This window comes from Oncorhynchus masou, chromosome 1 (genome assembly GCF_036934945.1).
Source record: "Oncorhynchus masou masou isolate Uvic2021 chromosome 1, UVic_Omas_1.1, whole genome shotgun sequence".
In the NCBI taxonomy this organism is placed as follows: Eukaryota; Metazoa; Chordata; class Actinopteri; order Salmoniformes; family Salmonidae; genus Oncorhynchus; species Oncorhynchus masou.
In genome coordinates, this window is record NC_088212.1 from 72,595,567 (window position 1) to 72,718,299 (window position 122,733).

General features: G+C 42.2%; 8 protein-coding genes across 8 annotated transcripts; 1 reads left to right on the top strand and 7 right to left on the bottom strand.

The window, feature by feature from the left end:
• Positions 1–5,193: 5,193 nt before the first annotated feature.
• On the top strand, positions 5,194–15,794 carry LOC135550137 (toll-interacting protein-like). The gene is made up of 6 exons (XM_064980657.1): positions 5,194–5,366; positions 11,810–11,959; positions 12,085–12,267; positions 12,451–12,603; positions 12,728–12,815; positions 13,690–15,794. The coding sequence occupies exons 1-6, from the start codon at positions 5,334–5,336 to the stop codon at positions 13,908–13,910; spliced, it is 828 nt and encodes a 275-aa protein (XP_064836729.1). The 5' UTR covers positions 5,194–5,333; the 3' UTR covers positions 13,911–15,794.
• A 1,524-nt stretch (positions 15,795–17,318) lies between these two features.
• On the bottom strand, positions 17,319–25,119 carry LOC135550143 (intestinal mucin-like protein). Its single transcript, XM_064980670.1, has 19 exons — positions 23,038–25,119; positions 22,716–22,921; positions 22,414–22,585; positions 22,046–22,293; positions 21,666–21,849; positions 21,305–21,506; positions 20,909–21,081; positions 20,719–20,788; positions 20,508–20,629; positions 20,262–20,293; positions 19,760–19,928; positions 19,493–19,597; positions 19,325–19,365; positions 18,996–19,118; positions 18,772–18,870; positions 18,550–18,678; positions 18,302–18,341; positions 17,978–18,101; positions 17,319–17,775 (listed from the first exon to the last, which is right to left on the bottom strand). Exons 1-19 carry the CDS (start codon positions 24,812–24,814, stop codon positions 17,562–17,564), a joined length of 4,230 nt encoding a protein of 1,409 aa, XP_064836742.1. The 5' UTR covers positions 24,815–25,119; the 3' UTR covers positions 17,319–17,561.
• A 2,579-nt stretch (positions 25,120–27,698) lies between these two features.
• On the bottom strand, positions 27,699–46,660 carry LOC135542951 (mucin-5AC-like). The gene is made up of 33 exons (XM_064970106.1): positions 46,565–46,660; positions 45,012–45,074; positions 44,658–44,919; positions 44,403–44,517; positions 43,820–43,910; positions 43,623–43,729; positions 43,279–43,492; positions 43,052–43,177; positions 42,698–42,815; positions 42,394–42,532; positions 42,088–42,198; positions 41,715–41,784; positions 41,454–41,591; positions 41,190–41,354; positions 40,989–41,083; positions 40,764–40,890; positions 40,311–40,563; positions 39,699–39,748; positions 39,563–39,601; positions 39,341–39,441; positions 39,002–39,153; positions 38,745–38,883; positions 38,548–38,658; positions 38,228–38,407; positions 37,868–38,107; positions 37,462–37,618; positions 37,152–37,280; positions 36,804–36,951; positions 36,410–36,453; positions 36,150–36,315; positions 33,773–34,052; positions 28,297–28,921; positions 27,699–27,817 (listed from the first exon to the last, which is right to left on the bottom strand). The coding sequence occupies exons 1-33, from the start codon at positions 46,635–46,637 to the stop codon at positions 27,699–27,701; spliced, it is 4,947 nt and encodes a 1,648-aa protein (XP_064826178.1). The 5' UTR covers positions 46,638–46,660.
• Positions 46,661–53,308: 6,648 nt separating this feature from the next.
• Positions 53,309–57,698, bottom strand: LOC135543061 (intestinal mucin-like protein). The gene is made up of 11 exons (XM_064970176.1): positions 57,507–57,698; positions 56,629–56,811; positions 56,314–56,485; positions 55,824–56,071; positions 55,447–55,630; positions 55,252–55,359; positions 54,628–54,697; positions 54,406–54,536; positions 54,017–54,051; positions 53,561–53,729; positions 53,309–53,379 (listed from the first exon to the last, which is right to left on the bottom strand). Exons 1-11 carry the CDS (start codon positions 57,696–57,698, stop codon positions 53,309–53,311), a joined length of 1,563 nt encoding a protein of 520 aa, XP_064826248.1.
• A 2,711-nt stretch (positions 57,699–60,409) lies between these two features.
• On the bottom strand, positions 60,410–63,037 carry LOC135543158 (mucin-5B-like). The gene is made up of 4 exons (XM_064970283.1): positions 62,838–63,037; positions 62,374–62,450; positions 60,875–61,964; positions 60,410–60,512 (listed from the first exon to the last, which is right to left on the bottom strand). Exons 1-4 carry the CDS (start codon positions 63,035–63,037, stop codon positions 60,410–60,412), a joined length of 1,470 nt encoding a protein of 489 aa, XP_064826355.1.
• Positions 63,038–73,575: 10,538 nt separating this feature from the next.
• LOC135543238 (mucin-2-like) lies at positions 73,576–74,809 on the bottom strand. The gene is made up of 3 exons (XM_064970401.1): positions 74,788–74,809; positions 74,047–74,650; positions 73,576–73,729 (listed from the first exon to the last, which is right to left on the bottom strand). Exons 1-3 carry the CDS (start codon positions 74,807–74,809, stop codon positions 73,576–73,578), a joined length of 780 nt encoding a protein of 259 aa, XP_064826473.1.
• A 224-nt stretch (positions 74,810–75,033) lies between these two features.
• Positions 75,034–76,712, bottom strand: LOC135543310 (mucin-5AC-like). The gene is made up of 3 exons (XM_064970520.1): positions 76,553–76,712; positions 75,411–76,060; positions 75,034–75,150 (listed from the first exon to the last, which is right to left on the bottom strand). The coding sequence occupies exons 1-3, from the start codon at positions 76,710–76,712 to the stop codon at positions 75,034–75,036; spliced, it is 927 nt and encodes a 308-aa protein (XP_064826592.1).
• Positions 76,713–77,053: 341 nt separating this feature from the next.
• Positions 77,054–89,361, bottom strand: LOC135543388 (mucin-5B-like). Its single transcript, XM_064970641.1, has 27 exons — positions 89,281–89,361; positions 87,497–87,783; positions 86,851–86,965; positions 86,476–86,566; positions 86,309–86,378; positions 85,495–85,531; positions 84,936–85,152; positions 84,715–84,840; positions 84,183–84,300; positions 83,946–84,084; positions 83,387–83,497; positions 83,177–83,246; positions 82,821–82,958; positions 82,553–82,717; positions 82,338–82,432; positions 81,982–82,108; positions 81,618–81,873; positions 81,399–81,446; positions 81,012–81,120; positions 80,062–80,213; positions 79,847–79,985; positions 79,392–79,502; positions 78,606–78,785; positions 78,238–78,477; positions 78,001–78,157; positions 77,756–77,884; positions 77,054–77,244 (listed from the first exon to the last, which is right to left on the bottom strand). Exons 1-27 carry the CDS (start codon positions 89,359–89,361, stop codon positions 77,054–77,056), a joined length of 3,699 nt encoding a protein of 1,232 aa, XP_064826713.1.
• Positions 89,362–122,733: the final 33,372 nt, after the last annotated feature.

Below are 122,733 nucleotides of genomic sequence, written 5' to 3' on the forward strand. Positions count from 1 at the left end.
AATGGAAACCACAGCTGTCGGATTATGTAAAGGACCAATGATTCATCATTTATCTCATTTAAGTGAGACCTCACGACTCTGTCCACGTTGTGTAAAACTACAGACTGATTCTCCGCTCCATTACACAGCTTCCCCAGCTTCCCCCAACTGTGGAAGTGTTCAGAGTATTAGAGTGTAGTGCAGTTTATTGTTTACTCCATGTGTAACTCTGTGTTGTTGTCTGTGTCACACTGCTTTGCTTTATCTTGGCCAATTGTAAATGAGAACTTGTTCTCAGCTAGCCTACCTGGTTTAATAAAGGTGAAATATATTTTTTTAAATAAACTTCTGCCTGTATCTTTGTATCTCTTAGGGGTTGACCCTGTCCTCCTCCTCTCCCTCCACCTCCTCATCATCATGCCTTTCATAATCACTGTCTGTTCTGTTCTCCTTTAACCTTAATATAATGATGAGAAGGGTTGTTCTCCCATCTCCTAGTAATGGTCCTAGGTCTACACATGAGCACCTCTGTGGTACCAGACTAAAAAAGATAGGAAAAGCAAGCATGGAAAGTGTCGCTATACTCCTTATTATCCCACAATGCAAAAAGGCAAATTGATATATGTGTTTTAATTCAACTGGATTTTTCATCTTCATCCTAGGTAGCTCAGATGAATGATTATACTAAGCTAGCATAGTCTTGTATGAGAAAACAACAGGAAGGATAAAGAATTAGCATGAACACCAATAGAGCAAAAGCTCTCACTTTTCACAAAGTTATCACATTATATATTGTATAAAAATTCACCAAAATAACTATCCACTATATCAGGTAAATAGTTAAAGATGCAATATGTAACTTTTGGGGAAACCCAACCAAATTCACATAGAAATGTGAGTTATAGATTTGTCATTCTTGTTGAAAGCAAGTCTAAGACGCAGTAGATCTCTTCTATGTGCAATATTTCTATGCCTCCCGTTCTTAAGCTTAGTTTTTGCGTCTTTTACTTTGGCTTTGTACACCAGCTTCAAACAGCTGAAAATACAATTTAACATATTTCACAGAGGTTTATTCTAATTTTAGCAACCAGGAAATGGCATCGCAAATTTTGCATATTGCACCTTTAAAGAATATGTTACATACCAACAATGCTATCAAAGGCATAACATTGCAGATTGATGGAGATTACAAATGTGCTGTATGCAGAATCAACCACCCTCTTCCAGAGACAGAAGAGGAAGTGAGACATTCCATTCCCTAATTTTTTCAGCATCAATGGAAGATTTGATTTGATTAACTAGGTAGACATTGGTGTTGATGTGAGAGCCACCCCTTCAAGTAGCCCGGAAATTCAGATTTTTTTTTTCAATGGTAAACAGACTGAGTGAAGTATCTTTATTTATCCACCATCTTTGCCTTTTCCATTAGAAAAACAAATTTAATGAGGTCACATGGTAGGGAGGGTCACGGTCACAATAGGAAGAAACTGCTTATAGAAAACCACCAGAAGGGGGAGACAAATACGCAGGAAACAGAACACCATCATCAACAGACACTATTATGAGTATCTGAAACCTTAGTGCTCCTGCATTTAATTCCTTCAACAGAATACATTGGAATGCATCAGATAAAGTTCCTACCAAAAGTTTATTCACTCACACAAGTGCACGTGTCTTTTTTCCTCAACCCGTCCTTGGACGGCCCACCTTCATCAGTGTAATGACGAGGCCTGTCGACTTCTCTGGACCGCTGTACCATAATTACTTTAACTAGGCCTTATTAAGAGATAATGTACCTTCAGAGGTACATCAGATCTCATTAAGTCTGCCAAATTAGGCCTGAACAACCTACCTCCGAGAAAGAACACACTGAGAAACATGCCTTACACCTGTGTGAGATGAACATATCCCAAATTCAACCCTAGACCTGACCCTTTTGCCTTGAACCCCTATCCCTGACCCTCTCGCCTTGAACCCCTATCCCTGACCTCCTAGCCCTGACCCTCTCGCCTTGAACCCTTATCCCTGACCCCCTAGCTCAGCGTCCCTAGCCCTGACCCTCTCGCCTTGAACCCCCATCCCTGACCCCCTAGCCCTGACCCTCTCACCTTGAACCCCCATCCCTAACCCCCTAGCTCAACGTCCCTAGACCTGACCGTCTCGCCTTTAACCCCTAACCCTGACCCCCTAGCTCAGCATCCCTAGCCCTGACCCTCTCGCCTTGAACCCCTATCCCTGACCCCCTAGCTCAGCATCCCTAGCCCTGACCCTCTCGCCTTGAACCCCTATCCCCGACCCCCTAGCTCAGCGTCCCTAGCCCTGACCCTCTTGCCTTGAACCCCTATCCCTGACCCCCTAGCTCAGCGTCCCTAGCCCTGACCCTTTAGACCAGTCTCTCGTCACTTGTATAAACCTGATAGGAGTGTATAGGTATAAGTGTAACCGGTGCAGTACTGCACCGCTGTAACTATGCGTTGTGTGTGGTTGATTGAGACTATAGAAGTGGACTTTGGAGATCAGGTTTTTTTAATTAAGCACAATTCACTCACTGTTTCCTGCATCAGCATCCAAAAGAAAATAAAACATTTGTAGAGCACGTATGTTCTGCGAATCGTCGCCTCTTTCTTTCATAGTGCATCAAAATGATTTGAGCACGAGCACGCAGGGCAAAACGTAAGTACACACTCCCCTACTCCCAGCTTGCAGGCATGCATAATAACAAATCAACATGCCATATTGATATATGAACCTGGTGAAATTCACACAATACGTTAACAACTGTTACATTCACCCCTCCTGAATTTCACCAACCTTGTAAAACTGAACAAAATAACCTACCAAGCTCAAGGCATAATTCTGAATTCAGCTCAAAGCTATCCATAGGGTTCAGGGCAAGTGAAAGTTGGTCAGGCCTTCAACTGCCCCTAGATGCATAGTTCCTCTACACTATACCAACCTACTTACCCTTACAAAAATGGTCATTCTGTACTAAATTATATCTCTATTCTATGTTAAACTTGCACGTTCTGGTGGATTGACTCAATTCGTCTCTTGACTGGTTTAACCACCCTCCCCGCCCTTGTGCGACCTGTCACTGGGCTAGGGGCCATGGTGACTAACAGTGGCTCTGGCCTTAGATCATTGATCAGAGGAGGGTTTGAAGGAATCAGCTCCAGGATCTCAGAGGTACTTCCCAGGTCATTTTCCTCAAGCAAGCAAGGTTCTTCTGGTTCTGACATTCCAACCGATGTCCAGAACTCGGAGTAATCGATTGAATCCTCCGCCAGCCAGGATGCACTTTCCTCCCCAGAGTCCTCCATGTCTTCCCTGTCCAGTCCATCACCGGAGTCGGTGACCTCTCCTGCATCTACATTGATTGAAGGTCCTGCAGCATCACTGTCATTGAAGTGCACTGAATCATCAATTTCAAATGGCAGGAAATTCACCTGCAGCAGTAGATTCCTGTGAATCCCTTTCTCTCTGCCGTAACGGTCTTGCATTATGTACGTGGGAGTTTGTGGATTGACTGAAGTCACTGTGAAAATCTCGGGGTTCCACTTGTCAGCCAACTTGCGGCGGACCCTTTCACCCCTGTTGGCGATGAGGACATGTTCCTCCATGGACAAACTGATGCCTTTAACCCGCTTGTCATACTCACGACCTTGTCGTCTCTGTTGCTTGTCAGTGTGCCTTTGGGCAACACTCATAGCTTCCTTCAGCCCAGTGATCAGAGTCTCGACATACTTGTTGCAATCCACAACACTGGAGTCGGGACCCTACCAAACATGAGAAAGAATGGAGCATAGCCCGTAGTCTCGTGAACAGTGGCATTGTAGGCAAATGTCAATGACTGGATTTGTTCAGGCCAGAGTGAGGTGTACTCTCATTTGTGTCTGGAAGTAGCTAGCAAGTTAGCCAACATTAGCCAGTTCGCTTGGGTGCTTGATTGCTGTTTTGAGGTCAGAAAGGTCAGATCAACCCAGGAAACACTCTGAATTTACAGTGCACTCTAGCACTACAGATTGAATTTACAAACACACCCATTGCATCTTATTAATGTTTCGGCCATAGGCCTATATACCACAGTGGCAAGGCATATGAACTAACATGTTATAGAGCAAACAACACAGTTATCACAACACATGTAATATAGCTTTTTTGGGGGGCTTGGCTTCCCCAGTGAATTTACCGATGCACCGCTACTGAGTCTGAACAGCCGAAAAGCACATTAATCAGATATATCTTGATGTGGTGTGAAGTCAGATACAAATCTGATTCCTGGCCATGTACCTTGTGTCTGAAATCTTATTTATTTTCCCTTAATTGTTTTTTAGACTGTTATTTGGCATATCTTGTTGCTTGCTAGCTGCTTTGTTGACAGTTTGCTAAGAGCATGTGGTAGCTAACTAGCTTGTTAATTGTTTACAAACAAATTAGTGAATGAAAGCTAAACGGCTAGCTAGCTAGTTGACTACTGTGAAAAAAATGGCTTGTTATGAAAGTTGGATCATCTTATCCTTTGAGGCTTTAGAAGTGTTCTTACACTATGATTTTGACCATTCAAAGCAACGTACATGACAGGCATTGTTGTCATCTTAGCTTGCTACATAACTTCTGATTGATAGGAAGAAGTAAGAGCACCACCACCAATCAGCCTACACCACTGCCAGTGCGCACACCAATCGTTACTATGACAACAAGCTTGGCCATGTCAACTAATAACTGCTGTCTGAAATCCAATTTGGTCACTTGTAACTTGCTGTTTGGACAGCCCGTATTCCAAAATGGATTTGAAAACGAAACTGACTTGAGCATTAAGGCCTGCAGTGTGAACAAGATTTGATACTCACAACTCACTTCAATCTAATAGGAGGAAAATCCTGGATTATAATAATAATATAATGTAACGACCCTGGGTCTCGGGTCGTTACAATAATAATAATAATGGAGTGAATAGCCTATGCATTCCTGTCCTCATCTGCTTTTCCTCTATGCACATGTTGGGAAAGAAATAAAACAGATTAAAGCAAATTCTGGCTGTCCTGTTTTTTGTGAAAATTAAGGAGAAAAGCTATTGGCTATTATGGATAATTGAGTTGCACTATATTTTTCTCTCGCCCAAATCAGACTGAATTTGCGACTGCACCCTTACTGATGTCCTGAAACGCACCAATCAGAAGCTGAACGAAGTCCAGTCAGGTGATTAGTCAGGATTCTTGGCGTGACACGATTGGATAGCTGGCGAGCTTGAGTTGTTTACTTTTTTTGCTAGTCATATTTCCTCTCTTCTTTCTAACTGTACACTGTCACAGTAGGCTTTCGTTATTTGTGAAACTGACACACTTCAAAACGGAATGAGTACTACCATTAGCACCCAACGAGGACAGGTAAATATAACAACTAACGTCAGATAACAAGCAATAGTAGCTAGCTAGCGTTAAATTAGCTAACGAACACCATTTTGGCTATCGTTAGCTTCAATAATCACTATATGTAGCTAGCTGCAACGTTTTAATGCAAACAACACCGTAGCGTTAGTTAATTTAACAAAGTTAGCTAGTTACAGGAGCTTATTCACTTCCAGGTAGATACATTAGCTTCAACAAGCTAGCTTGCTGGGTGGGTCGTTTTTACGTCAGCCAGCTAAGTTAATTTAGAAGACTAAAGTTTGGCAAGTCTCTGGATATAGCCATATAGCTAGCTTTCGGTCCTTAGCTCGACCTTGCCAGGGGCAATAACCACAATTGCGTGGTTAACACTATACTAACGAGCTACGAAAATTACTAAGCTACTGGTTAAATCTAAAGTCAACTAGCCAGTTATCTAGCTACCTAACGTTACTTATTCTTCGATAGGGTTTAACGGCGGTTGGTATCCAATGGCAATGGTGCATTACCGCCACCAGCTGGCTGGGGTATTGAATAAGCACTAAAAATAAAATATTCCGGGAAAAGGGAAAAGACATACAAAATAAAACACTTCAACTAAAAAAATACATAAATCATCATTTAACAGTCCACATAAAATACATCCCTACACACAGGCTCAGGGGCCTGTGATGGGGCTACATTCACCGACAGGATTTCTTGCACTGCCTCGGCTGTGAAATCACGAAGACGCAAAACACGTTCAGCGGCATTCACAATGATTCCAATTTTCTTAGACTTCTTCTCCGCTTGTGCTGTGCAGTTTATGACCATTGCAATAAATAATACAAAATCCACCTTTTTAACATGTAGCATTTCACTATCACTCAGTTGATGAGAAAACTTCACTGGTTTTGGTGGCTCTACCATTGCTTCTTCCCTGCCATTTGTTCCTTCCAATTTTCTCACCGCCTCCAGATAGGAGACAGCTGAACACTCTTTACCCATTCCACCTCTTTCTCCTTCACAGGGCACTCCCAAGAATTCAGGGGCATGTTCACCTCCGCGGGTGCATAATTTCCCTCCATCGGACATATGATATTCTTCCCTTCTGCACACACTTGACACATGATGAAATATTTTACATTCATGACACTGAAGGGGCTTGCACACAAAATCTCCTACAGGCTATCTAGGGAGAAACTCTTCATCAAAGAACAGTAGGGAACTTATTTTCTCCGTATACCATACAGGTCAATCGACGTGCACCAACCACTCCATCGATGTCTTCAGTTATATCCTCAGCCTTTATTTCTTGCGCCACACCATAAATAACCCCCTTGATAGGCATTTTGCTATGATATCTTTTTGAGTCTTAACACGCGCCTCTTCTGCTCCGCAGACATACAAAAAATCGAAATAAGACCACTTCTTGTGACTCACTGACCCCACACTTTTTTCCAACACATTCCAGATTTTCATGGAGACGTGAAATGGATTTCCCAAGTAGTATTGATCCCAAAACTGATCCAAAACCCTGACTCAGACCAAAAGCGATTCGAGTGGTTTCCTATTTTCCAACATAGCTTTTCTTCTCTTGTTTTGCTTTTTCTTCGCCGCTGTCACCCACTCATTCTCACTTTCTGTACTATTAGCTTCACTCAACTCACTAACAGTTTCAAACCAAACCTCAGTTTCCGCCATCTTCCGTCTAGCTAACTAGTGTATTCACAGGAGCCTTACATGCTGACCAGAATGCACGCATGTTGATTTTGTCCCCACTCCCCAGACGTGATCAAGACACGCAGATTGAAATATCAAAACAAACTCTGAACCAACTATATTAATTTGGGGACAGGTCAAAAAGCATTAAATATTTATGGCAATCTAGCTAGCTTGCTGTTGCTAGCCAATTTGTCCTGGGATATAAACATTGGGTTGTTATTTTAGCTGAAATTCACAAGGTCCTCTAATCCACAGATAAAAGGGTAAAAGTTTGTTTTCTAGTAGTCTCTCCTCCAGGCTGCTTCTTCTTCTGACCTTATTTGGTGGTTGGCAACCAACTTTAAGGTGTATTGCCACTACTGACTGGAGTGTGGACCTCAGTTAATCTTTCAATCACCCATGTGGGTATATGCTCCTAAAACCCAATTAAGAGAGAGCATGTGGTATATGCTTCTAAAAACCAATGAGGAGATGGGAGAGGCAGGACTTGCAGCGCGTTAAGCTTCACAAATAGAACCAAGTTCTATTTTAGCGCCTGGCTATGCAGGCGCTCGCGGGCAGTGTGTGTGCAATGGTTGAATAACATGTGTAGTTGAAGTCGGAAGTTTACATACACCTTAGCCAAATAGATTTAAACTCTGTTTTTCACAATTCCTGACATTTAATACAATTACAAATTCCCTGTTTTAGGCCAGTTAGGATCACCACTTTATTTTAAGAATGTGAAATGTCAAAATAATAGTAGAGAGAAGGATTTATTTCAGCTTTTATTTCTTTCATCACGTCAGACGTTTATATACACTCAAACTGTATTTGGTAGCATTGCCTTTAAATTGTTTGACTTGGGTCAAACGTTTTAGGTAGCCTTCCACAAGCTTCCCACAATAAGTTGGGCGAATTTTGGCCCATCCCTCCATTTTGCCACAACTTTGGAAGTATACCTAGGGTCATTGTCCATTTGGAAGACCCATTTGCCATCTATTTTGTGAAGTGCACCAGTCCCTCCTGCAGCAAAGCACCCCCACAACTTGATGCTGCCACCCCTGTGCTTTATGTTGGGATGTTGTTCTTCAGCTTGCAAGCCTCACTCTTTTTCCTCAAAACATAACAATGGTCATTATGGCCAAACAGTTTTATTATTGTTTCATCAGACCAGAGGACATTTCTCCAAAAAGTCCGATCTTTGTCCTCATGTGCAGTTGTAAACCGTAGTATGTCTTTTTTATGGCGTTTTGGAGCAGTGGCTTCTTCCTTGCTGAGCAGCCTTTCAGATGATGTCGATATAGGACTCGTTTTACTGTGGATATTGATACTTTTGTACCTGTTTCCTCCAGTATCTTCACAATGTCCTTTGCTGTTGTTCTGGGATTGATTTGCACTTTTTGCACCAAAGAACGTTCATCTCTAGGAGACAGAACGCGTCTCCTTACTGAGCGGTTTGACGGCTGCGTGTTTCCATGGTGTTTATACTTGCGTACTATTGTTTGTACAGATGAGCGTAGTACATTCAGGCATTTGGAAATTGCCCCCAAGGATGAACCAGACTTGTGGAGGTTTACAATTTTTTTTCTGAGGTCTTGGCTGATTTCTTTTGATTTTTCCCATGATGTCAAGCAAAGAGGCACTGAGTTTGAAGGCAGTGCACCTCCAATTGACTCAAATGATGTAATTTCGCCTATCAGAAGCTTCTGAGGCCATGACATCTTTTTCTGGAATTTTCCAAGCTGTTTAAAGGCACATTAATTTGACTGTATGTAAACTTCTGACCCACTGGAATTGTGATACAGTGAATTGTAAGTGAAAAATCTGTCTGTAAACAATTGTTTGTCATGCACAAAGTAGATGTTCTAACCGACTTGCCAAAACTATAGTTTGTTAACAAGACATTTGTGGAGTGGTTGAAAAACAACTTTTAATGACTCCAACCTAGGTGTATGTAAACTTCCGACTTCAACTGTATGTGTACATTTATTTTGCAACGCACGTGATGTGAGCGGTGTGGTCAGCATGTGAGGCAAATGGCTGTAGCTCGTGCCCATATGGCCAGCTTAGCTAATGTTACTTGCCCAGATTTTAAACTTGCTTGAGTTTATTAGGACACAGCTAAACCATTGTCGTCTGTTAGCCAATTTGAGCTGAAGTCTAGGCAAGAGGGCAACATTTTACTGAACCACCTCTATAGGGCAGTGATGGAGAGGCATGGCCAAGCTAGATCTGATGATGTTGGACCGGTTTCCCAGACTGATTGGACCCTGGACTGAAAAGCCTTCTCAATATAAGGGACCAAGTCACCTGACACCTTTTGTCCAATAACTAAAGATAGGGTGGTCATATTGTTATGCCATTTTCAGGGTTTATCTACAACACAGAGATGATTCAAATAAAATTACATGTATGAAATTAAAATTACATATTATGAAAATTAGGCACTTAATATGCAAATAAGTCAGTATGCAAAACACAATTACAATAATTAAAGCCCAATCATTAAAAGTAGGGATGGTCATATAATTCACAAATCTGAATGTTTTATGCAAAACTGAGAGTTTGTAACAATTTTAAACAATTTATCAAATTAGAATCATTTTTTGTACAATTTATAAAAATGTGATACTTTACTATGCTAATTGATCTATATGGAATAAACACAAACTACAGGAAGTTAAGACCATTGATTTAAACTAAGGTGGTCATTGTTAACATATATTGATGTTTTATGCAGAACTGGTAGTTTACACTGAGGAGTAATGTGGAGCCCATGCCCGTGTACACACACACACCAGGGGTGTTAAGAGTACATATAATTGGCATTAATTACATAATTATGAACAAAAAGCAGACTTAGTATTTAGTATTTTCCAATTAGCAACTGTTAGGCAGTATATATCACAGTTATGTTGTTGTTGTTAGTTGTCCAACTGAATAGGCCCAGAGTTCCCAATAATAGGCCCAACCCTGTGCCACCTGCATACACACTCTGCATATCCCACACACACACAGTATCCCCACACACTCAAACAGCACCCCCACCAACACACACACAGTGCCTAACACAGACACACATTTCTCTGAATCCTCACACAGCACCCACCAACAAACACACACACACCACATCACACATAGCCTAACACAGACACACTTCTCACTAAGTCTGACCTGTTACACAGACATCTACTAGTCTAATAACATAGCTTACTTCTAAGGTAGGCCTACGCCTGAGTTGGATTACATTGTAATGTTATTTTTTGGTGTTGATGAATTTCTCTCGTAAAGGGAGTATAAACTGCACCATTCCCAGCAAATAATTAGCCTAGGCTCAGAAAAGACAGTGAGCTGCCTGCTAGCCGGCTGCACAGAAAGATAGCTGGGACACATTTTCAATTCACTTAGCTATGTTGTTATCGATTGTAAGCCTGTTGCCACTGAATTCTTGTAGTTTTTACTTGAAAGAATAAAACCATTAATCACAAAAAGTGGCATAATACTGCCAATGCTGCACAGCGCTGCCTCTCGCCCCAGTTACCTCATGGAACAGTGACAAGCACTCCCACACAGCTAGCAAGATAGCACTCATCATGGAAATGTGAGTGGGGGAACAGGAATTTGGAGCAACCCCTACATCAAATTGTAGCTACGATGCAATGTTGCCAATTTAGCGACTTTGTCGCTCTATTTAGTAAGTTTTCAGATCCCTCCAGTGCCTTTTTTATTGGTCAAATATTCTAATGACAAATTCAGCTACTTTTCAGGCTTCCTTTTGGGGAGTTTTGACACAGTGGGTTTCTACATTTTTGATAGCCTTTAGCGACTTTTCCCAATCAATACTGCAGAAAACAAAATTGGGAGAAGAAAATGCTTAATCGGCGAACGCAGCTGTGCCGCAAGGCAAAACCATCATCTTGCGACAAATCAAGGAGCCAATAGTTGGTCTCACTGAAAAATAGTTGGCAACACTGGCTACGAAGCTCTACTTTGTAACCTGCTATGTTTTGTTTGTGTCTCTGAAGACAAAATGTAATGATAGAGCCAAAAGAATATAGTTTTACCTTATATTTCAGTCCAAGGATGTCCAATACCCATGAAACGGGTTGGCAGGGTAGCCTAGTGGTTAGAGCGTTGGACTAGAACAACAAATCTGTCGTTCTGCCCCTGAACAGGCAGTTAACCCACAGTTCCTAGGCCGTCATTGAAAATAAGAATTTGTTCTTAACTGACTTGCCTAGTTAAATAAATGCAAAATAAAAAAATAAACAAAAATAAAAAAACACCCTCAGGACTTTCCAATACTTCTTAGCAATACAATGTCACACAGATCTTACTCTGATAGGTTGAGGAATAGCTTACGCCTAAAGCAAATATGAACACACTGATTTCGTGGGTTTCACAAAAAGGGCTGTCCCACAGAATTTTTAGCACTGCACTTGCTTTAGATTTTGGCTCATATCGCATAAATATCATAATATTACAGTATTGGGATTTTTAGACATGGGTAACAACTGCCACAATGTTTTCAAATGATTCATGTATTTTGACGACCATATTGTTAACATTTAGTTAAAATAGATTTGTTTACTCCTGTTCTTTGTAGAATTCTCACATGGCGTCCATTGTTTGTCGCGTCACCTAACATGCTGCCAACGGTGTGTCCGAGAAATCGCTGCATATTGTGACCCTTTTCTTCCTCTAGTGTGGTTTACCTGTCCTCACTCACAATTCCTCCGTTCCTTTTGTCTTTTTAGGTATACATTGGGGAGTTGCCCCAAGACTTCCTGCGTATTACTCCCACCCAGCAGCAGCAACAAGTTCAGTTGGATGCCCAAGCAGCGCAGCAGTTGCAGTATGGGGGATCCCTGGGCACTGTAGGACGGCTTAGCATCACTGTAGTGCAGGTAGGTTTTTTTAACGGCATCTGCTTGGTCTTTCCCTAGAATCAAGACTTATTGTGGAACACAAGGTTATTAATGCAGTGGGAATGTTTTCCTGTGAATCACTGTTATGTCCCTCTCTTCTCCAGGCCAAGCTAGCTAAAAACTATGGTATGACACGCATGGACCCTTACTGCAGGGTCCGACTAGGGTATGCTGTTTATGAAACACCCACAGCCCATAATGGTGCCAAGAATCCACGATGGAACAAAGTTATCCAGTGCACTGTCCCACCTGGAGTAGACTCCTTCTACCTGGAGATCTTTGATGAGGTAAGAAAGCAAGAATTAGGGGGCGGTGGGTGAAGAGAAGATCATAACTTGTTATTGGCTCGACAACTAGGCCTGTCTAGAGTTATTGATAGCAATATACTTTGAGTATTTCTTCTTGATGATCATCCTTGATTTTAGGGACAAGTTACTGATTTGAGGTGTTTGTGCTGGTCACTTTTCCAGAGGGCATTCTCCATGGATGACAGAATTGCATGGACACACGTCACCATCCCGGAAGGCCTGAGAGAGGGCAGTGTGGTTGATGAGTGGTACAGCCTCAGTGGCAGACAAGGCGATGACAAGGAGGGCATGATCAACCTGGTCATGTCTTATGCTGTGAGTTCATAAAACACACATGCTCAAATTGTACATTGTCACGGTAGTACAGTTTGAAAGTGATTGATTGATGTTATCTAACAACTTTCCCCTTATCTCTTCCTTTTGGCTCTCATGCTTTCAGAACATGACAGCAGGTATGCATATGTCTCCACCCGTTGTCCTCATGCCCACAGTCTATCAGCAGGGGGTAGGATACATACCCATTGCAGGTGAGTAGAACCATACTCTCCACTGTGATGTAGTGTTAGGTTTAATTTTTGATACAATAACCCAAACGGACTCCAAGAAAACTCAAGCTAGAATAATTCACCACACTAGGTGTTGCAGCTGCAAAAGCACACTTACCGACTACAGGCTACTAACACGACTACATGCTACTGCAATCCACTAGATAATTACACTCCTCATACACAAAGAGCCTAAATCTAACACTACTTTTGATCTCTAAGAATATATAAAAACTGTATATTCATATTCAGAGTATATAAAACAGTAAAGATACAAGACAGTGTTATAGAACAGTAATTATGATCTATCAGCTCAAACTCCATCAGCTCTATTCCACCCTTATGGAATAATTTTTGCCCTCAGAGACAGGCCCCCTTTCCCTCTTCCCAAATACAATGCACATAGATCTTTCCATCTAACCAATAACATAATAATTACTACTGCTAGGCTAATTATACAATTATAAACAGATTAAAACGGGCTCAAGTCAGTCTTCAACTGTAGGCAATCTTGGACAGAGACACTGCAGCCATCTAAGGCCCAGTTCTATTTTGATTGCTAGTCTACTTGCCAAATGGAAGTGGTCATAGCTTGCCTTATGTAAGTGAAACTAAAGGACGAAACAGACCACGCCTCTGACTGACCACAGAATATTGTCATTTTCTGTTCATTTTCCTGACTATTCTACATGTTGAATTGCCACTGCTCATCGGCACCCAGCAGTTGATCTACTTAATGTGCAAGGCTGATGTTTATTAGAGTGTGTGTTTCCCTTAAGAACTGTTGACCTGTTTAAATTCTACATGTAATAGGAGATTGTTGCTTACCCATTTCTCTCTGGTTTGCTCTTCTCAGGAGTGCCCACTGTATACAACCAGGGAATGGTGCCCCTGGGTATGAATGCAGCACCCACAGTCGCCCCACAAGAAGCTCCCTGTAGTGAGGAGGATCTTAAGGCACTGCAGGACATGTTCCCCAATCTGGACAGGGAAGTGATCCGCACTGTAATTGAGGCCCAGCAAGGTAACAAGGATGCCGCCATCAACTCTCTGCTGCAGATGACAGAAGAGCTGTAACAGTGGAGCCACAAATAGAGCCACTGTGGCGGCCAGAACATTGCCCATTCACAGCAACAGCACCCTGCACAGTTTGTAAATATGCACTCAGGCCTGCGAGCTCTCAACTGTCACTCACACTAAATAAAATCCAGCAGTTTTCAACCATAAGCAGATGTCCATATCTGAGGTGTCACACATTTATACATCTGTATACTTTACCATCTGTATTATGAATCGATGTATAGCTTTGTTCCCAGTCCACATCTGGGATTGGGACGAATTGGTTTGCCTACTGATAAGTGCTGTGATGGCTGGTTGGCTTCTCAATTTTACATTCCACTTTACTCAGAATTATGTACAACTAATGTTGATGCAGTACGATGTAGGGGTAATGAAAGGAATTGATCCTCCAGAAGCTTTAGATCTTTGAGATAGCAGTTGTTGTGAGACATTGTTGAGAGCTCACTAGCCAGTCTTCTCTGTATATGTGTATTGACCAGTACTGTCTTGAGCCTATCTGTGTTTGATTATTTATATATATATATATATATAAATAATCTCAATCTGTATAAATATAGTTATATATATTCAAAAGATGATCAATTATGAAGACAAGAGATTTAGGTATGCAGCAGTTCAGAGCAGAAAGAGGACTTATCACAATATAACAAACCGTGATGACTTAGAAGATGTGCAAATCCTCGCATAGCCACACAGCCAATGCCTATCAATGTCTCAAATGTTAAGGTTAATTTGCCACCATTCCACTATACTCTGGATAATGCCATATGATTTTGTACTTCTCCAACCAAAAATGCCTCTGAATGTTTCTATATCACTGGTCAGTGGTTGTTAACTATGATGGAAGAATATATCATGGTAATCCAATATCAAATAATGACATGGTAATATAAAATTATTGAAATCAGTGAAGAAATAAACATATTGCTGATATCATCCTTTCCCTTCATCCTATGTGAATTCACCGGCTTTATTGCAAATTGTTAGAGGCTGTGAAAATCCCTGCTGGATTAATAACTAAAATGGTGTGCACAACCAAATGACATGATATTCAGAAAATTGGTATACGTTGGTATGATTATCATACAGATAAAATGTCATGTCCTACCACCACTACCTTATATAGGCCCACACATAAAGAGGAGACTTGTAAAGATCCATTGACATGAAGTATTGGATGTTGCCCCCAAAGGTCTGATTTTAACATGGGGTTTTCATTGTCTATTTGTATTCGCTTAATCTTCAAAGATGTGCATATATTTTTCCAAGGAAAGATCCTCTGTTTTGGTGTGATTCATTAAAGGAAATATATAGTTAAATTATTTTATGCTTAGGCCATACTCCATGGGTGTCATACAGTATGTAAACATTCTTCTTGTTTAAATTTAAAAGACTTAATTGATTTTCAGTGATCCCAATTCTGGGCACTTATGTTTGATTGATTGCTCTATCCCCTCTTGATTTAACAAGTTCCTGTTTACCTTCCACTTTCATGAAAACACAGCAAATACTTTCATTTTAAATGTTAGGTTTTCTTCTATGTTTTCCCCTGTACTTGTCCCATTCCCATAGACATATTTTGAACATTATTGTGTCATGTTTAGCCAGGTGTCTATATAACTCCTAACACTTCCAACATTTAGCCATGCTACTTATTAGATCAATGTGCACAAGGATGTTCGAAGGCACTCTTGCTGATGTTGGGAAGGTTGTTCTGATTCTGTTGCAATAGAATGGCAAGGCTACGTGCTACAGCAGTTTAATGGGTTTTCTGGTTTGAATGTACAAAACTTTTTTGGCATCAAATTAGGTTTGCAATTTGACATTTGCTCTTGTTTCTTTTACTCATGACACATTATGGAAATAAATGTTTTATCTGCATTTGTTTGGTCTTGTAGTGTAGATCTCAACCTGGTTTGTTTGCCATGCCATTTTTGGACTTGATTGAAATATACCCATTGGCATTTGAAGAATATAACTTAAAAATGACTCATGAGCTTAGTTTGACTGTTGTAACCCATCATAACCCAAAATATAAACTTGTTTTACTTCTTTGTAAACAATGTAATTGTAAACAAATACATGATTAAGGCCAACATTCAATTCGGACTGTGGAAGATCTGTGTTACAGCGCAATTGACATATGAATGTAATTTCCGATTGAGCCGACGTGCTGCGTTTACCGTTAATGTGGTCTCTGCTATCACTGGAACATTGCCTTTAAAATGTGCATATTGTGGACAAAATGCGATTGGATTGAATCTGGCCCTTAAACTATCATTTTGATCTCATGGATGGTCGGTCCTTGCATCAATAGAGATAGAGACTGGGTGACACTGTCTGATCGGCAGATTACCCCATTAAACCCCACCATGTTGTCAATTACACAAGAACGTCACTACCCTATTCTAGCTACATATTTTATTATACCTTTACTAACTTGTGATTGCTTGGCAAGTTTTGTTGCGTCACTATATTTTCAAAAGCCACTAGTAGCTAGCTACAGGTAAATCTTGAGTAATTGAGGATTCTGATGTCTCTGTTATGGTGTGTGGTGCATTTTTTTTGCCATGGTTAATGACCACTCAACCCATAGAGCAGTGGTATTCAAACATTTTCAGCTGGGACCACCAATATTTAAAGCCAGATTTTTACATCAGCAAATAGCCTTAAATTAATTGCATTTTCATCTCTTATCAAAATGAAAAGAAAACAATACATACATTTACTCAAAATGTTATCTTTCAAATGATCTTTCTTGAAAACGTTTGTATATTGTCCCATACAACAAATCAGTACCCTATTTTTTATTTATTTTGGTGACCCCACTGCAGTTCCGTTGCAACCCCGACTTTGAATACCACTGCTCTAGAGGGCAAGATAAACACCAGTACTGTACATACACAACCATTCTAAGTGATCACCTTCAACTTATGGTGAATCATTTCTATCCTGATGGGAGTGGATGACAATGCCCCCATCCACAGGGCACGAGTGATCCCTGAATGGTTTGATGCACATAAAAACTATTTAAACCATATGGCTGTTTCAGTCACCAGATCTCAACCCAATTGAACACTTATGGGAGATTCTGAAACAGTGCCTGAGACAGCATTTTCCACCACCATCAACAAAACACCAAATGATGGAATTTCTCTTGGAAGAATGGTGTCGCGTCCCTCCAGTAGAGTTTCAGACACTTTGAGAATCTATGCCAAGGTACATTGAAGCTCTTCTGGTGGCTCCTGTTGGCCCAACGCCCTATTAGGACACTTTATGTTGTTACTGTTATTTTGGCAGTTAACTCTACATACTTCTAAGTAGCATAATGTTACTGTTATAGTGGTCACTGTGAAAAGCTTGAAGGATTGTGAGAATTCCTCAAAGAGCAAAGGAACATGCACATGATGCTGCTGTTGTTTATTAATTACTACAAATGAGAAAAGAGATTCTCCACCACATTTATCATAGAAAATACATGAATTTTACAATGAAGGTATAAGAACATAATGCTAAGTGCTGCCGATTGTAGAAATACACTGGCATGACAGATTTAATTAAAACGTAACAAGAAAACAAATTTGGATTAAACATTCCTTGTCATGAGGATAATTCCTATGTCAGTGTGCATGTTGTCTCCCTAGACGTTTAGCGCCTCCTCCTGCGCGGTCTCGTTGTCCCCGGGGCGGTGGTCGTGCCTGCATCACAGTCTGTGACATGACATCCACACGACTCAACGTGGATGTAGGAGTGCTTGACCTTTGACCCATCAGGGCACATCAGCTCCACCTCTTTCTGGCTAGTGGTCGCCTCTTGGCAGCAGGAGCAGTAGTGCATCATGGTGTTCGCCTCTGCTGAGTACCTGCACATTCACATAAACACAAGAGAAGTTGAAAAGAGGGCTTGAATTCCCTGGGTTTTGTTGACAAGATGAGCACAGGAGCATTAAATAACTCAAATTGTCTCCTAGTTCATAAAGGGCACACTAGACAGTGAATAGATTATCACTAACTGGGGCCTGCATGACATTGACTAGTGCTGCATTCAGCATCTGTAGTACTTACATAGAAGAGGTTCCACAGTTTCCTGAGCAGGAATTGATCTCCACAGGCTCAGCGGTCGCACAGCCACTGATGACAATGCTAGTGGTGGTGTACTTCATCTCACAGACATTGCTGCGTTCTGTGCCTGGTCAGGGAAGATGCATCAAGAGTTAGGCTATTGTTTGGTATGACACAGATGAAGCAGAACCAGCCAACATATACATTTTTGGCCAGTATGTAGTCACACAATGTTTCCGGTTGGTCTTGTTTAGGTGACAAAGCATGCTAGTATTAACCAGTAGATAGGGGGTTATTAGGAATGCTTTGGCTGGATGTGTTACTTACAGGACTTGCAGCATCCATTTGCGTCTGTCTTTTCTGTGCCCTGGGGTGAAAAATAGGAGAGATGATTTATAAGTGGTAGATTGTATACATTATGTGAGCTCCCTTCCATTCTAAATGTCACTGAACGATCTATCGCTATGACCCAAGAGTCCTAGGAATGATAGTAACATTCTGAGTGAGAAAGGAAAACAGTGAAACTGCAGTGTTGATTGTCCCCACGATGGAGGTGAGATAGGACAGAAACTCACTGGGACACAGTTCTCTGGGCTGAAAGCAGGGCACACAGTCTTCACCTCCCCTGGTATATATTGGCCACCAGTTTTCTCACATGTGTACTTCACACATTTGTCACCAGGTGGTGACCAGGTTTCGTTCACCTATCGAACAAGGACAAGATGATGAAGAATTATGATGGAGTTTCAGATCATGCAGACAGATTATGCATCTTCATACACTCTTGTTGTACTCACCTGAATAGTGTGTTTGGTCTTATCTGGCATAGTAACCACACAGCTTGTCTGTACACACTTCCCACAACACTGACCAGGTATGGCCTGAAACTGGAAGCCCTAAGACGAGGATGGAGAGCCATCATTGAATCATTGTTCACTTATTATATAAGCATGCAGCAGCTTCCAGAGTAGGCTATTGCAAGTTTCTTATAAATATGTAAATTAATTGATCATCTTTGTACCTGTGAACATGTAGTGTCGCAGGAGATATTTGTGCACACAATGTTGTTGAGCTTGGTGCTAGGATCCATGATCGAGCTGCAGATACAATTCTCACAAGTTCCTTCAGGAACTTCAGCACCAGGCTGGAGTGAAAGAGAGAGACAAAGGTTATCATCCACTATAACAGACTTTGAATAGAGGAGGGTCAGAGTGCAAAGGGAGCAGTTCTACAGTAGAATGTGACCAATTATGAGGGCAGCAAACACACTACAGCTTATCTTAAGCTATTTCTGTGTGTATCTTTCAGAAGCTTGTTTAATTTAATTTATTTTAAATGATTTATTCTTACCTGGTACTCAATGTTATTGTAGACACATACACCCTTAGGAACTGAACCGCACACATTGAGAAGAAATCAGTCAGTAATACTAGTGACTCATGTCAGAGTTAACACAAATGTAACCAGGGATACAGGGGAATTACAAAACCACTGATGAATTAAATCAAGGGGACTTACCACAGGTATACTCTGGACAGCAACTTGAGATGGACGTGCTTATAATTGCCTCCCACCCTGGTTGGCAGTCCATCATGACTTTGGGGCAAAGCAGTGCATCGCACTCTGTTACAGAGGTAACCGATGAGAAGTGATTAAAAGACAAGCCGATAGAGGGTCAAATAACCCCTATGAACCTACAGAACACATCAGATAATCTTGGTCTAGTACTGTATGAATAAGAGTTGGCTTCTAATGATTTACTGAAGGGTCTGCTCCATCACTCACCACATGTATATTTCTGGCAGCAGCCTTCTGTCGTGTTCACCAGTCTGTATCCAGTCTCATTGCAGATGGGTGTGGCTGGTGTGGGGCAGGTGATAGGCTGGCACTGGACAATCATGGAGTCCATGTCACAGGTGCACTGCTGGCAACCACTCTCCCATGTATCACCAGGCTTAATGGAAAAACATGGTAATGTCAGGTCAATACAAAAACAGAAAAGAGTAACTCAAATGTTTTTGTTCTGCAATGAACTGGATTTAACCATGACAGTTAATATGAACCATCATTAGGTGAGAAGAAATGGGTTGGAGGTAGTTATTCAGAGATTAAACGTTTTCTTCTGGTCAGTTCATTGGAAGGAATAAAGAGGCCAAGACCTATACTATGTCAATGAAAAGTATCCATCCAAGTATGTACGTTTCCCTGACTCACGTGAAATGCATCTCATGATATGTCTATGTGAGAATGAATATCTGGAGAATATTTAGATGGAGGAAATTCTTACCATTTTGGGGTTGCCATCAGGTCCAGTGCAGCCTGAAAAATAAATACAGGGTGTGTTTAAAAGTTTTGTCTCACATGGTTGGCGTCACATTCTTCACACCTCAACATCAACACATTTTGTTAACTGTTCCATTACAAATAAAGCCTGTACGCCATTATTTATGATTCATTTAAGGTTTCAAAGTACAGAAAGGTCTAATTTTCATATTGATAGCTACCTGCAAAATGACCCATAACCCATTCTTACCACAGGAGACCACACAAGTATCAGAGTAGGTGCTGAACAAGACGGTTTTAGATGGACAGAAGCAACCCTCCTTCGTCTTATTGGTCATTTGGGTTTGGTTGTTCAAATACTTCTCATTATATCTGCATACAAAAGAGGTTTGGGATTATGCAGGAGATCATTTTTTTTTTTACGCTCAAATTAAAGAAATTCATATCAGACTAAAGCTTACTTTGTATTACATGTTGGTTCAACTGCTGGACCACATGGCATGTACACCTTAGTGGCTGGGCATGTATGCTCTGCAGGACAAAAATAGATCACAGTTATGCTAAACACTAGCAAAAATATTTTTTAAGTAAGACAAAACTAGCTTCCTATGAATTTGTGGCATGACTACTATGCTTGGATTCATAGCTCACCACATTCTCCATCGGTTGACTTCCTCCAGTCAATGCAGATCCCTTTATTTGCACATTCAGATGCATACGCCTCCAGACTAGAGCAGCTAGAAATAGCATTGTTGCAGACATCTGATCTACAGGCCTGAATGAAGGCATCAGGAGAAACCGCTTTATGGCATTCCTCAAAGACCCTTTGAAATAAAATATCATAGAGAGTGATTTAAAGAGATGCATGGAGTGCAACCTTAAACTAGAAATGCCAATGGAACGGTACCTGCATTATGATAAAACAGGTGTAATTACAAGTAAATTAACATTACAATTGATAAAACACATTAGGAAGTGAATTGTCATTTAGGCATTCCTATTGTGTGCTTGTTCCCTTTTTCAAACTTAGTTTGATATGTTGCTTACTTGCTGTTCATGATTTCACAAATGACTGTCTTGCAGGGGGTAGGGGATGTGCTTGGGGTTGCCGTGGTGGTAGAGGGTGGTGCTGTTGGAGGAGTTGGACAGTCCTGGTTTGGAATCAGCCACTGGCTAGCTGCGACTGAGCAGCTCTGTATCTGACCATTAGGTGACTGGCAGTCATTCTTCTGGGAATTATCACAGGTACCTTGAAAAATACGGATATTAAGTAGTGTAAAACCTAGTTAGCAAGGACAAGTCATAGTTGTCTTGTTGTATGCAATTTCTATAGGGTGGTCTAGATAGGAGCATCTACTGAAGGTTTGAAACTGTGAAATGTTTATTGACCCTCTTTAATAATACTCACCACACTGGCCCTCTGTGCTGTTTTGGAAGAGGGAATAAGGAAGGTTGATGCTAAATGATGACCCCTTGTAAGACACCTGAACCTTAAGATCAGTGATCTCCAGCACGACCTCCACACCAGTACTTGTTAGAGCAATGTCACCCATTCTGTAAGCTGGGTAGATTCGTTTACTGTTGACATATACCTGCATTTGTGTAGAAATGAATACACATTTAGATGGTTGAGTCAGGTGTTATCTTGAAAGTAGTAACATGACAATGTTAAACGCATTTTTGGTTTTCATTTAAATTTATGGGATTTCAATAAAGCATGATAAAGCAGCAGCATCATAAAAAAAATTATGGATATTAATAAAAATATATATATTTTTAAATAGTTACCACATTTTCTGTTGTATCACCAGATCTCTGTTGGGTTAGAATCACTTCATAGGATTTGTAATGAATGATAAGGGACTGAGGACAGAATCCACTGTCGGTGTTTCCACAGTAGTGATTATCAACAATAATGGTAAGGTTGTATTTGAAGTTGATTTCTTTCACTAAGGTGTATGAGCAGTTCTCCTGGAAATTGTAATATACTCCATCAAATGTCATGTAGTGTGATCCACCCCATCCACTGCATACACCTGCAACATGTTAAAATATGAGTTGATAATAATCAAAGCTATTGACAGAGGACATTGAAAACTAATGAGCAATAATGTCTTATTTTAATTCAGATTGTTGGGTTGTATGTTGCCACTTACATTCACATTCATATGTAAAGCAGCATCCAGTTGAATCATAGACCTTGACAGGTGGACGACCATTCTCACACTGTAGTGGCTCCACTGGCTTGCATTTTACTGGTAGCTGGACAACAATGCCGTCCTGGCAAACTGCTGTGGTACAGCTATTCAGCTGCCAAGACTCTCCATTCTGCCATTGATTTGATAAGGAAAAGCAATTACTCAAACATGCACACACAGGGTTGAACATACAAGCACTATACCACAAAGACAAATATACCCATTCACCCATTTTATTATTAAAAACCTTTTAAAATTACCTTTCTTGGTGGCTGAACGCTAGTGCAGTCTGGCGAGGATTGAGTTGTTGGTGGTGTGGTCGTGGTCTCTTCTGATGTTGTGGGTGATACAGTGGGTGGTGTAGAGGAAGGACATGGATTTGATTCCACTTCGACTTGGCACGTGGCTTTGCAGTAAGCCGTGAAGCACCACCCTGAAGCATCGGTCACATTATACACGAGGTTCCCTGATTGTTGAGAAAGGCAAGTGTTAGAACATTTAGTTTTGCAAATTAAAGTTCATTGAAAGATTAGTGAAATGTCATTTATTTTGATTGTCTGAATGACATTTATAACATGTTACCTGGTAGATACTGTGTCCCATTAACATTGCAAATGCACTGGCTGGTGGTGACTGCTTGTGATGTAGGTGTAATAATCACTTGTGGCGATGCTGAAGGAGTTGTTGTTGTTGCAAATGTGCCTGTGATGACAACTGGCTCTGTTGTTTCTGTACTTGTTGTTGAAGGCTGTGATGTTGAACTTGAAGTTACAATTATAAGAGTTGTAGAAGATGTAGTTGGGCCAGTGGTGACAACTTTAGGTGGCTTTGTGGATGTAGATGGAATAGTCTCCGTTGTGGTTTCTTCAACTTTTGTAGTTCCACCTGTGGTAGGTGTAATTACCTCCGCAGTTGTTGTCGTTGAAGTTGTGGGATTGGAAGTAATGCCAACTGGCCCTGTTGTTTCTTCACCTGTTGTTGTGGACTGGGATGTTGAGGTAGAGGTTTCAACAATTACAGTGGTGGATGTGGTTGTTGGGCCAGTGGTGAATTCTTTAGGTGGTGTTGTGGATGTAGATGGAATAGACTCCGTTGTGGTTTCTACAACTGTTGTAGTTCCACCTGTGGTTGGTGTAATTTCCTCTGCATTTGTGGTGGGTGCCTTTGTTGTTGTGGTTGAAGTCATTGGACTGGAAGTAATGCCAACTGGCCCTGTTGTTTCTTCAGATGTTGTTGTGGACTGTGATGTTGAGGTAGACGTTTCAACAATTACAGTGGTGGAAGTGGTTGTTGGGCCAGAGGTGACAACTTTAGGTGGCACTGTGGATGTAGATGGAATAGTCTCCGTTGTGGTTTCTTCAACTTTTGTAGTTCCACCTGTGGTAGGTGTAATTACCTCTGCAGTTGTTGTGGTTGAAGTCGTGGGATTGGAAGTAATGCCAACTGACCCTGTTGTTTCTTCACCTGTTGATGTGGGCTGTGGTGTTGAGGTAGAGGTTTCAACAATTACAGTGGTAGAAGTGGTTGTTGGGCCTGTGGTGAATTCTTTTGGTGGCTTTGTGGATGTTGATGGAATTGTCTCCGTTGTGGTTTCTTCAACCCTTGTAGTTCCACCTGTGGTAGGTGTAACTACCTCCGCAGTTGTTGTCGTTGAAGTCGTGGGATTGGAAGTAATGCCAACTGGCCCTGTTGTTTCTTCACCTGTTGATGTGGGCTGTGGTGTTGAGGTAGAGGTTTCAACAATTACAGTGGTGGAAGTGGTTGTTGGCCCAGTGGTGAATTCTTTAGGTGGCTTTGTGGATGTTGATGGAATTGTCTCCGTTGTGGTTTCTTCAACTTTTGTAGTTCCACCTGTGGTAGGTGTAACTACCTCCGCAGTTGTTGTCGTTGAAGTCGTGGGATTGGAAGTAATGCCAACTGGCCCTGTTGTTTCTTCACCTGTTGATGTGGGCTGTGGTGTTGAGGTAGAGGTTTCAACAATTACAGTGGTGGAAGTGGTTGTTGGCCCAGTGGTGAATTCTTTAGGTGGCTTTGTGGATGTTGATGGAATTGTCTCCGTTGTGGTTTCTTCAACTTTTGTAGTTCCACCTGTGGTAGGTGTAATTACCTCCGCAGTTGTTGTTGTTGAAGTCGTGGGATTGGAAGAAATGCCAACTGGCCCTGTTGTTTCTTCACCTGTTGATGTGGGCTGTGGTGTTGTTTCAACAATTACAGTGGTGGAAGTAGTTGTTGGGCCAGTGGTGAATTCTTTAGGTGGCGTTGTGGATGTAGATGGAATAGACTCCGTTGTGGTTTCTTCAACTGCTGTAGTTCCACCTGTGGTAGGTGTAATTTCCTCTGCATTTGTGGTGGGTGCCATGGTTGTTGTTGTTGAAGTTGTGGGATTGGAAGTAATGCCAACTGGCCCTGTTGTTTCTTCACCTGTTGATGTGGGCTGTGGTGTTGAGGTAGAGGTTTCAACAATTACAGTGGTGGAAGTGGTTGTTGGCCCAGTGGTGAATTCTTTTGGTGGCTTTGTGGATGTTGATGGAATTGTCTCCGTTGTGGTTTCTTCAACTTTTGTAGTTCCACCTGTGGTAGGTGTAATTACCTCCGCAGTTGTTGTCGTTGAAGTCGTGGGATTGGAAGTAATGCCAACTGGCCCTGTTGTTTCTTCACCTGTTGATGTGGGCTGTGGTGTTGAGGTAGAGGTTTCAACAATTACAGTGGTGGAAGTAGTTGTTGGGCCAGTGGTGAATTCTTTAGGTGGCGTTGTGGATGTAGATGGAACAGACTCCGTTGTGGTTTCTTCAACTGTTGTAGTTCCACCTGTGGTAGGTGTAATTTCCTCTGCATTTGTGGTGGGTGCCATTGTTGTTGTTGTTGAAGTCGTGGGATTGGAAGTAATGCCAACTGGCCCTGTTGTTTCTTCACCTGTTGATGTGGGCTGTGGTGTTGAGGTAGAGGTTTCAACAATTACAGTGGTGGAAGTGGTTGTTGGGCCAGTGGTGAATTCTTTTGGTGGCTTTGTGGATGTAGATGGAATAGTCTCCATTGTGGCTTCTTCAACTTTTGTAGTTCCACCTGTGGTAGGTGTAACTACCTCCGCAGTTGTTGTCGTTGAAGTCGTGGGTTTGGAAGTAATGCCAACTGGCCCTGTTGTTTCTTCACCTGTTGATGTGGGCTGTGGTGTTGAGGTAGAGGTAGAGGTTTCAACAATTACAGTGGTGGAAGTGGTTGTTGGGCCAGTGGTGAATTCTTTTGGTGGCTTTGTGGATGTAGATGGAATAGTCTCCGTTGTGGTTTCTTCAACTTTTGTAGTTCCACCTGTGGTAGGTGTAACTACCTCCGCAGTTGTTGTCGTTGAAGTCGTGGGATTGGAAGTAATGCCAACTGGCCCTGTTGTTTCTTCACCTGTTGATGTGGGCTGTGGTGTTGAGGTAGAGGTTTCAACTATTACAGTGGTGGAAGTGGTTGTTGGGCCAGTGGTGAATTCTTTTGGTGGCTTTGTGGATGTAGATGGAATAGTCTCCGTTGTGGTTTCTTCAACTTTTGTAGTTCCACCTGTGGTAGGTGTAATTTCCTCTGCATTTGTGGTTGGTGCCTTTGTTGTTGTTGTTGAAGTCGTGGGATTGGAAGTAATGCCAACTGGCCCTGTTGTTTCTTCACCTGTTGATGTGGGCTGTGGTGTTGAGGTAGAGGTTTCAACAATTACAGTGGTGGAAGTGGTTGTTGGGCCAGTGGTGAATTCTTTAGGTGGCGTTGTGGATGTAGATGGAATAGACTCCGTTGTGGTTTCTTCAACTTTTGTAGTTCCACCTGTGGTAGGTGTAATTACCTCCGCAGTTGTTGTCGTTGAAGTCGTGGGATTGGAAGTAATGCCAACTGGCCCTGTTGTTTCTTCACCTGTTGATGTGGGCTGTGGTGTTGAGGTAGAGGTTTCAACAATTACAGTGGTGGAAGTAGTTGTTGGGCCAGTGGTGAATTCTTTAGGTGGCGTTGTGGATGTAGATGGAACAGACTCCGTTGTGGTTTCTTCAACTGTTGTAGTTCCACCTGTGGTAGGTGTAATTTCCTCTGCATTTGTGGTGGGTGCCATTGTTGTTGTTGTTGAAGTCGTGGGATTGGAAGTAATGCCAACTGGCCCTGTTGTTTCTTCACCTGTTGATGTGGGCTGTGGTGTTGAGGTAGAGGTTTCAACAATTACAGTGGTGGAAGTGGTTGTTGGGCCAGTGGTGAATTCTTTTGGTGGCTTTGTGGATGTAGATGGAATAGTCTCCATTGTGGTTTCTTCAACTTTTGTAGTTCCACCTGTGGTAGGTGTAACTACCTCCGCAGTTGTTGTCGTTGAAGTCGTGGGTTTGGAAGTAATGCCAACTGGCCCTGTTGTTTCTTCACCTGTTGATGTGGGCTGTGGTGTTGAGGTAGAGGTAGAGGTTTCAACAATTACAGTGGTGGAAGTGGTTGTTGGGCCAGTGGTGAATTCTTTTGGTGGCTTTGTGGATGTAGATGGAATAGTCTCCGTTGTGGTTTCTTCAACTTTTGTAGTTCCACCTGTGGTAGGTGTAACTACCTCCCCAGTTGTTGTCGTTGAAGTCGTGGGATTGGAAGTAATGCCAACTGGCCCTGTTGTTTCTTCACCTGTTGATGTGGGCTGTGGTGTTGAGGTAGAGGTTTCAACAATTACAGTGGTGGAAGTGGTTGTTGGGCCAGTGGTGAATTCTTTTGGTGGCTTTGTGGATGTAGATGGAATAGTCTCCATTGTGGTTTCTTCAACTTTTGTAGTTCCACCTGTGGTAGGTGTAACTACCTCCGCAGTTGTTGTCGTTGAAGTCGTGGGATTGGAAGTAATGCCAACTGGCCCTGTTGTTTCTTCACCTGTTGATGTGGGCTGTGGTGTTGAGGTAGAGGTTTCAACTATTACAGTGGTGGAAGTGGTTGTTGGGCCAGTGGTGAATTCTTTTGGTGGCTTTGTGGATGTAGATGGAATAGTCTCCGTTGTGGTTTCTTCAACTTTTGTAGTTCCACCTGTGGTAGGTGTAATTTCCTCTGCATTTGTGGTTGGTGCCTTTGTTGTTGTTGTTGAAGTCGTGGGATTGGAAGTAATGCCAACTGGCCCTGTTGTTTCTTCACCTGTTGATGTGGGCTGTGGTGTTGAGGTAGAGGTTTCAACAATTACAGTGGTGGAAGTGGTTGTTGGTCCAGTGGTGAATTCTTTAGGTGGCGTTGTGGATGTAGATGGAATAGACTCCGTTGTGGTTTCTTCAACTTTTGTAGTTCCACCTGTGGTAGGTGTAACTACCTCCCCAGTTGTTGTCGTTGAAGTCGTGGGATTGGAAGTAATGCCAACTGGCCCTGTTGTTTCTTCTCCTGTTGATGTGGGCTGTGGTGTTGAGGTAGAGGTTTCAACAATTACAGTGGTGGAAGTGGTTGTTGGGCCAGTGGTGAATTCTTTTGGTGGCTTTGTGGATGTAGATGGAATAGTCTCCGTTGTGGTTTCTTCAACTTTTGTAGTTCCACCTGTGGTAGGTGTAACTACCTCCCCAGTTGTTGTCGTTGAAGTCGTGGGATTGGAAGTAATGCCAACTGGCCCTGTTGTTTCTTCACCTGTTGATGTGGGCTGTGGTGTTGAGGTAGAGGGTTCAACAATTACAGTGGTGGAAGTGGTTGTTGGGCCAGTGGTGAATTCTTTCGGTGGCGTTGTGGATGTAGATGGAATAGACTCCGTTGTGGTTTCTTCAACTGTTGTAGTTCCACCTGTGGTAGATGTAATTTCCTCTGCATTTGTGGTTGGTGCCTTTGTTGTTGTTGTTGAAGTCGTGGGATTGGAAGTAATGCCAACTGGCCCTGTTGTTTCTTCACCTGTTGATGTGGGCTGTGGTGTTGAGGTAGAGGTTTCAACAATTACAGTGGTGGAAGTGGTTGTTGGGCCAGTGGTGAATTCTTTAGGTGGCGTTGTGGATGTAGATGGAATAGACTCCGTTGTGGTTTCTTCAACTGTTGTAGTTCCACCTGTGGTAGGTGTAATTTCCTCTGCGTTTGTGGTGGGTGCCTTTGTTGTTGTTGTTGAAGTCGTGGGATTGGAAGTAATGCCAACTGGCCCTGTTGTTTCTTCACCTGTTGATGTGGGCTGTGGTGTTGAGGTAGAGGTTTCAACAATTACAGTGGTGGAAGTGGTTGTTGGGCCAGTGGTGAATTCTTTTGGTGGCTTTGTGGATGTAGATGGAATAGTCTCCGTTGTGGTTTCTTCAACTTTTGTAGTTCCACCTGTGGTAGGTGTAATTTCCTCTGCATTTGTGGTTGGTGCCTTTGTTGTTGTTGTTGAAGTCGTGGGATTGGAAGTAATGCCAACTGGCCCTGTTGTTTCTTCACCTGTTGATGTGGGCTGTGGTGTTGAGGTAGAGGTTTCAACAATTACAGTGGTGGAAGTGGTTGTTGGTCCAGTGGTGAATTCTTTAGGTGGCGTTGTGGATGTAGATGGAATAGACTCCGTTGTGGTTTCTTCAACTTTTGTAGTTCCACCTGTGGTAGGTGTAACTACCTCCCCAGTTGTTGTCGTTGAAGTCGTGGGATTGGAAGTAATGCCAACTGGCCCTGTTGTTTCTTCTCCTGTTGATGTGGGCTGTGGTGTTGAGGTAGAGGTTTCAACAATTACAGTGGTGGAAGTGGTTGTTGGGCCAGTGGTGAATTCTTTTGGTGGCTTTGTGGATGTAGATGGAATAGTCTCCATTGTGGTTTCTTCAACTTTTGTAGTTCCACCTGTGATAGGTGTAACTACCTCCCCAGTTGTTGTCGTTGAAGTCGTGGGATTGGAAGTAATGCCAACTGGCCCTGTTGTTTCTTCACCTGTTGATGTGGGCTGTGGTGTTGAGGTAGAGGTTTCAACAATTACAGTGGTGGAAGTGGTTGTTGGGCCAGTGGTGAATTCTTTAGGTGGCGTTGTGGATGTAGATGGAATAGACTCCGTTGTGGTTTCTTCAACTGTTGTAGTTCCACCTGTGGTAGATGTAATTTCCTCTGCGTTTGTGGTTGGTGCCTTTGTTGTTGTTGTTGAAGTCGTGGGATTGGAAGTAATGCCAACTGGCCCTGTTGTTTCTTCACCTGTTGATGTGGGCTGTGGTGTTGAGGTAGAGGTTTCAGCAATTACAGTGGTGGAAGTGGTTGTTGGGCCAGTGGTGAATTCTTTTGGTGGCTTTGTGGATGTAGATGGAATAGACTCCGTTGTGGTTTCTTCAACTTTTGTAGTTCCACCTGTGGTAGGTGTAACTACCTCCCCAGTTGTTGTCGTTGAAGTCGTGGGATTGGAAGTAATGCCAACTGGCCCTGTTGTTTCTTCTCCTGTTGATGTGGGCTGTGGTGTTGAGGTAGAGGTTTCAACAATTACAGTGGTGGAAGTGGTTGTTGGGCCAGTGGTGAATTCTTTTGGTGGCTTTGTGGATGTAGATGGAATAGTCTCCATTGTGGTTTCTTCAACTTTTGTAGTTCCACCTGTGATAGATGTAACTACCTCCCCAGTTGTTGTCGTTGAAGTCGTGGGATTGGAAGTAATGCCAACTGGCCCTGTTGTTTCTTCACCTGTTGATGTGGGCTGTGGTGTTGAGGTAGAGGTTTCAACAATTACAGTGGTGGAAGTGGTTGTTGGGCCAGTGGTGAATTCTTTAGGTGGCGTTGTGGATGTAGATGGAATAGACTCCGTTGTGGTTTCTTCAACTGTTGTAGTTCCACCTGTGGTAGATGTAATTTCCTCTGCGTTTGTGGTTGGTGCCTTTGTTGTTGTTGTTGAAGTCGTGGGATTGGAAGTAATGCCAACTGGCCCTGTTGTTTCTTCACCTGTTGATGTGGGCTGTGGTGTTGAGGTAGAGGTTTCAGCAATTACAGTGGTGGAAGTGGTTGTTGGGCCAGTGGTGAATTCTTTTGGTGGCTTTGTGGATGTAGATGGAATAGTCTCCGTTGTGGTTTCTTCAACTTTTGTAGTTCCACCTGTGGTAGGTGTAACTACCTCCGCAGTTGTTGTCGTTGAAGTCGTGGGATTGGTAGTAATGCCAACTGGCCCTGTTGTTTCTTCACCTGTTGATGTGGGCTGTGGTGTTGAGGTAGAGGTTTCAACAATTACAGTGGTGGAAGTGGTTGTTGGGCCAGTGGTGAATTCTTTTGGTGGCTTTGTGGATGTAGATGGAATAGTCTCCATTGTGGTTTCTTCAACTTTTGTAGTTCCACCTGTGGTAGGTGTAACTACCTCCGCAGTTGTTGTCGTTGAAGTCGTGGGATTGGAAGTAATGCCAACTGGCCCTGTTGTTTCTTCACCTGTTGATGTGGGCTGTGGTGTTGAGGTAGAGGTTTCAACAATTACAGTGGTGGAAGTGGTTGTTGGGCCAGTGGTGAATTCTTTTGGTGGCTTTGTGGATGTAGATGGAATAGTCTCCGTTGTGGTTTCTTCAACTTTTGTAGTTCCACCTGTGGTAGGTGTAATTTCCTCTGCATTTGTGGTTGGTGCCTTTGTTGTTGTTGTTGAAGTCGTGGGATTGGAAGTAATGCCAACTGGCCCTGTTGTTTCTTCACCTGTTGATGTGGGCTGTGGTGTTGAGGTAGAGGTTTCAACAATTACAGTGGTGGAAGTGGTTGTTGGTCCAGTGGTGAATTCTTTTGTTGGCGTTGTGGATGTAGATGGAATAGACTCCGTTGTGGTTTCTTCAACTTTTGTAGTTCCACCTGTGGTAGGTGTAACTACCTCCCCAGTTGTTGTCGTTGAAGTCGTGGGATTGGAAGTAATGCCAACTGGCCCTGTTGTTTCTTCACCTGTTGATGTGGGCTGTGGTGTTGAGGTAGAGGTTTCAACAATTACAGTGGTGAAAGTGGTTGTTGGGCCAGTGGTGAATTCTTTTGGTGGCTTTGTGGATGTAGATGGAATAGTCTCCATTGTGGTTTCTTCAACTTTTGTAGTTCCACCTGTGGTAGGTGTAACTACCTCCCCAGTTGTTGTCGTTGAAGTCGTGGGATTGGAAGTAATGCCAACTGGCCCTGTTGTTTCTTCACCTGTTGATGTGGGCTGTGGTGTTGAGGTAGAGGTTTCAACAATAACAGTGGTGGAAGTGGTTGTTGGGCCAGTGGTGAATTCTTTAGGTGGCGTTGTGGATGTAGATGGAATAGTCTCCATTGTGGTTTCTTCAACTTTTGTAGTTCCACCTGTGGTAGGTGTAACTACCTCCCCAGTTGTTGTCGTTGAAGTCGTGGGATTGGAAGTAATGCCAACTGGCCCTGTTGTTTCTTCACCTGTTGATGTGGGCTGTGGTGTTGAGGTAGAGGTTTCAACAATTACAGTGGTGGAAGTGGTTGTTGGGCCAGTGGTGAATTCTTTTGGTGGCTTTGTGGATGTAGATGGAATAGTCTCCATTGTGGTTTCTTCAACTTTTGTAGTTCCACCTGTGGTAGGTGTAACTACCTCCCCAGTTGTTGTCGTTGAAGTCGTGGGATTGGAAGTAATGCCAACTGGCCCTGTTGTTTCTTCACCTGTTGATGTGGGATGTGGTGTTGAGGTAGAGGTTTCAACAATTACAGTGGTGGAAGTGGTTGTTGGGCCAGTGGTGAATTCTTTAGGTGGCGTTGTGGATGTAGATGGAATAGACTCCGTTGTGGTTTCTTCAACTGTTGTTGTTCCACCTGTGGTAGGTGTAATTTCCTCTGCGTTTGTGGTGGGTGCCTTTGTTGTTGTTGTTGAAGTCGTGGGATTGGAAGTAATGCCAACTGGCCCTGTTGTTTCTTCACCTGTTGATGTGGGCTGTGGTGTTGAGGTAGAGGTTTCAACAATTACAGTGGTGGAAGTGGTTGTTGGGCCAGTGGTGAATTCTTTTGGTGGCTTTGTGGATGTAGATGGAATAGTCTCCGTTGTGGTTTCTTCAACTTTTGTAGTTCCACCTGTGGTAGGTGTAACTACCTCCGCAGTTGTTGTCGTTGAAGTCGTGGGATTGGTAGTAATGCCAACTGGCCCTGTTGTTTCTTCACCTGTTGATGTGGGCTGTGGTGTTGAGGTAGAGGTTTCAACAATTACAGTGGTGGAAGTGGTTGTTGGGCCAGTGGTGAATTCTTTTGGTGGCTTTGTGGATGTAGATGGAATAGTCTCCATTGTGGTTTCTTCAACTTTTGTAGTTCCACCTGTGGTAGGTGTAACTACCTCCGCAGTTGTTGTCGTTGAAGTCGTGGGATTGGAAGTAATGCCAACTGGCCCTGTTGTTTCTTCACCTGTTGATGTGGGCTGTGGTGTTGAGGTAGAGGTTTCAACAATTACAGTGGTGGAAGTGGTTGTTGGGCCAGTGGTGAATTCTTTTGGTGGCTTTGTGGATGTAGATGGAATAGTCTCCGTTGTGGTTTCTTCAACTTTTGTAGTTCCACCTGTGGTAGGTGTAATTTCCTCTGCATTTGTGGTTGGTGCCTTTGTTGTTGTTGTTGAAGTCGTGGGATTGGAAGTAATGCCAACTGGCCCTGTTGTTTCTTCACCTGTTGATGTGGGCTGTGGTGTTGAGGTAGAGGTTTCAACAATTACAGTGGTGGAAGTGGTTGTTGGTCCAGTGGTGAATTCTTTAGGTGGCGTTGTGGATGTAGATGGAATAGACTCCGTTGTGGTTTCTTCAACTTTTGTAGTTCCACCTGTGGTAGGTGTAACTACCTCCCCAGTTGTTGTCGTTGAAGTCGTGGGATTGGAAGTAATGCCAACTGGCCCTGTTGTTTCTTCACCTGTTGATGTGGGCTGTGGAGTTGAGGTAAAGGTTTCAACAATTACAGTGGTGGAAGTGGTTGTTGGTCCAGTGGTGAATTCTTTAGGTGGCGTTGTGGATGTAGATGGAATAGACTCCGTTGTGGTTTCTTCAACTTTTGTAGTTCCACCTGTGGTAGGTGTAACTACCTCCCCAGTTGTTGTCGTTGAAGTCGTGGGATTGGAAGTAATGCCAACTGGCCCTGTTGTTTCTTCACCTGTTGATGTGGGCTGTGGTGTTGAGGTAGAGGTTTCAACAATTACAGTGGTGGAAGTGGTTGTTGGGCCAGTGGTGAATTCTTTTGGTGGCTTTGTGGATGTAGATGGAATAGTCTCCATTGTGGTTTCTTCAACTTTTGTAGTTCCACCTGTGGTAGGTGTAACTACCTCCCCAGTTGTTGTCGTTGAAGTCGTGGGATTGGAAGTAATGCCAACTGGCCCTGTTGTTTCTTCACCTGTTGATGTGGGCTGTGGTGTTGAGGTAGAGGTTTCAACAATTACAGTGGTGGAAGTGGTTGTTGGGCCAGTGGTGAATTCTTTAGGTGGCGTTGTGGATGTAGATGGAATAGACTCCGTTGTGGTTTCTTCAACTGTTGTAGTTCCACCTGTGGTAGATGTAATTTCCTCTGCATTTGTGGTTGGTGCCTTTGTTGTTGTTGTTGAAGTCGTGGGATTGGAAGTAATGCCAACTGGCCCTGTTGTTTCTTCACCTGTTGATGTGGGCTGTGGTGTTGAGGTAGAGGTTTCAACAATTACAGTGGTGGAAGTGGTTGTTGGGCCAGTGGTGAATTCTTTAGGTGGCGTTGTGGATGTAGATGGAATAGACTCCGTTGTGGTTTCTTCAACTGTTGTAGTTCCACCTGTGGTAGGTGTAATTTCCTCTGCGTTTGTGGTGGGTGCCTTTGTTGTTGTTGTTGAAGTCGTGGGATTGGAAGTAATGCCAACTGGCCCTGTTGTTTCTTCACCTGTTGATGTGGGCTGTGGTGTTGAGGTAGAGGTTTCAACAATTACAGTGGTGGAAGTGGTTGTTGGGCCAGTGGTGAATTCTTTTGGTGGCTTTGTGGATGTAGATGGAATAGTCTCCGTTGTGGTTTCTTCAACTTTTGTAGTTCCACCTGTGGTAGGTGTAACTACCTCCGCAGTTGTTGTCGTTGAAGTCGTGGGATTGGAAGTAATGCCAACTGGCCCTGTTGTTTCTTCACCTGTTGATGTGGGCTGTGGTGTTGAGGTAGAGGTTTCAACCATTACAGTGGTGGAAGTGGTTGTTGGGCCAGTGGTGAATTCTTTTGGTGGCGTTGTGGATGTAGATGGAATTGACTCCGTTGTGGTTTCTTCAACTGTTGTAGTTCCACCTGTGGTAGGTGTAATTTCCTCTGCATTTGTGGTGGGTGTCTTTGTTGTTGTGGTTGAAGTCATTGGACTGGATGTAATTCCAACTGGCCCTGTTGTTTCTTCACCTGTTATTGTGGACTGTGATGTTGAGGTAAACGTTTCAACAATTACTGTGGTGGAAGTAGTTGTTGAGCCAGTGGTGACAATTTTAGGCGGCTGTGTGGAACTTTCAGTGGAAGTTAATGTAGTTACCTCTGCAGTTGTTGTAGGTGCCTTTGTAGGTGTGATTGAAGTTGAGGACTGTGATGTTGAGGTAGAGGCTTCAACATTTTCAGTTGTAGATGATGATGCTGTGGTGTGTGTGAATATCCCGGATGTAATTGTATTGGTAATTTGGGAGGTAGGCTCTGTTGTCAATATTCCACCTGTGAAGACTGATTCTGTTGTTGTTGAGGGCTGTGTTGTTGATGTTAAAGGCCACAATGTACCTGTAAGTTGAGGTAGTGTTTTTGTAATTGGCGCAATCGAAGTTACCGATGGTTTTGTGGTGACATGTGATGTCGTTGTTGCCATACCAGTGGTGACTACTTTAGGTGGCTTTGTAGATGTGATCGTCTCAGTTGTGGTTTCTTCCTTTGTTGACGTTTCGGCCGTGGTCAATGTAGCTACTTCTCCACTTGTTGTGGGTACTATAGTTGTTGTAGTTACAGTTGTCGGTTTGGGAATTGTGACTGTACTTGATCCTGATGATGTAGTTGAAGGATTTAATGATGAACTTGTGGTGATTTTAGGTGTCATCTCCATTGTTGTAGAAGACCAAGTTGAAGTTGGTTCTGTTTTTGAAAAAGATATACCTTTATTTAACTTGGCTAGAACATTTTAATTTACCAAATAGCTCGTATTTACAAAACTTATCATTCATATTCAATTTGAACATATTGTCAATATGAATTAAGCTCATCACTACCACCTACAGTAGGGTCCACCTGAACCCTGGTACGGGTCCAAAATTCAAACTTTTCCTTCTGGTCCGGGTCAAGTCATGTTTGATTGTCATTGGGTCTTACAGCTGATTGACCTGATTGGACCTGAATGGACCTGACAACAGCTCTGCATAGCCTGTACCATATTTATTTTACTATAATATGTTGAATTTATTGACTTCTAGAAGGCCTAGACAAAATATACAAAATATACAAATTAACCAGAGGAGCACCTTGGCTGATAAATATAATTAGTTTGTCACTCGGGTCCAATCAAGTCTGGTCTAGACCTGGACCAGTTAGAGTATAGGTCGGGTCTAGGTCTGGTTGTCGTCGGGTCCATTCGTGTTTGGGTCTGATTGTTCTCGGGTCTGTTCGAGTCCAGGTCCCCCTTCATTTTAAATGATTGTATCCGTTCAGGTCCGGGTCTGATTCTCGGGGTTTGGACCCGAGAAGACCTCTACTACCATCTTGCATACAAATTGCTATTAAGTTCCATCAAGATTTCCATTTATCAGTATGGTATTTAGCACAAATTGGGCTGCCCTTTAATCATTGAAGAGTTTCTCTGCTTACCAGGTGTTGTGAAGTGGAAGACAGTTGTGGGTTTTAGTGTGGTTGTTGCATGGACAGTTGTTGTGGTCAGAGGAGATGTTGTAGTTGGTATTGGAGTTGTGGTCACTTGACAAGGGGAAATGTTTCTGGTAATGGTTCCGTTTGCGGCACAAACAGCAACAATGCAGTTACCAATTCCATCTGTTGTGTTGTAGAGGGTTTCTCCATACGGGTGTTGTTTACCATTATACAAGCATGTACAATCTGCAATAAAACAAAGTATTTTAAATTAAATTCAATCAATGTTGCTTTGGGCATTGCTAAATATTTTACTTTTATTTGATGATGTCATCCTTACCATTTACATCATAACTACAACTCACTCCAGTCATTGTGCAGGTGCTTTAAAAGAAGAACAATGATTTAAATGTTTTAAACATTCCCAGTTTTAAATTATATAGATATAAATGTTTTGTTCAAAATACTAGTAAAGAGGTAAGACTAGTCAGGACTTAGTAATAAAGTAAATTGTGAAATGCATGGGGAGCAGGGCAAGTTTTCAGATTGCCATACAGCCATAATTGGCATCACTATGGAAAAACTAGCATGACCTTCCCATCTTAGACAAACCCCTTACCACCCTCTTCCCTAAAATTAATGCAATACAGAAAACCTAATACTTTCACAGTTAGAACATTCAGAATATGCTCTGAAATAGCACAGTTCCTGTGAATTGAATGATTTTAACATACCATGTTTCACAGTTTTGTGCCGGAAGATTCTGTCCATTGGTGTACTGGTTTCCTTCATAGTCATAGCAGCCACATTGTTCCCTCTCCACACACTTCATTGTCTCCTCATTGAAGTAAGGTTGTGCCGCAGGACAGTTAGGATAGCAGCCTGTAATAACCACAATAGCCGAGGTTACAAAAGGTCAAGTCTTGTTAAGGATAACAGTAATCAGTGTAAATGTAGCCTGAGGCTGCTCAAACACAAAGCATATATATTTATAACCATTGTTGGGGTCAGTTTCAATTACAATTGTTATTCAGAAGTCATCCAAGTGAGACAAAATATGAGTTAGACGGTCATATCCCTACCTTCCAATGCTGGAATTAAACTAGAACAGTCTCCGGAAGGGTTTCTGCAGGTCTTCATACACTGAGCTCCACATGCCTTGTAGTGCCACTCACATTCTCCAGTGGGGTTGTAGTAATCACAGAACAGTGCTGTATGTGGTGGACAAAATATGGTGGACAAAAACGTTTTCATTATTTGAACTAGAATAATGATCCCTTTCCATGATCAACTGTCCAATATGATAATGTGTCAACCTGGTCCAGTATTGAATTGACAAGTGCCGTAATGTAGTTGAAAATCACATTCAATAATGATTGTGAAGAAACTTACGGCAAATTCGAGGGGTTCTCCAGGCTACGCATGCTCCAGCTTCATTGCAGGCCTTTGCATAAGCTGCCACTGCGGTACAGAAGCACTCACAGTCTCCACCACTGTCACAAGCACATGAGTCTCTCACACAAGAATCGTAGTAAGGAGAGGGGTCCACCTTAAAAGCACAGCAATGTGTTGTAAGATATACAGGAGTTGCATGGTGAAGTACATTTCTTTGTCCACAAAATACAATCCACATATCTTACTAGTATTCAAATCAAATCAAATTGAATTGGTCACACACACATGGTTAGCAGATGTTAATGCGAGTGTAGCGAAATGCTTGTGCTTCTAGTTCTGACCATGCAGTAATATCTAACAAGTAATCTAACAATTATTAAATCCTATTTGAATATATCCATACCTGGTTCTGGCAGGCTGTGAAGACATCACTGTTAATGATGCTGCACTGTTTCTGGGCCCAAGACGCTCTGTACGGGTTGGAGGCACATGGGTGCACTACAGCAGATACACTTGGGCAGCTTGATGAAACTTTCCAGCTGTTTCCAAATTCCACTGGATCAACAACTGTCGCCTGGGCTCTAGTGGTGAAGTCGTTGTTTGCGTTGCCATCATAGTTTCCACACAGACCACACACTTGCCCCTGAAGAAAAGAGATCATGAATTAAAATGATTGACTTGGCAGGGTATATACGAAAGTCTCTGTAATATCAGTTTTGACTCAATACTGAATTCATTTCTTCATCAGAGTATCTTAATGTACCTGGTATTGTGGGCTAAGCTTGATAAAGAGACTGGTCTTCTTGTCCCACATGAGGATTAGACCACTTTTGACTTCAATAACCAGATAATTCCCCAGAAGGCTGATCTGTTTAGGAAACTGCTCTTCTGGAGTACTCCTGACAACTTGAGCGTTCCCATCTGCCAGTATGAGCTCACTGGTCTGTAGAAGGAAAATATGTTTTCATACATAACTTTGTCTGGAATCGGATCTCAACTTGATGTTTGGTTGATGATTTGTTGATTGTTCTTTACACGAGGGATGGAATGTACAGTATTGTGTGAAGTCAAGTTGCTCATTACCCCCAGGAAGAGCTTGATGGTCTTGGAGCAGGTGGTGCCTTTAGTTCCACAAGGAACGTTCTCAGTGAGGACTCTGAAGCTGCCACTGCCATTAGTATTGCCACAGTAGTCCTGTGCGAAAGGAAAATGTTCTTAATATGGTTTAAATTCACACTTCTCAATGCTGATACAATTCTACCAAATAAAGAGACACAAACCTGAATGAGAGTGTATTCACAGTTTCCATTAAAGTTGAACCTTTTCTCATCAAAGGTGATATAGTGACCCTCTCCGTAGATTGCACAAACTCCATCACAAAGATGTGTGGTACACTGCCATTGTCTGTCCTTGCAAGTACTGTGAACAACACACACATAATGTCACAAAAATTGCCTGACATTTTTTCCATTATTTGTACATTTGTGTTCTTTATGTTTTCTCCCCAGGTGAGGGGGAAGGCACAAAACAGGCATACCATGTATTGCAGTCAACCTTAAGAGTCTCTCCAGCTTGGTAAGTAGCTCCATTGTGAGCACAAGGACAAAGTTCTTCCTTGATGCAGTCTCCGTTCCCATCAGACACCAGTCCGGTGGGGCACATACAACCTGATGTGCACTCTGTGCTGATCTAAAGCGATTTAACAAAGTGCACACAAATTAAAGAGATATGGACTATGTTTTTGTACACCAGGGGAGGAGGGGGGTGGGTATTTGACATAATTGAGATTCTCAAATGTTTTTGTTCAGTCAACACAAAACTCAGTATAATAGTGACAGTACGTGACAATCCCATTTAGTGTGAATAAGGGACTCACACAGGTCATATCCAGAGTTTTGCAGCTCTTCTGACACTCTGAACCTGAAGCTCCTGGAGGTGCAGTTGAGCAGTTGAAGAAAACCATTGGCACTGTGCATACTGGGGATATATGAGAATACACGTTTTAAAAAATATTTTCAATTCTCAAACAAGCAGAATATAATGATCATGTATCCAGAAATATCCACATTCATCATCATCATTAATCACATTGTCTTACATGAATTGCTTGAATCCTCTTGGTTCATTTCAAATGTACCTGTTTTGTGAAGGATGCATGTAAAGGGTTAAATCATATTGAGCCATATATTTTATCAATAAATTAAATTCATAAATTGAAGGCAGATAAAACTTACTGGATGGTCTTGCTCCCCCAGTGCAACTCAGTGTCCCTTGTCTGCAAGTACTGTAACATAGTTACAGTATTCATAGTTATAGTTAGTAAGATAATGAAATTAACAGCAAATATCATTATGACATACAGTTTTGAATATATCCATGAAGTTTCATTTGTACTTGTATTTATTTTGGTCTCCTATCTTTATATGTATCAAATCAAATCAAATGTATTGATATAGACATTATTACATCAGCTGATATACCAAAGTGCTGTACAGAAACCCAGCCTAAAACCCCAAACAGCAAGCAATGCAGGTGTAGAAGCACAGTGGCGAGGAAAGACTCCCTAGAAAGGCCAGAACCTAGGAAGAAACCTAGAGAGGAACCAGGTTCTGGGGGGTGGCCAGTCCTTATCTGGCTGTGCCGGGTGGAGATTATAACAGAACATGGCCAAGATGTTCCAAAGTTCATAAATGACCAGAATGGTCAAATAATAATAATCACAGTAGTTGTCGAGGGTGCAACAGGTCAGCACCTCAGGAGTAAATGTCAGTTGGCTTTTCATAGCCAAACATTGAGAGTATCTCTACCGCTCCTGTTGTCTTTATATGTATGAGGGAGGTGCTTACCAGGTGGCACCGTCTCTGCTGATAGTCTCTCCTGCAGGGACCACTGAGCCCTTGTCATAGCAGGGACAGTTGGTGGGGGCAACACACTGGCCAGCCTCGTCCATGTAGGTGCCCTCTGCACAGCCACAGCCGTCCACCGGAACAAACTTCACCTGGCAAGATTGGTCTGTCATGCTCAGTGAGCGGCAGGTGCGTCCACAGCTGGTCATGTTGTAGGTATAAACTGTTTGTCTGGGACAGGCGGCGAATTTATCTGAGAAAAGTCATTAGATATGAGTAGTATTAGCAAGATATTGATTTCCTTATATCTTTGTGCAGTTATTTCTTCAGGTTATTTGTACTTAGTAACTACTGTTGCTGTTTCAGTAAAATCATTCTATTCTAATCAATTTGCAGCACTCATTATAATGACACATTGCGAGAGGTCTCCATGGTGCCGTGCTGTCTACTCACTGCAGATAGTGTCTCTCCAGCCGCTGAGCTGGATACCCTCGGCAGCACAAGCGTGGACATAAGAGGAGACGGCAGCACACATGCTGTCCTCACTCTTCTCGCAGTTACAGCTGTCATACATGCAGTTCTGTTGGAAAAAGAGTCAACGTGTGTCAAGACTATAACCTCATCACATAAGAGTTGAATGATTTTAATTTGAGATAGTATCCTTCTTAACTAACTTACGGTTTTGTAGGTGTCTGGTCTTATTTCAGAATGGCAAGGGGAGAACACTCCTTTAGGATCTGATAACATGGAACACCAGTGCTGGGCGTATTTCTCTGTGAAAAAGACAATCATAATTACAACATAAGCATATAATATCTTATATAACTTTGTTATAATCATTCAACAAGTGATGAATCTGTAGGCTTAATAAATATGTACCATTTTCGATGCTCAAACTGCAGGGGTTTTCAAAGCTAGTCTTGACATCAGGGCAGCTGGCCATGGTCTTCCATGTGTTGGCAAAAGCTACAGCTGTGCCCTCCACCAATCCACTGATGACTCTGAACTCATCTGACTGAACGTCATTGTAGTTTCCGCAAAGGCCTGAGGAAAATAATTGAAGCCATATGATGCTATTAGATTTTTGTGAATAGAGATACCGAAGAAAAAGCTATGAAACTGATGGATGAATCTGAAGCATACCACAGGTTGTTCCTTTGTAGGATGAGATGGCAGTTATGTAGATCTGCATAACTGGTGAAAGCTGGATCTGAAGTTGAACTCCAAGAGTTGTCTGGATAACAATGTAGAATGAGGAGGGCTTGAAGATGGTCACTTCAGCTGCAATACATGAAAGAAATAGATGGACATCATTAAGGCTTCATCTAGTGAATATAAATTATATGGAGCTCATACACTGATCCACACTACAATTTAATTTGGCATTACAATGGATTGTCTCACCTGTATTGAGTGGGAGCTGAGAAAGAATCTGATTTACAAAAACACTTCCACATGACTGGACTCGGATCACCTGTGAATTAGATAAGATAATGGATTCTATAAAATTCTAATTGGTTCATATATGTTTATTGAATAATCCCCTCTAGACACAAACATTACCATGCATGAGCATTTTAAAAGATTGCAAACAGCCTGGCAATATTTGCCAGATCAGGGCAATTTTAAAGAAGGTTATTGTGTGTGTAGTCAAAAAGGTTTAGGGACATTTATTTGCAAGCCAGTATAATTATCTTCAAGAAGTGGTTTGGTTTCGAAATGAGTTGACAGGTCATTGTGTTATTTTCTCTGAAACATATTTGGGGAGTTGCCTTACGGTGGATCTGCTGGAGAGGGCTAGGGTAACAGCCCTCATACAGGTCTGAGTGTCAGTCAACCCACACTTCACAATGTCTCCCAGCACGGTGAATTCAGTTCCATTGCATTGCTGAAAGAAAACAAGCATGAGTTTGAAGGCAGAAATATGAAATGAGAGTGACTCGTTTGGACCCATTTCTATGTCAACATATGGCTTGAGGAAAAGCTATTTTACCTCACCTTTTCACCTTTGTTTGCACTGAAAACGTATCAAGAGTTTCTACTTGCTTCTATTGCTTTGCTATACTTCACCACATGGACTGACCTTGGTCAGAATGTAAGAGCAGTCCCCATGGAAGGTGTAGGCTTTCCCATCATAGGTGTTGATGTGGGATCCTCCCTCCACAGAGCAGGTCCCAGGACAGTCCTTGTCTGTACAGGCCCACTGACCACCAGCACAGGTGCTAAAGGGAACATTTACAGGCTCATCTCACAACTGCATTCACACAGTATTTCATAAATATTTACATGAATACAGTTTTAATAATCACACTGTGGAGTTTGGCATGATTCATGAAAATGAGGCATGGGATATGTGATGTTTAAATCAGATGATGTACTTGGCCTACCATTCTTTACAGTTGCTGGTGTAAGATTCTCCAGATTTGTATACTTGTCCATTGTGGACACAGTGGCATTCACTCAATGGAATACAGCCACTGTTGCTGACATCATCAAAAACAGTACCTATTTGGTGAGAGATCAGGCAGAATTCAGTAGATTTAAGTTATTCTAATGTGTTCTTTACACAGAGAACTTCCTTGACTCGAGAAAGTAACTGAGAGAAACATTCAATATTTACTTATTTCATTATCAAGGACTTTTGCACACATTGACGTAAAAGGCATAATGGGTAAAAGGTGTGGTGTTTTCATGATGTGCTTGAGGTTAACTTGTACGACAGAGTTGAACCTATGTGGTACCTAGGGGACAGAAGCAGCCATCTGTACAGTGGTCTTCACACAACTGGCTGGCCTCTGGGTTGGAACAGGTGTCAACACAGGGGCTTCCACACTCCTGGTGCTCCATGTTGTAGGGGCATGTCTTATCTGAGAAAATAAACATTGTGATTAACAGTTTCCTTAAAATGTATTGTGAACATGATCATTTAGTGTTTGGTGGTCATGTTGGAGAGTATCTGCATACTTACAGCAGAACTGTTCAGTCCTCCATTGCTGGGGCTTCCCCCCTGCATGAACACACTGACGGGAGTACTCTGAGATGGTGTTGCACAGGCAGAAGGAGTTGGTGCTGTTATCACAGTGGCACAGGTCTGCCAGGCAGGTCTTGATGAAGGAGTCCATGTCCAAATAATTAGTGCAGCTACTGAAAGCTGCACTGGAGAACAGCTGCTGACAAAATTCCTACAAATAGAGACAAACCACAAAAGGTTACTATATAGAAAACATTTGTTGGATCACATGGAATAATTGCTATTTCTAACTTCTATTAACATTGTTTTGTATTCTTCTTCTGTGGTGTGAATTGTAATACCTCATCTCCACAACTCTCCTCAGAAGTTAGTGTAGGCTCCTCACAGACTTCCAGAGGACCATCCAGTTTCCAGAGGTTTCCATAGTCAGAGCTAGAGAGTTTCCCACCTGCAACAACACAGACATTGACAATTAGCTTTTCCACCTACAGTATGTAATGTAGTTACATTTCAATAGTTTGGTCAGATTTGTTTTTACCATTGATGATGAACTCGTTGTATGTTTGGACTTCATTGAAGTCACCACACAGTCCGCAGGTCTGGTTTCTGTACTTCTCGTTCATTTCAATCTGTTGAAACACCAGACACAATGTGTTTTGTCCACAAAATCTCATCCTGTTCAGCACCATTCACATATTCAGTCTTGGCTATCCTCCATGTTAATACTCTTTATTTTCATTAAAGTCTTTGTATCAAAGTATTTTTATTAAAGTCTTTGTCTTTATATTACGAAGTGACAGAAAATGTAATTCAAATCTACAAATATTTGCAAACACTTCATCAAATAAACATTGGAACATTAGCCTGTATGTGTATAGGGTATACATCTTCACATATCCTGTTTAATTCATCCTCGTTCTTCAGGTAATTCTGCCTTTCAATATTAACATTTTAGGAGGGGAGTAGACAGTGCTTCAACCAACATGAGACAAGGAGCAGCAAAAAACAATGTCTCTCACTCACGATCAACTGCTGATCATTGCCATTTAATCTAAAGAACAATGTAACATTATTAACTAATCAACCATTGAAGAGGAAAATTAGAAATGCAGGTATTTTACCATTAGGGAGTCATCCTTGTTCCAAACAGCAACCAGCCCCAGTTTGGCTACGACCTTCACATTGGATGTAGTCTTCACAATGCTGACTCCAGACAAGCTGAACGGCAGGGTCACCCTTCAGGAGGAAGATAATGTTTAAAGGTCATCCAATACATTATGATTATAAGTAATATTAAATTACAGAATGTAGCACATAAAATCCCCAAGAAAGGTGCTTGCATAATGGCGAATCAGTCAAATGACAGGGAAACTCACGTCTGCCCATTGACCACAACACCACCCTTGGAAAGCTCCACCACTACACCATCCAGCTTCATGGTGATCTTGCTAATGGTGGGCTGGTTGTCCACCACCTGCCGCCTCATCTGGATGTTGAAAGCCTCATAGCTGCTCTTACACAGTGAGGTCACAACATGGTTGCAGGTGGAGGGGAGCTGGAAAAAGTCCCCGTCAAAGGTCTTGAAATGGTAGTTACCCCATGTGCTGCAGACCTGGTCATTGTGTGAGGCATTCACTCCTGAGGGACAAGGAATACAAATGTCAGTTCCATCTTAGCATATTGATGGATACCCAGTCTTTTATTCGGTGTGCAATCGGTCAGAGATTTACCTGAAAGTGTGGGTATCGTTGTGATCATTGTCGGGATGATTGTTACACTTGTGGTGGGGCTCACTGAAATAAAAGCAATTCATGAGTATTTTACAATATTATATGAACATTCCGGATGGAGTTCAATCATTGCAGATTTAAATTGTTGCACTGCGCTTTTAGAAGTGTATTTGATTTGCACAGCAGTATGTCCAGACGAAGGGACATTTGAAGCATGATGTGACCCATTCAATATTTACGGCGAACCTAAGGCTCCATTCAATCCGTATCGCCAAAGTTAAGCGCTATCGTGCAATGGAATTTTAATGGGAATGTTCCTGCATTCGCAGAGTTTGCGTTCATGGTAAACACTGCATATGTCGGCTCAATCGGAAATTACCTTCACATTTCAAGTATGGCAATAAGGATTGAATCGAGACCCTAGTTTACCAAAAGCTGCATAGTTAATGTGGCACTTCATTTCACTTGACAATTGATTCAAACAGCTGCAAGGGGATAACAATTATAAAATCAATGTTTTAGGATCAATCTTCTGTGCCTGAACTATTTTGATGTTCTATGAATTGTGTAGGTGGGGTCAAAGCTTTTGGAATTTTCAGCCCTGGCTGACTGGTCATCCGACGCATGCAACGGGCCTGAAGATTGCTTAATCAAGTGTCATCTGCTTTGTAAACTAAACACATTGAATTCCAATGACAGTTCAGTTGCTATTTTACATATTTATTCATCACATTTTTCCTGTCAGTATTATTTGAGTAATATCAAACATACTTACCCCAACTATTATTTTAACGATATACATTTTAGTTTTTGTCTGTATTCTGTTCTTGTTTTCATTCCCAATCAAAATGTTTATTGAACATGCCCATTGTGGGGAGTGCTTTATGTATTTATAACACTATAAACTACGCTACAACCACTCATGATATCAATCACAAATGATAACGATTTCTACGGAGTTTCAGATTGTTCAACACATATGTGTAACATTTTCAAATTTAGACAGGAACAATCTCATAAACAAATGCGTATAAGGAACAGAAATAGGATGAACATTTAAATGAATAATGTAATCATATGGTCGTAGTAATTGAGAAAAAAGGAAAACCGTTATAACTGATTGAGTAAAAACTGTTACTGTATGCCTACTGTTGAATTCTTTAAAATGCCTGTATAATACATGTAATCACTTTTCTGTGTGTTAGTACATTTCTGAATAGCTAATACATTATTTTTTTTACATAATGAGATTTTACATAAAATATATAGTGTATGTTATCAAACCTGAAAGTGACCTAATCATACTAAACGTGTGGTTACAGCTTTTAAAACCTATCGAGTGTCAATCATCATAATCTGCTGAGTGTCAATCATCATAATCATTTGGCGTTGTCCTGAATATTTACTATTTGTTATTAACAATCAGTCTGATTTATGAAATAATATGTATATTTGACAGATTTGTCAGACTTTTAAAGATGTTGAAAAAAATATATTATAGTAATAATCAGAACAGTTTCTGATTTAGGCTAATGAATGAATATTCTACCAACCTGTTTCTGCTGATTTGATCAGTAGTACCAGGCATATCAGCCTCCATATCGGTGCATCCTTGGTTGTCCCCATGGTGATCCTGTGGGTAGTGAACAGGTCCTGCACAGGTGATATGAGAGAGGTGCTTAGGATGGATCTGGTTTTTATAACCACCTGTATTTGAGGAGGGACCTTAAAGGTTAACACAAAGGTGGGGCCACAGGTTAAACATGGCTCAATGACGACTTTAAGACTTCAATGTTCTGTCTATGAGGTTTTTCAGAACATTAACAGTATATTAAGCATGAACATTTATATATAGATTTAGATATTTTCATTAAGTATTCTATTATTGGGATTAGTTGTGTACCCATATTTTATTATAACCTCAGGGGGTTCATAATGTCCTTTATTATAGACCTATACACCTATATTGCACAAGAGAAGTTACTTAATAGTCTTATGTGATTCCTTTTTTACAGGGAGGTGCCTTCCTTCCTCATTCAGTATCTATTCACCTCAGGCAGCATCTCCTCTCCAGTGGTTTGAGCTATTGGTATTTGGTATTGTATTAGGATCCCCATTATCCCAAATGCAGCAGATACTACTCCTGGTGTCCACAACACAATACATGTTATTTTCTTTATGTAATGTACATTTTAATGTATAATTACAGATACATTCATAATGTAGTGAGGTTTGATAGAACAAAACGGTTTATCTCCACAGCCATCAAAAAGTCAGCCAATGTATTGCGGATTAAAAATACATTCATCCACTCTATTGGCTCAGTATCTTGAGCACACATTGTCCAAATGCAAACATTTGTCTCGCTGCTGTTGCTCAAAGGAGCGATCGTGCTAATTGTATTCATAGTAGTATTCATGGACTAGTGTGACTCATCAAGCTCATCCAGGAACTGCATCCTGATTAAAAAAATCGATATATTAAATTGAAAATAATGTAAAAATAATTTGAACACACTAATGTGCATTTTTTCACAACTATTGTAAGTATTATTTCACAACTATTAGAACGTTAATCACTTCAGCTTTCTCATATGGCCACTAAGTCTATCAACAGTATCAACCTATTATTTTTGGGGTGTTTTTAAACTCAACAGGAATAACTAGTTTGTATATAGCACATACAGCCCAGGCTGTTGCAAAATGAACTGAGCTTTAGTAACACATTAGCATTTATTATGTTTCAAAGCATATCTATTTTTTCCAAATTCATGTTTGAAAATGTTACTTTTTAAAACTTTTTTGTCAAACGTTCCCTGTTCAATTGATGGTTGTCATTTTAAGGCTTATGGTTATTGTTAAGATTCAACATACCTTCAAACTCTCACTTTAAGCAGACATTTTAAAAATGTCAATATGTTATGTATCTCAACATAAATATGTGCCATTTATTTAATAACGTGTAAAATATCACACTAAATGACCAGAAAGTACACATTTGACTTAAAACCCATTAAACAAGTTTGCTATACCTGCATGACTTTCTATATTTCATTTTACATTGATACTAACTTATTTTACCACAGATGTACATGTTACTGCCAAAATAAAGGAATTAATTGAGTAAATGAGGGATACAAATTGAAAAGCAGGTGCTTCCACACAGATGGGGCTCCTGAGTTAATTAAGCAATTAACATGGTCGTGTGTGTGTGTGTGTGTGTGTGTGTGTGTGTGTGTGTGTGTGTGTGTGTGTGTGTGTGTGTGTGTGTGTGTGTGTGTGTGTGTGTGTGTGTGTGTGTGTTTCAGTCACCAGATCTCAACCCAACTGAACACCTATGGGATATTCTGGAGCGGAGCCTGAGACAGTGTTTTCCACCGCCATCAACAAAACAACAAATTATGGAATTTGTCATGGAAGAATGGTGTTGCATCCTTCCTATAGAGTTCCAGACACCTGTAGAATTTATGCTGAGGCGCATTGAAGTTTTTATGTTCTAACACACAATTAAGACACTTTATGTTGGTGTTTCCTTCATTTTGGCAGTTCTGTAAAGCCAAATCCTGCTTGGTTTTAGTGGTTTTCCTGCCATGAATGTAACACATGACATTAAATATTGTACCGTCAGTTGATCAGTTGATCAACATTTGTGGAAGAATTGCCTTTTTCAGAGGTCAATCATCTAACTTTTTTTTATCATCCATTGCTGACAGAGCCGACCAGAGCCGACAGAGCCGACCAGAGCCGACCTATGTGTGAAATGATCATATCTGTATATGATCATGTCTACATTAATCTGCTATAGGGAAGAATCTGTTGCAGGTGTGTAGTTTAGTACTTTTTGTATCTGACCCATCTTTATATTGGACAATGGAATATTCATAGTGGTCAATCTGGAATTCATAAAGAGCTCAAACCTCACTACCGTACCTAGGGCGCTCTACCAACATGCTATTGACTGATTTATGACTGATAATTGGCCCAGCCTTTAAATGTCTTTCTGGCCGCCTAGGCTATGTATTATGCCCTTGTGTCTACACCCCAGGTGGTTTCTTTCCTAACAAAGCCTTCGCTGACTGAATAGCCTATCCATCCTTCCCCACCCATCCCCACCTAGGTCTTGCCAGAGGCTGTGTGCGGCTCCACCTTACCCAAAGGCTTCAACAATGTTTGATGATTTTAGCAGCTCTGGGTTGCGTATTTGACTGCTCTATCGTCATAGCTATACTTGGTTTATGTATAGAACCATTATTACACAAGCTCTGGGTAAATAGATTGAGGTTAAGTGTAAACTCAATTCAGCGTACAGAAGTAATATTAAACAGCGCAAGTTGATGAGCACTTTGAATAACTCAAACAAACTGTGATGATTTATGGGTGACAGCTTCATGTTAAGTGTAACTAAAGGTTAGATTGAGGTAGGTTGATACAGGGACCTTTATGTAAAAGTAAGTGTAATATTAAAACATGTTGAATAGAGTGGGAGAAATGACTCAGGATTAACTATCCAGGGTGGAGCACACAGTTAAGCAACATATGTTTACTGTTTATTGGCTATATAGGCTAGTAAAGAGAGGTTCCCTAACAACACCATGTTTGAGAAATGTTTACGTTAAAAAAAAAATAGTTTTGCTTAATTATTTTACTAATTGATTTAGGTATTTTACTGTCCCTGGTCTAATTATGTCAAACATATGACCCACTGTCTGTGAGCTCAGAGTTCCTTTTTGATGACTTGGCAGCAAGTATACAGTGCCTGGAGCTGGGTAAAACTAATAAACAGTCCTAGTATTATGGCCTTTGGGCAATGGGGTCCCTATTAAGTTGACCCTACCTGTTCTACTGCTTACTTTTAATCTCACAGGAATGTTGTTTGCCTACATAGGTGGGACTTTCAATGTTGATTCAGCGTCAATACAATTAGCATTGAAATGTGTATCTAATCCACTCCACCTCAAGGCATAATCTTCTAAAAATCTGTCTACCCTGCCCATAGCGACACACAGACTTTTATTTAAATAAATTGTATGTTTTTGAAAATCATTCTCTTTCATGTTAGGGGCTTCAAAAAAACTGTAGAAAGTATTTTTCCTTTTAAACAGCCTCAACTAACTAAAAGATGTCAGCAAAATGTCCTTTTGGACACCAACACTTGTTGTGCTAGTTGTAGACAAGTCAGTACAACATGATCATGTTATAAAGCAGTCCGAGTGCTCTTTTCTGCAATATTAGTTTTGATTTGAATCAAGTCTATTTCACATTTTGTCTGATTGTTGTGAGGTTATATCATTGGTAAGGTAAGTCATCTGTAACAAAGGACTGGTTATAATAGCAAAATAGTTATTTAATTCCCTCCAACTAAGGTGGGAACCTTCTCATTTCTGTTCACGCAGTTTGACAAACACTATCAAAAACATTTGAAATAAATTGTTTAAGTGCATAATACTTTATTACATTATTAGTCCATCAAAGATGAAAATGTGTCTTTAGTACTGTATAGAGAGGAGCACAGGGTCAGCCACAGTGCTGTCCCCGGATATATCTAGAGGTTGGCTAAGTGCGTTGCTCAAGGACAACAGTAGGAAGTGGCGCCAGGGATCTGAAACCAGCAACCTTTAGATTACTGATCCGTTTTTCTGAACTAACACCATCGGAAATTGAGTGTTTAACACTTTGAATTGTGGTTGTTTGTCTGGAATAGGATAAGCCATTGTTGAACTGGGTGTCTGCAATCAAATATTTCCCAACTTAATTTCAAAAGGAATGAAAACAAGAACGTGGTATATATGCATAGCCTATTGCCAACTTTATTTATGTGTTTTGAATGGCTAAAACAAAAGTAAATTTGACAAAAAAGCTGAAACTTTTTCTCCTTCTAGGAGATTACTTTGCAGGAAAGTGAACAACTTGAGCATAAATAGAGAACTAATCTAAGCAGTAAAGGGATGGTAGTGGAGAGTCATTCATCTTCTCCTGCGTCGTGACCTTGCGACCTGGGTCGCCTCTGGGGTCACGCACTCTGTCCTCTGGCAGCCACATTTATTGATGTGAATGTAGGAGTGGTTGAACTTTGACCCGTCTGGGCAGATCATCTCCACTTCCTTCTTGGTGGTGGATACTTCCCGACAACAGGCACAAGAGCGCTCCATCATGTTGGCCTCAAGAGAATACCTGAAAACATAAAGGAGAGGCGATGTTATTATGTGGATGTAGTGATGGTAGCAGTTGTAATTATATAACATTGGCTGTGTTTAAACAGGCAGCCGAATTCTGATGTTATGACCAATCAGATGAGCTCTGTTGACAATAATTGGGCAGAATATCAGCATAGGGCTGCCTTTGTAAACACAGCCATTGTAACATAACATATTAGTGAAAATATAATTTGTAGTTTGCATTTAGACAGGCAGCCCAATTATATTTAATTGGGAGTATAAATGTGTTAGTGTTCCTGAAATATTTCAGGAATGATCAAAATACTCACATGGCGTAGGTGCCACAGGATCCTCCGCATGTTGTCACTTCCACCTCGTTTGCAGACTTGCACCCATTGCTGTCCAGGTACACTTTTCCCTTTGTCACGTTGCATGGCTTATATTTTTTAACACCTGCACACAAAAGTGACGTTTTCAAAGCTAAAATACCTTTTTCAATGCCTGATAAAGGGCAAGAATGATTTACAAATGTCTATCAAAAAGGATGGTGTTAAAAAGACACTCACAGACATGGCAGCAACCATCTGGAGCAATGACTTCAGTTCCCTTAAAAACAAGAAAATGGAAGAATAAACAAGAACATTTTTAGGTCACTGACGTAGCGTTTACCAAACTCACTCCACATGTTTTTCAGTGCAGTGTTCTTGCATTGTTCACTTTACGCAACAGGTGTAAATAACCTCACATAAATACACAGTAGGTACGCAACAGGCCTTGGTCTGAGCGACTGGGCATATTTAAACTGTATTTCACAAGTATCAATTTGCACATTGTCCAGTTTTTAAATGGGCCAATTTCCCAGACCCAGATAATTTGCCAGATAGTTATTGTAACTCACGGGTAGACAATCTTCTGGGTGGAAGTCAGGGCACATGGTCTTAGCCTCAATTGGGATGAGTTGGCCCATAATCTTTACGCACTCAAACTTGAGACACTTGTCTCCAGATGGTATCCAGATGGAACCAGGCTGTAGAGGTGAGAATATGAAATATATTAACAGAAGATTCTTCAAATGATAAAAGATAAGATATACTATAGTTATTTTGTGTAACACTTGAGTGCTAGATTAAAATTACATGTTGATCTTTTTAAATAATCAAGGGAAATAGGACTGTATGTTTTATGAAATGTAAAAAGTAACAAAAAATTGCGAATCTGTGTGAGAGATAAATAATGCTGCCTGATGCTATTTTACCTGAATAGTGTGTGTGGTATTATCTGGCAGCATAACCACACAGCTTGTCTGTACACACTTCCCACAACACTGCCCAGGAACAGCTTGATGATCAAAGCCCTGAAAGGAAGAAGACAGACCAGAGAGGAGAAAACCTTTATGATGTGCACATGATCTCTCTTATACCAATTTGTGATCCTGGTAACTCACTAGTAAATTACACTTATCCAGTAGTAGTCCAATAGTGGACGCAGAGGAATCAGTGTTATTATAATATTTTTACATGGATAAGGACTCACATTACACTAAGTATGTTGAATTACATAATGAGGCTAAAGTGTGTAGATGTGTCAATGGAGATTACTTACCTGCTGGCAGTGAGTGTCACATTCAGTAGGTTGACACTCAATGATATGTAGATGGGATTGGGCATCCACTCTGTCACCACACACACAATTCTTACACTTGTCCCCAGGAACATTGGCACCTGGCTGGAATGAGAAAATAGAATATTTCAATGTAAAATCTATGAATTGAGATGCTTTTTTTGTCCTATCTAATCTCAGACATGGATTGACCATAACATTTTGATGACACCCTGATAGCCTAATGAAGGTATTTGTTTAGTTTAACTTATTTATTTTTTAATGTATGCAAGTAAAATAACATTGTCCTCTTTTAATAAGTTACATTCAAAAGTGTTGATAATTTATAAGTGGTGGGACTGGCCAAATAACATAGCATAGAACGCATCCGCACCTGATATTCAGTGTTGTTAAACACACAGACATCCTTTGGCACTGTGGGGAAAAGAACATGGACAATCACTCAATACTGCAACTAACATGTTGGGATTTCTATAATATGCACAAATACTGTACACACACTCAAGCACATGCAAACTCATACTCACTGCATTGATACGTTGGGCAGCAGACTCCCATAGTTGCCTCTATCTCGAATCCGACTGGACAAGTTATCTTGGAAGTAGAGCATCGTGTGACATCACACTCTGTTTGGAAAGAAACAACTATTGTTTTAAAAAATATGCAAGTGGCCACATTGGTTGGATATGTTAGGTAGTCACCAAAAATATAAATATTTTTACAGAGTTGTTCCAAAGCCCCCATAAAGAGCATATTATCCAAAGAAGTCACTCACCGCATTTGTCCTTTTGACAACAGTCAACGGTTTCTACGACCTTAACTTGGCCCTCCTGATCACAGGTGAGAGGAGGCTGATGTTGGCATGCCACCGGCTGGCACTGGATTTCCAGACTGTATGGGTCACATACACAATCCTGGCAGTTGCTCACCCAGGTCTCATTGGCCTGCAATGAGGAATAGTTTAAGCACATCAAGGTTTGTATGGACACTACCAGTACAAGGTTCAATCATTTAGTGTGTGGAATCATAAATTACTGAAGCGCTATGTTCTATGAAAAGCACTATGGAAATGTAATACATTATTATTATTATTATAGTTATTATTATTGCATACATTATTATACATGATTGTTAAAAGTGAACTACCCACATGATGTTAATGTGTATATCAGAAATTAATAGTTGTTCTTCCCTCCTAAAACCAGTGAGTGAAATTCAAACACAATTTTACCTCTTTCCATTCTCCATTTGGCAACGGACAAATATCTGATGAACCAAAGAGAAAAAAATACATTAAAAAAAAAGTCATTGAAGTCCATTCCACTACTTCGTTTTGATAATGTACTGTATGTACCGGAAGCACTTGATAAAATCAATATCAATCCAAATAAACCAAAACCAACACCATTGAAGTACCTGAAAAATGCTGTGGACATTTTTTTTAACATATTTTTTTACAAAAAGCTAAACCAGCTTTCAAAAGACAACTACAGTAGGAACGAACAATTAACACTTTGTGCTTCCCAAAGTGAAGGCCAGCAGGATGTAGCTACTATCACAGCACAATACTGTAAGTCACCACACCCTCAATATACAATGATGTTATTTGACCATTCTTACCACAGCTGGGGATACAGTAGTTTGAGCTGGAACTCATCAAAGTGGTACCAGGAGGGCAATAGCATCCCTCCAATTGTATATCTCCCATGATGCTGAACTCATTTTGAGTCTGGATGAATTTAAAATTGTACCTGCAGAGATATTCAAAAGAAGTTTCAATAGCTGAGAGACTTTTCCTAGTCGTTATACCCATCCACTGAACAACAACAGCATTATACATACCAGGCATTACAGGTTGGTTCAACTTGTGGACCGCAGGCATTATAAACCTTGGGTTTCTCGCATGTGAAGTCTGTAGCAGGTGAGATAAAAAGGTTAATTACCAATAAGCTACATCATAGAGAGGTTGTCTGAGCTTTATGGTCTTGAGGAGTGACCTACTTACCACATTGTCCATTTGTATAATTTCTCCACTCAATACAGACTCCTGCTTGTGCACATGCATCAGCATAGGTCTGCAAGCTGGTGCAGCCAATGGTAACATCATCCATATGGCACACATCAAAGATACATGCCACAAGGAATGGCTCGTAGGGGATTATCTTATGGCAACTCTCAAAGACCCTTGAAAAGATGTCATGCTTCAGTTAGAGTAGATATTTAAATATGTTATTTCACTTTGTTTCGTCATCAGGCTTTGTCAAATGATTGCCGTGTTTTAGTATGTCAAGGTATTGTTCGCACTGAGATTATTCTGATTGAGAGGTTATCGATGATACAGAGATTTATTGTGAATACTAATTGCTACTTACTTGCTTTGAATGAGATGACAAATGGGTGGATTGCAGCCTCGTGGTTGTGTTGGTGTCGGTTCTGGTGGTGGTGGTGGTGGTGGTGTGCACTGACTGTTATTGTGGTCAGCAACATGCCATTGGTGTGCCATGTCTGGACAAGATGAATCGATAGTTCCATTTGGCAAGCGGCAGTCATCTGTCCGGTTGTTGTCACATGTACCTGAATAAGATTGAAAACCATCGTTAGACAATGAGACATCATGGGGTAATCATGGCAACAGAGTGACCATAAAACACCTGTACTTACCACACTGTCCCTCAGTATTGCCACTGAACTTGTCCCAGGGCAGGTATATGCTAAACATAAGACCAGTGAAAGACACCTTGGCATTAATTGCTGGTATGACTAAAAGGGTCTCAATTCCGTTGTCTGTGATGCGGAAGTCCTTGGTCTCATATGCCGGGATGATGCGTTGCTGGTTTACATAAATCTAAGACAAAAATATTAAGAGATCGACAAAATGGTTACAATAATTTCTATACCCAATATCTCCTATATCTAATACATAGAGGAAGTATATCCATCTTAAATTAAAGCTAATCAATATTTAAGCTAATCGAAAATGTAATCTCTATTCTAGGAAAAATGTCTTAAATATACAGTATTTGAGATATTTCAATTACCAGACTTGTGAAAACTCCATCAACGTCCTTCTTGGTCATGAATATCTTGTAAGATTGGTAATAAATTGTCAGAGACTGAGGACAGGAAAGTCCATCTGGGGCATCACAATAGTAATTGTCGATTACCACACTGAAATTGTACTTTGGCAGGATTTCTTTGACCAAGACGTAAGAACAATTTCCTTGGAAGCCATAGTATGTTCCATCAAAGGTGACATAGTGAGGGTCTCCCCAACCATAGCAGATACCTTAGTAAGAAGAGAACAATTAGCATTTAGAAGGACACGGATATGGAATGTTTTATGCTAAATTAATAGTGTGGTGCTGAAATGTTTCCAATGTGAGACATGTACATGTACTGCTATTAACTATAAGGTAACTCTATACCAGTCAAGAGTAAGGATTATTTTTCCGATTTTGAACTAAAATCGCTAAAGTACAATTTGTAAAACAAAGAATAAACATTTTTTTAAATTTGTTGTGAACTTACATTGACACTCATAGTGGAAACAGCATCCAGATTCGTCATACACTTTGATCGGAGGATAGTTATTTTCACATGTTATTGGCTTCGGAGTCTCACAATGTACATGCTCATAAAAAACTTTCCCGTTGGTGCATGTTCCGTTGGTGCACTGGTTATGTTTCCAGCTTTCACCATTCTACAAACACAGAAAAATATTAGGCTTGCAGGAAATGTCTTCAAAATCATACAATTTATGTATTTTTATTAATCACCCTTTTGTAAATAATAATTCCTATGAAATGTTTCCACAAAAGTTAATATCTATAGCAGAGTAAATACCTGTCTTGGAGGATGTACATAGTGGCAGTTTATCTCAATTTGATATTTTGAGGTGGTGGTTGGTCTTTCTGTTGTATGTGGTATTGTTGTTGTTGTTGGGAGCAGTGTAGTGGTGGGTGAAGTAGTGGTAACTGGGGTAGTTGTTACATCACATCTGAAGGAACGGGTTTCTACTTTGCAAGTCTTGTTGCAGAGACCAATGTAGCACCATCCATCACGGTCAGAGACATTGTAAACAATTGAGCCTGAAAGAATTTTGAAGAGTATTACATTTTGTACAATTGAACATGTATAATTCAATATAAACTGAACATTATGAATGGCTGAACTAATGGTAAAATACAAAAGGTTTCAAATGTGAAAAGGTGGAAAATAAAAACTTACCAACGGAGAAATCACGATTATTGAAATGGCAAAAACAAAGCACGTGTTCAGTGGATGTAAGTGTTGGTGATGTTGATCCACTAGATGTTCCAGGAAATGAGGTTGTAGGAAAAGTACTAGTTTTGGGTGGCTGAGTTGTTGTTGTTGTTGTCGTGGGAACAAATTCTGTGGTGATCGGGATGTGTGTTGTGGGAGGACATTGACAACATTTCACTCGTATCTCGTAATCAAAGCACTTTTGCTGAAGACCTTGCTCATTGTTTTTACAAATCAGTCCAACGGATGGATTGCAAGTCACGTCTTGGCCAAGCTGAGAGATCTGAAGTCCAGGGTATTGTTTTGCTCTACATTCAACTGCCTCTGGAGCTGAGCAAATGTGATAACCACTAGCAATGATGTTCTTAATGGATTCATTATCTCCACCTTCAGAGCCAGAGGTTGGCTGACCAAGGTTGATCCAGTCTGACCACACACAACTTTCTTCACCATTGCACTTGGTAGTTGATGCTCCTGTTGAGGTTGATGTAGGAGTAGAGGTTGGAGTTGTAGTAGAAGGCAGAGTTGTTGTTTTTGTGGTAGATGGAGCTGTCGAAGTTAAGCTTGTAGTAGTGGGTGTAGGAGTCGTGGTCGACAGAACTGTTGTTGTTGTTGTTGTTGTTGTCGGGATGTGTGTTGTGGGAGGACATTGACAACATTTCACTCGTATCTCGTAATCAAAGCACTTTTGCTGAAGACCTTGCTCATTGTTTTTACAAATCAGTCCAACGGATGGATTGCAAGTCACGTCTTGGCCAAGCTGAGCGATCTGAAGTCCAGGGTATTGTTTTGCTCTACATTCAACTGCCTCTGGAGCTGAGCAAATGTGATAACCACTAGCAATGATGTTCTTAATGGATTCATTATCTCCACCTTCAGAGCCAGAGGTTGGCTGACCAAGGTTGATCCAGTCTGACACACACAACTTTCTTCACCATTGCACTTGGTAGTTGATGCTCCTGTTGAGGTTGATGTAGGAGTAGAGGTTGGAGTTGTAGTAGAAGGCAGAGTTGTTGTTTTTGTGGTAGATGGAGCTGTCGAAGTTAAGATTGTAGTAGTGGGTGTAGGAGTCGTGGTCGACAGAACTGTTGTTGTTGTTGTTGTTGTTGTCGGGATGTGTGTTGTGGGAGGACATTGACAACATTTCACTCGTATCTCGTAATCAAAGCACTTTTGCTGAAGACCTTGCTCATTGTTTTTACAAATCAGTCCAACGGATGGATTGCAAGTCACGTCTTGGCCAAGCTGAGAGATCTGAAGTCCAGGGTATTGTTTTGCTCTACATTCAACTGCCTCTGGAGCTGAGCAAATGTGATAACCACTAGCAATGATGTTCTTAATGGATTCATTATCTCCACCTTCAGAGCCAGAGGTTGGCTGACCAAGATTGATCCAGTCTGACCACACACAACTTTCTTCACCATTGCACTTGGTAGTTGATGCTCCTGTTGAGGTTGATGTAGGAGTAGAGGTTGGAGTTGTAGTAGAAGGCAGAGTTGTTGTTTTTGTGGTAGATGGAGCTGTCGAAGTTAAGATTGTAGTAGTGGGTGTAGGAGTCGTGGTCGACAGAACTGTTGTTGTTGTTGTTGTTGTTGTCGGGATGTGGGTTGTGGGAGGACATTGACAACATTTCACTCGTATCTCGTAATCAAAGCACTTTTGCTGAAGACCTTGCTCATTGTTTTTACAAATCAGTCCAACGGATGGATTGCAAGTCACGTCTTGGCCAAGCTGAGAGATCTGAAGTCCAGGGTATTGTTTTGCTCTACATTCAACTGCCTCTGGAGCTGAGCAAATGTGATAACCACTAGCAATGATGTTCTTAATGGATTCATTATCTCCACCTTCAGAGCCAGAGGTTGGCTGACCAAGGTTGATCCAGTCTGACCACACACAACTTTCTTCACCATTGCACTTGGTAGTTGATGCTCCTGTTGAGGTTGATGTAGGAGTAGAGGTTGGAGTTGTAGTAGAAGGCAGAGTTGTTGTTTTTGTGGTAGATGGAGCTGTCGAAGTTAAGCTTGTAGTAGTGGGTGTAGGAGTCGTGGTCGACAGAACTGTTGTTGTTGTTGTTGTTGTTGTCGGGATGTGTGTTGTGGGAGGACATTGACAACATTTCACTCGTATCTCGTAATCAAAGCACTTTTGCTGAAGACCTTGCTCATTGTTTTTACAAATCAGTCCAACGGATGGATTGCAAGTCACGTCTTGGCCAAGCTGAGCGATCTGAAGTCCAGGGTATTGTTTTGCTCTACATTCAACTGCCTCTGGAGCTGAGCAAATGTGATAACCACTAGCAATGATGTTCTTAATGGATTCATTATCTCCACCTTCAGAGCCAGAGGTTGGCTGACCAAGGTTGATCCAGTCTGACCACACACAACTTTCTTCACCATTGCACTTGGTAGTTGATGCTCCTGTTGAGGTTGATGTAGGAGTAGAGGTTGGAGTTGTAGTAGAAGGCAGAGTTGTTGTTTTTGTGGTAGATGGAGCTGTCGAAGTTAAGCTTGTAGTAGTGGGTGTAGGAGTCGTGGTCGACAGAACTGTTGTTGTTGTTGTTGTTGTTGTCGGGATGTGTGTTGTGGGAGGACATTGACAACATTTCACTCGTATCTCGTAATCAAAGCACTTTTGCTGAAGACCTTGCTCATTGTTTTTACAAATCAGTCCAACGGATGGATTGCAAGTCACGTCTTGGCCAAGCTGAGCGATCTGAAGTCCAGGGTATTGTTTTGCTCTACATTCAACTGCCTCTGGAGCTGAGCAAATGTGATAACCACTAGCAATGATGTTCTTAATGGATTCATTATCTCCACCTTCAGAGCCAGAGGTTGGCTGACCAAGGTTGATCCAGTCTGACCACACACAACTTTCTTCACCATTGCACTTGGTAGTTGATGCTCCTGTTGAGGTTGATGTAGGAGTAGAGGTTGGAGTTGTAGTAGAAGGCAGAGTTGTTGTTTTTGTGGTAGATGGAGCTGTCGAAGTTAAGCTTGTAGTAGTGGGTGTAGGAGTCGTGGTCGACAGAACTGTTGTTGTTGTTGTTGTTGTTGTCGGGATGTGTGTTGTGGGAGGACATTGACAACATTTCACTCGTATCTCGTAATCAAAGCACTTTTGCTGAAGACCTTGCTCATTGTTTTTACAAATCAGTCCAACGGATGGATTGCAAGTCACGTCTTGGCCAAGCTGAGCGATCTGAAGTCCAGGGTATTGTTTTGCTCTACATTCAACTGCCTCTGGAGCTGAGCAAATGTGATAACCACTAGCAATGATGTTCTTAATGGATTCATTATCTCCACCTTCAGAGCCAGAGGTTGGCTGACCAAGGTTGATCCAGTCTGACCACACACAACTTTCTTCACCATTGCACTTGGTAGTTGATGCTCCTGTTGAGGTTGATGTAGGAGTAGAGGTTGGAGTTGTAGTAGAAGGCAGAGTTGTTGTTTTTGTGGTAGATGGAGCTGTCGAAGTTAAGATTGTAGTAGTGGGTGTAGGAGTCGTGGTCGACAGAACTGTTGTTGTTGTTGTTGTCGGGATGTGTGTTGTGGGAGGACATTGACAACATTTCACTCGTATCTCGTAATCAAAGCACTTTTGCTGAAGACCTTGCTCATTGTTTTTACAAATCAGTCCAACGGATGGATTGCAAGTCACGTCTTGGCCAAGCTGAGAGATCTGAAGTCCAGGGTATTGTTTTGCTCTACATTCAACTGCCTCTGGAGCTGAGCAAATGTGATAACCACTAGCAATGATGTTCTTAATGGATTCATTATCTCCACCTTCAGAGCCAGAGGTTGGCTGACCAAGGTTGATCCAGTCTGACCACACACAACTTTCTTCACCATTGCACTTGGTAGTTGATGCTCCTGTTGAGGTTGATGTAGGAGTAGAGGTTGGAGTTGTAGTAGAAGGCAGAGTTGTTGTTTTTGTGGTAGATGGAGCTGTCGAAGTTAAGATTGTAGTAGTGGGTGTAGGAGTCGTGGTCGACAGAACTGTTGTTGTTGTTGTTGTTGTTGTCGGGATGTGGGTTGTGGGAGGACATTGACAACATTTCACTCGTATCTCGTAATCAAAGCACTTTTGCTGAAGACCTTGCTCATTGTTTTTACAAATCAGTCCAACGGATGGATTGCAAGTCACGTCTTGGCCAAGCTGAGAGATCTGAAGTCCAGGGTATTGTTTTGCTCTACATTCAACTGCCTCTGGAGCTGAGCAAATGTGATAACCACTAGCAATGATGTTCTTAATGGATTCATTATCTCCACCTTCAGAGCCAGAGGTTGGCTGACCAAGGTTGATCCAGTCTGACCACACACAACTTTCTTCACCATTGCACTTGGTAGTTGATGCTCCTGTTGAGGTTGATGTAGGAGTAGAGGTTGGAGTTGTAGTAGAAGGCAGAGTTGTTGTTTTTGTGGTAGATGGAGCTGTCGAAGTTAAGCTTGTAGTAGTGGGTGTAGGAGTCGTGGTCGACAGAACTGTTGTTGTTGTTGTTGTTGTTGTCGGGATGTGTGTTGTGGGAGGACATTGACAACATTTCACTCGTATCTCGTAATCAAAGCACTTTTGCTGAAGACCTTGCTCATTGTTTTTACAAATCAGACCAACGGATGGATTGCAAGTCACGTCTTGGCCAAGCTGAGAGATCTGAAGTCCAGGGTATTGTTTTGCTCTACATTCAACTGCCTCTGGAGCTGAGCAAATGTGATAACCACTAGCAATGATGTTCTTAATGGATTCATTATCTCCACCTTCAGAGCCAGAGGTTGGCTGACCAAGGTTGATCCAGTCTGACCACACACAACTTTCTTCACCATTGCACTTGGTAGTTGATGCTCCTGTTGAGGTTGATGTAGGAGTAGAGGTTGGAGTTGTAGTAGAAGGCAGAGTTGTTGTTTTTGTGGTAGATGGAGCTGTCGAAGTTAAGATTGTAGTAGTGGGTGTAGGAGTCGTGGTCGACAGAACTGTTGTTGTTGTTGTTGTTGTTGTCGGGATGTGTGTTGTGGGAGGACATTGACAACATTTCACTCGTATCTCGTAATCAAAGCACTTTTGCTGAAGACCTTGCTCATTGTTTTTACAAATCAGTCCAACGGATGGATTGCAAGTCACGTCTTGGCCAAGCTGAGAGATCTGAAGTCCAGGGTATTGTTTTGCTCTACATTCAACTGCCTCTGGAGCTGAGCAAATGTGATAACCACTAGCAATGATGTTCTTAATGGATTCATTATCTCCACCTTCAGAGCCAGAGGTTGGCTGACCAAGGTTGATCCAGTCTGACCACACACAACTTTCTTCACCATTGCACTTGGTAGTTGATGCTCCTGTTGAGGTTGATGTAGGAGTAGAGGTTGGAGTTGTAGTAGAAGGCAGAGTTGTTGTTTTTGTGGTAGATGGAGCTGTCGAAGTTAAGATTGTAGTAGTGGGTGTAGGAGTCGTGGTCGACAGAACTGTTGTTGTTGTTGTTGTTGTTGTCGGGATGTGTGTTGTGGGAGGACATTGACAACATTTCACTCGTATCTCGTAATCAAAGCACTTTTGCTGAAGACCTTGCTCATTGTTTTTACAAATCAGTCCAACGGATGGATTGCAAGTCACGTCTTGGCCAAGCTGAGAGATCTGAAGTCCAGGGTATTGTTTTGCTCTACATTCAACTGCCTCTGGAGCTGAGCAAATGTGATAACCACTAGCAATGATGTTCTTAATGGATTCATTATCTCCACCTTCAGAGCCAGAGGTTGGCTGACCAAGGTTGATCCAGTCTGACCACACACAACTTTCTTCACCATTGCACTTGGTAGTTGATGCTCCTGTTGAGGTTGATGTAGGAGTAGAGGTTGGAGTTGTAGTAGAAGGCAGAGTTGTTGTTTTTGTGGTAGATGGAGCTGTCGAAGTTAAGCTTGTAGTAGTGGGTGTAGGAGTCGTGGTCGACAGAACTGTTGTTGTTGTTGTTGTTGTTGTCGGGATGTGTGTTGTGGGAGGACATTGACAACATTTCACTCGTATCTCGTAATCAAAGCACTTTTGCTGAAGACCTTGCTCATTGTTTTTACAAATCAGACCAACGGATGGATTGCAAGTCACGTCTTGGCCAAGCTGAGAGATCTGAAGTCCAGGGTATTGTTTTGCTCTACATTCAACTGCCTCTGGAGCTGAGCAAATGTGATAACCACTAGCAATGATGTTCTTAATGGATTCATTATCTCCACCTTCAGAGCCAGAGGTTGGCTGACCAAGGTTGATCCAGTCTGACCACACACAACTTTCTTCACCATTGCACTTGGTAGTTGATGCTCCTGTTGAGGTTGATGTAGGAGTAGAGGTTGGAGTTGTAGTAGAAGGCAGAGTTGTTGTTTTTGTGGTAGATGGAGCTGTCGAAGTTAAGCTTGTAGTAGTGGGTGTAGGTGTAGGAGTCGTGGTCGACAGAACTGTTGTTGTTGTTGTTGTTGTTGTCGGGATGTGTGTTGTGGGAGGACATTGACAACATTTCACTCGTATCTCGTAATCAAAGCACTTTTGCTGAAGACCTTGCTCATTGTTTTTACAAATCAGTCCAACGGATGGATTGCAAGTCACGTCTTGGCCAAGCTGAGAGATCTGAAGTCCAGGGTATTGTTTTGCTCTACATTCAACTGCCTCTGGAGCTGAGCAAATGTGATAACCACTAGCAATGATGTTCTTAATGGATTCATTATCTCCACCTTCAGAGCCAGAGGTTGGCTGACCAAGGTTGATCCAGTCTGACCACACACAACTTTCTTCACCATTGCACTTGGTAGTTGATGCTCCTGTTGAGGTTGATGTAGGAGTAGAGGTTGGAGTTGTAGTAGAAGGCAGAGTTGTTGTTTTTGTGGTAGATGGAGCTGTCGAAGTTAAGATTGTAGTAGCTGGTGTAGGAGTCGTGGTCGACAGAACTGTTGTTGTTGTTGTTGTTGTTGTCGGGATGTGTGTTGTGGGAGGACATTGACAACATTTCACTCGTATCTCGTAATCAAAGCACTTTTGCTGAAGACCTTGCTCATTGTTTTTACAAATCAGTCCAACGGATGGATTGCAAGTCACGTCTTGGCCAAGCTGAGAGATCTGAAGTCCAGGGTATTGTTTTGCTCTACATTCAACTGCCTCTGGAGCTGAGCAAATGTGATAACCACTAGCAATGATGTTCTTAATGGATTCATTATCTCCACCTTCAGAGCCAGAGGTTGGCTGACCAAGGTTGATCCAGTCTGACCACACACAACTTTCTTCACCATTGCACTTGGTAGTTGATGCTCCTGTTGAGGTTGATGTAGGAGTAGAGGTTGGAGTTGTAGTAGAAGGCAGAGTTGTTGTTTTTGTGGTAGATGGAGCTGTCGAAGTTAAGCTTGTAGTAGTGGGTGTAGGAGTCGTGGTCGACAGAACTGTTGTTGTTGTTGTTGTTGTTGTCGGGATGTGTGTTGTGGGAGGACATTGACAACATTTCACTCGTATCTCGTAATCAAAGCACTTTTGCTGAAGACCTTGCTCATTGTTTTTACAAATCAGACCAACGGATGGATTGCAAGTCACGTCTTGGCCAAGCTGAGAGATCTGAAGTCCAGGGTATTGTTTTGCTCTACATTCAACTGCCTCTGGAGCTGAGCAAATGTCATAACCACTAGCAATGATGTTCTTAATGGATTCATTATCTCCACCTTCAGAGCCAGAGGTTGGCTGACCAAGGTTGATCCAGTCTGACCACACACAACTTTCTTCACCATTGCACTTGGTAGTTGATGCTCCTGTTGAGGTTGATGTAGGAGTAGAGGTTGGAGTTGTAGTAGAAGGCAGAGTTGTTGTTTTTGTGGTAGATGGAGCTGTCGAAGTTAAGCTTGTAGTAGTGGGTGTAGGAGTCGTGGTCGACAGAACTGTTGTTGTTGTTGTTGTTGTTGTCGGGATGTGTGTTGTGGGAGGACATTGACAACATTTCACTCGTATCTCGTAATCAAAGCACTTTTGCTGAAGACCTTGCTCATTGTTTTTACAAATCAGACCAACGGATGGATTGCAAGTCACGTCTTGGCCAAGCTGAGAGATCTGAAGTCCAGGGTATTGTTTTGCTCTACATTCAACTGCCTCTGGAGCTGAGCAAATGTGATAACCACTAGCAATGATGTTCTTAATGGATTCATTATCTCCACCTTCAGAGCCAGAGGTTGGCTGACCAAGGTTGATCCAGTCTGACCACACACAACTTTCTTCACCATTGCACTTGGTAGTTGATGCTCCTGTTGAGGTTGATGTAGGAGTAGAGGTTGGAGTTGTAGTAGAATGCAGAGTTGTTGTTTTTGTGGTAGATGGAGCTGTCGAAGTTAAGCTTGTAGTAGTGGGTGTAGGAGTCGTGGTCGACAGAACTGTTGTTGTTGTTGTTGTTGTTGTCGGGATGTGTGTTGTGGGAGGACATTGACAACATTTCACTCGTATCTCGTAATCAAAGCACTTTTGCTGAAGACCTTGCTCATTGTTTTTACAAATCAGTCCAACGGATGGATTGCAAGTCACGTCTTGGCCAAGCTGAGCGATCTGAAGTCCAGGGTATTGTTTTGCTCTACATTCAACTGCCTCTGGAGCTGAGCAAATGTGATAACCACTAGCAATGATGTTCTTAATGGATTCATTATCTCCACCTTCAGAGCCAGAGGTTGGCTGACCAAGGTTGATCCAGTCTGACCACACACAACTTTCTTCACCATTGCACTTGGTAGTTGATGCTCCTGTTGAGGTTGATGTAGGAGTAGAGGTTGGAGTTGTAGTAGAAGGCAGAGTTGTTGTTTTTGTGGTAGATGGAGCTGTCGAAGTTAAGCTTGTAGTAGTGGGTGTAGGAGTCGTGGTCGACAGAACTGTTGTTGTTGTTGTTGTTGTTGTCGGGATGTGTGTTGTGGGAGGACATTGACACAACATTTCACTCGTATCTCGTAATCAAAGCACTTTTGCTGAAGACCTTGCTCATTGTTTTTACAAATCAGTCCAACGGATGGATTGCAAGTCACGTCTTGGCCAAGCTGAGCGATCTGAAGTCCAGGGTATTGTTTTGCTCTACATTCAACTGCCTCTGGAGCTGAGCAAATGTGATAACCACTAGCAATGATGTTCTTAATGGATTCATTATCTCCACCTTCAGAGCCAGAGGTTGGCTGACCAAGGTTGATCCAGTCTGACCACACACAACTTTCTTCACCATTGCACTTGGTAGTTGATGCTCCTGTTGAGGTTGATGTAGGAGTAGAGGTTGGAGTTGTAGTAGAAGGCAGAGTTGTTGTTTTTGTGGTAGATGGAGCTGTCGAAGTTAAGATTGTAGTAGTGGGTGTAGGAGTCGTGGTCGACAGAACTGTTGTTGTTGTTGTTGTCGGGATGTGTGTTGTGGGAGGACATTGACAACATTTCACTCGTATCTGTTGAGGTTGATGTAGGAGTAGAGGTTGGAGTTGTAGTAGAAGGCGTAATCAAAGCACTTTTGCTGAAGACCTTGCTCATTGTTTTTACAAATCAGTCCAACGGATGGATTGCAAGTCACGTCTTGGCCAAGCTGAGAGATCTGAAGTCCAGGGTATTGTTTTGCTCTACATTCAACTGCCTCTGGAGCTGAGCAAATGTGATAACCACTAGCAATGATGTTCTTAATGGATTCATTATCTCCACCTTCAGAGCCAGAGGTTGGCTGACCAAGGTTGATCCAGTCTGACCACACACAACTTTCTTCACCATTGCACTTGGTAGTTGATGCTCCTGTTGAGGTTGATGTAGGAGTAGAGGTTGGAGTTGTAGTAGAAGGCAGAGTTGTTGTTTTTGTGGTAGATGGAGCTGTCGAAGTTAAGCTTGTAGTAGTGGGTGTAGGAGTCGTGGTCGACAGAACTGTTGTTGTTGTTGTTGTTGTTGTCGGGATGTGTGTTGTGGGAGGACATTGACAACATTTCACTCGTATCTCGTAATCAAAGCACTTTTGCTGAAGACCTTGCTCATTGTTTTTACAAATCAGTCCAACGGATGGATTGCAAGTCACGTCTTGGCCAAGCTGAGCGATCTGAAGTCCAGGGTATTGTTTTGCTCTACATTCAACTGCCTCTGGAGCTGAGCAAATGTGATAACCACTAGCAATGATGTTCTTAATGGATTCATTATCTCCACCTTCAGAGCCAGAGGTTGGCTGACCAAGGTTGATCCAGTCTGACCACACACAACTTTCTTCACCATTGCACTTGGTAGTTGATGCTCCTGTTGAGGTTGATGTAGGAGTAGAGGTTGGAGTTGTAGTAGAAGGCAGAGTTGTTGTTTTTGTGGTAGATGGAGCTGTCGAAGTTAAGCTTGTAGTAGTGGGTGTAGGAGTCGTGGTCGACAGAACTGTTGTTGTTGTTGTTGTTGTTGTCGGGATGTGTGTTGTGGGAGGACATTGACAACATTTCACTCGTATCTCGTAATCAAAGCACTTTTGCTGAAGACCTTGCTCATTGTTTTTACAAATCAGTCCAACGGATGGATTGCAAGTCACGTCTTGGCCAAGCTGAGAGATCTGAAGTCCAGGGTATTGTTTTGCTCTACATTCAACTGCCTCTGGAGCTGAGCAAATGTGATAGCCACTAGCAATGATGTTCTTAATGGATTCATTATCTCCACCTTCAGAGCCAGAGGTTGGCTGACCAAGGTTGATCCAGTCTGACCACACACAACTTTCTTCACCATTGCACTTGGTAGTTGATGCTCCTGTTGAGGTTGATGTAGGAGTAGAGGTTGGAGTTGTAGTAGAAGGCAGAGTTGTTGTTTTTGTGGTAGATGGAGCTGTCGAAGTTAAGCTTGTAGTAGTGGGTGTAGGAGTCGTGGTCGACAGAACTGTTGTTGTTGTTGTTGTTGTTGTCGGGATGTGTGTTGTGGGAGGACATTGACAACATTTCACTCGTATCTCGTAATCAAAGCACTTTTGCTGAAGACCTTGCTCATTGTTTTTACAAATCAGTCCAACGGATGGATTGCAAGTCAAGTCTTGGCCAAGCTGAGAGATCTGAAGTCCAGGGTATTGTTTTGCTCTACATTCAACTGCCTCTGGAGCTGAGCAAATGTGATAACCACTAGCAATGATGTTCTTAATGGATTCATTATCTCCACCTTCAGAGCCAGAGGTTGGCTGACCAAGGTTGATCCAGTCTGACCACACACAACTTTCTTCACCATTGCACTTGGTAGTTGATGCTCCTGTTGAGGTTGATGTAGGAGTAGAGGTTGGAGTTGTAGTAGAAGGCAGAGTTGTTGTTTTTGTGGTAGATGGAGCTGTCGAAGTTAAGATTGTAGTAGTGGGTGTAGGAGTCGTGGTCGACAGAACTGTTGTTGTTGTTGTTGTTGTTGTCGGGATGTGTGTTGTGGGAGGACATTGACAACATTTCACTCGTATCTCGTAATCAAAGCACTTTTGCTGAAGACCTTGCTCATTGTTTTTACAAATCAGTCCAACGGATGGATTGCAAGTCACGTCTTGGCCAAGCTGAGCGATCTGAAGTCCAGGGTATTGTTTTGCTCTACATTCAACTGCCTCTGGAGCTGAGCAAATGTGATAACCACTAGCAATGATGTTCTTAATGGATTCATTATCTCCACCTTCAGAGCCAGAGGTTGGCTGACCAAGGTTGATCCAGTCTGACCACACACAACTTTCTTCACCATTGCACTTGGTAGTTGATGCTCCTGTTGAGGTTGATGTAGGAGTAGAGGTTGGAGTTGTAGTAGAAGGCAGAGTTGTTGTTTTTGTGGTAGATGGAGCTGTCGAAGTTAAGCTTGTAGTAGTGGGTGTAGGAGTCGTGGTCGACAGAACTGTTGTTGTTGTTGTTGTTGTTGTTGTCGGGATGTGTGTTGTGGGAGGACATTGACAACATTTCACTCGTATCTCGTAATCAAAGCACTTTTGCTGAAGACCTTGCTCATTGTTTTTACAAATCAGTCCAACGGATGGATTGCAAGTCACGTCTTGGCCAAGCTGAGAGATCTGAAGTCCAGGGTATTGTTTTGCTCTACATTCAACTGCCTCTGGAGCTGAGCAAATGTGATAACCACTAGCAATGATGTTCTTAATGGATTCATTATCTCCACCTTCAGAGCCAGAGGTTGGCTGACCAAGGTTGATCCAGTCTGACCACACACAACTTTCTTCACCATTGCACTTGGTAGTTGATGCTCCTGTTGAGGTTGATGTAGGAGTAGAGGTTGGAGTTGTAGTAGAAGGCAGAGTTGTTGTTTTTGTGGTAGATGGAGCTGTCGAAGTTAAGCTTGTAGTAGTGGGTGTAGGAGTCGTGGTCGACAGAACTGTTGTTGTTGTTGTTGTTGTTGTCGGGATGTGTGTTGTGGGAGGACATTGACAACATTTCACTCGTATCTCGTAATCAAAGCACTTTTGCTGAAGACCTTGCTCATTGTTTTTACAAATCAGACCAACGGATGGATTGCAAGTCACGTCTTTGGCCAAGCTGAGAGATCTGAAGTCCAGGGTATTGTTTTGCTCTACATTCAACTGCCTCTGGAGCTGAGCAAATGTGATAACCACTAGCAATGATGTTCTTAATGGATTCATTATCTCCACCTTCAGAGCCAGAGGTTGGCTGACCAAGGTTGATCCAGTCTGACCACACACAACTTTCTTCACCATTGCACTTGGTAGTTGATGCTCCTGTTGAGGTTGATGTAGGAGTAGAGGTTGGAGTTGTAGTAGAAGGCAGAGTTGTTGTTTTTGTGGTAGATGGAGCTGTCGAAGTTAAGCTTGTAGTAGTGGGTGTAGGAGTCGTGGTCGACAGAACTGTTGTTGTTGTTGTTGTTGTTGTCGGGATGTGTGTTGTGGGAGGACATTGACAACATTTCACTCGTATCTCGTAATCAAAGCACTTTTGCTGAAGACCTTGCTCATTGTTTTTACAAATCAGTCCAACGGATGGATTGCAAGTCACGTCTTGGCCAAGCTGAGCGATCTGAAGTCCAGGGTATTGTTTTGCTCTACATTCAACTGCCTCTGGAGCTGAGCAAATGTGATAACCACTAGCAATGATGTTCTTAATGGATTCATTATCTCCACCTTCAGAGCCAGAGGTTGGCTGACCAAGGTTGATCCAGTCTGACCACACACAACTTTCTTCACCATTGCACTTGGTAGTTGATGCTCCTGTTGAGGTTGATGTAGGAGTAGAGGTTGGAGTTGTAGTAGAAGGCAGAGTTGTTGTTTTTGTGGTAGATGGAGCTGTCGAAGTTAAGCTTGTAGTAGTGGGTGTAGGAGTCGTGGTCGACAGAACTGTTGTTGTTGTTGTTGTTGTTGTCGGGATGTGTGTTGTGGGAGGACATTGACAACATTTCACTCGTATCTCGTAATCAAAGCACTTTTGCTGAAGACCTTGCTCATTGTTTTTACAAATCAGTCCAACGGATGGATTGCAAGTCACGTCTTGGCCAAGCTGAGAGATCTGAAGTCCAGGGTATTGTTTTGCTCTACATTCAACTGCCTCTGGAGCTGAGCAAATGTGATAACCACTAGCAATGATGTTCTTAATGGATTCATTATCTCCACCTTCAGAGCCAGAGGTTGGCTGACCAAGGTTGATCCAGTCTGACCACACACAACTTTCTTCACCATTGCACTTGGTAGTTGATGCTCCTGTTGAGGTTGATGTAGGAGTAGAGGTTGGAGTTGTAGTAGAAGGCAGAGTTGTTGTTTTTGTGGTAGATGGAGCTGTCGAAGTTAAGCTTGTAGTAGTGGGTGTAGGAGTCGTGGTCGACAGAACTGTTGTTGTTGTTGTTGTTGTTGTCGGGATGTGTGTTGTGGGAGGACATTGACAACATTTCACTCGTATCTCGTAATCAAAGCACTTTTGCTGAAGACCTTGCTCATTGTTTTTACAAATCAGACCAACGGATGGATTGCAAGTCACGTCTTGGCCAAGCTGAGAGATCTGAAGTCCAGGGTATTGTTTTGCTCTACATTCAACTGCCTCTGGAGCTGAGCAAATGTGATAACCACTAGCAATGATGTTCTTAATGGATTCATTATCTCCACCTTCAGAGCCAGAGGTTGGCTGACCAAGGTTGATCCAGTCTGACCACACACAACTTTCTTCACCATTGCACTTGGTAGTTGATGCTCCTGTTGAGGTTGATGTAGGAGTAGAGGTTGGAGTTGTAGTAGAAGGCAGAGTTGTTGTTTTTGTGGTAGATGGAGCTGTCGAAGTTAAGCTTGTAGTAGTGGGTGTAGGAGTCGTGGTCGACAGAACTGTTGTTGTTGTTGTTGTTGTTGTCGGGATGTGTGTTGTGGGAGGACATTGACAACATTTCACTCGTATCTCGTAATCAAAGCACTTTTGCTGAAGACCTTGCTCATTGTTTTTACAAATCAGTCCAACGGATGGATTGCAAGTCACGTCTTGGCCAAGCTGAGAGATCTGAAGTCCAGGGTATTGTTTTGCTCTACATTCAACTGCCTCTGGAGCTGAGCAAATGTGATAACCACTAGCAATGATGTTCTTAATGGATTCATTATCTCCACCTTCAGAGCCAGAGGTTGGCTGACCAAGGTTGATCCAGTCTGACCACACACAACTTTCTTCACCATTGCACTTGGTAGTTGATGCTCCTGTTGAGGTTGATGTAGGAGTAGAGGTTGGAGTTGTAGTAGAAGGCAGAGTTGTTGTTTTTGTGGTAGATGGAGCTGTCGAAGTTAAGCTTGTAGTAGTGGGTGTAGGAGTCGTGGTCGACAGAACTGTTGTTGTTGTTGTTGTTGTTGTCGGGATGTGTGTTGTGGGAGGACATTGACAACATTTCACTCGTATCTCGTAATCAAAGCACTTTTGCTGAAGACCTTGCTCATTGTTTTTACAAATCAGTCCAACGGATGGATTGCAAGTCACGTCTTGGCCAAGCTGAGAGATCTGAAGTCCAGGGTATTGTTTTGCTCTACATTCAACTGCCTCTGGAGCTGAGCAAATGTGATAACCACTAGCAATGATGTTCTTAATGGATTCATTATCTCCACCTTCAGAGCCAGAGGTTGGCTGACCAAGGTTGATCCAGTCTGACCACACACAACTTTCTTCACCATTGCACTTGGTAGTTGATGCTCCTGTTGAGGTTGATGTAGGAGTAGAGGTTGGAGTTGTAGTAGAAGGCAGAGTTGTTGTTTTTGTGGTAGATGGAGCTGTCGAAGTTAAGCTTGTAGTAGTGGGTGTAGGAGTCGTGGTCGACAGAACTGTTGTTGTTGTTGTTGTTGTTGTCGGGATGTGTGTTGTGGGAGGACATTGACAACATTTCACTCGTATCTCGTAATCAAAGCACTTTTGCTGAAGACCTTGCTCATTGTTTTTACAAATCAGTCCAACGGATGGATTGCAAGTGACGTCTTGGCCAAGCTGAGAGATCTGAAGTCCAGGGTATTGTTTTGCTCTACATTCAACTGCCTCTGGAGCTGAGCAAATGTGATAACCACTAGCAATGATGTTCTTAATGGATTCATTATCTCCACCTTCAGAGCCAGAGGTTGGCTGACCAAGGTTGATCCAGTCTGACCACACACAACTTTCTTCACCATTGCACTTGGTAGTTGATGCTCCTGTTGAGGTTGATGTAGGAGTAGAGGTTGGAGTTGTAGTAGAAGGCAGAGTTGTTGTTTTTGTGGTAGATGGAGCTGTCGAAGTTAAGATTGTAGTAGTGGGTGTAGGAGTCGTGGTCGACAGAACTGTTGTTGTTGTTGTTGTTGTTGTCGGGATGTGTGTTGTGGGAGGACATTGACAACATTTCACTCGTATCTCGTAATCAAAGCACTTTTGCTGAAGACCTTGCTCATTGTTTTTACAAATCAGTCCAACGGATGGATTGCAAGTCACGTCTTGGCCAAGCTGAGAGATCTGAAGTCCAGGGTATTGTTTTGCTCTACATTCAACTGCCTCTGGAGCTGAGCAAATGTGATAACCACTAGCAATGATGTTCTTAATGGATTCATTATCTCCACCTTCAGAGCCAGAGGTTGGCTGACCAAGGTTGATCCAGTCTGACCACACACAACTTTCTTCACCATTGCACTTGGTAGTTGATGCTCCTGTTGAGGTTGATGTAGGAGTAGAGGTTGGAGTTGTAGTAGAAGGCAGAGTTGTTGTTTTTGTGGTAGATGGAGCTGTCGAAGTTAAGCTTGTAGTAGTGGGTGTAGGAGTCGTGGTCGACAGAACTGTTGTTGTTGTTGTTGTTGTTGTCGGGATGTGTGTTGTGGGAGGACATTGACAACATTTCACTCGTATCTCGTAATCAAAGCACTTTTGCTGAAGACCTTGCTCATTGTTTTTACAAATCAGACCAACGGATGGATTGCAAGTCACGTCTTGGCCAAGCTGAGAGATCTGAAGTCCAGGGTATTGTTTTGCTCTACATTCAACTGCCTCTGGAGCTGAGCAAATGTGATAACCACTAGCAATGATGTTCTTAATGGATTCATTATCTCCACCTTCAGAGCCAGAGGTTGGCTGACCAAGGTTGATCCAGTCTGACCACACACAACTTTCTTCACCATTGCACTTGGTAGTTGATGCTCCTGTTGAGGTTGATGTAGGAGTAGAGGTTGGAGTTGTAGTAGAAGGCAGAGTTGTTGTTTTTGTGGTAGATGGAGCTGTCGAAGTTAAGCTTGTAGTAGTGGGTGTAGGAGTCGTGGTCGACAGAACTGTTGTTGTTGTTGTTGTTGTTGTCGGGATGTGTGTTGTGGGAGGACATTGACAACATTTCACTCGTATCTCGTAATCAAAGCACTTTTGCTGAAGACCTTGCTCATTGTTTTTACAAATCAGTCCAACGGATGGATTGCAAGTCACGTCTTGGCCAAGCTGAGCGATCTGAAGTCCAGGGTATTGTTTTGCTCTACATTCAACTGCCTCTGGAGCTGAGCAAATGTGATAACCACTAGCAATGATGTTCTTAATGGATTCATTATCTCCACCTTCAGAGCCAGAGGTTGGCTGACCAAGGTTGATCCAGTCTGACCACACACAACTTTCTTCACCATTGCACTTGGTAGTTGATGCTCCTGTTGAGGTTGATGTAGGAGTAGAGGTTGGAGTTGTAGTAGAAGGCAGAGTTGTTGTTTTTGTGGTAGATGGAGCTGTCGAAGTTAAGATTGTAGTAGTGGGTGTAGGAGTCGTGGTCGACAGAACTGTTGTTGTTGTTGTTGTTGTTGTCGGGATGTGTGTTGTGGGAGGACATTGACAACATTTCACTCGTATCTCGTAATCAAAGCACTTTTGCTGAAGACCTTGCTCATTGTTTTTACAAATCAGTCCAACGGATGGATTGCAAGTCACGTCTTGGCCAAGCTGAGAGATCTGAAGTCCAGGGTATTGTTTTGCTCTACATTCAACTGCCTCTGGAGCTGAGCAAATGTGATAACCACTAGCAATGATGTTCTTAATGGATTCATTATCTCCACCTTCAGAGCCAGAGGTTGGCTGACCAAGGTTGATCCAGTCTGACCACACACAACTTTCTTCACCATTGCACTTGGTAGTTGATGCTCCTGTTGAGGTTGATGTAGGAGTAGAGGTTGGAGTTGTAGTAGAAGGCAGAGTTGTTGTTTTTGTGGTAGATGGAGCTGTCGAAGTTAAGCTTGTAGTAGTGGGTGTAGGAGTCGTGGTCGACAGAACTGTTGTTGTTGTTGTTGTTGTTGTCGGGATGTGTGTTGTGGGAGGACATTGACAACATTTCACTCGTATCTCGTAATCAAAGCACTTTTGCTGAAGACCTTGCTCATTGTTTTTACAAATCAGTCCAACGGATGGATTGCAAGTCACGTCTTGGCCAAGCTGAGAGATCTGAAGTCCAGGGTATTGTTTTGCTCTACATTCAACTGCCTCTGGAGCTGAGCAAATGTGATAACCACTAGCAATGATGTTCTTAATGGATTCATTATCTCCACCTTCAGAGCCAGAGGTTGGCTGACCAAGGTTGATCCAGTCTGACCACACACAACTTTCTTCACCATTGCACTTGGTAGTTGATGCTCCTGTTGAGGTTGATGTAGGAGTAGAGGTTGGAGTTGTAGTAGAAGGCAGAGTTGTTGTTTTTGTGGTAGATGGAGCTGTCGAAGTTAAGCTTGTAGTAGTGGGTGTAGGAGTCGTGGTCAAAGGTATTGTTGTTGATGTGGTAGCTGGAGCAGTCGATGTCAAGATTGTAGTAGTGGGTGTTGTTTTGGTGGTAGGAGTTGTAGTTGTGGTCAGAGGTTGAGTTGAGGTTGGAGGAGTAGTGATTGTCATTGGTTTACTTGTTATCGTTTTTAATGTGGATGTTGACTTTATTGTTGTTGTGACAGTAGGTGTAGTTGTAGTTTCTTGTGTTGTATTGTGACATTTTACAGTCTTACAACATTTTACCTTAATTTCATAGTCAAGGCATATTGGAGGAATACCTTGATCTTTGTTCTGGCATATTAATCCAACCTTTTTATTACATTCTACCTTCTGTCCTAATTCAGACATTGGGACCCCTGGATATCGCACTGCTTGGCATATGACATCCACTGGTTTTTCACAAATATGTTTTCCAGATTCTCGAATCTTTTTAATTGATTCATTGTCGCCACCCCCAGGACCAAATTGAGGATAGTCCACATTATACCAAGGTGACCACTCACAAACTGTGCAGGTAGGGTTTTTTGTATTCAACGTGGTTGTTGATATAGTGGAGATGGTTGCTGTTGTAGCTGTTGTTGTTGTCGTAACAGGTAGTCTTGTAGTTGTTGGTGAAATGGTTGAAGGCTTTGATGTGCAAAGATCTTCATCACAGCAGAGGACTCGGACTTGGTAGTTAAAGCACAGTGGGAATGGGCCTGACTGGTCTTCATTTCTGCAAGTCAACCCTTCTGCTACATTACACTGCACCACTTGGCCTACTTGGCTTATGCTAACATTTGGGTACTTCTCGGCTCTGCATTGGATCTTGCTTGGCTTCTCACATATATTGTGTCCCTCTGCTCTTATGTTGTTGTAGGTTTCAGAGTCTCCTCCTGGAGTTCCAAGTGTAGGGAATGTGGTATCAAACCACTGTGACCACACACATGGATATCCACATGTAGTAGTAAAGGTTGTTGGAGACACTGTTGTCTCTGTTGAAGATGTGGCTGGCTCTATAGAATCAGGGTATACATTACAGTTAGTCAGTTAAATACAAAAATATAAAAATATATTTTCTTCTTTTAGATTGGTGGTAATGTAAAACAATCTAAGGAAGGTGCCTAGTTAGCAATGTCTTCAGCCATTCTGATCATATGAGACACTTGCTGTAGTGTTCACACTTCATATGCAACAATGGTGGCTGGTGGAACGTTAAACATTGAGGACGGGCTCATAGTAATAACTGGAATGGAATAAATGGAATGGTCTCAAACACAAACACCTGATTTCCTTGTGTTTGACACCATTCCATTTACTCTTTCCCACTCATTATTATGAGCCGTCCTCCCCTCATCAGCCTACTCTGATATATAACCAAGTCATACTCGTCACTAAAGCCTCCGTTTCAGGTACCCACCAGTTGGCGTTGGTGTTGAGAAAGTGAAAACATTTGTTGTCACTGTAGAGAATGATGTAGAGGAACGAACATTCGTAGATGGAGTTGGATGAGATGGAATAGAAGTTGTTGGAGTTGTAGTTGAACATGGGTACATGTCCCGGTGAATGGTTCCATTCTTCCCACAAACTGCTGTCATACAGCTGCTATGTCCATCCGTTGTATCGTATATGATATGCCCATAGGGGTACTTGTTCCCATTGTAGGTGCAAGTGCAAGCTGAAATGATAAGATATATTTTAGGATACTGGAAGGTTGAAAACATTATTACTGTGTTTTCTTTTTTTTCTTTTGAGGGATGCATTCATACCTTGTACATCGTATTTGCAGTCCACTGTCACTGAATTACAATAGCTTTGGAAAAAGAAACATTTACAATTCTAATTAGTTTCATTCTTGACATTCAAACAAAGTTAGGGTGTTCACAATTTTAGCCAAGACCAAGATTCTCTGTATTACTAAAGACATACCATGTCTGGCAGTTTTCTGTGGTCGGTACTTTTTCTCCATTATTGTAGTGTTTTCCATCTCTGCCATAGCAGCCACACTGCTCCTTCTCCACACACTTCATTATATCTTCATCAAAGAAGGGTTGAGCAGGAGGACATTTTGGATAGCAACCTAAAGAAGAAGAAAAATATTAAAATATTAATGATCAAAAAGCAATTGATTGATAGAGGTAATTTAAATCTAGAATCTTTTGTTGCTCCTGCCATTTTTGTTTTTACCTATAAATGATTAATACATACCCATTCATTCTTGAAGAATATAACTTATAGTTCAACTGTCGTACCCCATAAGAACCCGAAATACACATTTGTTTTACCACAATGTTTGTAAACAATACAAATTAAGTCAAACACTGTGTAGCCTCAAAACATGGTTAAAACAATCATTTTTATATCATGAATTTATATCATGAAAGCCCTTGCATCTATAGCCCTGTATGAATTTGAGAATGGTTACAATTCTCCTGGTCCTTACCTCAGCTTTTTACCTAAACAGAGGCGGGGTGGCGACTTTTTTGTTGTTTCATTTAAGGACTCTAGCTTCAACATTAAATAAATACTAAGTCCCTGTTATGGAAAATTGTTGTTGCTGAAAATAGATCCTAGATGTATGTCTACTGTACCTTCAAGAGGTGGTATCTGAGTTGAGCAGCTCCCAGAGGGATTCCTGCAGGTCTTCATACACTGAGCTCCACAGGCCTTGTAGTGCCACTCACATTCTCCAGCGGGGTTGTAGTAATCACAGAACAGTGCTGTATGTGGTGGACAAAAGCTCTCTGTAAGTATTATCTTCAATTTGGTTTAAACTGACTGTATTAAGCCTGTTTTTATGTCAGCACTTAAATTAATTGAACATTTAGAAACTCACGGCAGATTTGTGGGCTTCTCCAGGCTACGCAGGCTCCAGCCTCATTACAGGCCTCTGCATAAGCTGCCACAGCGGTACAGAAACACTCACAGTCTCCACCACTGTCACAAGCACATGAGTCTGTCACACACGCATCATAGAAAGAAGAAGGGTCCACCTAATTGGAGAACATAATTTAGTCAACATGATCATATCAAATTCCAAAACATTCATTGAACGACTAAAGTCTAAACCTACTTTAGAATGGCAGTCTGTGAAAACTTTGCTCTGTATGATGCTGCACTGCTTCTGTGACCAAGACTGTCTGTAAGGGTTGGCAGTACAGGGGCTCCTTTTGTTCTTTGCATCGGGGCAGCTTGCAGAGTCTTTCCAGCTGTTTCCAAAGTCTAGAGGGTTGACAACTACTGCCTGGCTTCTGGTAGTGAAGTCATTGTTTGCATTGCCATCATAGTTTCCACACAGACCACAGACATGTCCCTGAAGAGGACATAGCATTAGATTCAGATGAGTGATAAAAAGTCATAACAGACTTGAATATCAGTTGATGGAATACTAGAAACATATTTTAATATCTAATTTGTCATCCAATCAAAGTTGAAATGTACCTTGAACTGTGGGTTAAGTTTGATGAACATGCTTGTTTTCCTGTCCCACATGAGAATCAACCCATTATTGGCTTCAATCACAAGGTAGATGCCCATTGTACGAATCTGGTAAGGAACCACCTCCCCTGTATTTCTCTCAATGACTTGGTAGTTCCCTTCTGTCAGGATTAATTCATTGTTCTGAAAGAGATTTTTTTTAAATATCAATTTATCTAATTACTGATTGTTATAATGTATGCTATAATTTTGTTTTTTTGCCTAGCCTCATGAAGCTTTGATGTCTGTATTTTATAATGTATGCTTTATATCATGTATGTATGTATGTATGTATGTATGTATGTATGTATGTATGTATGTATGTATGTATGTATGTATGTATGTATGTATGTATGTATGTATGTATGTATGTATGTATGTATGTATGTATGTATGTATGTATGTATGTATGTATGTATGTATGTATGTATGTATGTATGTATGTATGTATGTATGTATGTATGTATGTATGTATGTATGTATGTATGTATGTATGTATGTATGTATGTATGTATGTATGTATGTATGTATGTATGTATGTATGTATGTATGTATGTATGTATGTATGTATGTATGTATGTATGTATGTATGTATGTATGTATGTATGTATGTATGTATGTATGTATGTATGTATGTATGTATGTATGTATGTATGTATGTATGTATGTATGTATGTATGTATGACTGAAAAGTAGTAGTATTGGCTTCAGTAATGGTATGTGCCAGGCAGGAAGCAGGAATCTAGTTACCCCCAGGAAGAGCTTGATGGCCTTGGAGCAGGTGGTGCCTGTTGTTCCACAGGGAATGTTCTCAGTGATGACTCTGAAGCTGCCATTGGCATTGTTGTTTCCACAGTAGTCCTGTTTAAGGTAGACTCAATTTCAGTCATAAATGTAACAACAGCCAACACAGTATTATGGTGGATGGTACATTATCTCCAACCACACATGCAGTAAGTCAATCAATGAAATAATGAAAATGTTAATCTCGTTGGGAATGCTACAGTAGTATTCACAAAGCAACAGCAGATAATGTCCAAACAGTTTCAAATATTGCTTTTCAGACTCCCCAGAACACCTACAGTATATACCTTTTAAAAAATGAACACAAACCCTTATTCGTCATCATGTATTAATACTTAAACAATAAAACAAATAATATTGGTGTTGATCACTTAGACTATCACGATACCCTGCAAGCATACCTTTGTAAGAGTGTATTCACAGTCTCCTTCGAAAGTGAATCGTTTCCCGTCAAAAGTAATGTAGTGTCCATCTCCATAAATGGCACAGGTTCCATGGCACAGGTTAGTTGTGCACTGCCATTTTCTGTCTTTACAAGTGCTGAAAGTGGCAAAAACAGATATCAGACTGAAGTCTTAATTGGTCTAAAACCCCAAATAAGGCAAGATGAGCTTACCAGGTATTGCAGTCGACCTTTATGCTGTCTCCTGGTTGGTAAGTAGCTGCATTGTGAGAACAAGGACAAAGGTCTGGCTTGATGCAGCCTCCTTTTCCATCGGATACCAGTCCAGGGGGACACATACAGCCTGATATGCACTCTGTGCTGATCTGTAAAGTGAAAATTATTGATTTGAAAATCTGTTGTGTAAAAATGGTGTTAGAAACCCACGGCAGATTTGTGGGCTTCTCCAGGCTATGCATGAATGAATGAAGAGTCTGGTGGACCAAAAGGTCAAACTTGGTCTTCGTTAGCCATTAGTCAATACAGAGAGACCAGGAGAAACTCCCAGCGCATAGGTATTGGCTTATTCTACCAAACAATCATCTCCCACAAAACCTTCCCAATAACCCTCCCCCATACAATAGCACACCACAGAACCAAGCCTCGCAGTCGTGTGATTCGCTCAAATTAAATGATGACAAAGACTTTACTCAATGAGGAAACTCCCATAGAATTATAAGATCACTCCCACTAAGGACAAAATTGAATCATTGATGTACCAGCCTTATATACGCTGTGCACAATAGATTGGAGACTATGTTAACTTTACCAATATATAAAAAACTGAAAGTTTATATTTTACACTTGATTTTTATTCACAATCATTTGGGCATGAGATACACTGAGTGTCGAAACAACAAGAACACCTGCTCTTTCCATAACATAGACTGACCAGGGAATCCAGCTGAAAGCATTGATCCCTTATAGATGTCAATTGTTAAATCCACTTCAATAAGTGTAGACGAAGAGCAGGAGACAGGTTAAAGAAGGATTTTCAAGCCATTAGACAATTGAGACGGATTGTGTATCAATATCAATATTAGGAAAGTGTTCTTAATGTTTTGTACACAGGTGTATATCCACTGTGCGAAATGGCCTGGAGACAAAGTAAACAGGGGACTTACACAGGCCATATCTAGAATATTGCAGCTCTTCTGACACTCTAACCCTCTCACTCCTGGGCTTGCATTGGAGCAGTTGACGAAAACCATTGGTGCAACACATGCTGTGGAAATAAAGGGAATTAATGTATCATGATTCTGTTGTGTCATTCACCAAATCATTATGCTCTGTAAAGTGTGTACTAGGAAGGAGAGATGATAATTCAACATGCACATAGCCTGGTTCTGTTGCAAATAGCATACGACTACCACACACCACATGTGTATATAGGATTTGACAGAGTGCCATTAAAATAATATACTTATTTCAAATTCAGTGTTGCCTGGCACAGTACAATATCTCAAAATTGTGAGATGTTTTGACATTTTATATACATGAACTTACATGGATGATCAGGTGAATCTCCAATACAATGGAGTTTTCCCTCCTTGCAGGTGCTGAAATAAAAATATGTTAATGGTACTTGAATCCATATGCACACTGCAGGAAAGCAAGGCCCAAGGCCCTTGGTTCATAAAGTCTCAAAAAAATGCCTTTAAAATAAAATGTGTTGTGAATTACATGGATATACAGCTTGAGTATAGGTAGGTAAATAACTCGGTCCATACCACATGGTTCCATCCTTGCTGATGACCTCTCCAGGGGACACCACTGAGCCCTTGTAATAACAAGGGCAGCTGGCTGGTGGAACACACTTGCCCTCATCATCCAGGTAGGTTCCCTCAGAACAGACACACCCATCCACAGGCTCGAAGGTGATTGAACAGGTAAAGTCAGAGTCGCTGTAGCAGCGGCAGGAGCGATCACTGATTTCCATGCTGTAGCTGTAGACCATGGTGCTAGGGCACGAGGTGGAGTATTTGTCTGGGGATGGCAACAATTAGTGTTAGATGTAAATATTTAGCATATTTCTATCTTATTCTTCCACAATTGACACATCTTCTTAGGTATTACTGTGTGATTGTCACTCACTGCAGATAGTGTCTCTCCAGCCGTTGAGCTGGATACCCTCGGCAGCACAAGCGTGGACATAAGAGGAGACGGCAGCACACATGCAGTCCTCACTCTTCTCACAGTTACAGCTGTCATACATGCAGTTCTGAATAGAAAACCACAGTCAGAACAGCATCCATATTATACTGTACAATAGTTTTAATTCATTGTGTTGGCATAATATGCACAAACACTGTGCAGAAAACAATATTTAACAGCAAGCAAAATGATTCTCAATTGCCCCATAACAACTGTAATCACATGATACATACATTTGTGTATTCGCTATGATCATGAAATATTCAGAAATGAATAGTATGGTGATGGGGTCTCACATCTTTGTACATGTCTGGGCTTATCACTGCGTGGCATGGAGCAAACAACCCTTTAGGATCAGCCAGCTGAGAGCACCAGTGCTGCGCATATTTCTCTGAAATAGTGAAAAGATAAACCACAGGAATTAGTTAGGGCAACTTTAAGAACACTTGCACCATTCTCCATAACATTGACATGGAAAGTGACATGGAAAGGGGATAAACCATGCTGCTACCATTGTCAAGACTTAAACTGCAGGGGCTTTCAAAGCTTCTCTTGATGTCTGGGCAGCTGGCTCTTGTTTTCCAGGTGTTTCCAAAACCAATGGCTGTGCCCTCAGTCACTCCGCTCAGGACCTTGAAATCATCTCCTTGGTTGTTGTTGAAGTTTCCACAAAGACCTGTAGGGTGAACATGTATTTACATACAGGGAAAATAAATCATTCCCAGAACATGAACACCTCAGTGGACTGTGGTGGTTGGTCAACGGATGATGAGACATACCGCAAGTTCTCTGCTGCCAAACGGTGCTTGCAGCAATATAGACCTGCATGATTGGTGAGAGTTGGATTTCCAACTGGAGGCCAAAGGTGGTCTGGACGATGATGAAAAATGAGGAGGCTCTGAAAATAGTTACTCCAGCTATAAGGAACAAAGTGAAGAGGAAGGAGTAAGATGCTGCATTAAAATATATGTGTCAGTGTTGAATGATAAAGCTGCATCACCATCACAACATTCCCATGTATCATTATATATTCCCCATACAATGATGTGCTTTAACTGTAGGACACAAGTTTCATGTATGCCTCGTCATGACGACATTGATTGTACTGTATGTTTATTGTGCAAATGTAACTTACCAACAGAAAAGGGCAGCTGAGAATAGATTCCATTTACAAAGGCTTTTCCATTGGGTTGTATGTTGATCACCTGCATAGAGGGTCATTGTTTAACCATATGCTTATTCATGATATTCAAATTATACATTAAAGTCTAAAACCTAACAATATTACGGGAAAAACATCTACTGCGGTCAAAGGCTGAGACCATGTCAGCCAAAGAATACTTACAGTGGCTCCTTCTGAGAGGGACAGGATAACAGCCTTTAGACAAGTCTCACTGTCAGAAAGCCCACACTGCACCAGATCACCCAGTACAGTGAATTGCATCCCATCACAGTCCTGAAAAAAATATGAATATGCTGTTACAAATATTTGCCTTCATAAAAGGAAAAATCAATATCTCAGTGTAAAACAAGAGACAGAGTAAACATAAACAACCCAGATTTCTCCATAGATAAACATATGAATGCAAGATGAATATTATTGTTCCAACTCTGTTCCTGGAGAGCTACTCTCCTGTAGGTTTTTGCTGCCCAGCCCTAAATTAGGGTTGGAGTGAAAACCTACAGGACGGTAGCTCTCCAGGAACATGGTTGGAGAGCCCTGTTCTATATAGTTTGATTACAATGTTCTTCATAATCCTGGATTTGTTAGAATAAAAGTAAAGAAGCTGGAGACAAAGCTGTAATACAGACATAATAACTACAAAACGTTGACAAGTGTTAAGATGTCTTATGTGGATGAGATGGATGCACACAGATCTTTGGTGAGGAAACTGCATATGGACCTTGGTCAGAACATAAGAGCAGTCCCCGTGGAAGGTGTAGGCTTTTCCATCATAGGTGTTGATGTGGGATCCTCCCTCCACAGCACATGTGCCAGGACAGTCCTTGTCCACACACTTCCACTGACCACCACCACAGGAGCTAAGGGCAACATATCAATTATTCAATGGAACTTACAAATTGTCACTGCTGGAATAACTTTTAGACTCAAGTCAAAATTCTTAGCCTTGTTTTCTTACCAATCTTTACAAGTGCTTGAATAAGACTCTCCGGGTGCGTAGGTTTTTCCATTGTGGCGGCAGGAGCATTGACTCAAGGCGATACAACCATTCTTGTTGACGTCATCAAAAACGGTGCCTTTGGGTGAGAGCATACATGTGTTTATTATGTCTCCATCCCACCATACTGCCCTACAAAGGCAAAACTCAGTAACTATATGTTTTCTTTTACTCCAAAATCTGAATTAAAAGTATTTTTCTGTCTAGACAGACAATAATTTCTGACACTCCATAATATATTCTGATCAACTGGCTTGTTTGTGTCAGGAAACTAAATACCACATGAATCAGATAGTATACCTGGCCATTACAACAGATCAAAGATTTTTTGACCAAATGTGTAGTTGCCTTTGTAACGCAACATAGTCCGGTTCACAATATGGAATCAATTGCTTTACATTCTATCAGTATACAGTCTGCTCCATTCCAATGCATTTATCACATCTCTTTGAAGAAGAGGATGTGCAGAGAACGTTTAAATATGTCTGCCTACCTGGAGGACAAAAGCAGCCATCTGAGCAGTGTTCCTCACACAACTGGCCTCTCTCAGGGTTGGAGCAGGTGTCAACACAGGGGTTTCCACACTCCTGGTACTCCATGTTGAAGGGACATGTTTTATCTGCAAAGATAAGGTTATTTCAAAATATTAGTATACTGTTGCAACTAACCAATGTGCGATTAGATTTTTGATATGGGGAGTAATGGCATGCTTACAGCAGAACTGTTCAGTCCTCCATTGCTGGGGCTTCCCCCCTGCATGAACACACTGACGGGAGTACTCTGAGATGGTGTTGCACAGGCAGAAGGACTTGGTGCTGTTATCACAGTGGCACAGGTCAGATACACAGGCCTCTACAAATGAGTCGATGGCCAACAAGTCCTTACAGCTGCTGAAGGCAGGACCGGAGAGCAACTGCTCACAAACTGGTTTCTATCAAACAAAAACAGAGAGATGTTATAATTAGGACATATACAGTGGAGTCTGAAATTATTTACACCCTTGATAAAGACGAGTAGAAAGGACTGTATGAAATAAATAATAAAAAAATGTAACTATATTGTATGCAAAACAAATTTGGGAAAATATTTTATTTTATATTAATACAATTGCTTCTAGAAAGAGATTTTGTCTAAAAAAGTCATACAAAAAAAATCTCTAAAAGGTTGTGTCAAAATTATTGACATCGTTGTTTTCACTATCTTTCAATACCTCACCTTGTAAGGAAAACTGCAATAATCCTTTTTTTTAAATGTTTCATGAGTTGAAGAACACATTAGGAGCACAGGAGGTTGGTGGGAACTTGATTGGGGAGGATGGGCTCGTGGTAATGGCTAGAGCAGAATTAGTGTAATGGTATCAAATATATCAAACACATGTTTTCCATGTGTTTGATGCCATTCCATTTATTCCGTTCCAGCCATTATTATGAGTCGTCTTTACCTCAGCAGCCTCCACTGATTAGGATCCTTGATAATCACCGTCTGTTCTTATGGATGGCCCTCTTTAATTCAAACCACAGATTTTCAGTGGGTTTCAAAGAGAGACTGAGACGGCCATTGCAAAAAGGGGCTATTTTGCAGTCTCCGAACTTGACACCCATTGAAAACCTGTAGTTTGAATTGAAGGGCAGTCCATAAGCACAGACAAAGGATATCAAGGATTTGGAAGGATTCTCTATGGAGGAATGGTCTAAAATCCCTCCCAATATGTTCACCAACTCATAAAACATTTTAGAAAAAGGCTCAGTCCTATTATTCTCTCAAGGTATTGAAAGGTATTGAAAACAGGGGTGTCAATAATTTTGACCCCTGACTGGAGAGAAAGAAAATATGACTTTCAAACAAAATCTCTTTCTCGGAGCAATTGTATTTGTATAAAATAATATATTTTTCATAGAAATTAAGCATATATACAGTAGCAGTATACAGTATAGTCATTTTTGCTAATCTTTATCAAGGGAGTCAGTAATTTCGGGCCACACTTTAAATGTTGTAAAGTACACAGCAGCCAACATCCTATTCTTATCATAAGCGATAAAGTTTAACCTACCAGATTGGGGCATTTATGATTCGAAAGCAGTGTTTTTTCAGTACAGCTTTCAGTTGGACCATCCAATTTCCAGAAGTTTCCGAAGTCGACAGGGGACAATTTCATACCTTTGGCATAAAAATAAATCAAATTATTGTTGAATGTCAACTGTATTCCAAATAATAGGCTATGGTTGATGTGTTGATAATGTCAGTGAAAAGGTACCATGGCTATAGAACTCATCAAATTGTTGAACTCCATTAAAATCTCCACATAGACCACAGGTCTTGTTTCTGAATTTGATGTCCATCTCCACCTGAAATAGAAGACCATTAGACATTTTAGGGAGACAGTTTACCTCCATAACCGCATAACACCCAACAAAAACGGGAAATGACTGTAACAAAACGAACATTTAACCGCAATGACAACCTATTCCTTAAAATAACTTTAGATCAGTACTACCTATAGTCATTCCAAGTGCCTACATTCATTCCAAGTGCCCTTCATAGCACAGGCCTTTAAATGTAGACATTGACCACACTGCAAAAACCTAATTCCACAACAGAAATATTAATAAATGCATAATTGTTGGCCTACCAAGAAGGAATCCTCCTGGTTCCAGATGGCTACCAATCCCAGTTTTGCTTTGATCTTGATGTAGGAGGTAGTCTCTTCAATGAGAATACCAGACTGGCTGAATGGTAAGGTGGCCCTGGAGGAAGAGGATGACAAAGAATTAGATTCACCTAGAACTTAGTCAGACCAACCAATTTGACATTAGCTCAATTGACTTCAGACATTTTCATTAGTAGTATAAAAACAGTAATCTCATCTCAATCGCTGTAAATATGTGCTGGAGCATAACCACAGGGTAGCCTAGTGGTTAGAGCGTTGGACTAGTAACCGGAAGGTTGTGAGTTCAAACCCCCGAGCCGACAAGGTACAAATCTGTCGTTCTGCCCCTGAACAGGCAGTTAACCCACTGTTCCCAGGCCGTCATTGAAAAATAAGAATGTGTTCTTAACTGAATTGCCTGGTTAAATAAAAAAAAAAAAAAGGTAAAAATTAACTTGTAAGTCGCTCTGGATAAGAGCGTCTGCTAAATGACTTAAATGTAAAATGTAAATGTATACAGTTTCGTCTAATGTTTTAAGTCAAAGTGACTGGGACAACAATATGACATCCAACTACTTGAGCACTGATTGAGAAATACAGCTACATGAGAAATTCTTGAGGAACTTACTTCTTCCCATTAACAACAACGGAACCCTTGGAAAGCTCCACCACTACACCATCCAGCTTCATGGTGATCTTGCTAATGGTGGGCTGGTTGTCCACCACCTGCCGCCTCATTTGGATGTTGAAATCCTCATAACTGCTATGGCACAGTGAGGTCACAACATAGTTGCAGGTGGAGGGGAGCTGAAAGATGTCTCCGTCAAAGGTCTTGAAGTGGTAGTTACCCCATGTGCTGCAGACCTGGCCATTGTGCATAGGACTCACTCCTGAGGAAACGGATAACCAATTCAGCTATGATAGCATACAATTCAGAAGGTTTTATCTTTAGATACAGAGAAAGAAATGTGTAGACAACGGTGAGCAGAATTATTTCAATTTTTGGCCCCTTGTAAGATCTTGCTTTTAACTAGTAGTCCATTGGTTGACTGCAAGATTGGCCTCACTCACTCACCATAAGAGTCTACTGACGCACCCGTGTGTCAATCTAATTAACATCATGAAAATATCCTCATCAAAATCTGTCAGTTTAAGCTAAAGACATCTGTTTTTGTTGCATGGGCTGCGTCTCAATCCACCCCATCCATCTACAGTATGTCGACCTTCCACATCTGTGGTTGAAAGTGGCGGAGCTGTTTGTCACACCAGGGGACATCCTAAAAATTGGTATTCTCACGAAATATCTTTAGCGTCCGAACGATTTGGCCTACGAACTAATATCACCACTCCATGGTGTCACGGGACTCGTCTGATGTCAGTACCACAGATGTGCCAACCTTTGTCTGTAGCGTCCGAACCATTTGGTCTACGACCCCACAAGTGTCACTGAATGGAAGCATGGCGGTAGTTTTGTGCCAACAAAAAAATGTGGTTAATTAAATATGTGTAAAAAAACACAAATATATCCTAAGCTTTCTTATCTCTCCAGACATTTCAAAACCTTATTCCTTAGGATAAATTTTTGGGGCATTTATGAACGTGTTATTCAAGGCGTTTCTATGGCCAAATTCAATATTTAATCAACTAAAAACCAAGAATTTTCAAAGTACAACCAATCTCTATCATGTTTATGAACTGAATAATTTAGGCTTCTTCATGCTTTTCAAAAACAGCTAATCCACAAAACCTGTTGCACAACTTGCTATGACTGTCTCCATCATGGTTATTGTCCTTTCACCATTGTCTGTGGATATGTAAGGCTGCAGTGTTAATCATTGTCACCATCCTCAGGGCTCACACATCTGTATAGCACATGTATTATTAAGCTTACCTGCAATCTCAGGCATCCTTGACATTGAGGGGATGATGTTAACTGTGGCCTTTGATGTACCCTCTGAAATCAAAGTGTATGTTAATAAGTTACATGACGTTTTACTGTAAATCATTGTGGAATCCTGTGTATTTCAGGCTCTGTTATGTAGTTCTCTTGCCAATCCTACATTTACCTATTCATCAATCATAACTTGTGCTTAAAAGCACATAAAAGTAGGACTTAGCATGGTCAAATATTCCCTCATTGTTAGGCTGTCCAATGAGATAAACATTGGAGCTATTGTGAGAGTGCTATGACATACAGTAACATACAGTTTAGCCCTGTCAACACTAAAGTACAAGGTTTCATGTAAAACAAAATCATGGATTCTACCTACCACTTTGAGAGGCAGTTAAACCAATCGCCAGAGCCATCCATATTAACACCCATGTGGGTGTCTGTGTTGTCCCCATGGTCATCCTCTGGGTAGTGAACACAGGTGGTATGAGAAAGGTACTTGTTGGTTCTTGACTTTATACCACCTGAGTGAAGGGAAGGTCCTTGGTTCTTCTGGACGTGAAGGTGTGGCAGAAGGGCTGGCTCTGTTCCAAGCATTTCATGGCCCTCTAATACCGGTATGAGAGGTTTAAACCCCATTTTCGCATTGCACAGAAAAAGGTGTAATAAACAAGTGGTTTCTATATTTGTTTACCTTCTGACCAAGTTGAAATATTTATCACGACCAACCAAATAAACCAACCGTATATGTCAACCTAGTCTTGAGTTCAGCCACAACCCAGGAGGATATAGCCCTGACCCATCATTCAGGAGACACAGTGTCCATAGACAATGTTCATGACCATTATTATTGCATTAGTTAGATTATTGCATTAGTTAATCTATTAGATTAATTGTATTTATTAATTCATATATATATATATATATATATATATATATATATATATATATATGGACTAAATAAAACACCAAAACAGGTCATGAAGTGTTTGTGTTCATTTGTTTATCTCTTATGACTAATTTAATAGACCAACATAACACAATGCAGGTGTGTTCCTATGATAAGAGTGATTACTGATTCAATCTATTGTCCTTACACTGAGGCTGAAATGTCTTATTGTTTCTCCTGTCACAAAGAGTTTTTACACACAATGGCAATATTGCTCATGACTTGATATGAAGGAAAACCCTTGTTTACTTTAGTAATTAATTGTTTTATAAACACGAAACATTTTCAAAATGCCGTTAGTATTGTTGCAATGCACAATGCACAATGTGGTTATGTGGTGTTGTGTAATGTGACTCCACCATCTCATGTCCTTAGGTCAATATTCTTGTAGAAGGGTCGTTCCATTTGATTTCAATAACTTTTTGACTGCACACCTTTTAACTTGAACAAAACTTTCCAGACATTTTTGCCCATCATAGAAGTAGTAGCCTAGTGGTTAAAGCCTAGTGGTTAAAGCGTTGGGCCAGTAACCTGACTTTCCTAGTTAAATAAAGGTTGAATAAAATAGTCAGAAACAAACTTTTTGGAACTGAATGCCAAAACATTTAGGAGATATAGGTGCTCACAGTTGACCCATTTTGCATACCTCACCCTACCAAGAGACATCCATGTCTTTGTCACTGGAAAAGACCAACGGCATGAGTTTGATATCATTTAAAAGCTTGCAAACAGGGTAGTCCCAAAAGATTATTTGAATACCTAGAATACTTTTTTAGTTTTGATAAAAATTGACATTTATTTACCTTCAACATCAATTATTCCAAAATGCATGAACTGATTCAAAATAATAATAATTTGCGTATGTTGTAGCTTAGACCCTATTTTACATCATCTGATGTGTTTGTGTTCGACATCGGTTTAGACACTGTATGCTCTTGAATACAGTCTGTGTGTAATGTTTTGGCTGATAAAATCAACATTTTAACTTTTAAAGGACAGCAAAATATGGTTGGAGTTCCACATATCACAGAATGTTGAAATGAATGGGAATATCAGTTATTTTAAATTATGCTGTCAATCTTCCACACAAAACCTATTGAAATCATAGAAATATACATAATAGAATAGCCATTCCTATTTAAGTTGATGTTCGACAGTGTGTGGACCGGAAGCCTTCTTTGTGGATGAAAAAAAATCTTGTTTTATTTAAAAATGTATTTTCAAGATTTTATCAAATTGTTTTACAACCCTGTTTGTAAGGTTTTAAATGATATCAAACTCAACCGTTTATCTTTTCCAGTGCTGAAGACATGGATGTCTCATGGTAGGGTGGGGTAGGAAAAATGGGTCAACTTTGAAAACCTATATCTCCTAAATGTTTCTGACAGCTTCTACCACAGCAAATAAGTATGGAAGGTTTTGTTCAAATCAAAAGGGGTGCGGTCAAAAACGGATTGAAATCAAATGGAACGACCCAGAACAAAGGTTCAAAACGAGAGTTTTGGCATGAAAACCCCTTTTTGGCTTCAAAATACACCCATTAAAACTGTGAATTAATAGAATGTATTGTTGAAAGCTGTGTTCCATTTCATTAATGTCATACAAGGGTTAGAAAGATGAATAGTCTTTGACAAGACTATTTGTTTATTTTTCCACCTTTTTTTAACCAGGTAGGCTAGTTGACAACAAGTTCTCATTAAGGATATTGATACTATATTGTGATTTAAAGTAAAAAATGGTAACATTTTATATGTTGGTACACATATTAGCCACTAATATGTAGTTCATCAGCATGTACAGTACATACACACCTAATAACAATTAGCAACTAAACTTCTTTCCATAGTATCTTTAAATTAGAATGACCACTATGTATTATCACTTGCTGTTAGTATACTGTACAGTGGTCTCCATGTAAATTTGGACAGTGATGCTCTCCATATGAATTGAATGTGTCAAATGAGGTCATTTCTGGACAATATTTCTGCAAGTATCTTTAAATATTAATTTAAAGGCAACTATGTAATAGCACTTGCTGCTATTTCTGCAAATAACAGACTGTCTTTATTAGTTCCACATTGAGACAGCTACTTTCTCTTTGTTAAATCGTAATGTCTTTATTATGGCTAACACATGACTTATGTGTGAATTGGAAAACACTTAAACAAGGACTAATAAGACACAATAAAGGCAATTTAGCTACTTATATACACACTTATAAACTACAAACAAGTGGTTTTATACTGTATGTGTAGTCAGCCTTAAAGTAAAGTGTTACCAAATAAATAAGTTTGTATAATATACCAGCATTCATGTTTAATGCCACAAGAAGAATAATGTGTAATTTTTCCATAACATGTTGCAAAAATAATTGGCTTTAGTCATTTGGCCATAGAGCCATGGAGACTACACACTAGAATTGACACCAAAGGGCTATTCACACCTGGACAGAACAACCAGAGAGCTCTATGCCATATATCCCTATGGCCAGTAATTAACTTAATAATAAAGTTGTGTCATTGGTACAGATATCCAGTATAAAACCATACATCAAAGGTAGTTGCGTCAGAGTTGAAGCAAGAAAAATACCAGACCTGGGTCAAATAGGAGGGCAGTCACGCATACTAGTAAGGCAGAGGTCCTGGGTTTGAGCCTCGGTGTGAGCCGAATCAGGACATAGCAAGCAGTGTGACATCCTTTACATATGCATGTTTTTAAAAATGACTTAATCACCTTTTAGTAACATCAAACTAAATATTAAGTTTACTTCAATTTAATTGACATTTTGACAATTGCACACATGCCCCCATCCCTTTCATAGATTTTTAGCTAGCAGTGGCTAAAGTTAGCTGACATTTGTAGTGACTTTTTAGAGAACGGATTACAGTTTCTCCTGGCCCACAGACTACTTTTAGGATGAGGAACCATCTAAATCCTGAACTTCCCCTTTAATAAAGCCTGTCTTGCTTTATGTCTTGCTGTATGTACTGTATAGCAGCTTTCAATTCATCTTGAAATTAGGAAGAAATTGTCAGCCCGTCTAGCCATATAAGACAAGAGAAATTGGACTCTGCACTGATGCCTCAACCTCTTCACTTAGACGCATTTTGATGGGTATTTTTTTAATCTTAATTTGATTTCTGTGGGGGCACAGAAATTGTAGGCTAAGGGTTGAAGGTGTGACAATTGAATCATTCCATAGTTCATTAATCACCTGAAAAATGTGCCATTGATTGGTCATTCCCAATTCATTCACTGCCACTCCTTAGACTCACCAAATGGTTGCACTGCCAAAATTAGTCAGCATTACACTTTCAAGATTAGGATCTGGATCCCGGCACTCATAATGATGCACCCATTTAATAAGTAATAAAGACGTATTGGATGTCCTTGACGTGATATAATTATCATATAATTATGATTGAAACTAATAATTTGATGGGGGACCTCCCTGAGAGGTCAGCAGGCCTTACATTTAGCCGTGAGTGATATCAGAACAACAATTTCTCAAGCGTAGTGCAAAGGAGTATCGCTCTGGCAGTCTCAGAGACTTAGCTATTCAAACAGTCCTGCAAACAATCCTGCTCTACATACACTCCCATTCGTATTTATGGTGACATACTGAACAGTTGACTCAAATAATACATTTGATCTCACATCCAAAATGCTGGAGTATAGAGCTAAAAGTTTTAGCTTCACTGTCCAAATAAATATGTAGGGGAGAGTACATACATAACTGCATGGGATTCAAGGTTTATTAAGTCTCTGTATATATATTGTTTTAGACTTATTCAAGTCAAAAACAACATTGGTAACTTAGACAATGTCCCAAAGATGCAAAATCCCAGAAAAAGTAAAGATGCAACAGCGTCTTTACTTAAAAAAAAAAAAAAAAGTATTTATTTAAAAGTACTTATTTATTTAAACCATAAACTGAAGGTTTGTGAATGATTTATAATCCCCGACTCCATTTAGAAGAAGGAAATATACATGCATCAAACAATACCTACTAAAAATCACTATCACTTCCTCCTTCCTGATTTGGAATGTCTCAATCCATATCTGTGACAGGGCTATTTAGTCCAAAGGGGAAATGCACAGCCCATGCCAGCGAGGATGACATCTTGCTAAGGCTGGGTTTATACTCCACCAAACGTTCACCGTAGCAAGACACCAGTACTTAAAGCTTTAACATACAGCATGCAACAAAATCTCTGTACTTAGCCCTCTGTGTAGTGTATGGTGATGTCACAAAGCCTCTACTGAGTATGTCTAAGGGAGTATAAATTCAGCCTAATACAACATTTGCTCAGTGAAAACCCTGATCAGTAATGTGTTCCTCTCTCCACACCGTGTCGATATTTTACACACAGAGATTTTGATTTCACAGTTGGAACCCATAGGTCTGTGGTTAGAACTCCATGGGTGGAGTCTGGATTTCTTTCTGAGACGAGATTGCCAATGTACATGGTGTGTCACTGAGAGCCAAACAAACTTGGGCGTCAGTCTACGTCTTTATTGTAACCAAGCAGGCAAAACAATACGTAAACATAGCTAAACAAAGTGGGGTAACTACACATGGTATACTCTACATTTGGTGTGATGTTATGATGCAGACAACAACAACAAAAAAGCTTCCAAAATAAATGTTTTTAGTTATTTTGTTTGTATGTCAAGCAAATTTCTGTTTGCATATATTAACTTTACAAGTGGAAGCTTTTCATTCCCACTTGATATCTTAATTCTGTTATCTATATTAGTTCTGAGCAAATTAATAAATACTATGCAAGGCTTGGTTAATCTCTCAAACTAACAATATCCAATCAAATGTTTTTTTTAAGAGTTTTCTGTACATACATGTAGCTATAAAGAATTTAGAAACCTCAAAAAATGGTTTGATGAATTGTGGAATGTTCGTTCATCAGTTCGTACTTTGGGTTCGATCACCATTGACAAGGTACTGGTTCAAAAGCCCTACCCACCTCTAGATACACAGGTGGAGCGGCTGCCCGCAGGGAGTGTCAGGAAGCAGTGACTCAGATGTGTGAAAACAGTTCTGGATGGAAAGACCTTACGTGGTGAAACACAGGCGCTTAACATATGCGTCTGTTTGCGTATGCAATTATACAGTCCCTGATGGGTGTCCATACCTCAATACTTGTCAGCCCTTCTGCAAATATTTGCAACTCATTGGTGCCATCCAAGTTACACATTGGTAAGCAACCAAAAAAAACTGCTTGTCTTTCTCACGGTAATATTAGCATTCAACCACTTTTCCAAAATGACAGTCTAGCATTATCTTAAAATGTATAACATTGACAGATAGACCGACACAGACAGATCCCACCCCCAACCCTGGAGCAATCTGGAAGTCAGGGCAAGGGTCATTTGGCTGAGACCTCAGATAATGAGAATCAAAACCTCTACCTAAAGTGTATGTGGCTGCATTTACGTATGTACAGTAGAACAACAGTCTAATGTTGTAAATAGAACATCAAATATGATTCATTGCTACAATTAGCCCTTTTCTATCTTGATATGTGGAATTTACGTTATGCTGGGATTTTCTCTCTCTCGAGCTCAGGTTACAGCATTACCAAACAATGATAAACTCCTTCAACCAAGCCATATTGGACATAATAGTTTGTGTTGAACATGGAAAACTACTTATTGTGATTTGAAATGTGTGGAATTTTGAAAAAATTACAAATAAAGCACTAATATATCTAGAGTAGATACAGTATTCAACCCCCTAAGTCAATACATGTTAGAATCACCTTTGGCAGCGATCACAGCTATGAGTATTTCTGGGTTAGTCTCTAAGAGCTTTCCACACCTGGATTGTGCAAGATTTGCCCATTATTCTTAAAACATTTTTTGGTTGTTTTTTATTGCTAGACAACCATTTCCAGGTCTTGCCATAGATTTTCAAGTAAATTTAAGTCAAAACTAACTCGGCCACTCAGGAACATTCCCTGTTTTCTTGGTAAGCAACTCCAGTGTAGATTTGGCCTTGTGTTTAAGGTTATTGTCCTGCTGAAAGGTTAATTCATCTCCCAGAAGACTGAATCAGGTTTTTCATCTAGGATTTTGCCTGTGCTTAGCTCCATCCCATTTCTTATCCTGAACAACTCCCCAGTCCTTGACAATTACAAGCATACCCATAACACTATGCTAGAAAACAAGGAGAGTGATATACAGTAATGTGTTTATTGGATTTTCCCCAAACATTATTGCGGTATAACTGTAGTGCCTTGTTGCAAACAGGATGCATGTTTTGGAATATTTTTATTCGGTACTGGCTACCCTCTTTTCTCTCTGTCAATTAGGTTAGCATGATGTCGTGACTACAAGGTTGTTGATCGATCCTCAGTTTTTTCCTAACCCATCTATTAAACTTTGCAACTGTTTTAAAGTCACCATTGGTCGCATGGTGAAATCCCTGAGAGTTAACATATCTTTTTTATTATTATATTTTTTTACCTTTATTTAACTAGGCAAGAGTCAGTTAAGAACAAATTATTATTTACGACGCTGGGCCAATTGTGCGCCACCCACGGCCACATGTGATACAGCCTGGATTCAAACCAGGGACTGCAGTGATGCCTCGCACTGAGATGCAGTGCCTAATACCGCTGCGCCACTCAGGAGCCCAAAGGAAGGACTAATATTCATTCTCTGCTTGTTTTTTCTACCCATCTACCAGGGAGGCATTGGAAAACCTCCCTGGTCTTTGTGGTTGAATCAGTGTTTGAAATTCACTGCGGTACCTTACAGATACTTGTGTGTACAGAGATGATATCCAATTGTTTTAGTAGATACTATCTTGCCTCATGTAAAACACTATGCAACTCATTATGCAAGCACATTTTTACTCCCGAACTTATTTAGCATAACAAATGAATTCAATACTTAGAGATTTCAGATTTTCATTTTGTTGCTGTTTTCTCCCCAATTTCGTGGTATCCAATTGATACTATCTTGCCTCATAGCTACAACTCCCGTACGGGCTCGGGAGAGACGAAGGTTGAAAGTCCTTGCATTCACGATAGTGCGTGTGCTTGGCCGGTGAGCGCGTTCCTGTAAGACGTAGAGTCGCAAGCTAGCGCGAGGACGCGAGATTTAATTGTTTTATTCGAAAATCATTTTGATGCAATGAGAGAAATAGGCGATGATTCACAGTCGATAGCGCGCCGGACCTCGGGCTAGAAGGTCGAGGGTTCGAGACCTGCTCCCTGCTGTTTCATTACAGTATACACATAATAATGATGCCAGGTGATTCATTATTTCGACTGGCTAAGAAACGCTCCCTGCCTGCCTTGTCTGTCTCATCCCGACTCCCGAACCCTACACGTTCATTACTATAGGACAGCTGGAGATCGAATGTGAATATTAAAACAATGTAGCAAATGTTGGTGAGACATTCAGCAATGTTTATACAAATCTCAGTTGTTGAAAATTAAATGTTCGCTGAAAGAAACGTTGGGCAATGTCTATATACTTTTTATAGTGGCGATCAAGTGTATAAGTTGCCTGGCTGGGCTGATGACAGTGTATTGCGCAGTCAGATGGAACAGAGTAAATAGGCATTTTAATGTCATAGATTTATCCGGTGGTTACTTGTGGAATAGACACCGTCTGGAATGTGCTTTTAACCAATCAGCACCCACCCGTTGTATAATTGGTGATATTCCACATATAAATAAAACAAATCAATGAAATAGCGCAGGTCTTGTAAATGTGCAACCTTTTTTATTTATTTATCTGTGCTCAGTTGCCGAGGCTACTTGTTAATTTAGCAGACATCATTTGCGTATATTCTGTCAACCCATATATTTTAAGAATATAACCGAACATCATAATTTCTCTTAGAATTAAATTAAACATTAAACATTTCAGAGTAACAACAGTTATAGCAAGTAATAGACCACAGTTCAGATACAGCTTCTTCTGACAAAGTAGAGACAAAAAAATAGGTGTCTTTTTCCAGGTGTGCACACGGGACAGAGGAAGGTCAATTCTTCCGCTATTGTTCTAAATTCAATCACCCTCTTTTTCATCCTCACCATTCCGTTAATTCACATTCAATCGTGAATTCAAGTGCACAATTGTCAGTTTCTATGTGCTTTCCATCACACGTTCATCAATTCACGTCATACCTTCAGTGAGGAGAGAAAACCATTAGCGCCTGGGTTCCAACACTACACTGAACCCAAAAGCATAATCAGCGTTCTAACGTCCCCTGGTGGTGACATCATTTATTGTACTATACCACAATCTACCTGAAGACTCAAAACTATTCATTAAAGAACCAATGTAGCAAATGCTTTTGTGTTATTTACAGTAAAACATACCTTTAGACACTGCTAGTTTCTAGTGACCTGCTCCCGTGTCTTCATTTCTAAGGATTCATCCCAATGTTCCTCTGTGTGGAACCTGCTGTAACTGTTAGGTATTTGATTACAATGGTATCATTTCCCACAAAATGTATTTACATTCATATTATTTACAGTGTTCACTTCAAAATGTGTCAAACAAATCCATAAGTAACTCAGGCTTCTAACATGACCTAGTTAACCCTCTAGAGTCCAAGCCCTGCCATATGTAATTTTATTTATTTTATTTCACCTTTATTTAACCAGGTAGGCTAGTTGAGAACAAGTTCTCATTTGCAACTGCGACCTGGCCCATATAAAGCAAAGCAGTTTGACACATACAATAACAGAGTTACACATGGAATAAACAAACATACAATCAATAATACAATATAAAAATCTACATACAGCATGTGCAAATGAGGTAGGATGAGTGAGGTAAGGCAATTTATAGGCCATGGTGGAGAAGTAATTACAACATAGCAATTAAACACTGGAATGGTAGGGTGTGCAGAAGATGAAAGTGCGAGTAGAGATACTGGGGTGCAAAGGAGCAAGATAAATAAATAAATACAGTATGGAGATGAGGTGGATTGGATGGGCTATTTACAGATGAGCTATGTACAGGTGCAGTGATCTGTGAGCTGCTCTGACAGCTAGTGAGGGAGGTAAGTGTCTCCAGCTTCTGAGATTTTTGCAGTTCGTTCCAGTCATTGGCAGCAGAGAACTGGAAGGAGAGGCGGCCCGAAGGAAGAATTGGCTTTGGGGGTGACCAGTGAGATATACTGTACCTGCTGGAGCGCATGCTACGGGTGGGTGCTGCTATGGTGACCAGTGAGCTGAGATAAGGCGGGGCTTTACCTAGCAGAGACTTGTAGATGACCTGGAGCCAGTGGGTATGGCGACGAGTATGAAGTGAGGGCCAGCCAACGAGAGCATACAGGTTGCAGTGGTGGGTAGTATATGGGGCTTTGGTGACAAAATTGTTTTAAGATGGCCATACCAAGGATAATTTAGCTATTTGATTTTGAATTTTAAGACCCCTTAAGGTACGAAAAAAAATCTATACAAAAATTATGAGATGAAACAGATCCCCAAAAAATCCAAAGAAAGTTTGTTCTAAAATATCTGTCCTGTACCTGAGATACATAAGAAATAAACTATTTAAAACATTTTTTTTACATCTATTTATCCCTTCATTTTAGGCACTAAACTATGTCCATATACAGTATACATTACATCAGCAAAATTATATGGACACAGCTTCAAATTAGTGGATTAGGCTTTTTCAGCCACACCCATTGTTGAGGACAATGGCTTGACTATGAGGTGAAGTGAAAGCTCAATTTAAATACAACCAACAACCATCCGAGTTGGTTCCAACAGCCTCAGAACCAACTCATTGGATTTCCCCCACCCCATGACCCAACCAACTCGGTCTCCCCTAATCTGATGCGTTGCATTGTTACCCACAACATTTTGCAGGGAGGAGAATCCAAATGACGATATCGACTATGTAGCACATGGGGATGTGTGAAACTTACTCCTAAGCCTAAAGTGGACTCACACCAGAGAATAGATCGTTTTTTGCGTAGCACTGACTGGTAAAATGCTTCATGAGGGCAGTCAGCTGCTTGCTTAGCGAGTACCTATGGGGGGTGATAAAGGTCTAAAGCCTAGGCCACAGTACCACCATGTGGCTATCACCTACCATTGAAAGTCTGACTGACATGACGATACCAATGCCTAACTAACGTCTGCGTGATACCTGCATGTTAACAAACCTAGGCAACATCATTTTTTGTTTTTATTTCACCTTTATTTAACCAGGTAGGCTAGTTGAGAACAAGTTCTCATTTACAACTGCGACCTGGCCAAGATAAAGCCAAAAAGTATGACACAAACAAGAATATAGAGTTTAACATAGAAAAATAGAATAGAAAAAGTAAATGTACAGTGTGTGAAAATGAGGTAAGATAAGGGAGGTAAGGCAATAAATAGGCCATAGTGGCGAAATAATGACAATTTAGCAATTAAGCACTGGAGTGAAATATGTGCAGAAGATGAATGTGCAAGTAGAGATACTGGGGTGTGAAGGAGCAAAAAATAAATAAATAAATAACAGTATGGGGATGAGATAGTTGGATGGGCTATTTACAGATGGGCTATGTACAGGTGTAGTGATCTGTGAGCTGCTCTGACAGCTGGTGCTTAAAGTTAGTGAGGGAGATATGAGTCTCCAGCTTCAGGGATTTTTTAAATTCGTTCCAGTCATTGGCAGCAGAGAACTGAAAGGAAAGGCGGCCAAAGAGGAATGGCTTTGGGGGTGACCAGTGAAATATACCTGCTGGAGCACGTTCTACGAGTGGGTGCTGCTATTTTTTATTTTTATTTTACCTTTATTTACCCAGGCAAGTCAGTTAAGAACAAATTATTTTCAATGACGGCCTAGGAACAGTGGGTTAACTGCCTGTTCAAGTGGCAGAACGAGAGATTTGTACATTGTCAGCTCGGGGGTTTGAACTCGCAACCTTCCGGTTACTAGTCCAACGCTCTAAAACTTGTACACCGCTCAAAAAAAATACAAGGGAAAACTAAAATAACACATCCTAGATCTGAATGAATGAAATATTCTTATTAAATACTTTCTTTACATAGTTGAATGTGCTGACAACAAAATCACACAAAAATGATCAATGGAAATCAAATTTATCAACCCATGGAGGTCTGGATTTGGAGTCACACTCAAAATTAAAGTGGAAAACCACACTACAGGCTGATCCAACTTTGATGTAATGTCCTTAAAACAAGTCAAAATTAGGCTCAGTAGTGTGTGTGGCCTCCACGTGCCTGTATGACCTCCCTACAACGCCTGGACATGCTCCTGATGAGGTGGCGGATGGTCTCCTGAGGGATCTCCTCCCAGACCTGGACTAAAGCATCCTCCAACTCCTGGACAGTCTGTGGTGCAACGTGGCGTTGGTGGATGGATCGAGACATGATTTCCCAGATGTGCTCAATTGGATTTAGGTCTGGGGAACGGGCGGGCCAGTCCATAGCATCAATGCCTTCCTCTTGCAGGAACTGCTGACACACTCCAGCCACATGAGGTCTAGCATTGTCTTGCATTAGGAGGAACCCAGGGCCAACTGCACCAGCATATGGTCTCACAAGGGGTCTGAGGATCTCATCTCGGTACCTAATGGCAGTCAGGCTACCTCTGGAGAGCACATGGAGGGCTGTGCGGCCCCCCAAAGAAATGCCACCCCACACCATGACTGACCCACCACCAAACCGGTCATGTTGGAAGATGTTGCTGGCAGCAGAACGTTCTCCACGGCGTCTCCAGACTCTGTCACGTCTGTCACATCTGCTCAGTGTGAACCTGCTTTCATCTGTGAAGAGCACAGGGCGCCAGTGGCGAATTTGCCAATCTTGGTGTTCTCTGGCAAATGCCAAACGTCCTGCACGGTGTTGGGCTTTACGCACAACCCCCACCTATGGACGTCGGGCCCTCATACCACCCTCATGGAGTCTGTTTCTGACCGTTTGAGCAGACACATGCACATTTGTGGCCTGCTAGAGGTCATTTTGCAGGGCTCTGGCAGTGCTCCTCCTGCTCCTCCTTGCACAAAGGCAGAGGTAGCGGTCCTGCTGCTGGGTTGTTGCCCTCCTACGGCCTCCTCCACGTCTCCTGATGTACTGGCCTGTCTCCTGGTAGCGCCTCCATGCTCTGGACACTACGCTGACAGACACAGCAAACTGTCTTGCCACAGCTCGCATTGATGTGCCATCCTGGATGAGCTGCACTACCTGAGCCACTTATGTGGGTTGTAGACCCTGTCTCTTGCTACTATTAGAGTGAAAGCACCGCCAGCATTTTAAAGTGACCAAAACATCAGCCAGGAAGCATAGGAACTGAGAAGTGGTCTGTGGTCACCACCTGCAGAACCACTCCTTTATTGGGGGTGTCTTGCTAATTGCCTATAATTTCCACCTGTTGTCTATTCCATTTGCACAACAGCATGTGAAATGTATTGTCAATCAGTGTTGCTTCCTAAGTGGACAGTTTGATTTCACAGAAGTGTGATTGACTTGGAGTTACATTGTGTTGTTTAAGTGTTCCCTTTATTTTTTTAAGCAGTGTAGATGACCTGGAGCCAGTGGGTTTGGCGAGGGCCAGCCAACGAGAGCATACAGGTCGCAGTGTTAGGTAGTATATGGGGCTTTGGTGACAAAATAGATGGCACTGTGATAGACTGCATCCAATTTGCTGAGTAGAGTGTTGGAGGCTATTTTGTAAATGACATCGCCGAAGTCAAGGATCGGCAGGATAGTCAGTTCTATGAGGGTTTGTTTGGCAGCATGAGTGAAGGATGCTTGGTTGTGAAATAGGAAGCCAATTCTAGATTTAATTTTGGATTGGAGATGCTTAATGTGAGTCTGGAAGGAGAGTTTACAGTCCAACCAGACACCCACATATTTGTAGTTGTCCACATATTCTATGTCCGAACCGCCCAGAGTAGACGGGAGGGCAGGTGCGGGTAGTGATCGGTTGAAGAGCATGCATTAAGTTTTAACCGTGTGGCTGTCGCCTACCATTGAGCGTGTAACTAACGTCATCATACCAATGCCTTACTAATGTCTGCATGACACCTGCGTGTTATTGAAAGTCATAAAATGCATAACTTATATTTATATTAATTCAATCTCAACCATAAATTTTAGAAAGCCAAAATTCCGATGTAGCCACCTTGAGCTGTAGTGTAGTCTACGGCTTGTGTATTTCCGGGTTATCGCTAAATTCCTAGAAAATATTATGTCCAATCTAAGTAACTAGGTAATTTCCCTCAACACCTCATGGGATGGTATTATCTTGCTGTATACAGATCTAAATGTTAGCCAATCACAGACTGTGTTGTTACCAGTTCCAGTAAGTAGCCTACTTCAGACAACCAATAAGAGTTGTGTCCATAGTTTTCAGTTGAATAGAGGAGTTAATAGGCTTTCCCAGAGGGTCCATGCAATTTGGAATTCTTGGGATATCAGGACCTCAATCAAGTAGAAATGTAAAATGGTTAAGGTAAGGGTTGAGTTTAGTGTTAGCTAAGGGTTATAGTGTTATGTACTTGAGTGAAGACCCAAAAGCGGTTTTAACAGAAAACAGAGTTCTTTTAATGAAAAAACAGGAATGGCATAGATCCTCTTCCAACGTTGTCAATGGAACAAAAGAACGTTAGTAGAGTGCAGGATGCACCTGCCAGGCAGACTCCGACAGGATAGGACAAGGTGGAAGCAAACGAGACGATAGCTTGCTTCTGGCATGAAAAACACAAACAAGAATCTGACACCGAAAGTAGCAGGAACAGAGAGAGAAATAGAGACCCAATCAGAGGGAAAAGAGGGAACAGGTGGGGAAAGGGTGAATGAGCTAGTTAGGGGAGATGTGGAACAGCTGGAGAAGGAGAGAAAGAGAAGGTAACCTAATAAGACCAGCAGAGAGAGACAGAGTGAAGAGAAAGGACAGGAACAGACATAATAAGACATGACAGTACCCCCCCCCACTCACCGAGCGCCTCCTGGCGCACTCGAGGAGGAAACCTGGCGGCAACGGAGGAAATCATCGATCAGCGAACGGTCCAGCACGTCCCGAGAGGGAACCCAACTCCTCTCCTCAGGACCGTACCCCTCCCAATCCACTAGGTACTGATGACCACGGCCCCGAGGACGCATGTCCAAAATCTTACGAACCCTGTAGATAGGTGCGCCCTCGACAAGGATGGGGGGGGAGGGACGAGCGGGGCGCGAAGAACGGGCTTAACACAGGAGACATGGAAGACCGGGTGAACGCGACGAAGATAGCGCGGGAGAAGAAGTCGCACTGCGACAGGATTAATGACTTGAGAAATACGGAACGGACCAATGAACCGCGGGGTCAACTTGCGAGAAGCTGTCTTAAGGGGAAGGTTCTGAGTGGAGAGCCATACTCTCTGACCGCAACAATATCTAGGACTCTTGGTCCTACGCTTGTCGCGGCCCTCACAGTCTGCGCCCTATTACGGCAAAGTGCCGACCTGACCCCCTTCCAGGTGCGCTCGCAACGCTGGACAAAAGCCTGAGCGGAGGGGACGCAGGACTCGGCGAGCTGAGATGAGAACAGCGGAGGCTGGTACCCGAGGCTACTCTGAAAAGGAGATAGACCGGTAGCAGACGAAGGAAGCGAGTTGTGGGCGTACTCTGCCCAGGGAGCTGTTCTGACCAAGACGCAGGGTTACGAAAAGAAAGACTGCGTAAAATGCGACCAACAGTCTGATTGGCCCGTTCGGCTTGACCGTTAGACTGGGGATGAAAGCCGGACGAGAGACTGACGGAAGCCCCAATCAAACGGCAAAACTCCCTCCAAAATTGAGACGTGAACTGCGGGCCTCTGTCTGAAACGACGTCTGACGGAAGGCCATGAATTCGGAAAACATTCTCGATAATGATCTGAGCCGTCTCCTTAGCAGAAGGGAGCTTAGTGAGAGGAATGAAATGAGCCGCCTTAGAGAATCTATCGACAACCGTAAGAATAACTGTCTTCCCCGCTGATGAAGGCAGTCCGGTGATAAAATCTAAAGCGATGTGAGACCACGGTCGAGAGGGAATGGGAAGCGGTCTGAGACGGCCGGCAGGAGGAGAGTTCCCAGATTTAGTCTGCGCGCAGACCGAACAAGCAGCGACAAATCGACGCGCGTCACGTTCCCGAGTGGGCCACCAGAAACGCTGGCGAATGGAAGCGAGCGTACCCCGAACGCCGGGGTGGCCGGCTAACTTGGCAGAGTGGGCCCACTGAAGAACGGCCGGACGAGTAGGAACGGGAACGAACAGAAGGTTCCTAGGACAAGCTCGCGGCGACGGAGTGTGAGCGAGTGCTTGCTTTACCTGCCTCTCAATTCCCCAGACAGTCAACCCGACAACACGCCCCTCAGGGAGAATCCCCTCGGGGTCGGTGGAGACCTCAGAAGAACTGAAGAGACGAGATAAAGCATCAGGCTTGGTGTTCTTTGAGCCCGGACAATAAGAAATAACAAACTCGAAACGAGCGAAAAACAGAGCCCAACGAGCCTGACGCGCATTAAGTCGTTTGGCTGAACGGATGTACTCAAGGTTCCTATGGTCAGTCCAAACGACAAAAGGAACGGTCGCCCCCTCCAACCACTGTCGCCATTCGCCTAGGGCTAAGCGGATGGCGAGCAGTTCGCGATTACCAACATCATAATTACGTTCTGACGGCGATAAGCGATGAGAGAAAAACGCGCAAGGATGGACCTTGCCGTCAGAGAGGGAGCGCTGAGAAAGAATGGCTCCCACGCCCACCTCTGACGCGTCAACCTCAACAACAAACTGTCTAGAGATGTCAGGTGTAACAAGAATAGGTGCGGATGTAAAACGATTCTTGAGGATCAAAAGCTCCCTGTGCGGAAACGGACCACTTAAAGCACGTCTTAACAGAAGTAAGGGCTGTGAGGGGAGCTGCCACCTGACCGAAATTACGGATGAAACGACGATAGAAATTCGCGAAGCCAAGAATGCGCTGCAGCTCGACGCGTGACTTAGGAACGGGCCAATCAATGACAGCCTGGACCTTAGCGGGATCCATCTTAATGCCCTCAGCGGAAATAACGGAACCGAGAAAAGGGACAGAGGAGGCATGAAAAGTGCACTTCTCAGCCTTCACATAAAGACAGTTCTCCAAAAGGCGCTGGAGGACGCGTCGCACGTGCTGAACATGAATCGGGAGAGACGGTGAAAAAATCAGGATATCGTCCATGTAAACGAAAACAAAAATGTTCAGCATGTCTCTCAGGACGTCGTTAACTAGTGCCTGAAAGACAGCTGGAGCGTTAACGAGGCCGAAAGGAAGAACCCGGTATTCAAAGTGCCCTAACGGAGTGTTAAACGCCATCTTCCACTCGTCCCCCTCCCTGATGCGCACGAGATGGTAGGCGTTACGAAGTTCCAATTTGGTGAAAAACCTGGCTCCCTGCAGGATCTCGAAGGCTGAAGACATAAGAGGAAGCGGATAACGATTCTTAACTGTTATGTCATTCAGCCCTCGATAATCCACGCATGGGCGCAGGGACCCGTCCTTCTTCTGAACAAAAAAAACCCCCGCTCCGGCGGGAGAGGAGGAGGAGACTATGGTACCGGCGTCGAGCGATACAGACAAATAATCCTCGAGAGCCTTACGTTCGGGAGCCGACAGAGAGTATAATCTACCCCGGGGGGGAGTAGTTCCCGGAAGGAGATCAATACTACAGTCATACGACCGGTGTGGAGGGAGAGAAGTGGCCTTGGAACGACTGAACACCGTGCGCAGATCGTGATACTCCTCCGGCACCCCTGTCAAATCACCAGGCTCCTCCTGTGAAGAAGAGACAGAGGAAACAGGAGGGATAGCAGACATTAAACAGGTCACATGACAAGAAACATTCCAGGATAGGATAGTATTACTAGACCAATTAATAGAAGGGTTATGGCGCACTAGCCAGGGATGACCCAAAACAACAGGTCTATCAAGGCACTGCAGGAAGCAGATGAACCGGGCCAGCGGAGATGGACCGGAAAGGTAGTGCAGGATCCTGAAGGAGAGACCTGAGTAGTTGCGCTCACCAGTAGCCCTCCTCTTACTGATGAGCTCTGGCTTTTACTGGGCATGAGGTGACAAAATGACCAGCGGAGCCGCAGTAGAGACAGAGGCGGTTGGTGATTCTCCGTTCCTTCTCCTTGGCCGAGATGCGGATACCCCCCAGCTGCATAGGCTCAGCATCCGAGCCGGCGGAGGAGGGTGGCAGTGATGCGGCAGGTGGCAGTGATGTGGAGAGGGGGGCAACGGAGAACGCGAACTCCTTTCCACGAGCTCGGCGACGAAGATCAAACCGTCGCTCTATGCGAATAGCGAGAGCTATTATTAAGATTCTTCTGTTATGTACTTGAGTGAAGACCCAAAAGCGGTTTTAACAGAAAACAGAGTTCTTTTAATGAAAAAACAGGAATGGCATAGATCCTCTTCCGACGTTGTCAATGGAACAAAAGAACGTTAGTAGAGTGCAGGATGCACCTGCCAGGCAGACTCCGACAGGATAGGACAAGGTGGAAGCAAACGAGACGATAGCTTGCTTCTGGCATGAAAAACACAAACAAGAATCTGACACCGAAAGTAGCAGGAACAGAGAGAGAAATAGAGACCCAATCAGAGGGAAAAGAGGGAACAGGTGGGGAAAGGGTGAATGAGCTAGTTAGGGCAGATGTGGAACAGCTGGAGAAGGAGAGAAAGAGAAGGTAACCTAATAAGACCAGCAGAGAGAGACAGAGTGAAGAGAAAGGACAGGAACAGACATAATAAGACATGACATATAGTTTAGGGTTCAGGGTAGGGACGTCCCAAAGAATCTGGATAGCAGTGACGGTTCATAGAGTAAGAGATTGGCACGGTATTTGAGAGCTCGGCAGCGACACAGAAGTTCATTTGTTTGTTTTTTACAAGCGGCAGACGCACTTTTCGAGAGAGTCTACCCCAGATAGTTTCCTTAGAGACCATGAAAATAATTACCAAAATGTCCTTGATCCAACTGAAGAGTAAGTAGGCTATATTTAAGTTGTGACATAATTAGGAAATATTTAGGCCTACTGTGTTGACAAGACAAATTTGATTTATTTGAAATAATTACTTTGTGTTGAAAATTAGTTGGTTTACTGTGTTGATAGGGGAGTAGTCTAGTGTACAATAATAACTTAATTTGATGTGCTAGTATTATTTATTTAATGGATGAATTCAATTGTAAGTTAAAATATACACACGTGGTGCTATAGGATACATACATATTTTACATTATAAAGCACTACCCCTACATGCCATTGTGTGCTGGAGCTGTGGGTTTATATTTCCACTGTCACTAGGCCTACACATTCACACTCGAACTGAATTGAATGGGGGATGCAGAACTACTTTTCACTGAAGAAGGGAAATGAGGTATAACATACAACTTCGATCAAATACCTAAAATCATGCCTGAAAATGAAATCATAACGGTATCCTAATATAGTGTGGATACAGCATTAGCCTGTTCTACAATAGTGTGTGCTATATATGTACAGTGGGCAAAAAAGTATTTAGACAGCCATCAATTGTGCAAGTTCTCCCAATTAAAAAGATGAGAGAGGCCTATAATTTTCATCATAGGTACACTTCAACTATGACAGACAAAATGAGAAAAAAAATCCAGAAAATCACATTGTAGGATTTGTAATGAATTTATTTGCAAATTATGGTGGAAAATAATTATTTGGTTACCTACAGACAAGCAAGATTTCTGGCTCTCACAGAACTGTAACTTCTTCTTTAAGAGGCTCCTCTGTCCTCCACTCGTTACCTGTATTATTGGCACCTGTTTTAACTTGATATCAGTATAAAAGACACCTTTCCACAACCTCAAACAGTTACACTCGAAACTCCACTATGGCCAAGACCAAAGAGCTGTCAAAGGACACCAGAAACAAAATTGTAGACCTGCACCAGGCTGGGAAGACTGAATCTGCAATAGGTAAGCAGCTTGGTTTGAAGAAATCAACTGTGGGAGCAATTATTAGGAAATGGAAGACATACAAGACCAATGATAATCTCCCTCGATCTGGGGCTCCACGCAAGATCTCACCTCGTGGGGTCAAAATGATCACAAGAACGGTGAGCAAAAATCCCAGAACCACAGGGGGACCTAGTGAATGACCTACAGAGAGCTGGGACCAAAGTAACAAAGCCTACCGTCAGTAACACACTACGCCGCCAGGGACTCAAATCCTGCAGTGCCAGACGTGTCCCCCTGCTTAAGCCAGTACATGTCCAGGCCCGTCTGAAGTTTGCTAGAGAGCATTTGGATGATCCAGAAGACGATTGGGAGAATGTCATATGGTCAGATGAAACCAAAATATAACTTTTTTGTAAAACCTCAACTCGTCGTGTTTGGAGGACAAAGAATGCTGAGTTGCATCCAAAGAACACCAAACCTACTGTGAAGCATGGGCCTGGAAACATCATGATTTGGGGCTGTTTTCCTGCAAAGGGACCAGGACGACTGATCTGTGTAAAGGAAAGAATGAATGGGGCCATGCATCGTGAGATTTTGAGTGAAAACCTCCTTCCATTAGCAAGGGCATTGAAGATGAAATGTGGCTGGGTCTTTCAGCATGACAATGATCCCAAACACACTGCCCGGGCAACGAATGAGTGGCTTCGTAAGAAGCATTTCAAGGTCCTAGAGTGGCCTAGCCAGTCTCCAGACCCCATAGAAAATCTTTGGAGGGAGTTGAAAGCCCAGCAAAACATCACTGCTCTAGTGGAGATCTGCATGGAGGAATGGGCCAACAGTGTGTGAAAACCTTGTGAAGACTTTTGAAAAACGTTTGACCTCTGTCATTGCCATCAAAGCGTATATGACAAAGTATTGAGATAAACTTTTGTTATTGATTAAATACTTATTTTCCACCATAATTTGCAAATAAATTCATAAAAAATCCTACAATGGATTTTCTGGATTTTTCTTCTCATTTTGTCTGTCATAATATAAGTGTACCTATGATGAAAATTACAGGTCTCTCTCATCTTTTTAAGTGGGAGAACTTGCACAATTGGTGGCTGACTAAATACTTTTTTGCCTCACTGTATACATGTATGTATGTGGTAGTATAATGATTTCATTGATTAATTAAATTGTAAATGAGGATGGGTAGTGAATACTGAATGTCTTGCTATCTCTGGGAATATGTTAATAAAGGCTTTTCAGCTGTTGAACTACGGCAATGTCAACACATTTCTAAATCTATCTTTCTTTTAGTCAAGAAGTGATGAGCCAGAGCAACCAATCAGCATCACTTCAGCTGTTCTACCTACCACTCACACTGTTCTCCCTCCCCAAACAACCACATCCTCTTCTCCTTGTTCAACTAATTTGCCACCACACTGAAAATGATTGTATATACATACCCCTGGGCCCATCTCATTGTGACTTGAACCATCCAAGGCCTCAGCTGGATGCCTACAATGTGAGAAATGTAATGTGTGTGTGTGTGTGTGTGTGTGTGTGTGTGTGTGTGTGTGTGTGTGTGTGTGTGTGTGTGTGTGTGTGTGTGTGTGTGTGTGTGTGTGTGTGTGTGTGTGTGTGTGTGTGTGTGTGTGTGTGTGTGGATGGAGTTCTAAGAAAATACATGAGTGTGATGTGCCCCTCAATGTTGAAATGTTCTGCTAGTCCGTGGTGAGTAATCGCAGTCCTGAGGTCGAGAAGTTATTTTCGATCATAAGAGATGGTAGCGGCAACATTATGTACAAAAATAGTTTAAAAAAATAAGTTACAAACAACGCAGATAAACAAACAAAAAAACACAATTGGTTGGGGACACATAAAACGTCTGCATTCTGCTCCGGCGCCATCTCCAGCCACCCTAGTCATAGAATGTTTTCTCTGCTACCACACGGCAAGCGGTATCAGAGTGCCAAGTCTAGGTACAAGAGGCTTCTAAACAGCTTCTACCTCCATGCCATAAGACTCCTGAACATCTAGTCAAATGGCTACCCAGACTACTCGCATTGTCCCCCTCCCCTTCCTCCCCTCTCCACTCTCTGTTGTCGTCTATGCATAGTCACTTTAATGAACTCTACCTACATGTATATACTACCTCAACTAAACGGTGCCCCAGCACATTGACTCTGTATCGGCACTCCCCTGTATATATTGTTATTTTTTACTGCTGCTCTTTAATTACATGTTACTTTTATCTCTTATTCTTATCCATATTTTTTGAAAGTGCACTGTCGGTTAGGGGCTCGTAAGTAAGCATTTCACTGTAAGGTCTACCTACACCTGTTGTATTCGGCGCATGTGACTAATACAATTTGATTTGATTTGGAATGTCATAAATGGAAGATGTCAAAGGAGATAGTGATGGGAGTGATAGCGTGCAGCATGAAAATAAAGACCCCTTGGGGTTTAAAATTAGTATGGGGTGCCCTCTTGTGTCTTACTTTTATCAGTTGTAGGATACTACAGTCTACAGTCACCCCTGGTGGAGGCTCTTGGAACACGGCAAGTCTGAGAAGAGGTTGACAAAAACCTGTTGCGTGTTGTCTTGAATACCAGGAAGATGTTTGAGTACAGAATGAAATGGTAAACTTAGCAGGCTGAACTTGTTGAGTACAGTCTTTGAAAAAGGGGTACCAATGGGTTTCTTTGGATGTCACCAGGTAGAAGTTCCAGGTAAAAATATCTTTGGTTCCATGAACAACCCGCTGTGGAATGGATCCCAAAAGGGTTCTACCTACTGTAGGCACAGAAGGGGCTATACCTGTAACCAAAAAGTGTTCTGCTATGGTTGCAGCGGAAGAATCCTTTTAGGTTTTAGATAGCACTTTGTCCTGAGTTTAGGCCTATATTGCAGTGGTGGCTCTATGGTTCTCTGTAAAAAAAACAAAAAAGTGGTTCATTGGTGGTGGGTAGATAACATAATCAGAAATACTATGAAACATCCCCACTTTTAGCACACATTTGCAAGCAGGCAAAGTAACCTTCTATGCGTGCTGAGGCATTTGTGATCGCGCAACATTGACAGGACAGACAAAAAAATACATGCTCACATGCAAACAAAAGAGAACATGTGTCGAACTTGCACAGTTATGCAATTATTAAGAGACTAAATACAAATATCTAACCCTGGCTACCAATGTTCTAGCATTAATTTATTGCGGCAAGCAGATCAGAGATGTCAAGGTGGTACCCAAGCATATGCCACATGTATATGACACACACAAATATGTATGGTCATATTTTGTATGTTTTATTTAGTTTGTTATTTTATGGAGCCATCACTTGTATAATTTCCTAGGTCTCCCAGGTATTTGCATTAAAGTAACATTTTTACCTTTATTTAACTAGGCAAGTCAGTTAAGAACAAATTTTTTTTTTTTCAATGATGGCCTAGGAACAGTGGGTTAACTGCCTGTTCAGGGGCAGAACGACAGATTTGTACCTTGTCAGCTCGGGGATTTGAACTTGCAACCTTTCGGTTCCTAGTCCAACTCTCTAAACACTAGGCTACAATCCACCACCTGACTCAGTCTGGAGTAGCTCGCGGAGGAAGTTCGGAAGGTGTTTGATTCTCCATTTTCTGGGAGAGATGCTGCTCGTAAGCTGCTCCAGCTACGCCAAGACTCCCATAGTGTGGCAGACTACGCGGTGGATTTCTGCACGTTGGCAGCAGAGAGTGTTTGGAACCCGGAAGCGCTGTTCAACACATTCCTACACGTTCCTACACGGAGTATCGGAGAAAGTTAAGGAAGAGCTTGCAGCCCGGGAACAACCGATGGATCTCGACTCACTCACCGCCATGACCATTCGGCTCGATGGACGACTACGGGAACGAAGGAAGGAGAGGAGAGTCGATTCCACTTCACCTCTGAGATATCCCGGAAGTCCCAGACGGCTCTGTTGCCGAGAAAACCCGAGGCTACTAAACAAGTTCTCATGAGAGTCTCTGAAGACTGACGATTCACCTCTTCCTGAGCCCAATCAACTTGGCAGAGCTAGGCTGTTTCCAGCTGAATGGCTATACAGGCTTCACACTAAGAGTTGCCTGTATTGCGGGACTACTGGTCATTTCGTGTCCACCTGTCCACTACAAGAACAGGCTCACCGGTAGGAGCGAGTACTCTGGTGGGCTATATCGAGAACTTTCCTCTCCCCTTACTCACATTCTTTTTCATGCCATGTTGCTGTGGGGAAACCAGTCAAAATATCTCCTGGTTCTCATCAACTCTGGGGCATATGAGAGCTTTATGGATGCTACCCTGGCTTCCGAGCTGGATATCCCCACTCAGCCCCTCTCCATTCCCATGGATGTTAGAGCACTTGATGGGAGTTTCTGGGGGGAGTTTTTCCTAACCTCCGTGCTTCTACACCTGCATTGCTTGCTGTTTGGGGTTTTAGGCTGGGTTTCTGTACAGCACTTTGAGATATCAGCTGATGTGCGAAGGGCTATATAAATAAATTTGATTTGATTTGATTTGATGGGCGCTCTATTGGCCGGGCCACACACAATACCATCTCCATCAATCTACGTGTGTTAGGAAACAAAGCGAGACATTCCAGTTCCTGCTCATTAAGTCTCCTGGCTCCAGCGACACCATCCCCTCATTGACTGGTCTGCCGGTGCAATCATGGGCTGGAGCCTATTCTGCCACACCCATTGCCCGAAATCAGCGCAGCCTGTCCCGTGTCATCTTCCTGGATGCTCGGAAGCTGTCCCGGACCTCTACACCATTCCAGCGGAGTACGTTGTTGTCGTTGACGCCGCACCGACCATATGACCGCGGGATTGATCTTCTCCCTGGCATCACTCTGTCCCGGGGACAACTGTACTCTCTGTCGGGTCCATAGACCAAGGCTATGGAGACCTACATTGAGGACTCCCTAGCTGCCTGGTTAATCCGTACTTCTGCCTCCCCCGCCGGCGCAGGGTTCTTCTTTGTGAAGAAGAAGGACAAAGGTCTTAACGACAAGGACAAGGACCAGGTCTCAACAACATCATGGTGAAGAACTGCTACCCTCTACCTCTCATCTCCTCGGCCTTCGAGCCACTTCAGGGGATAAACCATGTTCTCCAAGCTGAACCTATGGAACACCTACCACCTGGTGCGGATACAGGAAGGAGACGAGTGGAAAACTGTCTTCAACACAGCCATCGAGTATCTGGTCATGCCTTTTGGCTTCAACCACACCCCTGCTGTGTTCCAGGCTATAAAAATTAAATATGCTCACATGCACCCATAAACTAAGTTAGTAGCAACAACATTTTTCTGGGCTAAAGTAGGTATACGTACAAAAATATATTACAAGGAATCATCAGGGGGTTGAATCAAGTTCTAGTCCTAGGACTGAGTGTAAAAGAGGATAAACCTGTTATCTGTTATATGGTGGCAACCACACATATTTCTTCAGATGTTTTACCTGAAAGCACTGAATTCTTGAGGACAGGTTAGAACCCACATAGATTTCTAACTCCCTGGAGTCAAGAGGATACTCAAAAAATGGTGCTTTCAGTCTGTATTCTTTCCCCACAATGTACTCTTTGCCTTCTGTAGAAATGACATTCAGGACACAAACAACTTTATCAATTCTGATACAGTCATCTCTCTCTGAGATTCCGACAGCTAATCCATCAATAAACAGCTCCTTGGACTGATGCACTACTCCAACAAAACACTGTGGCACAGGCTTCCTCAAGGATATTTCTTGCTGCTCTTCTTTAACATCATAACTAGACTTCAACCTATCAAATTCTGATAGTCAGCAGATCACTTGAGTTAAAGGTGTAGCCTTCGGACCATTTTTTTGTTTGTTTTTCCAATGCATTTTCAAAGGGAAAGCCTGAAATCAGATATAAATGTCCATGTACTTTGATATCTTCGCTCAGATGTACTAAGCCATGTATGTTATAAATGATGACCCCTGACCATACAGTTGTCCAAAATGTTGAACAAATGAGACAAGTAATGTGTTGGCTAGGTCATTCATTGTAAAACAATATTCAGGGCTTGCTAAAAGATATACACCAACAGAAAGGAGCATGAAGTTGTCATACACAGGAGACTGCAACTCATACTTGAAAACAAGTGGACCTGTGTAGAATAAAAAGTGATGCAGCTCTGTCGCTTTCCATCTTAATCTTTCAGAAAGTGGAAAAGGTTTTCTGGCAAACTCCATAGGGATGTACTCCCTTAAAGTTACAAGCGTTTCCGAGATAGAGAAAGCTTGACAGGAAGAAATACGACAACGCAGTAGACCACTACTTCCCATCCACAGATCCAATGGGTGTCTCATGAGCACCAAACAAACTAAATGCATGTAGTCATGATGGAAGACTCTTACCATGTTAGAATTCAAAAGAGGAGACTAGTTATGGAAGTGTTCTTCGTCCACTGACTGTTTGAAGCCCTCGTTGATTCTAGGCCTGTCATTAATCTCAGGAAATGCCACACGGTTGCCTGTGTAGACACCCCTTTGGTAGAACTTGTCACAGCTACTATATCCAGTGTGGCACTTCACTTTTATATATGCTCTAGCTGGGGCATCACATATTACAGAAGACACATTTAAGAAATAAAGAAATCACATGAAAAGAAAACCCCCACTTATGCTTTTTAACTCAGTGACCTGCTTGCTTCAGTACTCTTTCAGTACTCATTCAAAGAAGTTGGTTTTGCGGACCCACAAAACAAAGCAATAATCACAGACTTTTAGACTTTTCCTTGGATTATTCAGAGTATTGGCCATAACTGAATGGCAGAGCTCTTAAAAAGAGGAAGGCCATCAAAATTAAGCTGCAACTTTAAAGCATGCTTGTCCGGAACATAATACAATAGTCTTTGCAATAGTTTGTTAAGCGCATTGACTATTCTAAAGTAGTGAAATTTGCCACCAACCTGTGTCTCAATTTTGTACACATTTTGGCAAGAAAAGTATGGTATATAAATCGAAGAATTAGCAACAAGACAGACAAAGCAATCAACGGGATCCTAAACTCTACAGCCCAGTCTGCACATCAAGCCACCACTCTCATCACCAGTAGAACTGTCTGTCTCACTTCTCTCACTGTCTGACAAATTGTTAACACCTGACACCTCCCAATCTGACATGTCAGACATGTCCATATCTTCCACGCTAGGGTCTTGACCTGCACCATCAACTTCCAGAGCACCTTCCAGGAACTCTCTGAGCTGACAGAAGACTCACCCTCTTTGCTGCTCCAGTTACTCCAGTCCATCTTCATAGCCTAGTCAAGCTCCCGATGAACACTTCTTGTGCTGAAGTTGTTTCCCGAGGCTGTTTGGAGCTTGGTAGTGAGTGTTGCAACTGAGGAAGGAAGATTTTTACGCACTTCAACACTCGCCGGTCTGTGAGCTTGTGTGGCCTAGCAGTTTGCGGCTGAGCCGTTGTTGCTCCTAGACGTTTCCACCTCACAATAACAGCACTTACAGTTGACCGTGGCAGCTCTAGCAGGGCTCTACTGGCGGGACAGTGTGACATAGGACCATTCTGTTGGTCTTAAGAACGCACCACATTTAATGTTCATATGCGATGAAACTGAGATTTCCCCATAAGTGTTCACATAACCACCCCCAACCCCCCCCCCCCTCTTGTGTAGCAACCCAGGCAGATCACAGGGTAATCTAATATTTTGAAGAGGGGGGGCAGGGGGGGGTTACAGATGAGCTATTGTCCTTGGTGGCCTTTATGGCCCCACCATGTTATGGACCTACATTCCAGCTCTGGTAAGCCCCTCAAAGACAGGAAGGGTGACCCTGGTTCCTGTGTTAAGTTGTAATTGGAAATCACCCCTGTTGGGCATGACCCCCTCGTGGGACCTCGCCGCAACAACTACTTGTCAGCAAATCTGAAGATCTCTACGCCAAAAATGACACTACACTTTGATGCCCTCTGCCAAGAGAGGTGACCAGAACCATTACTCATATTAAGACCAAAGCCATCAAGAGTGGGGTAGACCAGGCTTGTGTTTTCTTTCCCTGTTTTCAGAAATCTTAAACTATGATTATTTTTGTATTATGGTGACAGTTATTGCAGGGAGAACTATCCAGCAATGCACTTGGATGCTGGCCTTGTCATTTCTGGGGTTCCAATATCTATGTCCATTATATCAAATAAAATGTACAGAGGGGCATAGTGGTTGAAGCCAAAAGGCTGCAGTAAGAAAGAAGGGAAGAGAAGTGAAAGCCTGTAAGTACAATTCGTGTTTGAGAAGGTTTTGCTTACGAAAGTACAGATGACCTTCCTGTCATTCAGTGCTAGAGTTTGTCCCACCTCCAATAAAAAAATTCAAATGCCAAAGAATGGGACATGTAGCTGCTCAGTGCAAAGGACAGAAAATATGTGCGAAGTGTAGAGGGGAACATGATTATGGTGACTGTGTGAGCATTGTCAGGGCATAGTGCAGCATTTGGTGGATGCCAGGTGCAGAAGAGGGGGGGCGGATGAGAAAAGAGCAGCAGAAAGAGCCTAGAGAGGCCGAAAGATATAACATCACTCATAATGTATCTTATGCAGAGGCTGCAAGGCAGATTGGTGGAACTATTAGGCAGAATGTTGGAGATAATAGGGCTACTCCTGGAATAAGTGGACCTACTGGAGGAAATGTTGCTTAAGCTAGCCCTGACACGGTCACGAGACCTGCTCAGAAATCATGCTCTTACAAATGTGTCATGTCAAAGGATAGTTAATCAGGTTGAAGATCATTGTGGAAGCAGCACCAGAGATTTAAGAGTAACAGATGTTACTGTCGCCATGATTGTTGATATGTTGATTCCTAATAATACTAATGTCTCAGTACGGTGACAATTATAGTTATGATTTTTGTCATCCTTCAGTGGAATGAAAGAAGCCTTATTGCTAACAGACAGGAGTTTAAGAAATATGTAATTGATGGAGGGATCAAATCTGATGTGATATGTGTTCAAGAAACATGGTTTAGACCATATCCTGATTTTGTTATTCCTTGTTATTGTTCAATAGATCAACTGGACAGGATGGCGGTTGTGCTACATTCATAAGAAAAGGTCTTGTATATTGTAATATACCTGCCCTAACTGTTTATGAATGTGTGATGCACAGGAGGTTAGTGTCACTTTAACTGGGGAGGATGATAAAGGCACGTGGTAATGGCTGGAGCAGAATCATTGAAAAGGTATCAATAACATCAAACACGTGGTTTGGCATGTAGGGTCATTAAGTCTGTCTAGAGAAATACATGGCTGTTCTGCTCTACAGTAGGCAGGGGTACTGGGCTGGGGGATGTATGGTCTATGTTGAAGAAGATGACTGGAAGAAGCATGTCCACTTGAATTCCAGTTTTGGCTGTGGGTAAAAAAAAAACAGTCCGTAACAGATAAAGAAGAAGTTGACTTGTTGGAGAAGACATTTGCTAGGGTACATAGCGGGGTTACCTTGGGCGAAGTATATATAGTTGAAGTCTGAAGTTTACATACGCCTTAGCCAAATACATTTAAACTCAGTTTTTCACAATTCCTGACATTCATACCAAGTAAAATGTCTCTGTCTTAGGTCAGTTAGGATCACCACATTATTTTAAGAATGTGAAATGTCAGAATAATAGCAGAGGAAATGATTTATTTCAGCTTTTATTTCTTTCATCACATTCCCAGTGGATCAGAAGTTCAAATACACACAATTAGTATTTGGTAGATTTGCCTTTAAATTGTTTAACTTGGGTCAAATGTTTTGGATAGTCTTCCAGAAGCTTCCCACAATAAGTTGGGTGAATTTTTGCCCATTCCTCTTGACAGAGCTGGTGTAACTGAGTCAGGTTTGATGGCTTCCCTGCTCACACACGCTTTTTCAGTTCTGCCCACAAATTTACAATGTGATTGAGGTCAGGGCTTTGTGATGGCCACTCCAATACCTTGACTTTGTTGTCCTTAATCATGTAACTAATTAACTAGGAAGTTGGGGCACCAAGGAAAAATATTCAGATTACAATGTTATAATTTCCTAACATAACCTTTCAAATATGTTCATATTGTCAGGATTTGGCCAGGGTTGTTCCGGGTTTTGGTCACTAGATGCCCCCATTGTGCTTTTTGGCCTCATGTTTTTTCCCTTGTTCCCCATTATTATTTGCACCTGTTCCCCTTTTTCCCCTGATTGTATTTAAACCCTTAGTTTCCCTCAGTTCTGTGCTCTGTGTTTGTATGTTAGCACCCAGCCCTAGTGTTCTGTGTATTCTTGTCGTTTCCGGTGGATGCTCTTGTGGAATTCTGTTTTTGTTTTTGAGTATCTCTTGAGGCTTTTTTGTGCTATACCTACCACCTTTTGGATTTGCCATTTTGTATTGAAGGACTTCTCCTTTTTTACTTTATTAAATACACCGTCTTAAGTACTGCTGTGTCTGCCTCATCTTCTGGGTTCCGCTGACTATTCGTGGCTCAGTTGGTTAAGTGACTGTTTCTCACTCCGGAGACTCAGGTTCGTAACCGGGTCCTGACAGAAACACAGAGCCAAAAATGAACCCAGAGGCAGCCAGTTCCCAGGACCTTTTTGCCATGCTGTCCCACCACCAGGAGACTGTCCAACGCCACGAAGCCGCCCTGGTTCAGCAAGAGGCCTTAATGGCTAGACATTCTCATCTTCTGTCGGAGATGCTGACTTCCATTAAGCAAATATCTGATCGTCTTACCCCGGCAACAGTTCCCGTCCCAGTACCTCAGATTCACGTACCCATGGCAGTTAACCCCCTGGCTGAACCTCGTCTTCCACCTCCCCAACGGTTCTCAGGTGATCCAAGTGCTTGTAAAGGGTTTCTCACCCAATGTTCTCTCTCCTTTGAGCTACAACCCTCGTCGTTTCCCACCGACCGGTCTAAGATCGCTTATATCATCACCCTGCTGTCGGAAAAAGCCCTGGCCTGGGCTACTGCTGTGTGGGATGCCCATAGTTCCTGCTGTGCCAGCTACTCTGCCTTTGCTGAGGAATTCAAACGAGTGTTTCAAGGCCCAAGCAGTGGTTCTGACTCAGCCAAACAGCTCCTGACTCTCCACCAAGGTTGGCGCAGCGTGACGGACTATGCCATCCAGTTCCGCACGGTGGCAGCAGCAAGTGGCTGGAACAACGAGGCGCTCACGGTGTGCTTTCTGAAAGGCCTTTCCGACACTATCCAAGATGAACTGGCCACTCGGGAACCACCGGACAATCTCGAGTCCCTGATCAAGTTGGCCTCACGCATTGACCAGCGTCTGAGAGAGAGAGAACTCAACCGTAGACCTCTAGCCCCTATCAGTCCCAGCTCAGAGTCCCCACCTTTATCCTCGCTGGCTCCATCGGAATCCATGCAGATTGGACGCATCTCCCAGGCTGAGAGAGACCGCCGGATGAGGGAGCGACGCTGTCTATATTGCGGCAAACCGGGCCATTTCCGTTCCACGTGTCCCGGGCTCCAGGGAAACGCTCTGTCCCGTACAGACCGGGGGGAACTGTAACGGGAAACATAACCTCCTCCCATCCGTCCAACTCCCGTCTGCTCATTCCAGTCACCCTCTCCTGGGACAACCACAAGCTTCACCTTCAAGCCTTGGTAGACTCTGGAGCCGCAGGTAACTTCATGGATGGTGTCTGGGCGAAGGAGAATGGCGTTCCCTCTGAACCTCTAAGTGAACCCATGAGGGTCACTACATTGGATGGAAGCCCTTTGGGATCTGGACTTGTCACTCATGTCACTACCTCCTTGCGACTTTCAGTTTCACAACACCAGGAATTGATGAACTTTCATTTGATCTCCTGTTCCGAGTTCCCTCTCGTCCTTGGATACCCCTGGCTTCACAGCCATAACCCTCACATCGACTGGTCTGTGGGCACTATCAAGCAGTGGGGTCCTACGTGCCAAGCTACTTGTATTTTCCAGAATTCCCCGAGTTCTACTCCCGAGTCTTTAGAATCCATCGACCTGACCCGAGTTCCCGAGTGTTACCATGACCTCAAACTGGTGTTTAGCAAACAGAGGGCCACCATGCTACCACCCCATAGACCTTACGATTGCCCCATCGACCTGTTTCTGGGCACTTGCCCCCCAGGGGTCGGATCTTTTCCCTATCTCCACCCGAACGAGCTGCTATGGATACCTACATCAAGGACGCTCTGGAAGCAGGCCTCATGCGTCCATCCACCTCCCGGCGGGAGCAGGGTTTTTCTTTGTGGCCAAGAAAGACGGTGGATTACGTCCTTGCATCGACTACCGGGGACTCAATGCCATAACCGTCCGTAACCGTTACCCGCTACCCCTTATGGCCACAGCCTTCGAGCTGCTCCAGGAAGCAGTTGTTTTCACTAAGCTTGACCTGCGGAACGCATACCATCTTGTGCGGATCAGACCTGGTGACGAGTGGAAGACCGCTTTCAACACGCCTACTGGTCACTATGAATACTTGGTGATGCCCTTCGGCCTGACCAACGCCCCAGCGGTGTTCCAAGCGCTCATAAACGATGTGCTTAGGGATATGCTTAACATATTTGTGTTCGTTTACTTGGATGACATCCTCATCTTTTCGAGCTCCCCTCAAGAACACACTAAGCATGTCAGACAAGTACTCAAACGCCTCCTGGACAGCCATCTGTACGTTAAGCCGGAAAAATGTGAATTCCATTCATCCCGAGTACAATTCCTGGGATTTGTAGTGGAACCCGGTCGAGTCCAAATGGACCCCAGGAAGGTAGGGGCGGTAGCGGATTGGCCCACCCCCAAATCCGTTAAGGAAGTTCAGCGTTTCCTGGGCTTCACAAACTTTTACCGCAAGTTCATCAAGAACTTCAGCTTGGTGGCAGCCCCTCTCTCAGCTTTAACCAAGGGTGGCAATGCAAGGTTTTTGTGGGGAAGAGAAGCTGAGACGGCCTTCCAAGGACTCAAGCAGCGCGTTCTCTCTGCTCCCATCCTGATACTACCGACTACGGATGAACCATTTGTGGTGAAGGTAGACGCATCAGAGGTTGGTGTTGGAGCTGTCCTGTCTCAGAGGGGTGAAGACAAGAAGCTTCATCCGTGCGCTTTCTTCTCACACCGGCTTACCCCGACTGAGAGGAACTACGATGTGGGGGATCGTGAACTCCTAGCGGTTAAGATGGTATTGAAGGAATGGAGACACTGGCTCGAGGGGGCTTCTCACCCGTTTCAAGTGCTTACGGACCACAAAAATCTGGAGTATATCCAGCAGGCGAAGCGGTTGAACTCTAGACAAGCTAGATGGTCTCTTTTCTTCAATCGATTCCAGTTTATCCTCACCTATCGGCCCGGGTCGAAGAATCTCAAACCGGATGCCCTGTCCCGAGTCTACGCTCCTGCCATTCGAGATGACACGGACATGCATGTCCTTCCTGCTGCTAAGATTGTGGCTCCGATCTCGTGGCAAGTTGAGGATACCGTGAGACGTGCTCAAGCTAGCGAACCGGACCCGAAAGGAGGTCCTGCCAATCGGTTGTTTGTCCCCAAGGCAGTGAGGACTCAGGTCCTTCTGTGGGGGCACTCCTCTCGCCTCACCTGTCATCCGGGCGTAGGTCGCACCTTGGAGTTCATCCAGCGTAAGTTCTGGTGGCCTACCATAAGAGAAGACGTTGCCACTTTCGTCAATGCCTGTCCCGTGTGCTGCCAGGGCAAATCTTCTCACCTCTGCCCTCAAGGACTCCTTCACCCTTTACCTGTTCCCCACAGACCCTGGTCCCATATCTCATTGGACTTTATTACTGGACTTCCTCCATCCCATGGCAATACTACTATCCTAGTCATAATCGACAGGTTTTCAAAGGCGGCCAGGTTCGTCCCTCTGACTAAGTTACCTTCTGCCAAGGAAACGGCTGAGTTGGTAATTAATCATGTGTTCCGAGTCTTCGGCATTCCTCAAGATATGGTTTCTGACAGAGGTCCCCAGTTCGCCTCAAGGTTTTGGAAGGCCTTCTGCCAACTCATGGGGGCTTCTGCCAGTCTATCTTCAGGGTACCATCCGGAGTCCAACGGCCAAACAGAGAGGATGAATCAAGAGCTGGAAACCACCC

Bases quoted from the DNA above. Each gene is read 5' to 3' on its own strand.
- LOC135550137 (XM_064980657.1), top strand. From the start codon at position 5,334: ATGAGTACTACCATTAGCACCCAACGAGGACAG. The intron at 11,960-12,084 runs GTAGGTTTTTTT...TCTCTTCTCCAG, and splicing joins TTAGCATCACTGTAGTGCAG to GCCAAGCTAGCTAAAAACTA. The intron at 12,268-12,450 runs GTAAGAAAGCAA...TCACTTTTCCAG, and splicing joins ACCTGGAGATCTTTGATGAG to AGGGCATTCTCCATGGATGA.
- LOC135550143 (XM_064980670.1), bottom strand. From the start codon at position 24,814: ATGGCACCCACCACAAATGCAGAGGAAATTACACCTACCACAGGTGGA. The intron at 22,586-22,715 runs GTAATTTTAAAA...AATCAATGGCAG, and splicing joins GCGTTCAGCCACCAAGAAAG to AATGGAGAGTCTTGGCAGCT. The intron at 21,850-22,045 runs GTAACTATTTAA...ACACAAATGCAG, and splicing joins GTGATACAACAGAAAATGTG to GTATATGTCAACAGTAAACG.
- LOC135542951 (XM_064970106.1), bottom strand. From the start codon at position 46,637: ATGGGGACAACCAAGGATGCACCGATATGGAGGCTGATATGCCTGGTA. The intron at 44,518-44,657 runs GTGAGTTTCCCT...TTCCTCCTGAAG, and splicing joins GTTGTGGTCAATGGGCAGAC to GGTGACCCTGCCGTTCAGCT. The intron at 38,659-38,744 runs GTTTGTGTCTCT...CCTTTCGCACAG, and splicing joins GTGAATACACTCTCATTCAG to GACTACTGTGGCAATACTAA.
- LOC135543061 (XM_064970176.1), bottom strand. From the start codon at position 57,698: ATGTCCTCCCACAACACACATCCCGACAACAACAACAACAACAACAAC. The intron at 56,812-57,506 runs GTGCAATGGTGA...CTCTGCAACAAG, and splicing joins ACAGGAGCATCAACTACCAA to ACTTGCAAAGTAGAAACCCG. The intron at 56,072-56,313 runs GTAAGTTCACAA...CTTCTTACTAAG, and splicing joins TTTCCACTATGAGTGTCAAT to GTATCTGCTATGGTTGGGGA.
- LOC135543158 (XM_064970283.1), bottom strand. From the start codon at position 63,037: ATGTCCTCCCACAACACACATCCCGACAACAACAACAACAACAACAAC. The intron at 62,451-62,837 runs GTGAAGAAAGTT...TAACTTCGACAG, and splicing joins ATCAACTACCAAGTGCAATG to CTCCATCTACCACAAAAACA. The intron at 61,965-62,373 runs GCATCAACTACC...TAACTTCGACAG, and splicing joins CTACATCAACCTCAACAGGA to CTCCATCTACCACAAAAACA.
- LOC135543238 (XM_064970401.1), bottom strand. From the start codon at position 74,809: ATGAGCAAGGTCTTCAGCAAAA. The intron at 74,651-74,787 runs GTGCTTTGATTA...TAACTTCGACAG, and splicing joins GAGCAAGGTCTTCAGCAAAA to CTCCATCTACCACAAAAACA. The intron at 73,730-74,046 runs GTCAGACTGGAT...CAACAACAACAG, and splicing joins GGTGAAGAAAGTTGTGTGTG to TTCTGTCGACCACGACTCCT.
- LOC135543310 (XM_064970520.1), bottom strand. From the start codon at position 76,712: ATGTTCAACTACAACTCCAACAACTTCTATTCCATCTCATCCAACTCC. The intron at 76,061-76,552 runs GTATGACTTGGT...TTGGAACTCCAG, and splicing joins AACGGAGGCTTTAGTGACGA to GAGGAGACTCTGAAACCTAC. The intron at 75,151-75,410 runs GTAAAATGTCAC...CACTACTACAAG, and splicing joins AGGTAAAATGTTGTAAGACT to CTTAACTTCGACAGCTCCAT.
- LOC135543388 (XM_064970641.1), bottom strand. From the start codon at position 89,361: ATGAAATGCTTGGAACAGAGCCAGCCCTTCTGCCACACCTTCACGTCC. The intron at 79,503-79,846 runs GTATGCTTGCAG...TACCTTAAACAG, and splicing joins GTGAATACACTCTTACAAAG to GACTACTGTGGAAACAACAA. The intron at 77,885-78,000 runs GTGAGTTTCTAA...CACCACATACAG, and splicing joins GAGAAGCCCACAAATCTGCC to CACTGTTCTGTGATTACTAC.